This window comes from Cheilinus undulatus, linkage group 17, assembly GCF_018320785.1.
Source record: "Cheilinus undulatus linkage group 17, ASM1832078v1, whole genome shotgun sequence".
Taxonomy (NCBI): domain Eukaryota; kingdom Metazoa; phylum Chordata; class Actinopteri; order Labriformes; family Labridae; genus Cheilinus; species Cheilinus undulatus.
The window spans coordinates 27,955,785-28,099,963 of NC_054881.1; the positions used below are offsets into that span (position 1 = coordinate 27,955,785).

General features: G+C 39.2%; 3 protein-coding genes and 1 long non-coding RNA gene across 4 annotated transcripts; 3 read left to right on the plus strand and 1 right to left on the minus strand.

The window, feature by feature from the left end:
• Positions 1–24,417: 24,417 nt before the first annotated feature.
• Positions 24,418–32,654, plus strand: skor2 (SKI family transcriptional corepressor 2). The gene is made up of 7 exons (XM_041811663.1): positions 24,418–26,394; positions 26,902–26,965; positions 27,504–27,581; positions 30,902–30,967; positions 31,125–31,223; positions 31,468–31,535; positions 32,598–32,654. The coding sequence occupies exons 1-7, from the start codon at positions 24,418–24,420 to the stop codon at positions 32,652–32,654; spliced, it is 2,409 nt and encodes an 802-aa protein (XP_041667597.1).
• A 6,929-nt stretch (positions 32,655–39,583) lies between these two features.
• On the plus strand, positions 39,584–84,887 carry hdhd2 (haloacid dehalogenase-like hydrolase domain containing 2). The gene is made up of 9 exons (XM_041810433.1): positions 39,584–39,655; positions 44,105–44,212; positions 45,184–45,286; positions 54,513–54,618; positions 79,754–79,838; positions 80,006–80,171; positions 83,488–83,538; positions 83,796–83,859; positions 84,580–84,887. Exons 2-9 carry the CDS (start codon positions 44,112–44,114, stop codon positions 84,681–84,683), a joined length of 780 nt encoding a protein of 259 aa, XP_041666367.1. The 5' UTR covers positions 39,584–39,655; positions 44,105–44,111; the 3' UTR covers positions 84,684–84,887.
• On the minus strand, positions 84,875–106,432 carry katnal2 (katanin p60 subunit A-like 2). The gene is made up of 15 exons (XM_041810432.1): positions 106,280–106,432; positions 104,976–105,046; positions 103,398–103,564; positions 103,222–103,264; positions 103,034–103,136; positions 96,093–96,191; positions 92,333–92,410; positions 90,021–90,119; positions 87,960–88,023; positions 87,731–87,849; positions 87,499–87,590; positions 86,843–86,953; positions 85,854–86,016; positions 85,542–85,644; positions 84,875–85,421 (listed from the first exon to the last, which is right to left on the minus strand). Exons 1-15 carry the CDS (start codon positions 106,328–106,330, stop codon positions 85,282–85,284), a joined length of 1,503 nt encoding a protein of 500 aa, XP_041666366.1. The 5' UTR covers positions 106,331–106,432; the 3' UTR covers positions 84,875–85,281.
• A 20,973-nt stretch (positions 106,433–127,405) lies between these two features.
• LOC121524710 lies at positions 127,406–128,273 on the plus strand. The gene is made up of 3 exons (XR_005993166.1): positions 127,406–127,578; positions 127,754–127,882; positions 128,181–128,273. It is a non-coding gene; the product is annotated as an uncharacterized LOC121524710 (long non-coding RNA).
• Positions 128,274–144,179: the final 15,906 nt, after the last annotated feature.

Here is a 144,179-nt window from a genome sequence, read left to right on the forward strand (position 1 = left end):
ATAAATTGGCAGATTTAGCCATGTCACCTTCTGATATTTTGTGTCTTTTAGTCTTTTTCACCATGGTTGGTTGATTTCTTGCTGCTAGGCCCTTTTTTGTCTGAGAAAAGTTCAGAAGCATCTGCTGCCAATAACAGCAAACAGTATTTTTTATACATGCACTTCATTAGTTGTGTCTTTTCCAGAGAACTAGTTGACTTTTTATCCTTGCCAGGAGACAAAAGAACATGGTTCTTAAATGACTCCAGATCAGAAACTGACTTACAGTTCAAATTTGTCTTATGGACTTAGCCAATTGAAAAACAATTACAGGTACAAGAGTCCTATTAAAACTAAAGGATTTAGTTTAGATATTTTACTTCCAGCACATGAAATGCAAATTTTCATTTAAAGTTACCAAAATTTTCAAAAGATTCGATTTTAGTGGAAATGTCCAAATGTTCATGATTCTGTGCATGCAGGTCACAAAAGGCTCCACAGTGCCCCCAAAACACAGCATGTTGAGTCATTTTCAGCTACAGTCATGAAAATTGGGAAACATTGTGTCCAGATGAACAAAAAAGTCCCCTATTATCACCATGAAAAATGTACAAGAACTCATTTATGTTTAAAGGTCACATTTTTGTTGGGTATTCATTCAACTACAAATAATACCAACAAAAGCTTGTACATATCTAAATCAGAGTTGTGATACCTAGCTAATACATGTATTGTTGTATGTAATGTGGCATTCCTAATCATTGAGAGGAAAGCTAACCAGAGTTAAACGTATTGTTGCTTAAGCATACTTGGCCAATAAAGGTGATTTTGAGTGCAACCTCGCTCTGGCCCCAGGACACTATGCTCGCTGACTTCTCTAGTCTCAGTAATACATCCTACTCATCTCACATGCACATTGGCACTAAGTCATCAACTAACTGTAACTGATATTACTGTGGTGAAATGCCTCATCTCACATGCACATGTACACTAATAGATTATACTAACAGTAATTTTAAGTACTGTGGTAAAACCGCTGCATGTCATATGCATATATGCACCAAGTAACCTATTACCATACTAATTTGTAGAGGTGGGAGAAAGTCATTGTTTTGCAAGTCTCAAGAAGGTCTCAAGTCTTTAACCCCAAGTCTCGAGTCTCAAGTAAAGATGTGCAAGTCCAAGTCAAGTCTCAAGTAAAGACAAGACAAGTCGAGTCAAGTTCGAAGTCATAGGCTTGAAATTTTCGAGTCCCTACAAGTCATAAGCACTGTTTACCAAATAAAATGTCATTTTAACATTTACAATCTATTAAAATTGACAAATACAATGAATGCATTTTGAATTGTTTTATTAAAAAAAAAATAAGACCAGTGTGACAGAACTTAATCACACAGAAACAGAGTGCTTGACATAGCATTCAGGATATAATCAGTGCTAAGTGGTGCAACAACAAATGAACTTCTGAAAACGTTGTACAGTCATTTTAACTCATCTAATGTGAGTGTGTGTGTGTCAGTGTGGTGAGTGTGTGTATATGTATAGCTGTGTGAGTGGATATATAGGGTTTGTGTGTGTTTGTAAGTGAACATGTCTGACTGGTCAACATTAGGTTTAAGGTGTTATAACCAGTTCTTAACCTCAAGTTATGTGTTATGTGTTAAGTTATAAGACCTCATGTTATGTGAACACAATGACTGCCTCCTAGTGAATAAACAAAAAAAAAAGCGCTGATGAATCATGGGTGTCTGTTTGGGTATTTATATTTAATATTTGGACATTTACTGTAGTTCTGTGACTCTGTTAACTTAAAGCTGTGCTTTCTATTTTTTTTCCTGTCATTATTATTGCTTTTAACTAAAGGGGGAGGGTCCCCATATTGGTCTTTGCCCTGGACCTCCAAATGGCTTAAACTGGCCCTGCCTCACACCTGCAGCTCCCCCTCACAAATCGTTCTGTCCTGCCGGTTTGTTGCTTTCATTTTTCTGTTTCTGCCCTTTTGACAGTATTTATCATTGGTACGTTTAAGATCAAGTAAAACACCCACGTTTGGACAAGTTTTACTCAATTTTACATTATTCAAAATGTGATCCGTGTGTGTTTGGCTCGTAGATGATGATGCACATTGCAAAAATCATTATCAAATACGAGTATGGGAGAGCATTGGCAGGGAGTGACTGAAGAAATGTGTTAAAATGAGGGCATTAGAAGCTTATCTTGGAACACAAGACAGCACACCTCTATGAATGAACTTGATGAAGACACGCGCCACCAGCAGACTTCCTCTGCGCTCTTTCACGCACGTTTCTCCGTGCAGCGCGCATCCAACGGTAATAATATAACAGTTTTTATTTAAATTTGGAAGTTAAAGTCTGTCTTCTTTGTGTGGACTTAGATTTATAGAGGATTTTGGGAGGATTTTTAAAAGTAAGCCTTAAAAGAGCTGCAACTGGTCACTAAAGAGCTATGTGCAGCTCAAGAGCTGCAGGTTGAGTATCACTGCGTTTACTGAATCCTTTGAATAGGGGCACATTTTACTCAACACATTGACTGAAAATCTCAAGTATTTTCAAGTCATCGGACTAAAGTCCGAGTCAAGTCCCAAGTCATTGATGTCAAAGTCCAAGTCGAGTTGAGTCCAAAGTCATCAAAATTCTGACTCGAGTCTGACTCGAGTCCAAGTAGCGTGACTCGAGCCAACACCTCTGCTAATTAGTAATGCAATCTATGTGCTGTACTCAGATGTTAAGTAATGAATTTTATCATTATAACTCAAACAGTGTGAGAAGGATCTGTCACCTCATATACACATTTCGTAAGAATAAAATGAAATGATCTTATGTCATGTAAAGCTGCTGTCAATTCCCCTAAGTCTTTGTCTATCGACATCACTGATTGAGCAAAGGTATGTTTGATCTCACAAATAACTTTCCAGTTAGTAGTTTTTTCATTCTTACTTTGCATTTTAATCATAATTTTCATTTTGATGTATTTATGGATTTAGAACTACAATAGAAACAACTGTGTACATATTTTTATCTATAAGTGCTGTTATCAGCAAGGGTTGATTTATTTTTATCCTTAATGATACTGATATAATGATTATCATTGCTTCTTTATTCATCAAAACCCATTCCTTACACCTACTGTCAGATGGAATTAATGCAGGATAATGTAGAAGCCTACTCTTCACCTATGATGAAACCTTCTCCACTTCGTCCCCTCTCTCTATGATCATGGGTCACAGACTGCATTAAACAATACAGTCAGAAGGACAACCTGGGGCAATCACAAATCACGTTAATATATATCCAAATATCAATGGGAGTACAATCAGCTGTTTACAGCCTTTCTCCCTCTCTGTGAGTGACACGTGTCAGCACCGTGGACAGTGCCACATCAACGCATGTGACATTTTCAGCACAAAAATCAAAAAACTGATCTTTTACAACACAAATGCACACTTGTACACAACCTTGCATTCATTGAACAGCAAAGATATTTATATAATCATCAAATGTATCAATCTTCTGAATGATAATATCGACTTCACAGCAGCAGAGTAAAAAATAACACTAAAATTTGAGCTTACCTGTTTATTTGGCTCAAACAGCCCCCTATTGATCCCTTGGCCTCCTTTCTCTCTTCTTAACCTGACTGATGCTGTTAAGTGTGAACTTGTCTAAGCTTTTCATGCTATTATAATGTTATCAACATTCACATTCTCCACTGACACTACTTTAGTCCTCTTAGGGTCCAACGGACACACTGAGTATGAAACTTATCAAATTTAATCGTCGTTTTCACATTCTCACATTCTCCCTCTTGCTGTGCTAAACAAGATTTCAGAAATTCAAAACTTAACTTGCATGATGAGCAAAACTCCTGCTTCAGGTGTCATTTGTGACAAGATCATTGTTTCCAAGACAGGAAAGTGCCAGTATGTGCTACGCCATAAAGGCACAATATGACGCATATTAAAGGGATACTTCAACATTTTGGCAAATTCGCCCATTGACATAATTCCTATTACTTAGTAATAGGTTCGTTACCTTTAGTCGTCGGTGGTGAATGTGCAAGTCACAACTTGTCCACGAGAGCATTTTGGAGTTGTTGGATTGTGTATTTGATGTCTCTCCCTGATATAACTACATAACTGGCAACGATTATTATTACTGCGTAATGACTTTAAAAACACAATCATAAGTCCGTCCTCGGCTCATTCTCTCTTCCATCTGTCTCTCTCACTCTCCCTCTTCCTGTTAGAGCGCCCCCTGGAGACCAGGTGCTTTTTGATATTTCTGGTTTTGAAGAGCGTTTTGGATCAGGGTTGTTTTGAGTGTAGAATTGTTTCTGTATTAGAAGCGCGTTTGTCGTTCATGAATTTGTTTATGATCCTTGGAGAGTGTTTTGACAGTTTCATCGCGTTTCCCCTTTTGAAGTTTGTTTGGACTTTTGATTGTGTCTCTAAAGTTGAAGCTTTTCTCTTATTGAAGCCGTTTTGTTTCATTTAGAGTGCATCTGGCTTTTGCAGACCGTTTGCCCTTACTGGCCACCGTATGGCAGCGGTCCTCTGTCAAACCGGTAAAGCCATACTGTAAAATACACACGAGTGGCTGTAGTTTGATCCATGAGTGAGTTTAAAAAACATGTAAATTCTTCTGTCTGCGTGTAGATTGATGATAAGGAATGATGAAGTTTATTACAGTTTTTCTCAGTCACTTTGGTATATTTCTCAGATCAGAATTGAAATTCTCGAAACTACTTGTTCAATCTTCACATCATTGTGTCACTTGTGCACATCAAAAAAGCAGTTTCTCATTTCTTTGAACAAGTTGCAAATGCTTTGGTACATCCCTGCAAATGAATATGTACAATTCTCTGCTGTTTCCTGCATTATCAATTGCTTATGTCATGTTGATCAAAATGCATTATAATGGGTCTCTGTTGAATAGTCTCACCCCCCACAACACTTAGGCATTAGTTCATCGCATAAGTCTTTACATGCAAAATGGTTGAACATGTTGTCATAATATATCAAGCATATTTCTATTCATTTCCATTAGACTTTTTTCTCCTAAATCTGTCCTGAATTGGTAAATTGCTCCCAGGTGAATCTTGACTCTCTCTAACAAAGGGAAATGTGTGAAGCAGAGGCTGGAAAAGAGACTCTAAAAGATTCTTCCTACACTGAATTGCAAGCGAAGATATTCGTTGGGATGTGGATGAGAATTTGTGGCCCAACAGACAGGAACTTCAGGAGGTGTAGGAAGACTGCACTGTAATTCCTACAGCACTGCATGTACAGTTTTCCCTAAGGAGATTGTCCTTAGTTCACATTCTCCTTTTGTTTTTTTTGTTTTTTTTTTTTTTGTTTTTTTCTTTGTGCTATGCAGTGCTGTCTTTTCCTTTCTGTATAGCAATGACATCGTCTGTCAACAAATTACAGTACGAACAGTAAAAGCGTAAATGTGAATCCTGTCCAGTCTCTTGCAATCAATCTCCCACATACACTAAGGTGTAACTTATAATTTACAACAGTTGTCATCAAAACTTTAGCCATAGTTTACATCAGAACATCCCTCCAGAGTACACTGTGATATTGACAACATGACAAAGCAATTTGACTGTCTTATCCGTACACAATGGCACAAGGACTTGTCATTCTGATGGCACTGACATGTCCATTGACACAGATATTTACTTTTGAGAGATAAACTACGGATTTTGAGCAAGAGACCGACTTTTGCAGGAAATCCATGGTGTTTTGCTATTTGTACAAATTGTTTTGAGAAATGCACTTACTGTTTTGCAAACATCGAGGATGATTTAAGAAAGGGACTGAGAAAATCTGTAATAACCACAGGTGCAGCAACCTTCAGCATAGTCAGAAACAATTAAAGCCATCGCAGGTTCTCAAAAAGTTTGAAATTATCTTCATCTCTCTTTTAGTGAAATAGATAAGGTTAAATGGTGCTTGGTGGTTATTTTTAGGTGCTGAAGTCTCTCATGTTTTATAAGCTTGCTGTGAAGTGAAACCATGGCTGGACTGAGATTTCCGTGTATATATATATATATATAACAAAATGTATCATTTATCATATATCATCTGCTGTCAATTTAATTCACATCTTTTCTACTTACTGGAGAGAGTTGAAAGCTGACTTTTTATGTTCCTATGAGGAGAAACAAAATGTTAGTTTTGATATTAGCAGAGTGTGAACTGACATTTTGAGCAGTTGAGAACCACTGGTAAGGCAGGAGCTGATATTTGGCATTTTGCCGATCATCGGTATGGGTGTTTTACTGCACCGATAACTGATATGATTAATTCATTAAGAAGTCAGCTACTCCAACTAGTGAAACTTTTTCATTTCTACATCAGCAGAGTATGTCACAAGAAAGATAATCACAACACAAATACACTTCTGGTTTGTGCTTTTCAAAGTAAATGTCTTGTTCATCATTTCTTTTGTGACATTTACTTTGTGTGCATGCTTTTATTCTATAATTTTCCATCCTTAGTTTGGTGATATAATAGATCAAGTCACTTGTAGTGAGATTTACTGAGGTATAATTGATGAAGAAAGACAGGCCTATTTACAGTTGGGAAATCCAGTCAACATGCAGCACATGGACACCTGGTATGAAACTGTGACAGTCAGCTCTTTTTATGTCCCTTTTTAAAATACACTTACATCAACAAATCTTTCCACATTCTAGAACCAGAATAAAATGTTAGTGCTGCATTTTGAATGTTAAAAATCTATGATAATTTGTTACTGTGCATACAGGGTATGATAGTGTTTTCATAAGTGTATTTGAAATACAATTTAAGAATTGATAGTTTATTCATGAGTTTCACTTTTATATAACTCATAAAACTTGGTTTGCAAAATAATTACAAAGAAAATAAGGACACTTTTTATTGACCTGGCTAAACTACTTACATTTTCATCAACTAAAACTGGAATAAAAGTTTAAAAGATTAGAAGTGACTAAAAAGTGACTAAAAACTAAAAGCAGAAGTATCTAAAGACTAAATTTAAATTAAGGCTGCCAAAATTAACACTATTCTATAGTGATCTAGAATGCCAAACACAGTTTTTGATAAATTGTTCCCTCTACTTTGGACTTGTGTGCCTGAGTAGATCAGGTCGGTCAACCAAAGGCATTTTGTTAACATTTTTTTACAGTGGTGTGAAAAAGTATTTGCCCCCTTTCTGATTCCTGAGTTCTTTTTGCATATTTATCACACTTAGATGTTTCTGATTATCAAACCAATTTTTATATTTCACAAAGACAACCCAAGTAAATAGAAATGCAGTGTTTGAATGATTATCTAATTTTCTAAGGGGGGAAAAAATCCAAACCTCTCTGGCCCTGTGTGAAAAAGTAATTGCCCACCTTGTTAAATCATGAGTTAACTATGATTAACCACAGTTTTTGGAAGGCCCCCCCCCCCAAAAAAATTAGATAATCGTTCAAACACTGCCTTTTCTATTTACTTGGGTTGTCTTTGTGAAATATAAAAATTAGTTTGATGATCGGAAACATTTAAATGTGATAAATATGCAAAAAACTCAGGAATCAGAAAGGGGACAAATACTTTTTCACACCGCTGTATATACTACTGTCAGCAGTCTTTCCAAATTCTGCCTTACTTCACTTTTTTTTCATTGCATTGAAATTCTTCAAAATGCCTGTCACAGTGGCTTCATGGTCTAATTTATCAGCTGAGTGACAGGGAACATCATATTTCATGTGTGTATATTTACTCTTGTAGTGTAGGGATAGTCGGGAATTCCAGGAAAGAAAGCAGAATATGACAAGGAAGAACAAGAACAGGGACAAAAAAGGTGATTTTTAGTTCAACATTTAAGGTATATTTAAAAAATTAAAATACAACAATTAGCTATCTTTTCCCACATTCATACACCCAATTGTTGATATGCCTTAAACACAGTAAATATTAATGACTTTTTTGTTGTTGTTTGCTTGTTCTCCCATATTTTAGTGACCCAAAAGTAAAAATAATCATTCTGAAATTATTAAAAAATATTCACATAAAAAAAGTCCTTACGCTTTTGGGAATTTGAGTCATTATTTAAAAAAGTTTCTGTCTGCAAAGACAAACACAGACAAATCATAGCCTCCCTGGGTTTTTTTCTCTCAATTTTGAGTTATTCCAGCCTCTTCTGTAGTTTCTAAGTCCATGCACATGCTTTGAACAGCAAAATATAACATGACCACAGACAAGCCATTGGTTGACACAGTCCATCACAATGCATTTTGTGATGTAAACAGGCAATATGGTGGCGGAGTAACTCCAACTAGGTGCTGCTAAAGGTGGAGCTAAAAGTTTGTGTGATTGATGTGTTAATGTCTGCAGAGGAACACTGAGAACAGGCAGATGCAGCAACAGGAGAGCACAATGAAGCTGAAGTAAACGAAATAGTGGCAGGAGAATTAGAATCAAATATATAAACTAAATAATAAATTAATTGTGATAATATAGTAAATAGCTGAAAAAGTATGGAAAATGTAATTTGCAAAAAAAAGAGTAAAAAGTGACTCAAATTTAGTATTTAGTAGCAAAAGGTAGCTGAAATGGGTAAAAGTGGTGAAAAGGGGCAAAAATGGGATATAGTGGCAAAAAGAAGTAGCAAAATCAAGGAAAAAAGAAGAAGCAAGTGGTATTTAATGGCAACAGGTAGCTAACCTGGGTGAAAATTGGGAGAAAAATTGGTGAAAAGGGGCAGAAATGGGATACAAGTGGCAACAAGAAGTGGCTGAAATTGGCAAAAAATAGGAAAAAATTTGAATTAAATGACAAAAGTTAGCTTAAACGGGTGAAAATTTGGAGAAAAAATGGTGGAAAGGGGCAAAGATGGGATAAAAGTGACAACAAGAAGTGGCTAAAATGGGCAAAACTCGGAGAACAGTGCCATTCAATGACAAAAGGTAGCTTAAATGGGTGAACATTGGGAGAAAAATGGTGAAAAGGGGGAAAAATTTGTCAGAAGTGGCAAAAAAATGGGTAAAAAGTTGGAAAAGGTGGTGTTTAATGGCAAAAGGTAGCTTAAATGGGTGAAAAGAGGCAAAAATGGTGAAAAGGGGCAAAGAAGTTTCCCTTTTTTCAGGTTTTCTGTGTGAATAATATTTAAAATGAAGACACAAAAGAGCCACAAATAATCACAAAATTGCAATATGTCACTCAAGAGCCACACATTAAATACGTGATTCACTGGTTTACAGTTTAAAATCCATTATAATGAAAGCCACATGTATGTGGTAGTTAAGGGTAGTGTTGATGCATTCATTTGTGTGTCTGTGTAGAGCTCCTAGGTTGCTATAGTAACGAGCGCCTGCATTACATCATCGTTAATCAAGTCACTGCTGAGATCAAAGCAAAATTAAAAACACCTGTGAAAGTTTCTGTTATAACTGCTCAGAAAACTGAGTTGAGTGGCCAGTACATGCACTCAAACAAAGTCAATTTAATATCTACTTGTAAAACCTAGCGGAAAACCAAAAGTGTCGTGAGAATCAGCAGAAGTTGACGAATGTGGTGATATGTTTTTTATGTGTGAGAAGCAAAAAATCATGCTTCAAGAGGAAGTTAAAAACAGTGGTTCCAAAAGCTCTCACTCAGGAATCTTCGTTCAACAATTGTATTGCTGCAGATAGTGAGCTGAAGGGGTGTCAGTCACGCTTTGAAGTTCACTGTGCCAAACCCGTTAACCCATTGACCATAAATCTTTTTTTGTAAGCAAGTGGAGATGTGTGGCTACGTTTTGCTGTTAAAATGATTTCCCTGGAGCCAATATTTTTTTGGGGAGAATAGTTTGTTCAGGAAGTTTTCCTTTGGAATCCTGAGCTCTGGCCCACTGTAGCAATGATGTCATCACTCTAATCCTCTCCATCTACTCCACTGTAAACGTGTGAGAGAGCTCAGATATTAATGAAGTTTAATCAGTGATTGTTATATCTACTCTATTCTATCTATTTTTATATCTATATCTAGATCTATAGAAGATATCAAAAATGTGAATCAATCCTAAATAGCTGAAGAGTTTGGCTATGTTTTAAAGCAAAAATGAAGTCTGTATGTAGAAGTGAGCTGAAGTTGTATGTTATTTTAGTTTTAGAAAAAGCAAAATAGTTAAAAAGTATAAATAGCTGAAAAAAAGTACTATAAATTACAGTGGCTGAGAGGTCTCACACGAATGCAAATTCAAAATGCTTTGCAAAAAGAAAAAACACAACGACATTTGAGAGAAACACAAAAACAAAAGTTCACAACACAAATACCAAAACTTACTGCAGCACATGAATACAAAAACTCAGCGCCATGTATGGATACATAAACTTGGCACAGCCGGAGGCAAATAGATTCCACAACAGCACAAAAATACAACAACTTGGCGCAGCAGATGCAAATGAAAAGTCACAACGGAAGTGGGGCCGTTATTAGAGACGGATCTGCTAACCTGCTAACCTGCTAATGGCTCCGTTAGCAATGAAGTTACGTACCACAATGCAAATTAACTGAAGACATGCTTGGATCAAGCAATTAAAGTAAGTAAACATTGTTTGTTCGTCAGCTCTACTTCTTGCACATTTTATTTTGTAATCGATACGTTTTAGAAGTAATTTTAACCGGCAAATAGTGCGGACAGCTACGTTTGGGGTCTGATATGCATGACGTAAGCTGTCAGACGAATGAATGGACCCGATCAATTTGATTTCGATAGTTGTTTACTTACATATTAAATTGTACAGGAGGTTACAGTTATTTAAAATCACAAAAAAAAAACCACTGCAAATTCCATACTGTCAGTACAGAAATTATTTTGAGTAGCTAATAACGGTCCCACTTCCGTTGTGACTTTTTATTTGCATCTGCTGCGCCAAGTTGTTGTATTTTTGTGCTGTTGTGGAATCTATTTGCCTCCGCGCTGTGCGGAGGCAAATAGATTACATAAATGGATACATAAACTCCGCGCCGAGTTTATGTATCCATGCGCGGCGCTGAGTGTTTGTATTCATGCGCTGCAGCAAGTTTTTGTATTTGTGTTGTGAGCCTCTGTTCTTGTGTTTTTCTCAAATTTCATTGTGTTTTTTCTTTTTGCAAAGCGTTTTGAATTTGCATTTGTGTGAGACCTCTCGGCCACCGTAATAAATAGCTGAAAAGAGCACAAGAAGCTAAAGAGTATGATCATAGAATAGTGAAAATAGCTCAAGGAATGCCAAAGTTATGAGGAGTTGAAGAAAGTGCAGATTTGTGACATTTTGCCATCTGTTCAACATTGTTAAACAAAGTTAAATATTTTAAAAAATAATAAAGGTTAGAAATGATAAAAATGACATAGCAGTCGAATGACAAAGAACCTTGATTTTTTAAAGGTAGACTATGTGATTTTTTTTTCCACTAGGTGTCGTTAGAGAGCAAAGCCTTGAAAATGTAAACAAAGAGGAGTTTTTGACACACCTCCGCCACTTTGAAGCCTCCCATTTAGCCACTTTAGCTTCTGTTGATCCTAAACACCAATCATATACAAGTTTATATGTAATGTTCAAGGCAACCTTTAATGCTAATCTTTTTTTTCAGCTGCAGTAAACCATTTCATGAGCTCTTCTTATCCTGGCCCGTTATGTTATAGCATCAATTAAACATGAAAACATCAGCTTCAAACAAGACTTGGGTTATTTGAGATAAACAAAATTTGAGACACTACCTGATTTGAGTAGAGCTACCTCTGTCTGCAGCCTCCATTTATTAGCAGTAGGCTAACATTAGCATGCCTAGCTTCAATTCATTTTTACCCCACATTTATTTCAGCCGCGCTATAACACTCAGCTTAAATGTCCAACCATAAGAATAGTGCTGTGTCAATAAATCAACACTGAACAAATGTTGAGACAATGCGCACAATGAATGAAAAGATGTAGCCTACTTATGCATCCACGAGAAGCAAAGCCAGTTCTGAGTCATGCGAGAGCTTTTTAGCATCGTGTAGGGCTCGCCACCGAGGAAAAGCAAGTCCGATTAACCCTAGTTTTTCCTCTCGCTTTGTCAGAGGGTTTCCTAGACAAATGTTGAGGCTTTTTAGGTGGAGGGGAAGCCGATGGCAGGCCTTCGATCGGCGGCTTCGGACTCAAGTCTGCCATTTACACTCCTCTCAGCTGTTTACCTGCAGCAGCACTGCTGCCCCTGGGGACACATCTAGGAAGAGAGGAGCATGTGCCAGAGGAGAAGGTTACCACCCCAATCTGATCTGGACAGAGTTATAAACATCCCATATAAACAAAACTACAGGGTACCAAAGTTTCAATTTAGTGTGTTGATACTGTGCTCAGAAAAACATTTACATAGCACATGTTTGATTTTTATTACATTTAAGTGTAAAATGTTGGATATTCTACCTTTAAAGTTTAAACGGTGTCAATACGACAAAGTATGAAGGAGGAGATAGCCAGCATGGAGGAAGAATAATAATAAAGAAAATGGCCGACGCGAATATCAGTAGTGTGGTTGTTTACTCAGCATCCCCACTAACTAGTGGCATACTCAAACCTGTTCAAGAACTAGTTGGAATGATGGACACTTAGCACTCACCTTCAAAGAATGAACACCGTATTGATGATGTAGCAGACTTGGTACTGTTAGCATGCTAGTGCACTAGCTAATTAGCTAATACATGTATTAGCTAACTTAAGCATATGCTAGCTAGCTAATGTGCTACTAGCAATTTCACCACACTTCAGTTAAACATATTGAAAAATAAATTCATTTTTCTTGAGAAAATTATCTTAAAATAAAAGTAAAATAAATGTTTTAGTGTGTGAAAATAGCTGTTAAATTTCAATGAAAACCACCTAACTCTTGCTCTGTGAAAAGAAGTAGAAGAAGAAAAAAGAGGCAGTCACTGACATCCTTCTGGTAGCTGTGAAACATTGTGCACAGTTTGGAATAGCACTACCTTCTTGAGATTAGTGCTGCCGTGTACTGTACTGAGTATAGTGCAAGGGAAGTATGCGACTTTGTACATTTTGATAGGTAGAGTATAAAACAAATCAATTTATTAATACTGTTCCAAAATATAAAGAGTAATTCATTTACTTGTACTGACCAGGAAGACAATTAAGATTAAGAGATATTAAACCTTTCAGCTGCCCTAGATGTTCACAGTCACAGTGCTTCATCCATAGGAGATAATGGACTGTAAAAACCTTAATGAGCTCACCAAGGTTTTCATGTTTCATCTGCTGTACTGATCTTGCAGAGTGATGGATACACTTTTTGTGGTCCATCAAGGGTAAAATGTAGTTTTTAAACAGTAAACCCACGTCATATCCGTAATACTGTATCTGGCTGAGGAGAGTGCAGTCGGTTTCCCTTGTCACAGCAGTTCTCCTTTCCTACTATCTTATTCCAACTTTTTCTTGACACTGACATTTTTCATCTGGGTTAAGAAAAAGTGGATATCAAAGGACTCTCAGAACTAAGTGCTCAACAGTCCTTGGTCTTCTTTACTGGATTTTTTGTTATACGATGCGGCAAATGTTTTCTACTGGTGAAAGGTCTGAACTGCAGGCAGGCCAGTTTAGCATCCAGACTCTTCTATTGTGAAGCCATGCTGTTGTGATGGATGCAGTATGGGGTTTAGCATTGTCTTGCTGAAATATACAAGGCTTTTCCTGTAAGAGAAGTTGCTCTAAAACCTTAATATACTTTTCAGCATTAATAAAACACTGTACCATCAGAAATGCAGGTTTATTAACTGTGCGCTGATAGCAAGCTGGATGATCCCTCTCCTCTTTAGTCTGCAGGACAAGGCATCCATGGTTTCCAAAAAGAATTTCAAATTGTAATTAATCTGACCACAGAACAGTTTTTGACGTTGTCCCTGTCTGTTTTTAAATAAGCTTTAGCCCAGAAAAGATAGTGGCAATTCTAGATTGTGTTCACAAATGGCTTTTTTTTTTTTTTTTTTTTTTTTTTTTTGCATGATACAGCTTAAACTTGCATTTGTGGATGGCAAGGCAAACTGTGTTGACAGACAATGATCTAAGTGATATTTAGCCCATGCAATGATTCAAAGTACAGAATCATGCCTGTTTTTAATGGAGTGCTGCCCTTAGGGCCTGAAGATCATTGGCATCCATTATTGACCCTCAGTCTTGTCCCTTGAGCAAAGAGATTTCTCCAGACTATCTGAATCTTTTATATCTTGTACTATATGGTGGGATATTCAGATTTAGGGGTTTTACTTTGGAGAACATTTTTCTGCACCCATTTTTCTTTTCCACAATTTTTAGACATAGTCTTTTGCAGATTGATGAACCTTTGCCCATCTTTACTTCTGAGAGACTCTAAAATGCTGATTTTATACCCAGTCATGTTACTGACCTGTTGCCAACTAACCCTAATTAGTTGCCAAATGCACTTTTAACTGTTTTTCATTAGTACCACTTACTTTTCCAGGCTTTTGTTGCCTGTTCCTACTTTTTTGAGATGCATTGCTGTCATCAAATTCAAAATGAGATAAAAATGGATTCATAAGTTTGTAAATCATTGCATAACATTGAGATTTATGTTTACAGGGCCCAAACCTTTTTGGAATTTGGGTTGTGTGTCAAAAATAAGTCTTGTTATTACAAGAGGGATACATTGTTGTGTATGAATGAACCAAAGCAGGTGTCAATCAATTGCATTAGCAATGTTTTTGTTCCTTCTTTTATTTGTAACATCTGCCGATAGGTTGTAAAAAATAGATTACATCATTGTTGAGTGGAAATTTAATCCACTACATGAAAAACAAAAAGGCAATGTGTTTGTGAGTTTATTTGTGACATTCAGACATTCTTGTTTAGTTATCACTCTTAAAAAAAAAGACATATTTCTGTCACCATTAAAGCTGTCAGATCAGTGTCACAAATACCCCATGACTTGTACAGCCCTTCCATTAATCCTTTAGTTGATACAGTGTTGTAGAATGGTATTTATGCTTTAGCGGATTAGTGGTCCTTCAGAGAGAAATCTGGCAGAAAAACTATAATAATGGCACAAGCTGTTTTGACGTTTGTGTGAGATTAGGAAATAAAAAAACAATGATGTAGAGACAATCTACGCTGCTTATGATCTTGTTTAGAAAAGCTTGATTTGCTGGGTCAAAGAAGCAAGAAACATTGGTAGAAAAAAATTAAATCTCATCTGATGTAATTATTAGTATTGATTGGTCATAGAAACCTAAAAGTATTTACATAATGGAACTTGTTAATATCCCAGTGTTAATCTGGTTACTTCAGTATGTACACGTATACCATAAAATGAGTGACTTACAAGACATTGCCTTAATGTTTTAAACAATTTTTAATAACTTAATTTCTCTAATTTACTAGAGATCATTATTGTATTTTCTTAAAATAGCAGCCACTGTATTTTGTTATGTTTTTTTTATCTACAGTGCATGCTGTGGTGTCTTAATTTCCAACTATGTGTCTCTGTGTTTTTATGCATGTTTGTGTGTGTTCCAGGGCATGAGGACTGCTCTTTTGTGGCCTGTATATGTAATTCTATGTAATCCGTCTAATCCTCACGCACATCCCGCACCCACACATGTGCACCTACCCACACACACAGCAAACAACACAACAGTCACACACACTTTGTTGTCTCACCGCTAATACTTGTTTAAACACCAGAGAAGATAGGCAACTGAACAATAATTATTTTCTGGAACAATAATTATTACTATTTAATTCTCCTGTTATCTATTTTGCCTGGTGGCTCCCCTCTAAAAGCCAACGCTTATCTTTAATGGTAAAGCCTTGAGGAGGACTCTATTCATTCAGAAATATCAAATAATTATAAAAGAATCTAATAATTGAAAGTGAATTGTGTGTGCAACTGTGTGTGTGGGTGTGTGCAGATGTGAATGTGGGGAGGGTAGGTTTGTATAGGTGTGCTTGTGTGTGAACTTGAAACTACCAAGGGGGGATATTGTTTTAATTACATATTAGGTAATGAAAAAGTATTAAAAACAAAAGAAACCTAGCGTTTTTCACACTGAGGGGTCTTAGCAGCTGAAAGTCACAAAATGAGGAAACTTATGGATACTTTCATAGGGTAAACGGTCATGTACAACTTCAAAACTTTTATGATAGGATGGTAGTAGTGCAAGTGGGATGATATCATGTTTTTACCTATGTTACAGAGGCAATTACAGAAGCTTTTCCACATGCTGAATAATTCCATAGTTGGTAAGGTCAGCAATATCTGTACTCTTCTTCTCCTCTCTTCTTCACTTCCTTTTGTTATTTCTTTGGAACTCCATTCTTTATATTCACCCCTTGTGTCTCAGCATCACTCTTCATGTTGCCTGGTGATTAAGCAATAGATTAACCTCCAGTCCTCATTAATAATAGACAGAGAGAAAAAGCCCTGGTTGTTTCACTTCCTGTCTGCAGCACTAATAGACCCCTTTACATTCACATTAACAAAAGTCTTGTTTACTTAGACAAATGGACAGACAAGCCAGAAACATGGATAGCTAAAAGGGGAGACACTCGGATGTATCTTGCATCTAGTGTAATTTAGAAGACCAAAAATTTGTGGGTACAAGAATCAGTCATACTCTTTGCTAAGAAAAAAAAAAAAACACTTTAAAAGTACAGAACAGGAATTTAAGTGTGACAAAGAAAACTGAAAAAAGCAGCTTTTACAGAAGAAACAACTTAAAGTTACAGTACAACATGAGACTTTCACATTTTTAACATGTCAGAACAGTTATTACTTTAACCAGATTTTCTAAACCTGACTTTATGTAAAAAAAAAAAAAAAAAAAAAAAGAAAGGAAAACCTTCAATTAAGATTTATACTTTCAGTCTTGCAATAATTTCAGCAACAGTTTTATCTTGTTTTGTGGTACAGACTTCAGTTTGAGGTGCAGCCGTAGGTCTGACACTGTATTCACACTACATGCCAAAGTGACGTGAATATAGATTTAGTACATATATTGAATGGCTAGCACACCACCCCACCCCATCATAACCTTGGGCCCTGGAGGCACACTTTGGCAATAACTGCTCTAAACTGCTGCCTCAAAGCTGGTGTCTGTCCATCCAGCAAACACAAATGTGAATCAAGCTGTTGTTCTTGTTGATTAATTTGTGTGGAGTGGGTGACATAAAGGCCACGTTACCTTACTCCAAGTTTTTTACTCAAGTTCTAGTGAGAGACAGTTACTTATGTGTCATTGATCATGACATTTATTTCAAAGTGTGCCCATATTATTTAGGAATTAAGCTCTTCAGGATTATCAACAATGGCAACACAGAGCAAGAAAAAACTAGGCCTAATGGGACAGCATTTGTTGCAATTCATTCTGAATCCATTATAGCTGGTTGTGCAGACCTAAGTGCCAATCTTCCTTTGTAGGGAGTTTCTAGGATTTTATGCTCCATATAAACAGTGCATTTTCCTCTGAAATGGCCTATCTAGGTTACATTATCACCAAAATTTCCCAGTAAAGAAAATTAAGCCATGATACTTTGAGATCATCTCAGTTAGTTATCTTTTCCGTGCCATGATATGTTATTCTGACACCCCACTGAGAAATAGGCCTAAATGATTCCCCTGGTTGAAGATACTCACTCTCCCTCCCCCCCTCTCTCTCTCTCAGTCTCTCACTCTCTCTGCCAACAAGTTCAATAAAAACATGCCAGGGCCATTTTAAAAAGGTGATAAGGAAACTTTGATCTCAATACATAAAGTAAACTAAACACTACATCTTATGCATTTGCTGTCACAACCTAAGTGCTGTAGTGAAAATGCTAAACTTGTTCATTTGCTGAAGTATCACATCATATACAAATCAAAATAAAGCATACAAAGGGATACAGTGTTTATCTTATTTAAGGTGACATTTACTTAGTTAGGTTAGTCCCACTGAGATCACAGATTTTTTTCCAAGGGGACCCGACTAAGAATGGCAGCAATACCATAAAGCTTTACAACCTTCACTTTTGTGAGACTTGAAGGCCCCCCACTAAAGTGGCTTAAGCTCATTGTTTACTGTTAATATGTAATCATTACTCATTTGCAGTAACTTACTATGTCATCACTACTCATTCCACCTGTAATAACTTCCTCAAGTTGCTTTTGTTCCAGGGTCATTGAAAGTTTAGCAGCCTTTATTTACATGCATGGCTTATTCAGTAAGTAAACATAATCTTTTTAGCAGGTCTGAATGTACAGTATCTCTATTTTGCACTGTGATTAAGTGGGCAAAGGTTCCAAATGACACATTACAGTCAAAGTGACCATGGAAACATCAACTGATAAACCATATCAATGATATTTTCACAAAAATAGAAGGTTACCATGCTCCCTTATATATTTTGGGAAAGAATAGAATAATCTAGAGGGAAAAAATCTACATTTTCTGAATAAAAACGCAAAAATGAAATAAATAGGCCCTAGGGGACCTAGATCTTTACTAATTAGGCTAACAATTTAAGGCTGAATAGATGTTATGATGAGAGAATTAACTGCTTCTATGTATATTAGCCTACGTGTCTTCCAAAAAACTTCTTGATATTTCCCCTTAATGTTCCAAATCCTTCGATTAAGTGCTGATATCTTCCATGGTTGGTCTGCTGTGCTAATTGATACCACCGCCTAAGGCAAGCTCACAACAAACTGGGGACAGCATCCTTGGGTCCTGGCGCCGGGGGAAGGAGACAATAGATGACACATTACAACAAAAAAGTTGTGGCGTCCCACGTTCACCAAAATTAAAAAAAAAAAAAAAAACATCTGAAGCGAAAAATTAATAATAAATGTCTTGGTTTATTGATCTTGCCGATTGCTTTGAAATATATAGTGCGTGTCAAAGAAGCCCTCTTGTAGGCTACTATGTTTCATATTCTCGGTTCGTGTATTTGCTGAATGAAGATGCGTGATAATAAACAATTATCACTCTGAGCTAAATTTTCTCAGATTTTTTTTTCTGTAATAGCCTGTAGCTTGGATGATATCCTGGCATAGCAGAATATGCACACGCCTGCAAGTACAACGACCCCCCCCAAATCCTCAAAAAGTTTGGAAACGGTAATACATCCTATCTAGGCGGTCATCATTATTATCATCAGTTGTCAACATAATTGCACAGTATAGCCGTTAGATATTAACGGGGTCTTTAATTCACTGAAAGACCCGGGGCATTAAATAAGGATTAAAACTGAGGCGTGCTGGGCTGCTTTGAAACATATTGTAGCCTACATCTGCTTTTAAAGCCACACGAAGATTAAAAAAATACCGATGAGTCGCACAGGGGGGCAGGAATATGTTTATGGCACAGTGTCAAATGCCAACTTGTGTGTGTTTTTATTTTGCATCAATTTTAGATGGGAAGAAAATTTTGTTTTGACGAAACTCAGTTGGCCCTATAAAAACCTCCAAAGTCTTCCTTAATCAAAGTGTTATATTCAGCTAAGTCTATGTTGTTGTTTTTTTCTTCTAATTTTGTAATTTAAAAAATGAGAGTATGTTGTTATTAGGCTTCCTCCCGCGCATGTTGATAAAATGGGCGACGCATTTTAATACTGGAATTATTCACCGGAGGCATGTTTCATTTATTGACATATTTGATGTTACATGTCTCAAGCTCACTTAGTGTTGTAGCTCTTCATCTATTATATTTTGCGCCCTCTCTCCCTCCTTCTACCCCGTTTGACCCTTCGAGGTCATATAAGCAATTCTTTTTTTCAAAACGCATGATTAATTTCTCTGTAGGGCGACCGGCTGATGCATTCGGCTATAAAAAATGTGAAACGTATTCCTACGGAGGTAAAAGCTCTATTGTATTTCAGTAAGTATTTTTTTATCCACACAGGCTAATTCTGACATGCAATGCCCTGTGATAACATGTCAGAAACATCTCTGTCAAGGAAAAATTATTCTATCATTTCCCTTAAAAATACTGAATATTACCTATATTATTAACATTTTGGGGATTTTATGTTTAGCCCAATGTTTTCATCGGGATTTGTCGGTGCATTATTACACAACATTTGCCGGTGATGCTCTTGCCAAACGTAATAAACATTAATTTGTAAAAAACTTTTTTAAACATAGGCTAAAGCACTACAGAGTCCTGACACAAAGTCCAAAGCTTGTTTTTAAAAAAATGCTATAAACTTGATAATGAATGTTTGTTGAAAGGCAAAAAAGAATGACACTTTCTCTCCAAAGGAAATGCCATTAGGCATTCAAATCAACTAACCCGGGCATTTGTGGCATTTTATTATGTCCTTTCATGTCTCTATTGTGACGTCAGCGCTTAAATATATGCCCCCCTCCCCATCACATACACGCCCAATTTCAAACCAAATTGGATTGTAAAGAAGCAGATGGGGCTCATACGCTGTGCGATGTATCCAACGCACATTCATGAGCTGCACAACCTCAAGCACAGATTTCAGATTGAGCCAAAAAGTGTCCCAGTCAAATTTTAAATTAAGCAATAACAAAAAAGACACCGTGGACTGTATGCAACAGTCCACATTGGGAATTGCTTTAAAAGATCCCTTTGTGGTTTTTAAAACAACCTGATTAAATATTTTATCCTCAATTTTTTGTTTTCAATGAGAGTTGTTTTTTTTGTTTGTTTGTTTTTAATTGGGTTGCACTGTAGTTTTTTGTTTTGGTTTTTGGTTTTGTTTGTTTGTTTGTTTGTTTTAATGTTTTTGTGGTTTGGGACAGCATATGTCTCACAGACTGGGCTACTAAAAATAAAAACACACTGGTGTGTTGCTCATGTTTTAAATCTTTTAATGCAAACAGAAGTTATTTGCCTCTTATTTAATTTCAGTCCTTGGAAGTGTGAATGAGAGCAAGAATTCGGATTTTCAAACAACCACATCAAAAGTATATGCTTCAACGTTGACTTTGCAGTGACTACTACTTTGTCCTGAAATCACTGAAATGAAAACCAATACTTGATATTTTATGTCTAACATTCTACCAGTTTCAAGACATTTGCCAATGTCTGTGAAACAGCTTTCGTCTGGGTTATTCATTTTATGTTCAGGTCTTTAGCTTCACAACTGCTATTTCCCTGGATTGTAGTAGGGGAAGAGCAAATACGCAGCAGAAGCACCTTCATTGCTTCAGAATCCTTTACAGGGTACATCCTGAAAGAAATTAATGGGTTCCTTAGAAGGCTTATCTGGGCCTGTCATTTTGTAAAAGAGTAAAAGTTATCACAAGTTTGAAAGCTTCTGTTCCGTTGAATTCTCGCGGTCTTTCAGCCGTTGGATAATAAATGTTACAGCTCTTCTGACCTTCTGACCTATCTCTTATTAGATATGGTTTGGTAACATTTTTCTTCAGGTCAGCCACGAGGAACAACTTGAAATTAAAAAAAATCTTAGTGTACCTGACGTCTGTTGTTTTAACAGTGATTTTAACACCCTCCAAGCCCAAAACACACACACGCGCAGACGCAGACACACACGCACCTCATACCGCCCCGAAGCATTAATTTCACCGGTAGATATGATATGATGACTGCAGTTTTATTGTTGTTATTTGAAGCATTAACAGTGTTCAATATGAAACTGACTGAAAGTTAATATAATTCATCATATGACAACTAAAGCAAATTGGCCAATCTGACGCTTTTGGATGAGGTCCACTTTGTCGTCATATAGTGCTGCAGGCTAGGAATGCAAGACATCAGAGAGAAAGCATTATTTTTTTGTTACCCAATCCGGGCCATCCTTCCATGCAAGTACTTTGCGTTTTCCAGCATCTGAGTGGCAGTAAATAGATGTCACCTGGCTGTGCAGTTAGACCTGGGGAGCAGAATGAAACGTGTAGGCCCGTTCATCGTTGTATTTCATGACTGGTGGGCTGAGCTCGCGCTACACGCCAATCAGGCAGAAGTGCGGGTGGGAGAGGAGAGGAAGAGAGGCGGGAGGGGGGATAAGGACGGCGCGTGCTGTCTCTGAAAAGCGAATAAAACCGGCACCAGCGTCACAGTTTACTCACACCTCACAAGCAGGATACAACTGGAGAAAAGAGTACGGCGACAAGCCCGTAATTGAAATGGTGAGTTTACGTGACAAAAAATGAGTTCCGTAGAGCTTCCTACAACGACGTTTTTTTTTTTATTTCGCAAGGGAAAATTTTGACGGTGTTGTCGTTTTTGGATTATAACCGGGGATCCAAGGTAAGAATACTACATTACTATATCAAAAAAAAGTTTGCTAAAAAAATGCTAAAGAACAATGCACAAGGCCAGGTGTGTGAATAACTCAGATTTCGTTTCTTAAATTATGAGTAAGAATTTCTAAGCTCATCTGGCTTATCTTAACAACAACAACAACAATATTAATGATATTAATAAAAGTAATAATAATAGTTATTATTATTTTTATTGTTATTATTATTGATTAAAGATAGTTCTAGTAGATCAGTTTTGTTGGCTTACTAACGCACCGATATCAGTTTGAAATAGGTTAAGTTAAACTATTGGACATTTATGCTTTTCTTGGCCATCAACTTTCTCTTTGGTCAGAAATAAAATTTTGGCTAGATATTTTCTAAATTAAGCAAGTTTTTTGTTTGTTTGTTTGACGAAGCAACTTTTAAACTTTCAGTCGTTCAGATAACCTTTTCCCCTTTTACTCGGGCACATTTTATCGTAACTTCTGTAACTGCGCTTGAATAATTTGTAATTTGCTTTCATTCAAAACGACAGTTCTCTCTGAAAATGCTTTGTGATTCGTACAGTAATCTGCAATTGAATCAATCCATTAATCGTTTCATATATTTCATATATATTTATACATATATATATACATATAAACAAATTATTCATTTTTTTCCCTGTTCTGAATATAAAAAATAAGTGAAATATTGAAACAATTAATTAGGCTATTTTATTCCCCGACTTAAAGTTATAATTGGTATGCTCTGGGCCTTTTATCTAAAGAGAATCTATTAAAATGCAATTCTAAGATTATTTTTCAGAGTGGCTAGTGAATTTACTCTCAGCTTATCTCAATTTTTTCATAAAATGTGTTCAAGTTAAAAGCAATCTTCCCAAATAACTTTAAATAGATATATTGTATTGTGTTGGGTTTATTTGAAAATTACAGTAGTGTGTATTGGGGTTGTCAAGAGAAACTTCAGCTGCCATCACAATATCTTTTGCCTTAAAGGTAATTTCCAGCAGCATAATGACAAAATTAAATGGCAAGGAATAAAAAGATCTTGGTTAAAAAAAAAGGTGGAGGTTTTTGGAAGGACACATGGCTCTTAAATATACCACTACCTCAAAGTCAGCCAACCCTTTTTTGGAAATGGAACAGTACTTTTACAAAATGTAGTCAGTTTTGACCCTACACTGCCTAAAAAATCAAGGGCACTGTATGCTTCTCCTTTTTATATGTATAAATTGTATATTAAATATCAGTTTGTATACATTGAAAGGAGAATATAAAATGTCATTCATTTTTGTTTCTTTTATGTAAGACAATTTGTTATCAGCTTTTTAGTTTTCTTACTCAGCAGCTATAGTAATTTAGGAGACTTCATTACTTTAAATGCTATAAACTATAAATGGAAATGTTTTTTAAACAGAGGACTTCATTCTGTAAAAAATAACTGTTATTTACTTTTCAGAATTTAATGAAATGATTCACTGAAAACATGTGTTTCTTTTAGCCGTGTTAAGGGGAAGGGGCAGATTTGTCCTCAATAATAATTTAAAAGGACCAAAGATAACAGTAAGCTAGTTAAAAGAGAATCTTTTGTTAAGTTGATGAATGTTCAATTCAGTAATTCCCTTCAGAATGAAAGGAATGAGACATTTTGGTTCTTGTCTATGTACTGTAAAACAGATGCATTTTATTTTAATCAAATAAATTTCAGTATGCACTTTCTTCCTCGTACTAAATAAATTCCATTCATTAACCCATGAAAGCCTGATACCTCAAATGATTGCCAGAAAATTCTCTTTTTTGGAACTGAGAATTTTTTTCAAAAAAAACTTCTAGTCAAAAAAAATCCATAGAAATTCACATAAATTTAATTTTTATCACGTTTGCTGCATTACGCATATCTGTCAATTGATAATCCACTGGAGGGCATATTTATAATTTATCAGATTGTATTCAAAAGGTTTTTAAGTAATTTATTGATCATGTGGATTAGATAGATGTCTCAAAAAAGTGTGTATCAAATATGATACAATTGGCTTTAAAGGGTTAATAAATTCAAAGATAGCCAAATATTCTAAAAGCTTTTTACAATGAAGGAAAACAATGTGCAAAAATCATGTCAATATGTGGATTTTCTTTTCTTTTGACCTCTTTTATTCTTTTTATCCCATTCAGGATACTGTGTGAACAGTGAACAGTATGAACAAGACCCGTCTTTCAAGCCCTAATGACATCATAATGACAAGCTCAACTGGACCCTACCAGCAGGAACCCCTGACTCCACCTAGACCCACCCATCTCCACTCCACATCCTCTGCCTTATCCTCCACCTCTCCATCCTCTTCTTCCTCACCCCTCAAGCCAAACCAGGTTGGCCAGGTCATCCTGTATGGTGTTCCTATTGTTTCCCTGGTCATTGACAACATAGAAAGACTTTGTCTGGCCCAGATATCTAACACACTCCTTAAGAACTACAGTTATAATGAGATTCATAATCGCCGTGTGGCACTGGGCATCACATGTGTTCAGTGTACTCCAGTTCAGTTGGAGATTCTTCGACGTGCTGGAGCCATGCCTATCTCATCACGGCGCTGTGGTATGATTACCAAGCGAGAAGCTGAGCGCCTCTGCAAGTCCTTCCTGGGAGAGAATGCACCACCCAAACTGCCTGACAATTTTGCATTTGATGTGACCCATGAGTGCGCCTGGGGTTGTCGAGGCAATTTCATCCCAGCGCGCTATAACAGCTCTAGAGCTAAATGCATCAAGTGCTCCTTCTGCAACATGTACTTTTCTCCAAATAAGTTCATTTTCCATTCTCACCGTACATCAGATGCCAAGTACACCCAGCCTGATGCTGCCAACTTTAACTCATGGCGGCGACACCTAAAGCTAAGTGACAAACACCCCCCGGATGAGTTAGTTTACGCATGGGAAGACGTCAAAGCAATGTTCAATGGAGGCAGCCGAAAGAGAGCACTGCCATCTTCAGCCCACTGTCCCTCCATGGGTCCTATGAAGGCTCTTCCAGGTTCAGTGGTGCCTCACATGATCGGACCTGACTTGGGTGCTCAGAAAAGGGGTCGCTATGAAGAGGAGGATGATCTGGATGGAGGCAATCTCTCACCTCGAAAGACACAGCATAGTTACCCTGTCATCCCTGTCCCAAGCAAAAGCTTTGGTATGTTGCAGAAATTCCCTCCTGCATCTCTCTTTCCTTCCCCTTACCCCTTCCCTGCATTTGGCCTCTGCCAACAGAAAAAAGAAGACAGTGATGTGACAAGTGGGCAGAAAGGAGCAGGTTTGTCAGGTCTTCTATGGCCTGGCCGCAAAGACACATTTTATCCTCCATTTTGCATGTTTTGGCCACCAAGGGCAGCAGGAGGAATCCCAGTCCCCACCTACCTCCAGCCTCAGCCTGGTGCACTCTCCTCCCTGGCAGACAGCTCTTCCCTCAGACAGGCTTTTTTGGATCTTTCAGACCCAAGCCAGTCTGGATCTGGCAATGGAAACAGTGTTGGCACAACCATGGCTACAAGCAGTGACACAAACACGTCCAGACTGTTTGACCAAGATTGCACGGCAGTGATCCCGGACCTTCGTCCTGCGTCATCAGAGGGCTGGCTCAAACTCCTTGACACCCCAACTTTCCAATCGAGGAAGTCCAGTTACAGCTCAGCCTTCCGTCCTGTGGTTAAGGATGCTGAGAGCTTAGCCAAGCTCCATAGCAATAGTGGAGAAATCACTGGCACAACAGAAGAAGATTTTGGGGTTGTGGTTACCAGTACAGATCGCCACCAACAACTTTCCCCCAGCAGCAGCTGTAGTTATGGAAGTGAAAGTGGAGTTGATGGGGAGGCAGAGGGAGTGGATAGTGAGGAGGAAGGGGAGGTGGATGTGGAGTCATCAAAACAGGAGGAAGAGGAAGGGGATAGGAGCTATACCAACAGGCCACCCCAAACTCAAAGCAACCTATACCTTCCTGTAGCAAATGACACTCCTGTTGTGGAAAAAGGGAAAGAAAGGGGGGATGGTGCTGTGTATTCAAGCAACTCCCCTTCTTCCTCCTTGGACCCCACCCAGCAGGAATCCCTTAGCCTGCCTGCGTCCCCTCCTGCTGGCCTGCCTCTCTCCAGCTCTACCCCACCCAACAGAGAGGATACATCATACAAAAATGTAAATATTTACCCAAGGTCACATTAACTAATTAGGACTTACAGTAAATGGAGCTGCATTCAGGCAGTGCTGTGATCTGCATTTGCAGAAGGATAAGCTATTCTCCTTGTAGGAATTGAAATGGTCACCCCACTGTAAACTCAGGTGTTGAATGTTGGATGGCCATTGTATAGTTCTGCCATTGTCACTTCCGCCTGTTAGGGCAACTCATGTTTTTAACCTATCAACTCTCACATTAACCAGGCATCAGGGAGAAAGAGGAGGAAATGGGTTTAAAAAAGTTAAATCATCCTTTATAAACAGCGAAATACATCTGGCATTTGCTGCTCAGAGACAGATAGAGATAAATGGTTTCACCTCTAAGTTAAATTGTTTCAAATGAATGACATATTGGCTAAAGAGAATCAGAGCTGGTAGTGGAATACATTTGCAAGATAGTATTTTAATTATTTTTCTTAAGTCAGAGAAAGTAAAATTCACTTCTTACCAACTATATGCTGTTTTCAGGTTCCCAAAAATAGAGATGAAGGACTACCTGTGTATGCCACCAAAGACAATTCCAGCCTTTCTGGTGAGCAAAGAGTCTGTGTGGTAGGTCTGAGTTGACACCATATTAACTTGCAGGGTTGCAAATTAACTTGCAGGGGTTTTTTTTTTGTTTGTTTGTTTGTTTGTTTTTGTTTCTGTTATTTTTTTTTATTTTGGGGAGGGGGGGGCTTACATAATACCATTTTTTTTAATACAGCTTTGATTATTAACAGATAGCATTCCTCATCAACCTATTTTTTACAGGTTGCATGATATATGTTATATCAAATTTCTGAGTTTGTATATGTTGTATATGTATTATCCTGTCTTTGATTCATTCATTGTCTTATTTATTGGTTTTATGGGGGCTATGTGCCCATGCAGTGAGGTTCATATGATGTCTCATTTGTTTCTTTCATCTCACACTCTGGCCCTTTCATTGTAGAAAATGTCTTGTGTGACTTTCATAGTGCAGTGTTAATGAATGCCCGGCACGCATGCATATGTTCAGATAACCAGCTCAGCCAATGCACCTTATTGAAACTCTCTTCATATCTGTCTCTTGTCTCATTTTCCTTCAGATGAAAACAAAGAGCAGAATGTTTTCTTTGTACAAGAGAATGATACAGCGGCACCAGACTACTGGAGGGAAACAACAGGTATAAAATACTCATCTATTTTTGTCTTCATGGAAAACAGCAGCTTAATCAATGGGTTGTTCTGCTTGTTGCAGTGTCCTGTACAGCACTTTGGAGACTTTGCGTTGGTAAAATGTGCTACACAAAAAAAGTTGGATTGGATTGGACTGGATTGAATATAAGAAAGTGAATTTAAATTGGCTGGTAAAGTGATTCCAAATAATTAATTATTATTATTAATTATTATTATTTAAAAAGGGAAAGGTTTATCTCTGTAACTTTCCTTCTCTTGTGTAATTTGAAGCTCACACATGGAACAAAATTTAGGTCTTAATGAAACATTTGAATTTCAAATATTTAAATCATGAATGACATTATAATGCTAATTTCTATCTCCAAATGCTGTAAGTTAGCCAATCTAAGATAATACTACTACTACTGTAGTAGTGTAAAACACAAGGGTGCAAGGCATCTGAACGAACTGGTTAAAAAAGCTGGCTCTGTGGTCAGAATCAAATTGAACTCATTGGAGGATGAGGTGGAGAGATGCGCACTGAGCAAGGTGAAGGTCATTCTGAGAAACATGGATCATCCACTTCATATCTCCCTCAATGAGCAAAGAAACAACAGTGGTGGATGGCTCCTATCCCTGCGCTGCAGAACAGAAAGATTTAGAAAATCTTTCATACCATCAGCAATTAGACTGTATAATTCTAAAGTAAACAGATGAGACTCCCAGACGATTGAATTTCCCTTCGGGGGTAAATAAAGTTCTTGTATTGTATAGTACTTCTACTACTACTACTACTACTACAACTAATGATGATAATAATAATAATAGTAATACTGAAAATAATAACAATAATGATAACTTTATTCGTATAGCACTTATCAAAACAAGGTTACAAAAATCTTAAAGAAAGTGCAAAACACAGAAAATATTACAAAGACTGGAATAAAAACAAATTAAATAAAATCACAAAGTTAGCATGAATTATCAATTAAAAGGACCTTTCTATGAAAGTACGTTCAAGGATAAATACAGCGAGTTAGTGTGTCAGCCCGATAGCCTCTGGCATGAAGTTTGTGAGTGTCTCTGTGGTTGCCAGACTGGGTCTGCAAGCAAAGAAGCTCTTAAGGATCTTAAACTGTGATTTTGGGTACAGTTAGTTCAAAGATCAGTGACGTAAGAGGGGGCCAATTCATGTTATGCTTTAGAAATTAATTAAATAATACTGAAATCAACTCAAAACTTTATGGGCAACCAAATGGGGGTAAGAAAAGACTGGGTGATGTGGGACTTTCTGTTTGTGTTAGTTAAAATCTGAGCAGGAGCATTCTGAACTTGCTGGAGTCGAGCCATTGCACACTGACTAATGCAGGTAAATAGAGCATAGCAGTAGTAAAGATGCGACAAAACAAAGTCATGAATGAGCATAAATATAATGTATTTTTAGTTCAATATTGAATTCATAACAAATATGGTAAGATTATTCGAAAATGAACATCTGATTAAAAAAAACACCTTACATAACATCCTCAAAAGCTATAGATGTACTTCTCCCGTTCTGATTCAGCACACTTAGTGAAGTTGAGTATACAGCTTGTAAAACAGTTCACATTGTATACAAACAATGCTGGTTAAAAAAGGAAACAAGGCAGGGAGATAACTAAATTGCATGTTTGTTGTTCAAACAGTATTTGCTCTTGTAAAAACACAGACTCAGAAGCAATGAGGGAAAACTCTTCTGTCCTGTTTTACCTCAGTCTCATCCTCCATTCAAACAGTGATGCAAAGGATTCATATACACAGAAGGAAACACTGAACAGCTGCTGAAAGCTGCTTCTACAGCTGCTCTCTGTAGCGACATTGTTGCCAAGGCTGTTTCTCTTAGGGGGGCCGTTATAGTTCAACAAGAAAATATCAGCTCAGATATAAGCAGCCAAGCTGGCAATCTCCATTGTAGTTCCGTATCACTGCTGACATAATTGCCTTTTTTTTCTTTTGCAGAGCAAAAAAGAAGGCTTTCACTGTTTGAAAAAGATCACAGCTTATTGCTTTTTTATATCTGTCAGAAAGACATTAAAAGTGCTTTATGACATCTGTGCCAACATTTATATCAACCCCCTCTCCCTGAACCCCTACACACACGCAACATAATGATCCCTGCGAATAATGTATAATGTATTTCAAAAAATTACACAAAACAAATTAAATGAGACCACCTTTCCCCTGATTGCAAAATGTCTCCCTGGGCGGTGGGAAGCTCTACGTGATTAGAAGGCCTGATTCCTCTGAGTCCCACCAGCCCCCCTCCACTGTCTTTAAACTCTCCCTCTGTTTCTAGGGAGAAAAATAATCTAATTTTCCATTTATGTAATGCAAACCGCCTTGGCTTTGACAATTCACGGTTAATTGACTGTCAAACGAGGTTGTTATCCTCAGGCACTGTCTGCAAATTTGCTTGTCAAATGAGACATGGAGAGTAAAGGAAAGGAGAGAGAAGAGGAGGAGAGAGAAGAAGAGTAAAGACTGCTCTAAATGAGAGAGAAGCTTATAGGGATACTCAAGATACCAGAATACGAAATGGCTGAGAAGATATCATGTTTACTGGATCATCCATTTAAGGTGCTCCATTGTCGCAATTCAAACTGTTGTGCTCAAATTCAAACAACAAAAACAACATAGAAAGGTAAATCTGAGAATAAGATAATAGAGATGGTTCTTTAAACAATGTAATTGAAGATGGCAAGGTTGAAAGCAACAAGTAGGTTGCTCTCAGCAACAACATATAACATCATATAATACAGTAAAATTGTTTGCCTTCAGAAAACAGAAATATAGCTTTTCTAACATTATTATGAAGCAGTCTGTGAGCACAGTTACATTCTAGCAAAAATGGTGTAATACAAATACAAATACTAGCCTATGCATGGGCTGTTACTTTAGTTTTAGGAATGAAAATAAAAAACTAACTCAAATTTTAGAATGCAAATTGTATTTCCTATCCATATCTCAGTTTAAAGTTACAACAGTTCATAGCAAAAACAAGTAAAAACCTGAAAACATAAAGGTCTCTTCTACTGTACAGAGCATTCAAAATGTTCCTACAAGTGTACGCTGACACCTATAGGCTAAGGAGTGAATTACAGTGTCACAGGAAAAATATTTACTCTATGACTATAACAACTAGATAACCCAGGTATGTGATGCATCTGGCATATGCTGTCGAATGTTGGGGAAGAATATATTCCCTTTTCTTAGTGCCTAATGTTACTGATATATAGATTTTATCCTGTTTGTCTAAAATTAAGTGTAGAAAATCTGTCTGTATTTGAAGGCAATCGAAACCAAGGTGCTTCCCCGCCTCTTCAATTAAAGAAGGATGTTGAGGGCATGGAAAAAGGTAAAAATAATTTCCCAGCCATCACTTCTTAAAGATTTAAATTGACTAGACTTAAGCAACCAAAGTAGACACAATCCATGGGGCAAAATATAATTTCTGCATATATTTCATACAGACAAATCTTGTTCCTTTCTCCTCCTCCTCTCTACTTCTCTAGAAGAGCTCCAAAAGGTTCTGCTGGAGCAGATTGACTTCAGGAGAAGGCTTGAGCAGGAGTTTCATGCTCTGAAGGGGTCATCACCATTTCCTGTCTTCCGTGAGTAATTTTTTTCTCATTGCAGCTATACTTTTCATATTCTGAAGGGACACTTTTCCTTCTCTGTGTTTCATAGGTTCTTTATATTTTCCCCAACATATTGGTTGTGTTTTAAATCCCTCTCTTATCTTTCTCTTCCCCTGATTTCCTTAGTGTTCATTGTCCATTGCTATTTTACAGCTGAACTAGATCATTAGTAGACTGTTAATTTGCTTATCAAATCATAGATTTTGCATAATTTCAGATAATTTTCAAGACCAGATGAAACGTGAACTTGCCTACCGAGAAGAGATGGTCCAGCAGTTACAGATGGTAAGACCAAAGTTATATGATCAGTGTACTGCTGAACACTAATGGAAATCAATTAAGCTTAGCCTTTAAATAATTGAAAAAAAAAACATACACTTAGAGATACACACATAAAAACATGCTGTATTGATTTTGAGAGCACTTGAAATTAAAAGTTACTATAGGTTTGAGCAGAAAGGGGGAAATCAATAACAATGACTAACCAGAATAACCCCAAAATTGTAAGAGACTGTCTGCATAACAATAAATTGTATGTTCTGCCTTTTGAATTTAAAAAAATGAATTTGAAATAAATATTCAATAGATTTCTACTGGTCAATGCTGTATTTGCTTAACTTTTCAACACAAGCCAGAACGAGTTAGTCAGAGACTTTGTCTTTCAAGGGTGAACAGTTCCTTTACCACTGTGAGTTGGTATCTGGCAATATCAGTCATCTAAGCAGCTGGCAGACAAGGTGGAAGAAGATGTTTGTCTTTCCTTTCTAACACATGGCAAAACTGTACACTGTACTGTTACATGTAAATGATCACAAACGCTTTTCATGCTCCAAACTGCATGCTGTGTTTATTTTGCCACAAAGGCAGACTGATCAGGCACTCAGGCTTGTTTAAAGCATCCAAGTAAAGAATAAACTGTAGGTGCATGAGTTAATATAACAATATATTCCATATTGTAAAATGTGTTTCAAGCCATGAGATGGATATGTTTATAGGAGTTATGACAGTTTCAAATAATTTTATAAATGAATTGAAACTACATTTACGACTAATATTGTAAAATCATATCACATAAATCTTTACAGGTTTTGCTCAGAATTTTTTTCATACATATATATATTTTAAATAACTTAAAAAACCTCTTGCATACTGTATTTACATACAGTTTTTTTTTCAAATTCAGATAAATGAGTCATCCTACAAGGTGTCTTTAAGACAAATATTAAAAACAATGGAGAAGTTCAGTCATAGTTATGCTCTTTTTACTTAAAGTATGAAAAAATGCTCAGAATAATTTCTTTTTTATATTTTAATAAATTAATTGATTTTTCTGCTTGTGTCTTTCAGATTCCCTATGCAAACATAATCAGAAAAGAAAAAATCAGCTCCCATCTCAACAAGTAAATAAAAATGCTTGTCTAGAGTTACTTGGATATTGTAACTTTTCCCAAAGAATTCTAAAGCTCGATGACTAGACTAATTTTCAGTGACTTGATGAGACACAAAAATAAATGTACATACGCTCAAATGTGATTTCAGATGATTTAGTTGTATAGCCTTACTGGCATTAAACATCCTGAAATCTATGACCACATTACATTGTGTCCTTTCTTCATAGGCTGAGTGAGCAGAATTCTATGTAAAAATGTGTCTGGATTTTTGTCAGTGACCAAAGAATAAAACAACACAGACAACTGGAAACTGAAGGGAAAATATTTACATAATCAGAAAGGAATGTGACACAATACAGTTTTATCTATACTTTGTAATATTTTTCCTGGACACAAACCATCTTGTTTCATGTTGTGCTGGAAGTCTGGCTTCAAGCTTTCCCAAACTGAGAAAAAGATTGAGCAAACACAAATTTGCTTGCCTTTTGGGAATAGAGATGTTGGCTAGTACCAGGAAACAAGTAGACTTTGCCACAAAATTCAAAGATAAGGAGCAAGAAGAGATTTGTGGATAACTTAAGACTTGGTTTCATTATCCATGACTCTGACTGCTGTTGGGCAAAATGTATATATACCAAACTGTGCATGAATATGAACTTCACATTACAATGAGTGCTATTTATGTGATTGTCATGAATACCTGGAGATAGTTATAACTCTTACCCTTACCCAGATTTTCTACCACCTACCCAGAAGGGCAGTAATGTCATCAGCTCAGTGTGTTTTGGAAGTCATCAGATGATAATAGACAGATGGGGTAAAGGCTACAGCCCATCCTGCAAAGGCCTAGCTGATTGCTTTCCTGAGATTTTGGGAGCAAAAGACTTTCACTTTTGGTGTTTAGTGAAAACCTACTTGTAAATTATTTAACCTGATTGTAAATGAATAATATGAGAATACTGCCCCCCCCCCCCCCATCCCCCAATTATCTATATGTAATAATGTGTTCTGTTTTTTAATAAAGAGCCTGAAGGATGAGGGCCCAACCTTGTTTGTACAAAACTTTAATCCATCAATTCATCCATTACCTACACCACTTATCCTGTATGGGGTCATGGGGGGCGGAGGTGGCCAAGCCTAGCTCTCAACAGAGGAGAGGTGGCTATAAAAAACATTATTTATTATTATGTTAAAACAAATGAAAAACTTGACGTATTGATTATGATGATGGCAAAGATGATGATAGTGCAGTCAAGCATATGTCAAAATAATAAATGATTTTGCTGAATGGACAAGTTTTTTAAGTGTTACTGTTATCATTGTCGATGCAGATATATTGAAATATGTACTTGTTCTTTCCTTACTACTTTTGGTTTATTAAAAGTATATACAACAGCCAGAATGTGTTTTCATGTCAAAGCCCGTAAGCTTAATTTAAAAAAAAAGTTTTTTTGTCAGCTTTTGTGAATTTATAGACTAGTAGAAACTGAGGTTAAAAGTAGAATTGAACCCCCTTTTATAAATATGGAAAATGGATTTAAATTGAAAGTCTATGCCTATGTCCGTCCATGCTGTTTCTGTTTTCTGTTTATAAAAATGCAACTACACTTCTAACTGTGGTGAACAGGCTGTGTCTGCTGAAAGCAGGGATAGACCATTGAAAAAAATGTTCCTTCATAACTATAATGCTCAATCATTATATAGGCTTTGTATTTTGACACTCAGCACCCCAAAGGATGTAGGATGAATAACAATAACAAAGCTGTAGCTGAAAATAGTTGAATATTATTCGTGCTTACAGGGCGGACCACCAAAAATAGAACGGGAACAGATTTAGCCTACAAAATCACAAAAAGTACATAGGCCAGGCCTTTATCATATCCTCAACGAAGGAAATTAAAGAAAATGTCCAAAATCAGAAAAGAATTTGAAGACGATAATATGATAAGAATGTGTAGAATACATTAAGACATTAACAAAATAGTATTTGTTGGTATTGGTCTATGTTCCGTTTAATAAAGATTAGGTTTTCTGCTTGTATTGCACGACCATCACTGCCACTTTACGGCATCTGCTTCACAGGGGGTGGTTGACGAAGCAAGAGAGCGAGACGTTGCCAGTTCGGTGTTTACAATGTATTCCCTCATCCAGACTGCAGTCCTCTACACGAATGCAATCGCTGTGTTGCGCGAAGAGAGATTTTTCAGTAGAAGTAAGTTTTATTGCATTTGATGTACTCTACTTTTTATGCTAGATGTTATTTAAATGATGCCCGCGTATAGCTAAACGCAGCCAGATATCTGATAAAATAAGCCGCCTGTCTGTAATGTGCGACATCAACGTTACTCTGATTGTAATATCCATTGGAGAAAAAGAGGGGTTTGTTTCAAGTTCCTGCAAGCCTAAAGGCAATGGTACTTAAGTGGAATTGGGGAGTCGAAATGCTGAACGTACATAAAAACATTTACTGTCGTGATACGCTATGCTATTTCGTACTCTCTCCAGTCAGTTGGAGCATTGACCAGGGAGCTGGAGGATTTGGGGATGATCTAACAATCAAAGCCCAGGTTCTCATTCTCATCCGCGCAGTTTGGACTGTCATGAGAGGTCAGAAAGCTATTTTCTGAACCCCATACAAAATAGATTCAAAAGATGCACGAGATGTATTGTGTCATGTTATGTGCTTAAAAGTTTGTCACACTGATAAATATGAAAGGACATCGGCTCCAAGAAGTAGGCTATATTTTTACCCTGTTTGAATTAATTTAGCCCATCTCCGTCTCTTAACATGTAGTCACAGAATAATGTATTGTGTTTATAAATACAATTCAGCTTTAAAGAGATGAACTATATTTTTTAACTAAACTGAAACTTGGTAATGGGATCACAACAAATTACTATTTGTAAGTCCAGAAGTTCTATTTTCAGCTGTAATACCCGAGAGATTTAGAATTTTAAAATCTATGTACTGTTTTCTTTCTTTCATTTGATTTCATTCTCTGCTTTAAACTGCTTCAAAGAGAGACCTTCTGGATCTTTAGGTTTGGTGCTATGATGTACCCAGGCCTTAATGTGGAGATTGATTCTAAACCTTTTCTATAGAAGATGGTTTCTAAAATTTAGATCAGAGTTGTTAGATTAACATATTTTATAATAAATCTACCTCTATAGTACATAGATCAGCTCATATTTTGCATTTTAAATTAATATTGTGATTGAATTGAGTCACCAGGTTTATACACTCTTCCCTCTTTTGAGCGTCTTTACACCCCCCCCAACATTTTAGTATGTAGGTGTATGTATATACTTGTATATGTAGGTATGCATGTGTGTACAGGTATATGTGCTCTTATTTATATGTGTAGGTGTATGTGTGCATGTATATATGCATATGTATATATTTATGTTCTGCATTTGGAGATATTTTTCTTATATAGCATATTTTGCTTTTCGTTACTCTCTCCTATAATTTATCTTGGATATTATCTCTATCCTAGTGTCTCACAATTATAAGGTGTTATATATTCATTCTGGGAATACCTTTAGCATTGTACCTCCAAGCTAGTGTGGCTTCAGCCCTCAGATCACATGATTCCTTTAGATGAACTTCACCTGTGTCAGTGTTTTGTTCACGCCCTGATGAAGACCCTGTGCGGTCCTTGTGAATTTCAATTTTTATCAGAAATGCCCTGAAACAGTAAAGACTTTTTACTTTAATCCTTAACTCGAGTGAGTGTGCCTGAAGATTGCCCTGGTGGCTTCTCCCTTTTTTTGACTATACGCGTCACTCTTCAAGAGCACCTGGCTTCAATCTGGAGTTTACTACACGACGAGATCACACGTTATTTCTCTCCCCTTTTTTGCTGAGAAATCTCTGTCTTTCAGGAATGACTTGAAGGATCGCAAAGTATGGCATATCTAAAATATTTGGGTATAAGTTCATTAATACCAGAGTTTGTCCACAGGGACAGAATAAACATAAAATGCATAATTCAAAGGTTTAACAACAAAGAACAGACCAATTGATGCCCATGCTGTTGTGGCCTTTTGATTTTACCTGCCAGTGTCTCACCACAACAACTGACACCATATAAAATGCTGTCATCTAATACTTTTGTGCTCTCAAGAGTGTTTTTGCCTTACATTGACCACATTTTACTCCCCCAGATGAATACAAAATAATTTCAATGATTTAATGCAATGTGTCATATGTTTAATCAGGTTGTTACAATTAAAATTGTAAGTAGTTGGCATTAATACTAAATGTGTTTTACTTTTTATATTAGGATTTAATCTCTGGTTTGATTTTATTTGTTGGTTTGAGAAGCTTGATGAAAGTTAGGTTAAAGCTCTCTTTTTAAAACAAGCTTTCTGCAGTTTGTGTTTAAATTTAATAGTTTAATAGTCATTGGTAACTACTTAAATGAGTTTTAGATTTAAGTCATATGGGACTGTTGTTCAGTCATTTTAAAACAGCAGCCTCATAAATGTAAAGATTTGCTGTTTTCCTTTGTAATTTATTTTGATAGTACATGAAGAGTTTTGTGCATTTGGAGTGTTGTATTTTACAACAAAATAAATCTGACATTAAAATTTTCTCTTGGAAATTGTTATGGACATGTTTATACTGTAAGTTTTTTTTGCTGTCCTCAATATGATAAATAATCAGGTGTTAAAATCATGCATAAATGATGGACAATTTGAATGGGACACTGTTTTGTTCTTACACTGTTGTAAAGGATAAAAAGTAATAAAAATCCTGCACAGCACATGTCATGGTGTGCCATACACATGCAGAGTGATTATATATCATTCCTTTTTCAATGTTTGCTCTAGTACTAATCCAGAGTCTGTGCTTATTTGAATATTTCTTAACGATTTATTTTGAGTGTTAAAACTACATAAATAAAACGTATGGATATCAATTTTCTTGATTGTGAGATTGAAAGTGCAGAGTGGAGTACCTAAGAAGTTATCTCTCAGCCTTTACCTCTCGTCTTCTTTCATTTTGTTCTTTGTCTTACTTTCTTTCTCTTGTCTCCAAATGTGAAAAAGGCGAAAAGCTGCTATGGCAAATGGGTCCTCATTTCACACTCCATAATCAAAACAAGGTTTTATCTGTCATTGCAGTTTAATGTGCTACATAGTGCTGTAGGTTTACTTTGGTCATTATAACAATAGTTGTACTTCCAACATTCATGTCCTGAGTTGACATTCATACTCTGACATCTTTGCTACCCTCTCTGCAATAGCCTCAATGACATGTTACTTCAAAAATATTTCTTGCTTTCAATCAATAGCAAAGACAAATACTTATATTCTTGATTTGATCACTTTTACTGAGTAAGATCCTGTTGCAAAAATCTCCTAACTTCTGTTCTGTATGTACCTCACTTCATGGTTAGAATGTATGACACTGCTCCACTTTATTAGTAATCCCCATATGCTGTGAATTATCACCATTCCTTCCCAACTAACCTCCGAAAATATTTTATAGTAACCCCTCAGCTCAGAATACGTAGAAAAGGAGATCTGATAGAATTAGAACCATATGTTTATCAGAGAGATTTGCACAGTAAAGCTACTTTGATCTGTGATTAGTCAGAGTTTAGCTATGGGCTCAGAATAAAATCTGTAAGCAGTCACAGGCAACTACATGGGTCTGTATTACAAAGGTCAGGATATGTGGTATTATGGTTTTTCCAAAAGCATTTTACAAACGTGGGTTTTTTTCTTTTCTTTTTGTAAATCACCCTTGTATAGTTAAATACTCATTTTTGCACCCTTGTAAGTTTAAGCAAGTTTTCTTGCATTTGAAGTCCATTTTAATGTCAGTGGGCCCACTGAAATTGATAAATGATGATAGATGTTGAGTTTGAAATATTCAATAGAAATTATTGTATTAATAATAAAAAAAGCTTAGAGAGCTAGGACTTAAAACGTTAAGTTTGTCCATAAGAAAATAAGACTTTAAGTTGCTAATTGAAATCCAGAATATATAAAAGAGCATTTGAAAGCTTTTCAATTTATCAAATGTTATGTAAATGTCTGGTCCTGATGAACCTATCTAAGCATCATCATTATCCAAAAGCATAACCTACAAACAGTAAAAAAAAAAAAAAAAAAAAAAAAAAAAATCAACTTCACTTTTGTCACATCTGTTATGATCTCAAAAGTGATAACTTTGAATATAACATGGACATAGTGTTATTCACTGGAGGCATACAAAAAGATTTGGTCAGCCTTGTCTGGCACCAAACACAGAAAGCGTTATAATTTTCATAATACTTCTTAATAGGCTATTTTAAATCTAACGGAATGTTCTAAAACCGACTAATGCAATGCATGTTTGTTGTTGGAACAAGACACGTTTTTCCTAATGAGTGATTAAGTGGCTAACCCTCTTATTTGAGCATAACATAAATTTGAAAAAACAAACGAGGCTAGATGATGCAAAAGAAGAAACCAAAAATGAAACTAGAAAACCACTCGGAGAGTGCAGACCTCCACCATTTGCCCTATCTCCCAATTGTGAGGAATCCTTTAAAAATTCCTGGATCAAGACGGTGATCCGTATCACTCCCAAAAAAAACGAATCAGTCCTTCTTTGTGCCATTTTTGACAATTCCTGAACATTTCATCAAAATTCGTCCTTGAGTTTTTGAGTTATGTTGCTAAAAAAAACTATTAAACAAACTAACAAACCCTGCCTATCACATAACCTCCTTGGCGTAGGTAAAAAAAAAAATAAACCTGAATTGTTCAAAGACAACTGAAGCTGTCGTGGCCTTCGAGCTTTTAGGGGCCACCTAGTGTTTTATGCGGAAAAAAAGAAAACAAACCACAAAAACCAAGGAAAAACATCTATATCTGTTCCCAGTCACACTTTAGTTCAGAAGGTGGCGGTAATGCACTTTCAAGTTGTTTGCCAACCGTCCAGAAGAAGAATTAAAAACTTCAAACCAACGAAGAAGAAAGCAACAGGAAGCAGAAGTGGAGCTACCGTCACGAGAGGTTTGCCTGTCTCTGTTGTTGAATTTTCAGTCTTAGAGGCATTATGAAAAGTTGTTTAATTTAATAAGAGCGATACGAGGAATAAATTAGGGAGCTGACAAAGACATCTATATATATGAAAGACTAGGCGATAAAGTCCGATTTCTTTTTTTTATGGTGCTGCAGCTAAATCTCACTTGATTAGATTCTACATACTACAAAGCATTGAGTTTATAGGGGCTTTAAGATCTGCCCCAGTACTAGTAGAAACAGGATAAACATTAAAATTCCGCCGAGAAATGATTGCATTGTGATACTGGATTCGGCTAAAAAGAACTGGAGAAGAAAATTTCGTCTTAATTCATTCATTTATTCATTCAGTTCATTCAAAATTCGCACAGTGTACACCCGGCTTAAGTGTATTAAAAGAATTGTGGGGATATGATAGTTTTAAGGGTGAGAGATTTGTGTGGAAAATCAGTGAGAATATTCCTGAATATGGGTTACATGATGCAGTATTTCCATACCTCATTCCAAGTACTATCTCAAGTAATATACCAGTTTGGCTTTTCCCTAAGACTGAAATTGATCTTAATGTTGTGGAAATGAAAAAAAAAAAAGATTTGGACAGAAACTAAAACAGGAAACCAGGTAAATCAGTATATCAAAAACATTGTTTTATAATTATCTACAAAGATTCACAGATAGCTCAAAAAGCTAAAATGAACACGTTGGAATCAATATTTATATTCCAAAATTTCAAATCCAGTTAGCTAACAGAGCCAAGAAAATATCACTTTTCTCAGCTGAAATGATTACAATAATACTTGAAACTGAAACAGTGGGTGGAAGATTAGACCAGACAGAGTATCTATGTGCAAAAATCTGTCCCCTTTAAGATACAGAAAACAATAAGTCAAGAACATTACGGAAAAAACAGAAGAGAGGAAATAGTGTTATCAAGATTAAGACTTGATCATCCAGGTTTAAATAAAACACTAATAGGAAAAGAAATACAGAAATGTGTACCTACTGTAATGGAAATGAGAATGTGTAACATTCATAAATACACTGTGTTTAATACAGTCCTATAGGAGATGACTGCAACAAAAGGTTAGAGAGGCAGGAAGAGAGTGGAGCTTGGAGGGGATGTTGGGAACAGAAGGAGAGAGTGTGTGGGAAGTATGTAAATAGAGAAGTTATTGCCTTTCAGTTGGGAGTGAACTAATTAAAAGAATATAGAATAAATGGGTATAAATGTTTTTTTAAAAATGTTTTTTATTATTATTGAAACATTGTAATAGAATTGTGCAACTGGATCCTGTCTAAATAGTCTGTTACAGTAGGTGGCGTGGCGGTATGCACCCCAAGGTCAAAATTGCAATCTGCCAAAAAAAAAACCACAAAGTGGAGGCATTATGCTTTACTTCTATTGAAAATGCTTTATTCCTATAGAAAATGCTTTATTCAGATAGAATACTGCCTGCCACTTAAAATCACTAATATGAAATACTTTCATTCTTTAAAGAAATGTAAATATGTTGCACCACTCCAATTTTAAATGGCCCATGGTGAAATGATGACTCTTACAGCCAAGGTTTTTATGATTCTAACAATATTTAAGGCTAGGCCCACTGCACGGCTGTTGATGAAATATCCATCAGTGTTGTTATCAAAACAGGCCATCTGGCATAATTATTTGCCCCTAAATTAATCCTTATGGGTTTGACACCCATATCCATATCCACCCAATTTTTGTGGTGGTCACACTAGGTGAGACGAGACTCTTATCTCACAAGACAAGACGAGATTTGGGCGGACGATAGAACATTTTACATTTTTTGTTAATTTGGGGAAAAAATACATGATTGGAAAATATGTCCTTTATACAGCTGAAAGGCATAATTGCAAAGCAGTTTAGGTAAACTCAGGAATGTTTAAACTCATCTTGTACTGAACAGGCTATCAGTGCTTACGCACAGTTTGTCTTGTCTCACACTGACTGTAATTGTACATTATAATGTTCTTCAAATGAAAGCTTTCATTTCAATAATCAATAGATTATTTTAAAAGTACTGTAAAACTGTCTATAACAGACTGATATATATAAAAAGCTGCATCATTAAAATTAAACTAGCCTATTTTGTACCTTCTTTAAGTACATGTATATTTAAAACACTCAAAATAATCAGTAATATGTTTGCTGTAATTTACAGAAATAGTTTATTTCATCGTTTTGTGTTATTTTTTTCTGAAAAGAGTTTTTAACTGTGTTGCACATGACGCAGAGATGACCGTTTATTTTAATGTGTGTGCAATGGTGAATGAGTGTGTCTCTGCTCTGTCTGCTGTCAGACAATAAACAGGGTGCATTTAAATGGGGCTAGAATGTTTTTTGGAGCTTACAATGGACTCTACGGTGCTCAAACTGAGTTTGTTTTGCTAAGTTTACTGCTGCAGTATACAACGGCCTGTTGCGCGAAGTTGAGCTTCTGATTGATGATACGTCCAGCCAACAGCTGATGGATGTGTGACTGACAGACGGTGGGATAAGAACGAGACATGACGAAGCAGCGATTGAATCAGAGTTACAAAGTCACAAATAGCTTCACTTTAAGCAAGTCTGCGCGCATACACAAACTAAATAAACACTGTATTCCTCTGCAGAGGAGACTGCAGAGGTTTCCGGAAGCAGCATTTACTCATTTCGCCCCTTTATGATGAAGTTATTATGCATTTGCAGATCATCGGCCCCACGTAGCGCACACGGAGGAGAGGGTGGGGTTTGGAGCGGTGATCTAAATGGGTCAACGACAGAGGTGAAAAAGTACTAGACAATTGTACTCAAGTAAAAGAGTTACTTTGGATAAAATAAACTCAAGTAGATCTATACATCTATTCAAGTAAAAGAAAAAGTAAGTCATTTGAAATGTACTTAAAGTACTGAGTACTGTGTAGCTACTTTTGATACTTGAGGGAGTTATGAAGTAAAAAGTAATTTTCTTTATATGAGAGATGATACAAGAGATTAGGAATCTAAAACAAGGTTGATTTTTTTCATAAGGGGAGATTTGACCTAAAGTCAAATGCAACAGCTGTTTAGGATGAAATATTGAATCATTCTCTCGCTACTAGTGATGGGAAATCCGTCTCTTTTCAGAGATCCGGCTCTGCATTCGGTACCACTTTGGCTTTTAATAAATCAGACACATTAAGCATTTTTGACCCATGAGTCAAAAAATATATACATATATTACTGCATGTATTTTTTAGAAAATTGTTAGACTAAATCTTTGTATTCTTAGAGTTGCGGAATATAACACTTGATACAAAACTATAATTTTTAAGATAATGAAGTATCAGTTCTATAACTTTATAAATGCTGAAAGCTGTAAGATGTTGTGTTTTTACATTGAACAAAAAACGCTGTGTCAACAGTCTTCTATAATTTCCATTAAAATAATTTACTTAGATATGTTAATTTAGTTGTCCTGGGCCCGCAGTTGTAAGATTAGGATCTCAACATTGGCAGGTTTCCCATTATGCTTCTTGTTCCTCTGTTTCAGTGCTTGATGGTCCACTCACTTGCTCTTAAATCCTTTGTGATGATTACAAGATTTGTGGTCCAAATTTTTTATTTTTTTTTTTAATGAACTTTGCATCATCAGTTGACTCGAAGAAGAAGCCCATAATGCCTCAAGCAGAGATACACTACATAATAGCAGAAGCAACATTACAAGAAGGCCAACAACACAAGTACAATGACACAGGAACGTTCATGTTGTAATTTTTGAATGTAAGGTCTCCTTTCAACACCAATTTTAAAAGTTGTTACCTGTGTGTTTAACTTAAAATTGTATGTTACATTATTTAGTTAAGACCAAACACTGTGAAAAAACACACCCTTATCCTCTATGAGTGGGTGTGGGTATGTGCATAAGCTGTTTAGGATAGGTATTAAAGAGCATTAATTGTACCCTCACATTGATAACTACATGACAGAAATCCAAGCATGTCTAAATAATAAGGGATCCCATGGTCAATCAGCAGTAAAATACAATCCCAAAATCTGCCTTTTAGGCAGGAAGTATTGGGAAAAGGCAGTCTATAATCCTCTCAATTTGTGCTGATGCAGGTTCAAACAGCCTAGTAATCTCACAAATTTTGCTACTGATGTGAATTATGATTATCTGTGTGTCATCCTCTAAATCTTATTATTGTCAAAGAATAAGCCTTTTTTTAACCAAGTAAAGCTCCATTTACAGCAGCCTTTGGTCATATTTGGCCATTTAATAAATGTATGTATACACACACACACACACACACACACACACACACACTTTTTTTTTCAAAAGTGCCAAAACAAATGGAATCAAAAGCATAGGCAGATATGCCATCACTGTCAGATGCCACCTGCTATTTAAGCATTTTCTGAATTGCATTGAATATTTACCATGTCCTTTGCTTTAGGCTTCCGATGGCAGGCAGAAAGGCTTTGAAGGCTGTGCTGGTTGACCTGAGTGGAACTCTTCATATTGAAGACACAGCAGTACCAGGGGCACAGGATGCTCTGAATAGGTAGGGAAAAAATACCCAGAAATACATTAGAACAGCACAACCATAGATGTCTTTTTAGACAAAAAAATCCCATTCATTTTAACATTGAATTTCGTATTGATCACACTTGATGGTTTTTTTTTTTTTGCATGTTTGAAAATCAAACATGCATACAAACATGGTCAATGAGTAGAGTTGGTCATCGTGAGTTCAATCCCCTGCTCCTACATTCACATGTCAATGTGTACTTGGACAAGACACCTTGCCCATTTTACTCCCACTGCTGTATTAGTTGCATAAATGTGTATGGATATTTATAAATGGGCTAATACTGATGGCCTCTCTCTCAACAGCCCCTCTGCTATCAGTGTGTGAATAGGTGTGAATGGGCAAGGTGACCTGCGAGTAGTCAAACAACTATGAAAGCACTACACAAGTTACAAGTTACAATATCATTTAGCAGACATGCTTATCCAAAACGACTTACATCTGGGACAGGTGTTCCTGGCTTTAAGCACCATGGCCAAGGGCCCACACTGGACACTCATGAGATTTGAACCCCCAATCTCCCATACAGTCCACAATGTAAAACACTGAGCTATCCAGCTGCTATACAAACTCAAAGCCATTCAAATATTTGCTATTTTGTTGTTGTTGTTAAAGCTTTCATTATCTCTTATAGTTGTTTTCCTCTTCCTCATCATTCAGCCAATGTTTTGTAAATTTTGCATAGTCTTTGTCTTCTTCTTTCACAAAATATAACAAAAGAGAATTAAGAAGGGGAAAAAAAGAACAGTACCCAAATGTTGAGTACAAAGGTATAAAATGTTCAGGAGTTAAAATGATAAGTTAATTTGAACTAATAAGTACAGTGGTTTGGCTTATTTGTTGGAGCAGACACCCAAAGTAACATTTATGCATTGCATAATGCATTGTTAAAATACATCTAAAATGAAGACCTAAATACATTATAATTGCTTCATTGGTTTCAGGTTACGGCATGCTTCTGTCGCTGTAAAGTTTGTGACCAACACAACAAAGGAAAGTAAGAGGAACTTAGTGGAACGACTGCAGCGTCTCAATTTCAACCTCCAGGTAAACACATCACAAGCCATATTAAATTTACTGCTGATGCTTTTAATGTAATGTAATGTTATGGAAACAGAAGCGGTACTACAGTTGCTAGAAAAAGTATGTGAACCCTTTGAGATTTCTTGGATTTCTGCATAAATTGGTCATCAAATGTGTTCTGATCTTCATCAAAGTCACAACAATAGACAAACACAGTCTGCTTAAACTAATACTGCACAAAAAATGATATGTTTTCATGTTTTTATTGAACAAAACATGTAAACATTCACAGTGCAGAGAAAGTATGTGAACCCCTAGGCTAATGACTGGTTGACCCTCCTTTGGCAGCAATAACCTCAACCAAATGTTTCCTGTAATTGCAGATCAGACCTGCACAACGGTCAGGAGGAATTTTGGACCATTCCTCTTTACAAAACTGTTTCAGTTCAGCAATATTCTGGGATGTCTGGTGTGAAACGCTCTCTTGAGGTCATGCCACAGCATCTCAATCGAGTTGAGGTCAGGACTCTGACTGGGCCACTCCAGAAGGCATATTTACTTCTTTTGAAGCCATTCTGTTGTTGATTTACTTCTATGCTTTTGGTCGTTGTCCTGTTGCATCACCCATCCTCTGTTGAGCTTCAGTTGATTGACAGATGGACTTAAGTTTTCCTGCAAAATGTCCTGATAGACTTGGGAATTCATTTTTCCATCAATGGCAGCAATCCGTCCAGGCCCTGAGGCAGCAAAGCAGCCCCAAACCATGATGCCCCCTCCACCATATTTCACAGTTGGGATGAGGTTTTGATGTTGGTGTGCTGTGCCTTTTTTTTCTCCACACATAGCATTGTGTGTTCCTTCCAAACAACTCAATTTTAGTTTCATCTGTCCAAAGAATATTTTGCCAGTAGTGCTGTGGAACATCCAGGTGCTCTTTTGCAAACTTCAAACGTGCAGCAGTGTTTTTTTTTTTTTTTTTTTTTGGACAGCAGTGGCTTCCTCGGTGGTGTCCTCCCATGAACTACATTCTTGTTTAATGTTTCACTTATTGTAGATTTGTCAACACAAATGTTAGCATGTGCCAGAGACTTCTGTAAGTCTTAAGATGACACTCTAGGATTCTTCTTCACCTCATTGAGCATTCTGTGCTGTGTTCTTGCAGTCATCTTTACAGGATGACCACGCCTAGGGAGAGTAGCAACAGTGCTGCACTTTCTCCATTTGTAGACAGTCTGTCTTACTGTGGACACATGAACATCAAGGCTTTTAGAGTTACTTTTGTAACCCTTTTCAGCTTCAGGCAAGTCAACAATTCTTGATCGTAGGTCTTCTGAGAGCTCTTTTGTGCCAGGCATGGTTCACATCAGGCAATGCTTCTTGAGAACAGCAAATTCAACACTGGTGTGTGTTTTTATAGGACAGGGCAGCTTTAACAAACACATCCAATCTCATCACATTGATTGGACTCCAGGTTGGCTGACTCCTGGCTCCAATTAGCTCTTGGAGAAGTCATTAGCTTTGGGGTTCACATACTTTTTCCACTCTGCACTGTGAATGTTTACATGTTTTGTTCTATAAAAACATGAAAACATATCATTTTTTTGTGCAGTAATAGTTTAAGCAGACTGTGTTTGTCTGTTGTTTTGACTTAGATGAAGATCGGAACACATTTGATGACCAATTTATGCAGAAATCCAAGAAATCCCAAAGGGTTCATATACTTTTTCTAGCAACTGTATATGAAATTAAACAGGTTTGCATCTCCTTCACAGAAATTCAGCGCTTTGCTCTTTCTTAAAGAAACAGTTATTTCTGAAAAGGTAGGGAAACTAGGTGGCACTCCAGAAATTAAAAGTCTCTGTATGTGTAGGCACATACAGGCACAGAGGTACAGTGCTTAACAAATTTATTAGACCACCAACCAAAGTAAGGTTTATGCCACAGCTGTCCTAAATTAACAGCACTGGTTAATACTAACCTGACATGTCAGATGGATTTGTTTCACACATCCATCTGGGAAAGCTTCAATAGGAAATGTTTGAGAAAAGGCAGAGGCTTTGAAAAAACTCGGAGTGTGATTGGGTGCACGTTCTGTCTGTCACATCTCTACGGGCCAATCAGAGCAACTAAATACGTGACGTAGCTGCTATCGAGCTGCGCGTGCGCAGCTACTGAGGAATAAGGCGAAAAAAAGTGGCTATGGACATGTAAGTACTTGACTTGTACTTTTTGAAAAGAAAACAACTCACTGCGGTTCTTTGTTCTTCTTTTAACAAAGAAATGTTGTCAAGGTCTGATAAAACTAGTGCTTTAGCAGCATCCACGCTAATCACTTCCTCCATAACTGCACCAGCTCTTGCTGCTGCTCGTTAACGTCACGACTCTTAGGCGCCTGAAAGTACTGCCCCTTGTTGCTGATTGGTCCTGTCACTTTCTAACCGGGCCCAAACGGTTCAGATGGGAGCTTTGCAAGATGGATTCGCCAGTGAAAAACAAGGGAACAGGCGTATCCATCTGCTTTGCAAGGCTAGGTTAATACACCAATATGTAGAAGCTCTTTAAACCGAAATGATATTTTTTATGCTAAAGTATAATTATTATTGTTATCCAGGAATTTTCAAATTTACTGATTTACAAAAAAAAAAGAAAAAAATTGTAAAGTACATTCATATTTTTTGATTAATATGTCAAATTTTAGTTATTTACTTGCATTCCTGAACAGAAAAATTTGTTATAGTGGTTGAATGTTATGCTTGATTAATTTCTGACTTCTCAGAGAAGCCCAATGAGCCGGCTCAAATTTTGGTTAAAAAAGGTGAATTCAGTTTGAAATTCCTCATTCCTGTTCAAAATGGTAAAACGTGGAGAGCTGACTGAAAATGAAAGAGTCCGCATTAAAGCACTTCATGATGCTGGATGGTCTCTGAGACAAATATGACAGGTGGTCTAATAGATTTGTTAAGCACTGTATGTGAGTTGTGCATGCAGCTGGACTAGCAGACGCTTAAACTCCCAAACTTTATTTAAACTCACTTTGGGTGATTAGCTACATAAAAAAATGACATCTTCACCCTCCCCCAATGCAGGGATTTTTGGTACATATCTTGAGTGTGTGTTTTGGATGCAGGTGACCAGGTTTTGAGATCCACTTTTTCCAACCCTTTCACAAAGTTTTGGATTTGTCTGCAGCTTTTGTAACATTCATCTCAAGGCTGTTCTATAACTGCTGCAAGATTATTCTCCCATAGTCACCAAATATAATATAGCCTGTTATAGAATGCACAAAATATGAAATGATGACAAACAGTATTACCTCTACTTTTGTGTTATTGTAATGTTGATGTTGTTTTTTCCATACATGACACTCCCATGTGCCTCATTGTAACAAGATATTGGTCTGCTCATGTCACTTCTCTCTGGCCAGGGCTGTTTTGTTTTTGATTATGAAGCTCATAAATGTCTTTGTAAATTTGACTACCACAGGGATTTTTGATGTAGAGATTGCTATAAAATTTCTGGGGTTGCAAGATGGTTGTGAAGAAAACCATAAATGACAGATGTACAGATATGACATTTAAACTGCACTTGTTAAAAAGGGGGCACCACCCACATTAAATATGGAATAACCACATTTAACCTTAAAATGTGTATCAGTCTCGTGCCTCCGCTTGTGAATTTCCCAGGGACGACATTCTCAAATGATGCTTTCTGGACAAATGACTGAAGTTTTGAAGATTTATTATGAATAGGATTACAATGTATAAATCATGCAAATAATAGAATTATAGAATATAGAATAGAATTATAATGTTGAAAAAGAAACAGGAAATAAATAACTGTAACAATAAGAGATAATAATAATCTGATTTGATGAAGGGTGAATATGATCTGAAATCGAGTAAAAATAATTTAACGGTAAGTTTGGAAAATTATTTCTGAAAATGAGTCTGATTTAATTAATGGCTTTTAATGGAACCGAGTGAAACACATCAACCCTAGAGGAGAAATTAGACCAGTATCAACTACTTTGATGTAGCGGGATGGAGTCCTGAAGATGAGCCATCTAGATGAAAGAGGAGAGTCCTGAGCTACCGCCAAGATCAGCTGACTCGAACCTTTGTTCTGGTTGATGAAGAGCTAATGGGCTCTGCAGGGTTGAATGGCACCTAGTGGATCAGGCCAGATGAAGGTCAGACACAGCAGCAATTTCCTCTCCACTGATTTGGGCTGATTCGTCCGGTTCCAGAAAAAAAAAAAAAAAAACATTCAATTTGCCCGAATAACCATCAATAATAATGTCTCTGGCCAGCTGACACCAGGGCCGGAGTGGGATTCATTTTCAGCCATGGAGTTGCATGCTGCAGCTGAAGAGGTGATGTTTAATATTTCATGTTACACAGCTAGTGATTGCCTTGAGTGTAGGCTACTTATGTTGTGTACTTGTACATAGCTGTGTAGGCTATAAAATCATACCATTCATTGATTTGATTCTTTGATTTGATTCATAAACTTTGATGGTGGTTTGCACAATTTATGCTATGTTATATGTTGAACACCTGGTTCTGCTAGCATACCTGTGTCATCTCTCTCCACCTGGCATTTTTACATCGAGCTGTAAGCTCGTGATAACAAAAATAAAAAGTATCAAAAAGATTTTGCCCGCTGTGACAAAGCCGAAATAATACAAAAACAACTAGAGAACCAGCTGGATCTAAATAGTGTTGATGAAGACTCTGGGAGGCCAAAAGCTTGGAGATGATGAGAACTTTGGAAGAATAAAAGAAAAAGCTACAGGCCAAAAAAATGAAACTCCAACTAATAGCAAAAGACAGAACTAAAGTAAACAAAAAGAGGACAGAAGAGACGTAAGAGAAGAGATGAACAGAGAGAAGAAGAGAGTAAAGAGCTAAAGAGACAAAGAGTGTTGAAGAGAAAAGAGCTAAGAGGACTAAGAGACGTGTGCTTGAATGCATTGCTTTTTCTAATGTAGAGAGAGGGATAGGTTTTTTCTGCTCCTCCCAGAAATAAGAATATCATATTTCAATCCCACCCTTCATCAGATGATAATTATCTAAGTCCATAAAAAGAACTATTTTATATCAAGTAGAAAAAGAAGGCTTTACAGAAATAAACATATCTCAGTTTATGGGTTATCTCAATCATCTCAATTGTAGTTAACTTTAAAAACTAATATGATTATGTCACCAATAGATATAGCTATATCAGGCAAATAGGAATAGCATAAGCGGTTATGTAATGCTATAATCTTATAACATAAAGTTGCATTCAACGCAGTCAAACAGGGATAACAACATCAATCAAACATATAAAGTATTTGGGACCATAACATTAGATGTTGAAAGGGATACCCACATAGAAAGATGTAATAACCAAAAACGGACAGTAGATGGTACTGTTGGTGCATGGAAGATTTTGATTAAAAAATCTTTGTACGTTATTAGAACAAGAAACACACTCTTGTATTCCATTTTCTCATCCAAATATGAAAGTTAAGCAGGACATTTACTTTGGTATTTATGAGCAACATCTGTTTTTTGATGTGTCCAGTGAGAGAAGGCATTAGCAAATCAAAGAGCATTTACAAAAGTTTATGATCCAGGGGTTCAAAGATGTGAATTGCAGTGTTGGTTTTAGCAGTTTTGACAAACAAGTCAAGGGCACGGCAATAATCCTTAATATGAGACGACCAATGAGATGTCACCAGTTTTAGGGTGTGATTGTCTTTTGGGACCGGCTTTTTCTCAGAGGTGTTGAACTGGCTCCTCTGGTACTCAAGCTGGCCCCACACAGGAAAGGAAAGTCCCCCCCTTTTAGATAAGCAAAACAGAGACAGATTAAAGAATTAATAGCATCTTTAGTATCTTTAGTTACATTTTAGTCATTTTCCCTCTTACAAATTAAAGCCTAGTATTAGTCAAAGAAAACCAAAAAAAAAAAATTGTTCACTCTTTAAGGCGGCCTTACACCTAACAACTTTTCCTCATTTCAAAGGCGCAGACAAAATGCCAAAGTCAGAGTGAAATCATGGGAGTCTTGCTGAAGTTGCATCTCACTCTTGTTGTCTCAGTCATTGGGTGTGAGGTGGTCAAAAGACTCGATTTTAGCAGTTTTAGGGTGGTCTTTCTTCAGTCTTGGTGTTACAATAATATCAAACACATTTGATATTGTTGTCAATCTTAAGCCTCATCATATGCATATTGTGTTTCTCAGTAAGGTGACTGTCGTCCACGACCAGTGGGAGCAGGTGTTGTGCTTAAGCACATTAATTCACTTCATTCTCCAAAATGTGAATGTGAGCGTAGATCAATCTGGAGCTGCTTAATGTCCAGTTATAACTCAAGAGATTGAAAAACTTTTCTGCTCAGAACGGCAGTCAGACCTCTTCACCTGTGGTTTAGTGTGCCTTGTTTGTCAGTTCATTCCAGGCTGACTTGACAGGTACTGGAATCCACCACTGAGATTTTCAAAATAAAAGCCTGATCAGTTTGTTTCCATGGTGAGACGACCCGCGTTTTCATACGGTACTTTTATTCTGAAGTGTTTCTGGGATAGTTCCTTGGTTGTTTCAGTAACATGCAAAGTTGCTTTGTTGTTTAACTTGTTTTGTCTCACTCAATCACTACTCAAATAATCAAAAACATTTGATTATAGGAACATTTGATTATAAGAGATATCAACTCAAATGCCATCTGCATCTTCTACATCTTGTTCTCCATTCAGAAATTGTTGTTGTGAATATCCACCAGATACATGATGGGAAATAATCTGAAAAGGAATCGTTATGCTAGTCTGGTAGTTAGTGACCCACAGTCTTTGCAAAATCTTAGTTTAAGACTAAAAACTCAATGGCTTGCCGACAGAGTTTTAGCAAAGACCTCTGGTGTAAGGCCGGCATAACTTAATAAAAATTCCCTATATTTTAGCCTGTACTTTTTCAAGACACTTACATTAATGTACTACTAATATTTTAATTGATTTGAAATGTATAATGAAAATACTGGCACAGGATCACCAAATCTGGATTGTTTCCTTATTTTGAAAAACTGGGCCCAAGTAATCAGCTTGTGCTTTTGCTAACCACGTTTAAGGGGATCTGTACTGTGCCTGGGTATGTTTCAGCCTACGTTTGACCAGTGTGAGTACAAGTGCCTGGGCGTGGCATGCCTCATGGCCCCAGCACCGACCACAAGGACGTGGTGGGTCTAGGCACAGTACGAATGCAGTACGAAAGAAGGAGCAGTAGCGCAGGAATGTGACGTAATGTGAGATAACAACACAGCGCACACCAGGCAGCAGCTGTATACTTAAAAGACACACTGTCCTAAAGAGAGAGGCTGATAGAGAGGGCAAGATTTTTCTAGAGAGGAGAGTCCAGTATATTTTTTTCTAATTTTGTTTTAACAGGTTCCAAAGTTTTTATCAGAGCTGAAGAATTTAACCATCTTACAGCTCCACTATCAACTCTCATCTTAATGTCCAGTCCATATTTTGACCAGTTTCTTGCAAAGTCAGGCTTTATCAAATGTGAGAGGTTTTTTTTTTGTTTTGTTTTGTTTTGTTTTGTGAAATAAAGCTTCTTCCCTTGATTGAGCCACAAACAGCAGCTCGCAGGATAACAAATGCCTTTCATCCTCAGTAATCTGAGGGAAGCTACTGAAAGGAGCAGTAGCTTTTCCTCCAGTATTTCTCCACTGCAGCATAAGGTGTATCAGTTCTGCAACTTTGCTGCATCAACTTTGGTCTTGTACTGCTCTGGCCTGTTGATAGGCCCGCTCCAGGCCAATGCCCCATCTCTCCAGGTATCTTCCCAGCTGACCCCTCCACGATGCACACAGCTGCCCCTGATGTCATCCCATTGAGTCCTTGGCACTAAGTATGCAGTGAGCTGGATCAAGCCTGGGAAAGTACAGCAGGTGCTCATGGAAGCACAGCTGCCACTCCCATATCCAGCAATTGACCCTTCCCATCCCCACTCTCCTGAACACATCAGCCTTAGAAACAGACGTGTGGCAAAGGGAAGTCTTCACAAAGGAGGCCAGCCTGTGCCTCTGGCCATCACTCAGCGTTCAAGCTGCACATGAGTAGAGTGAGACCTGGAGGATATGCAGACAAAGGACTTTGACTTTCCTCCACATGCTCAGATACTGGGAGCGCCATACCGCTTTGCTCATTTAACCCATCACCCCAGTCTGCTGAGTCTGCAATCGATCTCAGCCTTACAGTTAACAGATCGATGAAATTAAGAGCCCCCACAAGGACATATACAAGAATCACAGCATCATCAGCAAAGTCCAGATAGGTGATATGGACATCACCAAATGGCACTCCACAGTTTGTTGCCTCTGTTACCTGCCCCATTATCCAGTCCATACAGGCACTAAAGGAGCTAAGACACCCCTACCTCACCCCAGAATCAACTGGGAAGTAGTCAAAGATGGAGCCACCACAATATTCTGTACCAGAATATAGGGCAGACATCAGCTAGATGACTAAACATGGGATCCCAGAGAGCTCCAGAATCCTCCAGAGTGCTTCCCTGCTCACTCATGAAGTCAACATAGGCTACAAGCAACCCTGTATTGAATTCCTGAAAGTGCTCAGTGAGGATCCAAAGTTCCAGGGTGTGGTCTACCTCTTAAATATAAAGCCTGACTGTTCAGGCCACTGGTGCTGGAGCAGCGGATTGTGGATGCTGTTCAGAAGTATCAGTATAGGGACCTTGCCCCGTACTGAGAAAAGTATATTATCCCTGTAGTTGTACTGTCTTGCACATTCAGTGCAAGACCACAGTGTCCGAACAGTGTCCGTAGGTAGGCATGATGCCTGTTATGCAGGCATCATGCCTAGTATGTAGATACTCTCTTCTCCAACACGGAGAGAATGCAGCTGCTTTGAATCGGCAGCAACTGGAATACCTGACCTGAAGTCGGCCCCAGAGAGACTGGATCTTGAGAGTTATCTAGTGTTCCGAGAGTGGTTAGGGGCCAAGCCACAATGTCTGGCTCCCGAAGGTAACCGACATCCAATCTGATTTGACCCTAGTTAGCTGATTTCAGGAACTTTGTAGTCCCTGAGCAATCTCCAACGTCACTCCTACAAATTAAAGACCTGTGTGTGGAGGGGTGTGTGTGGATGGGGTGGGTGTGTGTGTGTGTGGGTGTGTGTGTGGGGGGGGGGATGTTTTGACTGTAGGAGTGCTTAGTTTTTAAAAATTATCTTCACTCCATAGGAACAGGACATCTTCACTTCCCTAAGTGCTGCAAGGAGTTTGTTAGTGCAGAAACAACACAGACCACTTTTGCTGGTGGAGGACAGTGCACTGGAAGACTTTGCTGGTATGTAGCTGTCTTTGTGTTTTTCTGTACTTCAGATGGTGAATGGGCTGTTTTCAACTTTTCTCTTTTAGATTTTGCATGAGTTTAAAACAAATGAAATGCCCCTGACAACAAGTAGCTCTTTTATATTCTTAACTGGCAATAGTAGGCAAAAAGGGAACCTTCATGTATGGAAATCATATGAGCTACATACAGGTGCATCTCAGTAAATTAGAATATTGTTAAAAAGTTGATTTATTTCAGTAATTCAATTCAAAAAGGTGGAACTCATATATTATATAGACTCATTATACACACAGACTGATATATTTCAAGTGCTTTTTTATGGCTTACAGCTAATGAAAACCCAAAAATTACTATCTCAAAAGTTTGAGTATTGTGGAAAAAGTTCAATATTGGAGACTCATGGGGACACACTCTAATCAACTAATTAACCCAGACTAGGGCTGTTAAAATTAACGCGTTAATGCGGATGTGGATGGATTCCATCATCATGATTAATCGGATTAAAATTTTTAACGCAATTAACCCATCTACAGCGCAAAATCCCTGAAACGTCTGGCAACGCATTTCGGGCAGTTTGTCCAAGAAGCGTTACCATCGAGCATGCTGCCGCTCGTGCAAATGGGCCATTGATCCGGTAGTGACCAACCAACACGATATAGAAGACGCTAAACAGCACATTGGCCCTCTTGATGGGAAATTCGGGTACAAAAAAACCCAAAGACGGAACACTCAACTGACGTAAAGTATTATGCACATTCTGCAGGAAGGAGTTTTTTCTTTTTTTCTTTAAAATATCACATTAACGTGAAGCATACGTTTGTCGGGGATTCTGCTATCACTTTGGCTAACGCATCGCCAAGCTTGCAAAATGAAATGCAATTAATATAGATTAAAAATGAATGTTATTTAATCATGATTAATCGAAATTAATCCACAGCAACCCTGTGATTAATCTGATTAAAAATTTTAATCGTTTGACAGCACTACTCAAGACACCAGCAAATGTTTCCTGAGCCTTTAAATGGTCTCTCAGTCTTGATCAGTAGCCTACAAAATCATGGGAAAGACTGCTCACTTGACAGATGTCTAGAAGATGATCACTGACACCCTGAACAAGGAGGGACAGACACAAAAGGTCATTGCTAAAGAAGCTGGCTGATCACAGAGTGCTGTATCTAAGCGCATAAATGGACAGTTGAATGGAAGGAGAAAATGTGAAACAAAAGGTGCATAAGCAACAGGGATAACTGCAGCCTTGAAAGGACTGTGAAACAAAGCCCATTCAAGAATTTGGGGGAGCTTCACAAGGAGTGGACCTCAGCTTGAGTCAGTGCTTCAAGAGCCACCACGCACAGACATATTCAGGACGTGGGCTACAACTGTCACATTCCTGTCTACAAGTCACTCTTGAACCAGAGACAACATCAGAGGCATCTTACCTGTGCTAAGGCCAAAAAGGACTGGACTGTTGCTCAGTGGTCCATTATAAAGTAATCTTCCATAAATAGTCCAAAACTTAGATGAAGACACAGGAGACTCAGATGGCCTAAGTTCAGCTGTGTACTTAGTTCACCCTTTTATGCCTTTTTGTCAACCTTAACCTTGATCATAACTCAAAATATGATCCTGCAGACTCCACTGATGGACATGATATGCTAAGGGGAGCCAGAATGTCTCTGTCTTAGGTTCACAGACACCCAAGCTGTGAGGAAACAACCTTGACTGTAGGAACAAACCGCATTTTATCTAACTCAAGAATGTGAGTTGACTATCAACCCAGGAGGAGAGGAGAGACACCTAGTCTCCACTCCTGACCTTAGCCATGAAGTAGAATGTATATTTGAAATATAAGGAATATTGGAAATTTCCATAACAGTCCAAAGTTTTACTTCAGGAATCCGAAGTCTGGAGGAGGAGAGGGAAGGCAACCAATCCAAGTAGCTTGAGATCCAGTGTAAAGTTTGCACTGTCAGTGATGGTTTGGGGAGCCATGTCATCTGCTCATGTTGGTCCACTGTGTTTTATCAGGTCCAAGGTCAGTGCTGTCATCTACCAGGAAGTTTTAGAGCACTTCATGAGCATGAAGTGCTGACCAGCTTTATGAAGATGCTGATTTAATTTTTCAGCAGGACTTGGCACCTGCTAACACTGCCAAAAGGACCAATACCTGGTTTATAGACCATTTTATCCCTGTGCTTGATTGGCCACCAAACTGGCTTGACCTAAACCCCATAGAGAATTTATGGGGTATTGTGAAGAGGAAGATAGGAGACACAAGACCCAATAACACAGACAAGGGCTGCGTCTCACTTTCACTAATGTATGGCTTGGCTCTTTGGCGTGAGTCTTTTTCTTGAGTCGTAGTCCCGCCCACCAGAGACTCATTGAGAGACTGGAGGAATCCACGGGAGGACTGAAGCTACAAGACCGATGTTTTACGGTCCATGGGTTGTCCTTCACTCTGCAGCGTCACGTGAAGCAACGTCAGTTTATGATGACCGTGCCGGCTGATCACCAATCAGCTGTCAGGAGGCATTAACAGCTGAGTCTGCATAAATTTGTACTGTATTTACTCTAAACAAATATCCACATTTACAGTGTTTGGTCTCAGTGTGGGATCAGAAAACACCTACATGAAGAGAAACCTGCAGTATATAAAAAACATGCAGACTCTTTCTACCAGCAAATGCTATATTATAAAATTATTTGTTATCCCAATTATTCAGTGTGAAGGCTAATGATCAAACCTGATGCTCACTAATGATCAGACTGATAGAAACTTTATTGGTCCTGTGATGATTTAAAACTTGTTTCTTCCTGACAGATAGACTGCTGCTCTGTCAGACTTTAATTCTTTTCATAATCTAATAAACAGAAATAACTGACTACTTCAATTTCCTACGACTATCTTCTGTCTAAATTAAGGCTACGACGGACCGAATGTAGAAAAAAAACATCTAAATGATGTCGGTGTTTGGTGGGAAAGGGAAGATTTATATCTGAATCTTTTGATTTTTCTTTTCATTTTCTCCTGTAGAGTGAGCGTGAACAAGAGGAAGAGGGAGTGAGGCTGCAAGCATGCAAAACGGGAAGAGAGAGAGAGCAACTGAGCCAGGCAGAGCAGAAAGAGGAGCTGTGAGCTGACAGTCCAGTGATTTGTTTATTTGTTGGAGCAGCTTTCCAGACTTTCAGGGCTCATGCCTCATATTCATTTGGTTTTACTGCCAAAGTAATGGCAAGCTCTGGAAATTAATGAGGGGGATCACCTTCTGTTTCTGTGAAACTGTGAGTGTTGCAAACCCACATACCCCAACGGGCAGCACGCTCTGTTGCTGGCACTCAACGGTTGCCATACACCCGTGGTCGCAGTACATCCTGACGTGCAACCCGTTGCACGTTGGGATCCCGTTGCACGTCAGGATGTGCAGCGACTGCGGGTGTGCGGCAACTGTCGAGCGCCAACAACAAGGTGCGCTGTTTCCGTGGGGTTTGTGGGTTTTGCAATGCTCACAGTTTCACAGAAACAGAGGGGGATCCTCCTCATTAATTTCCAGGGCTTGCCGTTACTTTGGTCATAAAACCAAATGAGCATGGGGCATGAACCCTGAAAATTTTTAATGCAACTCCAAAAAATGCTCTGCTTGGCTCAGTTGCTCTCTCTCTCTTCCTGTTTTGCACGCTTGCAGCCTCACTCCCTCTTCCTCTTGTTCACGCTCACTCCACAGGAGAAAAATGACTGAGTGGCTGAAAGCATTAACTGTTCTCAGATTGCTGCAATCATCAGCATGGAAGATAGAGGAGAAAATACAGAAATATAGATGTTTACAAGTTTGTTTCATTATTATCTTCAATGCTTTGATATCTCCTCTGTGTTTGTTATTTTACCATGTATTTATGGATAAACGGACAGATACAAACTGTACTTTACTGCAAACCAAGCACCCTCAGTATTTTTTTATTCGTGTCTGCGACACAAGCTGAGACTCCTCAGATTCCAACAGTATCCTTCTTGTCACTCTGGGATCAAAACTCAAGGGATATACAGAAGACAACCAGACCAAGCAAAAACCCCATTCCCCAATCAGGAAAATAAATTTCATCCTAAGTATAAAGTTTTTTTGGTTGTTGTTATTAAAGGTTGTCCCAGTCAAATAAAACCACTTCTAAGTGATACTACAATGTCTTCCCATCATATTGACACAGCACCAGGCACAGCTGCAAAAAGTGGTCTTTGCTGCCATCTAGTGGGTAACTGAAGGTTTTGACCTTTGTCTTAACAAGTAAGTTGCTCTAAATCATTTTTTTTAAGATAATTTTTCCATTCTTTTAGTTAGTTAGAGGTACAGATGTGTGCAAGTTTGTTTCATTATTTTATTATTCAGTGCTTTTACATCTCATCTCAATTTGGCAATTTACCTTATATTCGTGGATAAATTGAAGTATACTTTATAATGTGTTGTTTGCTTTTTGGACCCTGTCCTTAATTGTGTTGCAATACTGTGTATCGTGAAAAAATGGCAGCATAGCCTTGATTTTGTTTCCATTAAGAGAGGACCGAGATTTGAACATTTCAGCATGAAAAATGACAAAAATAGACTTGTTTTTGTTTTACAATTTGGGTCCAAGAGGCTTCTTAAAGGTCCTGAGATGACAGATATGCTGAAGCATTTTCAAACGCCTAGGTAATATGCACTGCGGGGGCTAATGTTTTGAAAAATTGTAGGGGGCACCAATGAGCGAATACTCCATGCCCACCCAAAACACAAAAGGCAGTCATCTGGCCAGCCCACTGTGAATAATGGTGCCAGGTTTCACGACTCCACAAGTTTTCTAAGCCCAGGATAATTAGGGCCCAAGCACCGAGTGATGCGAGGACCTAATTGTAATTGCTCGGATTATTTTTATTTTTATTTGCCGTCATTGCATGGACTTTTGAGGCCCTTAACATTTCTGAATTCGCAGGAAACTTTGCACGTACATCCGGTCTCGCGAAAATTTCAATATTTTTTGGGTCTCCAACATGAAAATTCAGAATTGCAAAAATAGCGCCCCCTAACAGTTTTCAAAGTTAAAGCCCCCTCCTTTGACTTTGTCCTAGATTCATCAAATTTTGTGCGCAGGTGCGGCTTGGGGAGATCTACAAAAAGCCTCTTGGGCCCACACTCTATCTCCAACAGGAAATCCGCCATTTTGAATAAATATTCAAAAAAGGGGCTGTTTTTGGCCTTTACCAGGGGTCATAACTGAACGAACTCGTCCGAGGGATTTCATCCGATCGACTTGTACTTTGGCACAAAGCTACATGAGACATGGCTGATGAAAAGGTATTCAGGGTTTTCTCATTAGTCGAAAGGTGTGGCCATGGCAAGCCCTCAATTTGCATATGATTCTGGTAAACAGGTAGTAGTTTATAACACAGCCTTGCATTGTCCGATTGGACTCATATTGCTCAGGTATATTGGCAGTGATTGCCTGCATCCATTCATATGGTCAGATTTTTTACAGATCAAAGCGCCACCTAGTGGTGACAGGAAATGTCAAGGTTTATTGTGCAAGCTACAGTTGAAAAACTATCCAAGATATCCACTTCAAATTTGTGTCAGGATGGACTAAAGAAGTGGGTTTAGCTTTGTGAAAAATAAAATTGACTTTTTGTCAGAGGGCGTGGCCCCTATGGGGCGACAAAGTCAAGAGTCACCATTTTGTCTTATCAAAAATATTTAAACAATCATAACTCTAGTATACATGGTCATATCTGAGACAGATTTCATGTGCTTGATAACAGTCCAGGCCAGAACACATCCAAACTTGAAATTTTGAAAAATTGTACAGCGCCACCCTCTGGCAACAGAAAGTCACTACTCCTGAATTTCACATGGCAGAACCTACATGGTTGGGCAGATCATTCTGAAAATCACTCAGGCTGTTCCCAAGGAGTTGGCCCTGCACATATACAATGGTCAAATGTTTACGTTAAAGTGTGTGGCCATGGCGATTTTTTATTCGCCATGAAAGAGCAAGTAGATTTTTCAAATGGTTATAAGAAATGTAGAGCGATGAAATTTGCCAAGAAAAATCTCATTGGCATGCTGACACAATCGATAATCATTTTGTAGGTGGGTGTGGCCTGTTGGTTCAATGGCGCCCCCTACAAATTTTCAAAAATTCGGCCCCCCGAGCAGGTTAAACCCAGGCTTATGAATTTCGGTGTGCATATATGTTATCATCAGTCCTACAAAAAAGTTGTCTGGTCCCATGCCAAAATCTCAACAGGAAGTCCACTAGCCTCATTGGATGAAACAGGAAGTAGAATTCTCAGGGGCTTGTGATATGTGTAGAGCAATAAAACTTGGCAAAAACATTCTCATGAGCATGCTGAGATAATTGATGTGATGTTTTTAGGTGGGCATGGCCTATTGGCTCAATGGCGCCCCCTACAACGTTTCAAAAGTTCAGCCCCCTCACCTGGTTTGACCTAGGATTTTCGAACAATTGTGGGCAGATGTGTCATGTCAGGCCGCACAAAAAGTCCTCTTGGACCGATATCCTAAGTCAAACAGGAAGTTGGCCATTTTGAATTTTTTGGTGAAACAAGACATATTTTTGGGGTTGTATTTGAAAGAACTCGTCCTAGGGCGTTCATCCAAACTACTTCATCTTTGGTAGAGAGCAAGAAGATATGTCTTCGGTTAAAAGTTATTCGGGGTTCTCTCATTAGTCGAAAGGTGTGGCCATGGCGGCCACTTAAATTGAAATGCTTCATCATGTGATAAAAGTGGCTGATGCTCACTAAAAAATTTTCATTTATTATCAAGATTGGCCAAATCCTGCTGAAATTAGCCCAGAGACATCCTTCAAGGTAGTTATTACTCAGATTTGAAGGTCAAGAGTCCTTACCTAAAATGGTGTGGCGGTGAGAATTTTTCATGCGACATTTAACAGGAAGTAGAATTATCTAGTGCTTACAAAACTTGTAAAGCCATGAAACTTGGTAGGAAAATACTCACTAGCAAAACAAGATCATTGATAGGATGAGTGTTGGGTGTGCGTGGCTTTTTTGGCTTAGTGGCGCCCCCTACAATTTTTTGAAAATTCAGCCCCTGCAGCAGGTTTAACCTAGGATTTTGAACATTCTTGAGCTTATACATCATTTTAAGTTCTGCAAAAAAGCCTCTTGGACCCATGCTGTCCGACATAAAGGAAATCCGTCATTTTGATTTTCGTGGTCAAAAAGCAGCATATGGCAGACATCACAATTTTCAAAATTCCTTTTGAGGAATTCATCCAAACACTTTTATGTTAAGGATATTGTAAGAAGACATGTCATAGTTAAAATTTTCATTAGAAATTTTTCATTAATGTAAGGGGCGTGGCCTTGGTGAATTTTTCTTCCCCATGAACAGGAAGTAGAATTATCCTGGGCTTAGAAAATGTGTAAAGCCATGAAAATTGGCAGAAAAATACCAAACTATGAAATGAGATGATTGATAGGATGATTGTTGATGGGTGTGGCTTATTGGCTCAGTGGTGCCCCCTACAATATTTGAAAAATTCAGCCCCTGCAGCAGGTTTAACCAAATATTTTGAAAACTCTTGAGCTTATACATCATTTTAAGTTTTGCAAAAAAGCCTTGTGGACCCATGCCGCAAAACAATCAGGAAGTCCACCATTTTGATTTTTGTGGTCAAAAAGCAGCACACTGCAGACTTCACAATTTTTAAAAATTCCTCTTGAGAAATCATCCAAACACCATCATGTTAGGGATATTGTAAGAAGACATGTCATAGTTAAAATTTTCATTAGAAATTTTTCATTACTCAAAGGGGCGTGGCCATGGAGAATTTTTCTTCCCCATGAAAAGGAAGTAGAATTATCCTAGGCTTACAAAACTTACGAAGCCATGAAACTTGGCAGAAAAATACCAAATTAGGAAATGAGAAGATTGATAGGATGATTGTTGGTGGGCGTGGCTATTTGGCTCAGTGGTGTCCCCTACAACATTTCAAAAAATCTGCCCCTGCAGTTCATATTACCTAGGTGTTTGAAAATGCTTCAGTATATTTTTCATCTCAGGATCTCTTAGACCCAAATTGTAAAACAAAAGCAAGTCTATTTTTGTCATTTTCTATGTTGAAATGTTTAAAACTCTGTTCTCTCTTAATGGAACCGAAATTAAGGCTATGCTGCCATCTTTTGATGATACACAGCATTGCACCATATTTAAGGACAGGGTCCAAACAGCAAACAACACATTACAAAGTATACTTCTGTCTATCCATGAATATAAGGTAAATTGCCCAAATGAGATGATATAAAAGCACTGAATAAAATAATAAAACAAACATGTATGCATCTGTACCTCTGTTTTTTATGCATCTATATCTGTTTATTTTACATATCTGTCACTGTGGCAAAACATTAAAAGTCATGAATAAAAGGTGGGGGGAACTAAAAGAACTGGAAATATATCTGAATGATTTAGAGAGAGCAATAGTCTGGATATAAAAGAATTGGGTTTATTATAAAGTGTCTGTAGTCAAGATTTTTTAGACTGTGATCAATAGTTCCATGTATGCATAGATAATTCTGAATCCTGCGTTTCAATCGTGTCATCATGTCAATCCAAACCCTCTTGTTACAGCTACAGAATTGTATAATATGAAGGTCAAAACCTTCACTGACACACCAGATGGCAGCAAAGACCACGTTTTTGTAGCTGTGAGGCTCTGAAGGGTCAAAGTGATGGGAAGACATTGGGGTATCAGGTGGATTTATTTGACTGGGAGAACCTTTAATTTAAAAAAAAACTTTATACGTAGGATGAAACTTATTGTTCTGATTATCAAATGGGATTTGTGCTTGGTCTGGTTGTCTGCTGTATACTCCTTGAGTTTTGATCATAAAGTGACAAGAAGGATACTGTTGGAATCTGAGGAGTCTCGGCTTGTGTCGAAGGCATGAAATATAAAATACTGAGGGTGCTTGATTTGCAGTAAAGTACAGTTTGTATCTGTCTGTTTATCCATAAATACATGGTAAAAAAAATCTGAGAGGAGATATCAAAGCATTGAAGATAATAATGAAACAAACTTGTACACATCTGTATCTCTGTATTTTCTCCTCTATCTTCCACACTGATGATTGCAACAATCTGAGAACAGTTAATGCTTTCAGCCACTCAGTCATTTTCTCCTGTAGAGTGAGCGTGAACAAGAGGAAGAGGGAGTGAGGCTGCAAGCATGCAAAACGGGAAGAGAGAGAGAGCAACTGAGCCAAGCAGAGCAGAAAGAGGAGCTGTGAGCTGACAATCCAGTGATTTGTTCATTTTTTGGAGCAGCTTTCCAGACTTTCAGGGCTCATGCCTCATATTCATTTGGTTTTACTGCCAAAGTAATGGCAAGCTCTGGAAATTAATGAGGGGGATCACCTTCTGTTTCTGTGAAACTGTGAGTGTTGCAAACCCACATACCCCAACGGGCAGCACGCTCTGTTGCTGGCACTCAACGGTTGCCATACACCCGTGGTCGCAGTACATCCTGACGTGCAACCAGTTGCGAGGGCCCGTCATCGCTGCTTGCAGCTTTATTTCTACTTCCTTTTCATGGCAAAGAGAAATTCATCATGGCCATGCCCCATTCAGTAATGAAAAAATTCCAAGAACATTTGAATAGTGACATGTCTTCTAATAATATCTTTAACATGAAGTTGTCTGGATGAATTCCCCAAGAGGAATTTTGAAAATTGTGAAGCATGCAATATGCAGATTTTTGCCCCCCAAAAAATCAAAATGGTGGACTTCCTGATTGTTTTGCGGCATGGGTCCACAAGGCTTTTTTGCAAAACTTAAAATGATGTATAAGCTCAAGAGTTTTCAAAATATTTGGTTAAACCTGCTGCAGGGGCTGAATTTTTCAAATATTGTAGGGGGCACCACTGAGCCAATAAGCCACACCCATCAACAATCATCCTATCAATCATCTCATTTCATAGTTTGGTATTTTTCTGCCAATTTTCATGGCTTTACACATTTTCTAAGCCCAGGATAATTCTACTTCCTGTTAATGGGGAAGAAAAATTCACCAAGGCCACGCCCCTTACATTAATGAAAAATTTCTAATGAAAATTTTAACTATGACATGTCTTCTTACAATATCCTTAACATAAAAGTGTTTGGATGAATTCCTCAAAAGGAATTTTGAAAATTGTGATGTCTGCCATATGCTGCTTTTTGACCACGAAAATCAAAATGACGGATTTCCTTTATGTCGGACAGCATGGGTCCAAGAGGCTTTTTTGCAGAACTTAAAATGATGTATAAGCTCAAGAACGTTCAAAATCCTAGGTTAAACCTGCTGCAGGGGCTGAATTTTCAAAAAATTGTAGGGGGCGCCACTGAGCCAAAAAGCCACGCACACCCAACACTCATCCTATCAATGATCTCGTTTTGCTAGTGAGTATGTAAGTTTCATGGCTTTACAAGTTTTGTAAGCACTAGATAATTCTACTTCGTGTTAAATGTCGCATGAAAAATTCTCACCGCCACACCATTTTAGGTAAGGACTCTTGACCTTCAAAACTGAGTAATAACTACTTTGAAGGATGTCTCTGGGCTAATTTCAGCAGGATTTGGCCAATCTTGATAATAAATGAAAATTTTTTAGTGAGCATCAGCCACTTTTATCACATGATGAAGCATTTCAATTTAAGTGGCCGCCATGGCCACACCTTTCGACTAATGAGAAAACCCCGAATAACTTTTGACCGAAGACATATCTTCTTGCTCTCTACCAAAGATGAAGTAGTTTGGATGAACGCCCTAGGACGAGTTCTTTCAAATACAACCCCAAAAATATGGCTTGTTTTACCAAAGAAATTCAAAATGGCCGACTTCCTGTTTGACTTAGGATATTGGTCCAAGAGGACTTTTGGTGCGGCCTGACATGACGCATCTGCCCACAATTGTTCGAAAATCCTAGGTTAAACCAGGTGAGGGGGCTGAACTTTTGAAATGTTGTAGGGGGCGCCATTGAGCCAATAGGCCACGCGCACCTCCAAACATCACATCAGCTATCTGAGCATGCTCATGAAAATGTTGTTGGCAAGTTTTATTGCTCTACACATATCACAAGCCCCTGAGAATTCTACTTCCTGTTTCATCCATTGAGGCTAGTGGACTTCCTGTTGAGATTTCGGCATGGGACCAAATAGCTTTTTTTTTCTCACATAGCTCTGTGCCAAGTCGATCGGATGAAATCCCTCGGACGAGTTCATTCAGTTATGACCCCTGGAAAAGGCCAAAAACAGCCCCTTTTTTGAATATTTATTCAAAATGGCGGATTTCCTGTTGGAGATAGAGTGTAGGCCCAAGAGGCTTTTTGTAGATCTCCCCAGGCCGCACCTGTGCACAAAATTTGATGTATCTAGGACAAAGTCAAAGGAGGGGGCTTTAACTTTGAAAACTGTTGGGGGCGCTATTTTTGCAATTCTGAATTTTCATGTTGGAGACCCAAAAATTATTGAAATTTTCGCGAGACTGGATGTACGTGCACAGTTTCCTGCGAATTCAGAAATGTTAAGGGCCTCAAAAGTCCATGCAATGACGGCAAATTGTAATTTGGATAATCCTGGCGATTACAATTAGGTCCTCGCACCACTCGGTGCTTGGGCCCTAATAACATAAACGTACCATGCTGTGTAAACAATACTACAGAGCACTCGCTGATCTGCGAGCTACAGTGTACTGTAGCTTTGACCTAAAGCATTAATAGTTATAGTATCCAGTATCTACAAAAAACAAATTCACACACAAAGACGATAAATGAGGGGATTTCCTTACCTGTTCTGCAGAAACATGGGAACGTGATGCCGTTTTTCACCCCCTTCAACCCTCTCATTTGTTGTCACGACTGAAAAGCTGCCCCATTGATTACTTAAATTTTTCCTCTAGCTTTAATCCAAATGCTCTTTCCTTTTTTTGCCTTCTGTTACTATTGTCTTCTTTTTGTTGTGCTGTGTAGCAGAAGATACTGGTAGAGTAGAGCTGTAAACTTTACCTTCTCTTTCTATGCCACTGCTGTCTAATGCAGTCTGTACAACTCATTAGATAACGTCATACTCTGGGCAGTGGCAACACATGTTCAGAGGTAGGCAGGACATTAGGCCGGCTTGCGATTCATGTTACTTGGGCCGCTTTAAATGTTTTGTGCAGTTCAAGACAACCCTATTTTTTCACATTAATTTTAGAGAATTAAATGTATTCTTACATGTGCTTGGGATGTAAAGAACTTTTTAACAATTATAAAAAAAATGGGGAAAAAAATTACCTACTGCATCTTTAATAAGCAGTAGCACAGTAGGTATAGTTGGTCGCCCTGCCATAGGAAGGTTGTGGGTTTGACCCCCAGCTCTGGCAGACACACAATGTGTCCTTGGCAAGACACTTGACTACAGTTTGCTCCCACTGCTTCATTGATGGTGTGTAAATGGCTGTGGATGCATATGAATGGGATAAGCTGACACTCCTGGCCAATTCTTCATAACAGCTTCTGACATGAGTGTGGCAATGTTGAGAGAATGGAGTGAAAGGTTGTGAATGGGTAGGTGTGATCTGCAGTGTAAAAGCATTTTGAGTAGTCAGACAATTTGAAAGGTTCAATCCAAGCTCATTGCCTATTGTAGCAATGCCACTGTTGTTGAGTCATTAGTCATTCTTCTGTAAAGGACGGGGGATGTGTGATTTAACAGCCAACCAATTTCATTTTGAATTGAGAAAACCAAAATCAAGAAACAAGCTGTTTCATCATTTAAAAATACAGGGGAGAGGGCACATACCTCAAGGCAATTTGAATTCAATTGAGGATCAAAAGTTGAACTGCTTCACCAGTTTTGTTTTCCAGATATATTGAATCAATGACAGAAGTTTTCTTTTTTTCATTTATTGTTTTTTGTTTTGTTTTGTTTTGTTTTGTTTTCATTAGAAAAATTTCATGGTTGGACAAAAAGAAGAAACTCAAGAATCGGATAACTTGAGTTGTGATATAATTGTTTTTTTTTTCCTTTTTGTGTTATCAGTTGTAGAGCGGCAAAAGTGATCTGCCCCTTGCCAGAGTGTTCGCCACTCACTGCAAGAAACAGTGCACACAGGCCAGGCACCTTTAATTTGAAAAATGTTAGGTTGCCAGGCAACCAAAGCTGTTGGCAGCGAGAAGGATGTGCTCTTGAGTTAAATCTTTGAACTGTAGTTTTCTTCTTTTACAATTAAGTTGATTCAAATCCGGATTTTGACTTGGCCATCAGTTCCAGTACTCCAGATTCCTTTTTCTTGGTCAAATAGTCTCTGCATAGCTTTGAAGTATGCTTGGGGTCATTGTCTTGTTGGTATATCAACCCACGACCAATCAGATTCAGTCCAGAAGGGATTCCATGATGCACTAAGATGTTGTGGTAGACGTTCTTGTTCATGATATTGTTGATTTTCACTAATTTGCCCATGCCGTATCCACAAATGGAACCCCATACCATAATGGAATCTCCACCGTGTTTCACTGTGGGTGCAATGCATCTGGCATGAAAACGTTCTCCAGCTTTCCTGCGGACATAAACACGACCATGCTGACCCAAGAGTTCAAACTTGGACTCGTCTGTCCAGAGTACCTTCTTCTAGTCATCAACAGTCCAGTGTTTGTGTTTAAATCTGAGGTGTTTCTGGATGTTTGCAGAACTCAATAATTGCTTCTTAGCAGCTATTCTTCCCTTTAAGCCTTGTTCCGTCAGTCATCTGCTTATGGTCTGAGACTTTCTCAGACTCTGATCTAGAACCATTCATCTCTGCCTGAAGATCAGCAGTGGTCTTCCTTCTGTCTCTAGTACTTCAAATCTTGAGGTGTCTGACATCTGCTTCAGTTAACTTTGGTTTCCTGCCTCTTCCTTGGCGCATTTTGTCTCGGCAATGGACTCCAAAGCATACTTGACCACACTGGGAGAACACTTTATGCCTTTCCCTATTTGTCTCCGAGACCATCGAGCATCATGAAGTGCTTTAATGCGGACTCTTTCATTTTCAGTCAGCTCTCCACGTTTTACCATTTTCAACAGGAATGAGGAATTTCAAACTGAATTCACCTTTTTATACCCAAATTTGACCCGGCTCACTGGGCTTCTCTGAGAAATCAAAATTAATCAAGCATAACATTCAACCACTAAAACTCATTTTTCTGTTCAGGAATGCAAGTAAATAATTATAATTGGACATATTCATCAAGAAATAATAACGTGCTTTACTTTTTTTCCATTTTTTTTATAAATCAGTAAATTTGAAAATTCATGGATAACAATAATAACTAGGGCTGCAAGCAGCACTGAAGGGCCCTCGCACGCCGGCGCAAGTTGAGGCGTCACACAACCGCCAGTGTGTGGCAACAGTGGGGTGTATGCGAACCCCTGCAGTGTGCTGCTGCATGGCAGGGAGACCAGGGCGATCCTCCTTTTAGCATCATTATGTTAAAAAAAATCAGCACAGTGCACTTTGTTTATGATATAGTACTGCCCCTCAACAGTAGGTGGCAGTATGTCAGAGGTGGATGTTGATATGTAAAGGTGATGAGAGAAGGACTATTTATCATGTAAAATCAAAAAAATATTGGAATTTTAATTTTAGAGGTGCTAATGGCATCTTACATTAGGGAATGGTACAGCAAAACTGTGAAATTAACACTGAAATTTGTAGAGCGGCAGATGCTCATAATACATGTGAAATTTGAAGGCAATCGGGTGGTTAATATGAGAGTTACACCCACTTCCTGTCAGATGGTGAAGGATCAAAATGGCTGACATGGCCGCTTGGATGTCTGATGTTGATATTTAGAAGTGATGAGGGATGGACTATTTATGGTGTAACACTGAAAAAAGACTGGAATTGTTATTTTTGAAGTGTAATTGCATCTTACAGTAGGGGTCCTTACAGCATAACTGTGAAATTAACATTGAATTTTGTAGAGTGGCAGATGCTGATAATACATGTGATATTTGAAGGCAATCTGATGTTTCATGTGAGAGTTACACCCACTTCCTGTCAGATGCTGAAGGATCAAAATGGTCGCTTGGATGTCTGATGTTGATATGTACAAGTGATGAGGGACGGACGATTTATCATGTAAAATCATAAAATGATTGGAATTTTTATTTAATGGATGACAGCAGTGATGGAGGCAGCTAGTGAAGCAGCACTTAAATACATGCAAAACTTGGGGGTGTACTTTAATTGAGCTTTTTTTTTTTCTTTTTTGTTTTAAGAACTCAGATAGAAATGGTTAAACATGACCATAGCAGGACTTAGCTGTAAGCTCTAAAGGTAAGTGAAAAGCCTTAAAGCTAATTTTAAAGAGGCTAAAGACTCCAACCAATGTAGAAGTCACGGTCAGATCATGTATCTTTTTCACAAAAAGCTGGACTTAATTTTGGGGGATAAACCCAGCTGTCAGCTGGTAAATCTACTGAATAGCTCTCTGGGTGTGGCTGAAGTGGAGCCTCAAACTCACACTGTTGACATGATGTTTCTCTACTGCATATGCAGGTCAGCTCAGGGCTGTGACCTGTTCAAACTGCAGTCTGTATACAGGCCATATTTAAAGACCCTGTAAAGTGAAATCCAAAGTTTTTGTGTTAACACAATAGATTTATTGGAATATGGTTGCTGTAAACATGTGAAAACACTGAGATCTACATGTGACTGAATTCTGGATTTAGACTGTAAGAAAGTTTTTCACCCCTTTCCTGGCTGGGTTTAGTTTGGGTGGTGCCAATATGTGGGCTCATGTCACGAGCCCACAGTAGGGAATGGCCCTGCCCCTCTAACATCATAATACAATACAAACAATACTACTACAGAGCATTTCATCTCAGTATAGTCTGTTGTTAGCTGATGTCACTGCCTTTATTGAAAATTGAGTCAGTTAAATGCTTTTTCTTTTTTTTTTTTTTTTCATTGTGAGGCAAATTTGCCAAATCTATCAGCCACAGTGGCCTATGGATAATTTAAAGCATCATAACAGAGATTTGAGCCAGAAAACTTTTTTGTGGCACAGAGCCAGGCAGCTGTGTGTCAGATCACAAGGTCAACATTCAGATTGTAACATTGTTTTTTAAATCTGAGAGGATCGTATTTCTCCTGAGTGGGCGTGGCTCCAGCTCATTCAACAGACACGCCCACATCATCCTGGAGCAGATTTTACTGCCTCATTTTTCAGAATTTTGAAGCTTTATTTGATAAACCTAGAGATGTTTTATTTGGCTGAAATTTGATTTAGGGATCCATAACACAGTGACTTATACAACAAACCTAAATACAGATTCATTTTCACTTTACAGGGTCTTTGAAATGTAATGTCAGCAACCATAAAAGAAAAGGAAAATGGATCTCAGCAATAAATCAGAACTGAGCATTAAAGCCTGAAATGTGAATGTAGCCTTAGAACTGGAGTGTGATGATGCGGCAAAAACTCAAAAGGAGGACCCAAACGCAAAGGCACTGAAACTGCATCAAAATGCAAAATACAAAAGAAAACAAAACAAAACTAGAACGTCCAAAAGGTCTAACAAAAACTCACCAAAAATAGTCACTGGAGAACACTGGGAGTATAGACATGCAGTGGATTCCATGTCGCTTGTTTATCAGTCCTCGGTCCTCAGTCTTCGGTCAAACTGCAAGTAGTTTATGATCCACCATCTTAAGGACTGTCCCAAAGACCCTTAGCAGGTCTGAAGATTGAAGACTGAGGACTGAAATTTGAAGATCCATGAGCAGAGACACATGAGAACAGGCTTCCCGCAACTCTTTTTTACTAAAAGACACGCCCCCTTATTGGATGTCACTTTCTGATTGGATGCTGCTACGCAAGTGGATGTCAGTGAAACTTCACAACACCATCAGAGATGAATAATAGAAGAATAATAGAAACAGAGTTTATAACAGATGATAAACTAACTCAAAGGACTCTCAACAGAACATAAACACAAGAAGTTTTAAAAAGCTCAGTGACTAATGGGCTGGGATGTGAAAAGTGTTTGAAATAAGTATTTATAGTGAAATATTGAGAATACATTTAATAAGGTAAATGTTGAAGCGTGGGTCAGTATGGAGTTTAATATTTGATTTGCTTTCTGGTTTACCTTCAAACTTTCACCTTCACCTTCAAGAACCAGATCTAAATCTTTTCTTTAGTAGTCAGTCACAAATAGCACAGGAAACCTACGTAACTCAAAATTTAACTCAAGAAAATCCAAACCCATGACACTGCACTGAAAAACAGATTTTGACCCTTAGTATTTGTAACATATAATTATTAAGTTTGTTTCACTGATTTAAATGTGTAATTCAATCCTTCTTGTATTTTTTGAGTAATTTCAAAATGTGCTGTCTCCATTTTAAATGAGTTGATTTTAATTGTGCAAAAATAACAATAAAACTGCATTAAAATAAGTTGGTTTGAAATGTGTTAAAATAACATTTAAAAAAATTGTATTAAACTAAAGTGATTTAAATTTTAAAAATAGGTTCAGGCTAGTTGATTTTAATTGTGTACCAGGAACATAAAAATATTGTGTTCCAATGAGGACCACACACTGCCCTGTGTGAGCATGTGCATGACAAATCTGCAGTTTTCCCAGAATGCCTTTGGGCACTAAACCTTTATGCACTCAGTTTGCTCCTGCTGTCTTGGCGAGGACACCCTTGAAAAAGAGATTTTTAATCTCAATGAGGTTTTCTCCTGGTTATTTAAAGGTTAAATAAAATAATTAAATAAAATGCACCATGAGTGGAGTTGCTGTCTCAATTAAAGATATCCTGCCTAAAGGGGGCAATGTGATTGCTGTTAATGTCAATGAGTGGTGGATGATACATTGACAGTGGTGAAACTTCACTTACTGGCTCAGTGCATGACTAATAGTCATTGCTGCAAATGGTGGCATAAGTTAGTCCACCTTGGGTAAAATGGTAACATTAAAAAAAAAGTATCAGTGACTATTATTTGACACTTCAAGGTAAGCAGTTACCTACGATATACTCATCTTGTTTTATTGTGTACTTAATGTGAGCAAATATTCCTCTAATTTGTAATTACTTACAAATAATAAGTTGAGTCAACTTAAAAAAACATATGTGGAATCTAGGCAAATTTCTTTTGTGCAACTGCTAAAATTGATAAAATTGAGTTAATTCAACTCCACTCATTCAAGTCTGTCTAACCTAGGTTTAGTTGACTTTTCTTTAAAAATTTTTAGCACCTGCTACACAAAATTATTAAGTTAAATGTACCTGTATTACTCATCTGAGATTACTTAAAAACATTAAGTTCAGTAAACCAAAAAAAATATAAGTAGATCTAGATAAACATATTGTGGGCAACTGCTAAATTTTATAAAATTAAGTAGGATCAACAAAACTTTTTTTTCAGTGTGGGTGGTAATATAGTTATGGAAGCTCATTAAAACAGCTTGAAGGGAGCAAAAAAAAACCCATCAGAGTGGCTACAACCCATTCATTTTTTTCATCCCCAAAGAGGCCAAAACTGCCATACCATCAGCCAGCTCAGAATTGTTGCCTTGTTGAATGTGGACCAAAATCCAGTATGCAAAGAGAGAGAAGAGCAGCCTGTATGTGATGTTGTTAGACCTTAAAATGTATATGACTTAGTTCTGCACAAACTGATAGACCTTACCTTGGAATTTTTATATAAAAACCAGATTGTTTGTCAGTCCTTCTTTTTCTTATCCCTCTCTCACAATCAGCTCATATACCTCAGTGACTTGATTTTGTTTAGTTGTTCAGCCTACATTACAAAGGTAATGGTAAAAAGTAAACCACCTTAACAGTACTGATAACACAGAGCTAACCATGAAGTTATTTTAATAACTTTATAGGATGGTACTTAAGTCTTTTGCAGGTTGTTTTCGACCATTAATTATGCGAATCATGAAGTAATCTTTTTATACCGGGCTTCTGTCTTTGATGTTTTTCTTTTGTGCATATGTTCAGGACTGTGAACCAGAGTGTGACTCAGGCCACATTAAAAAGTAATGTGACAAAAAAATCCAATCCCAGCAAAAAGTCAGAATTGAGCATTAAGGCCTGCCGTGTGAATCCAACCTAAGACTGCAGACTTTATATGAGGTGTTGCAGATTATATATCATTGACATACACTCCCCTATTACAGCTCTTCCAAAGTGAGTAATATACTCTACCAGAAATAAAAAATTGGAAAATACTGCTCCATATACAGTTGAAACCAGAAGTTAACATACACTATATAAAAAGGCACATAAACTTTTTTTTCTCACCGTCTAACATTAAATCAGATTAAACTTTTCCTGTTTTTGGTCAATTAGGATTACCAAAATTATTTCTATTTGCTAAATGCCAGAATAATGAGAGAGGTCATTTTTTTAGACAATTTTTTATTATTTTCTTGAGAGTCAGAAGTTTACATACATTTCATTAGTATTTGGTAGCATTGCCTTTAAACTGTATGACTTGGGTCAAATGTTTTGGATATGCTTCCACAAGCTTCTCACAATAGTTTACAGGAATTTTGGCTCATTCCTCCAGGCAGAACTGGTGTAACTGAGCCAAGTTTGTAGGCTGCCTTGCTCGCACATGCCTTTTCAGCTCTGCCCATAAATTTTCAATGGGATTGAGATCAGGGCTTTGGGATGGCCACTCCAAAACATTGACTTCATTATCCTTAAGTCACTTTGTAACCAGTTTGGCAGTATGCTTAGGGTCATTGTCCATTTGGAAAACCCATTTGCATCCAAGCTTTAACTTCCTGACTGATGTCTTGAGATGTTGCTTCAGTATTTCCACATAATGTTCTTTCCTCATGATGCCATCTATTTTGTGAAGTGCACCAGTCCCTCCTGCAGCAAAACAACCCCACAACATGATGCTGCCACCCCCACAGTTGGGATGGTGTTCTCAGGCTTGCAAGCTTCCCCCTTTTTTCTCCAAATGTAACGATGGTCATTATGGCCAAAAAGTTCAATTTTAGATTCGTCAGACCACAGAACATGTCTCCAAAAATTAAGGTCTTCGTCCCTGTGTGCATTTGCAAACTGTAATCTGGCTTTTTTATGTTTCTTTTGGAGTAATGGCCTTTCAGCCCATGTGGGTACAGGACTCGTTTGACTGTTGATAATTACACACTCTTACCAGCTTCAGCCAGCATCTTCACAAGGTCTTTTGCTTTTGTTCTTGGGTTGAGATGCACTTTTCGGACCAAAGCACGTTCATCTCTGGGACACAGAACCCGTCTCCTTTCTGAGCGGTATGATGGCTGGACATTCCCATGGTGTTTATACTTGCGTATAATTGTTTGAACAGATGAATGTGGCACCTTCAGGCATCTGGAAATTGCACCCAAGGATGAACCAGACTTGTGCAAGTCCCCAATTCTCTTCTTGATATCTTGGCTGATTTCTTTTGAATTTCCCATGATGTTTCAAAAAGAAGCAGTGTGTTTCAGGTGTGCCTTAAAATACATCCACAGGTGTGCCTCTAATTAACTCAAATGTTGTCAATAAAACTATCAGAGGCTTCCAAAGACATGACATCATCATCTGGGCTTTCCCAAATTGTTTAATGGCATAGTAATCTTGGTGTATGTAAACTTCTGACTCTCAAGAAAATAATAAAAAATTGTCTAAAAAAATCATTTTCTCATTATTCTGGCATTTAGCAAATAAAAATAATTTTGGTAATCCTAATTGACCAAAAACAGGAAAGGTTTAATCTGATTTAATGTTAGACGGTGAGAAAAAAAAGTTTATGTGCCTTTTTATATAGTGTATGTAAGCTTCTGGTTTCAACTGTACATACAAATACAGAATCAGGGTTTGGTTCAGCCACTCAGAACTTCTGTGAAAGTATGACTGTGTAATGTACAAACTCTTTGAAAGAATGCAATTGCCTTCCTTATATTAAAAATGCAATTTTTCATTTTAAACCTACATGCCATATTCAATTGCTTTCCATTCCATAGTTTGAAGCCTATAGCAGATTCAAAATTTGTTAGTGGCCGCACTGTAAGGCCCTGCTGCACAGGATTTCTGACCACACGCTTAATTAAGCAACATGTGTCTCAATAGACATCAACTATAGTCTATCATTCAGGCTTATATAAAATATTTCTAAGGCTAAAACACGAATGCACTGTAAGAGATAGTGTTATGCCTAAGATGTGAAGGTTTAGGTCAGCTTGTACAATTGAGAGAGGCATTTAACACAGAAGCGTTGCCCGCTTACAAGACAATACATTGTATTTTCCATATATATTTAACATTTTCCTCTGCTAAGGTTAGAGTTATAAGTGAGTGGCTCTTTTTGTATACAGTGAGGAGAACAGCTAAGGTTAACGTTAGTGAGACCACTCTTTGTTACACACTGAGGAAGCCACACTGGACTGGGAAGTGTCGTAATTTACAGGACTCCTTCCCAGGAACTGTAGGAGAATCCTCTCCTGAGGATTAAAAGAGAGACACTTCTCTGTGCTCGGGAGCTTTCTTCAATGGGGGCTCACTTTTTCCTATCTCTGGGCAGAGTGAGGGTGAAGACGCAAAAATGGGTGATATTTGTGACTGTACAAAAGGTCACCCACTTTCAGCATCTCCAGTGCAGACTGTACCTCAGTCAGTCATCATTCTTACGCACGTGAGCAGCCCGTGCCAATCACCCCCTTTCTGGACCAGTCACTGACCTCGGCCCTCTCTCAGTGCCAATCCATCAAGCATCTTCTGTGTGGGGTATCATAGCAGAGCAGGCAGCTGCACGTTTCCCCTCATTCTCAGGACTGTTGTTGTTCATTATTCTGTGCGTCCATGAGAACGTAAGTGAATATCTCTTGTTCTGTTAAGTTTGTATTTTTCTACTGTAATGCCGTTGTTCACGCTGACGTTTCTTTACTTTGTGTATAGCGTGCACACAGACAGCCGTCTGGATTCTGCTGATCTGTGACTGACTTATGCTAGTTCTTAGCTTGTTTATGAACCTTTATATATTCTATTCATATATAGTGATGCCTTATCTTTCAGTTTGTCATCACGTTTGTTGTATATTTAAGCTCCATTAGTTTTATTTATGTCAGAAAATTGAGCTTCCACTGCGCCAGGATAGGGACCGTTGTCAAATTACTTGACTCTCCCTATGTTTGCACTTTGTGAAACAGCATACATACAGCTTGGAATTAGTAAATTGATGACACTCTCTTAAAGTTTAGAGACTCTTTTCTGTGTGTTAGAGTCATCCTGTTGTTTATTTGTTGTTTAATAATTTCATATGTGAGAAATAGGATGCAGTATTTGTCATTCATTCAAACTTAAGACTTAATCTGCTTTGTTGTTTTATTCGTTATTTGTAGAAACCACACACATCCTAACATCATAGAACAAATATCAATGTACACCATCCTCTGGCTTCATCTGAGTGAATCAGCAATAAATGAGTGGCAACTCAAAAGAGAGAGAGTGTGACTGGAGTAATTTCCTCATCTTCCCGTTCTAACCAGACAACCTGTGGCATCTGCAGATATATTAAAACAAAATATTTCAATTCATTCATCACTGAGGTCACAAGAGTGGTATTCAGCAACCATCACTTCCTTCACATGTGACACTTGTAACTTTATATGTAATCTTTAAAGTGGGGGTATTATGCCTTTTTTCAAGGCTTTACACCATCTTTCTGATGCCCACATAGTAGCTTCACATGGTTTACAGCTCAAAAAACTCCTCATGTTTCTCACACCGGCGTCCGGAAAACCCCTTATTTTAACCTTCGTCTGAAATGCTTTGTTTTCGCTGCTGTCTCTTTAACACCCCCTGCTCCACAGACCTGCTTTCCTCCGATTGGCCGATTTTCCGGAGGCTGGCCGGCAGCAGGACTCAATGTTTTGTGCCCACCCCCTCTAATGTGGCTAATGTTGTTATGCTAGTAGTTGAAAACTTTGAATGAACCAGTCCAACTGAGTAAAATATGGCAAATTTTGATATACATCCGTACGTGTTAGACCCGGAGTCTAATCCTGATAGTTTGGAGAGAGAGGGGGAAGAAAACCAGCAGCAGCGAAGGATAGAGCAAGACGTATCTGTTTGGTAAGTGTTTAATTACTGTGTTTCAATGGCTAAATGGCTGAGGCCTTGTGGGGGCTGTCTGTTCCGCTTTGCTGGCAGCATGGACGAACAACGAACCAGTCAGGAGATAATATTGCGATGACCTCATCAGTTCACTCCCTGTTCGCTCCATCGAAATCTCGTCTCGGGAGAATCTCAGAGAGATTTTCAACGAACCGTTTTCATCAGTTTATATGCTCATTCCAAGATTTCTGCCACATACGTTTATCTTGGGGTTTGAAAGTTTGCATACGTGGAGTATGGACACCCAACATTGTGACTTTATATTTATGTTTTAAAAATCAGAAAAGTATAATTCCCCCTCTTTAATAAACTTTGGGTCAATGACCATTTAAGCTGAACTAATCCTCTCTTTGTCCTTCTGCCAATAAATGAACAGTGCAAAAGTCTGACACAAACACACAATGTGATGAATTACAATGATGAAACAAGGAAGGACATTCAATGTGGCCCTCACATCCTCCTAACCATGCGCAACTGGCTCTGTGTACACGTGTTTGTAGCAGCTGACAGCCTGTGACTTACTTAACTCTATGTTAATAATAGTAATGAAAAAGTAATATGACAGACCTTATTTAGGCTATGCACCATTTATTAAGCGAAGCCCTCTGATAACTGTAAAATTTGCCTTGTGATCTTATAAATACTACAGCACACTCACCACCTGCCCTCATTATTTTTTGCACAAGGCTGTAACTCTCTTTGTAACAATGTAAATTGCATTTTAAGAAGATATTATTTCCCAGAAATAGCTGCATGATGGCTCAGCCTCTGTGTGCCGATTGCAGTGTCCGCACAAAAAAAAAAAAATCCTAAAAACAAACTATTTTTTCAATCTAAAGTTAAAGCCACCATTTATTTGAGCATGTCTACAACTTGTGCAACATGCTTCTGTAAGCTTCTTTGACGTTGGCATACAGCAGGTCTCGGGTTTTGTTTTCTCTGGTAGGGCAGTTAAGAAACTGTGTAAATCCAGTCAGGTGAGAGGAGAGGGTGACATGGTTGAAGTCTCCTGATATTATTATAAGTGCCTCAAGATGTTGAGTCTGTATCCTAGCAACAGTATCATGCAAAACATCACACGTAACCAAATCAGTTGCCTTGGGTGGGATGTATATGTTATGATATGACTGAACTCCCTTGGAACATAATATGGCCGAAGGGCAACTGCCTGTATCTGGACAACACAACTTCTCCTTGACAGTTATGTGTGAAGAGTTACACCATCTCTGGTTAACAAATAAAGCCAGACCCCCTCCTTTCTTGCCACTAGCTTTACCATCTCTGTCTGACCTTATGAGAGTGAAGCCAGGTAGATCCACAGTAGAGTCCGAGTTGTTTTGATTCAACCAGGTTTCAGTAAAACACAGGAGACTGCATTCACGGTATGTTTTTTCAGTCTTCACCATTATCTCCAGCTCGCAGAGAGTTGACTGATGACTGATGGAAGAAAGGGCTTATATCTCCATTTCCTAGCCTTCACCTTTGCACCAGCACGGCAACCCCGAAAACGCCTCAAGATGTCCACAGAAATTGGATGTTGTTGTCCAGATTTGTTCCGTCTCAATGAAAGAAGCTCCTCTCTTGAATAAACTCTTCTCCCAGCAGAAATATCCATCAGTAGTTGACAAAAATATGAAAAAATAGAGCAAATTGCATAAAATTCAGAGGGACCAGACTTTGCAGCCACTTGATCAAACGCAGGTTCCAGAATGTAGCGTTGCACATTCTGTAATCTACGGTGTCAAAATCAGTGATAGTGCCCACAGGCTTTAAGGAAATCTTTCTTTTTTTCTTTTTTTTTTTTTACATTTAATAACCTTCATGATGGTCTGTGTGTGTCTGTCTGAATGAATTCCAACAAAGACAAAGAATTTTCTGCCAACTAATCAAGGATTAAAACTGATGAATTACTCTTGTCATGTGCCATGTTTCTCTACCGTAAGGTATTGACACATCGGAGCCAAACGCTGTTGTTATCGGACTCGCTCCTGTTCACTTCAACTACCAAATGCTCAACAAGGCTTTCAGGTGGTAAAGTCCATCCATCCAAATTCATCAGTTAACTACAGAAAATAAGATTTCTCAACATGTTGTTCCTTGTATTACATTTATTCCTTTTAATTGACTCAAAATCTTATGTTGCCTAAGAGTTACTTGTACAGTGCAGGTTGTTTAACATGTAAAACTTTCCCCAGATTGATTCTCAGTGGAGCTCCTCTCATCGCCATCCATAAGGCTCGATACTACAAACGTATGGATGGTTTGGCCCTTGGTCCTGGGCCCTTTGTGACAGGACTTGAATTTGCCACGGACTGTAAAGCTACTGTTGTTGGGAAGCCAGAAAATACCTTTTTCATGCAGGTCATAATGTATAATTTCATGTTTGGACTGAGTAGATTAATTCACAAAAAAGAGCTGTGTGTATACAGTGCCATGAAAAAGTATTTGCATATTTACCCCCCTTAAATGTTTTGGATCATCAAACCAATTTTACTATCCACAAAGACAACCCAAGTAAATACAAAGTGCAGTTTTTAAATGATTATTTTATTTATTAGGGGAGAAAAAAAAAAAAATTAAAACCTATCTGGCCCTGTGTGAAAAAGTAGTTGTCCCCAGAACCTAATAACTGGTTGTGCCACCCTTGGCAGCAATAACTGAAATCAAGCATTTGTGATAACTGGTAATGAGTCTTTCCCTTCACCGTGGAGGAATTTTGGCCCACTTGTCTTTGTAGAAATGCTTTAACGCAGCCATATTGGAGAGCTTTCCAGCATGAACTGCCCATTTACGGTCCCACCACAGCATCTCAATTGGATTAAAGTCCAGACTTTGACTTGGCTACTCTAAAACCTGTTTGTTTTTTTTTTTGTTTTTTTTTTTGAGCCGTTCAGAGGTGGACTTGGTGGTATGTTTTGGGTCGGTGTCCTGCTGCATAACCCAAGAGCACTTGAGCTTGAGGGAACGAACTGATGGCTGGACGGTCACCTTCAGGATATTCTGGTAGACAGCAGAAATCATTGTTCCATCAATCACAGCAAGTGGTCCAGGTCCTGAAGCAGCAAAGCAGCCCGAGACCATCATACTGCCACCAGCATATTTAACTGTTGGCATGATGTTCTTTTTATTAAATGCTGTTATTTTTACGCCAGATGCAACGGGACACACACCTTCAAAAAAGTTCAACTTTTGTCTTGTCAGTCCACAGAGTATTTCTCAAGAAGTCTTGGGGATGATCAAGATGTTTCTTGGCAAATGTGAGATGAGCCTTTGTGTTTTTCTTTGTCAGCAGTGGTTTTGACCTTGGAACTCTCCCATGGATGCTATTTTTGCCCAGTGTCTTTCTTATGGTTGAGTCATGAACATTGACCCTAACTGAGACCAGTGAGACCTGCAGTTTTTTGGATGTGATTCTAGGTTCTTTTGGGACCTCCTGGATGAGTCATCGTTGCACTCTTGAAGTAATTTTGGTTGGCCAACCATTCCTAGGGGGCAATTACTTTTTAACATATGCCCAGACAGGTTTGAATTTTTTTTTACCCTTAATAAATAAAATCATCATTTAGAAACTGTTTTTCTATTTAGTTGGGATGTCTTTGTGAGATAGTAAAATTTTTTTCTTGATTCAAAACATTTAAGGGGAGTATATATGCAAAAAAAAAAAATTATCAAGAATCAGAAAGGGGGCAAATACTTTTTCACTGCACTGTACAGCTGAGGACAAAATTATAAGCCCCCCTATGAAACTCAGTTTTTCTCAAGTTTTTCCCAAGTGCTGTTAAACAGAGTGGAGAGTTTTTAAGACAACTTTTCCAAACATCCTACTTTTATTTTGGATACTTACAACATTTTACTTTGCACACAGTAACAAAATTATTTCAGTAAAACCAAAAACTACCAGGGTCAAAATTATTAGCCCCCTTTAGAACTGACCTTTTAGTTAGCAACACCACTGTCAGTCAATGATGTGCCTTAACTTTGCAATTTTCATAGCTTGTAAAAACAGGATAAAACCAACAGTTATTTCCCAGTTTACACATAGTATAAAAGTCTCAGAGTTTAAGCTGTCACTTGAGAAGGCACCATGCCAAAACCAAAAGAAATCAGTTTAGACTTGAGAAAAATAATTGTTGATGCTCACAAAGCAGGAGAAGGATATAATAGTCGCTAACGACTATTTGTCTGAAAAATCCTTGTGTGTGGTGTCAACACGATTGTTTTACTGCTCCAAACTGCGTCGTAATCTCCAAAATCCCGAATCGATTCTAGGTTGTAGTGCCACTGACGGAGTACCCACAAAAACCAATGAGAGCGAGCAGACGGGGTAGCGTCACAGCTGGAACATACATGCTTTCACCGCTCACAACTATAAACACAACTGTACCTTAACTTCAGCCAGGATTTCGTCCTGAGTCTATCCCTTGTTTTATGATTTTTGCTGCACCTGTAATGCATGCCAGGGCAGCATGTTGTGGAGAGACAGCAAGACGGTATTGGCAGACATCCGTGTTTTGTTTTTTTCTTAAGTCATCTGATCACGCGAGGTCGTAGGCCGGTCTGCAGGTGTGTGGTCTCCAGTGATCTGACAGTTTGGCTGAGTCATCTAGTGTGTGTGTTCAGAGTATGAAAGATGAAAAATCTTTGGAAATTGTCCTGAAGTCTGTGGTCTCCCACGGTTTTAAAATCGTTTCAGATTAGAAAATTGTCTAGTGTGTGGCTGGCCTTAGCCAAGTCAGGAATTTTAGTCTTAAAGAAGACCATTACTAGAGCCCTGCACAGGAATGGACTGCAAGGTTGAAGACCAAGAAAAACTCCCCTTTAGCAGAAGAGACCCCTTCAAGCCAGACTTAAGTATGCTAAGGACAACCTGAAGAAAGATTTTAAATACTGGAAGCATGTCCTTTGGTCAAATGAAACTAAACTAGAGCTCTTTGGCCATAGAGATGTTGGTGTTGTTTGGAGAAAGAAGGGAGAGGCGTATCACCCAAATAACACCGTCCCCACTATGAAACATTGTGGTGGGAGTATTATGTTGTGGGGATGCTTAAGTGCATCTGTAACCTTGACAAGGTGGAAAGAACCATGAAGAAAGGATATATTGAGATTTTGAAAGAAAACCTGAAAAAGTCAGCAGCAGAACTGGGTCTGGGTCATCTCTTTGTCTTCAAACACAACCCAAAACATATGTGGCTCCTGGTGAAACACTACCTTCAGAAGTCAAAAGTGAGCGTCATTGAGTGGCCTGCACAAAGCCCTGACTCAAATCCCATTGAAAACCCCTTGGGTGAACTGAAGACAGAGGTCCATTCCAGGACCATCAAATCTGGAGCTTGAGAGATTTGCCAAAGAATAATGGGCTGGAATTCCTCAGGAGACTTGTTGAGAGCTACAAAAAACAACTGTAGGCTGCTATCCAGCAAAAAGACACAGTTGACTATTGGCACCAGGGGGGCTAATAATTTTGTTTTTTGTAGAATATTTTCATTTCTGCGTGCAAAGTAAAATAATTTCAGCATTTAGAATAAAACTAGGATGTTTACTTAATAGTATTTTTTGAAGTAAAATTGGCATTGTTCTTTTGTTTTTGTGATACCATCTCAATAAATTTACCAGATATGAAATTTGATTTACCATAAATGAGACTTGTCTTTTACTTTTGGTTGTGTCCTTCAAACAGGCTCTGTCCGATTTAGGATGCAGGCCAGATGAAGCAGTCATGATAGGAGATGTAAGTAAGGATTATAATGTTTTATTATTAGCAAGTTACATTTACTCTTAACAGCCTAAAACTTGCTTGTCCACACTTCAGGCTGTCCCTGGGAATGAAGTCTAACATTGGTCATTCTAAATATTAATTTCTTTTGAAGTATTAATATAGTCATAGAACAATTCTCAGAAAAATGCCCAAATTTGATTGAAACAATTATAGCAAATTTCTGATTGTTGTAATTTTGTTGTCCTATGGCTTTTTGTATATACCCACAGGATGCAAGAGATGATGTAGGCGGGGCCCAGAACACAGGAATGTTGGGAATTCTTGTCAGAACAGGTAAACTTCCTTCAGTTCACTTGTACAGGTACATCTCAAAAATTAGAGTATCATGAAAAAGTTCAATATTTTCTGTCACTCATGTCAACAACCAGCTTCTTTAGCAATTACCTTTTTTGGCTTACCTTCCTTGTGGAGGGTGTCAATGACTGTCTTCTGAACATCTGTCAAGTCTGCCTATGATTGTGTAGCCCACTGACCCAGACTGAGAGACCATTTAAAATCTCAGGAAACCTTTGCAGGCATTTTGAGTTAATTAGCTGATTAGGGTGTGACACCATGACTTTCCAGTATTGAACTTTTTCACAATATTCTAATTTTCTGGGACACTGAATTTTGGGTTTTCATTATCTGTAAGCTATAATCATCAACATTTCAAGAAATAAAGGCTTGAAATATTTCACTCTATGTGTAATGAGTCTATATAGTATATGGGTTTCACTTTCTGAAATAAGTGACAAAATACGTTGAAATTTTTCATGATATTCAAATTTTTTGAGATGTACCTGTATACCAGCTTTAGCCCATCACCCAATTCCTATGGTGGCACAACAGTCAAAAACTGTTATTTGTTCACTCCTTTTTATCTCTGTATAAGATATATTAAATTAAACCCATGGTATTATCCTTATCCTTACAACTTACAGCATAAACTAATTTATTTTTACTATGACTGTTGTTTTTGTGGCTTGTAACTCATTTTTTCTTGTCATCTCTTAGGTAAATACAGAGAGGGAGATGAGAACAAAATCAACCCTCCTCCCTACCTGATATGCAACAGCTTCCCAGACGCTGTCGAACACATCCTGAAAAATCTCTTGTAACTTTAGAAATCTACAGTCTGACTCTTTTTTCACTCATACATTACAAACATTCTAAATACCACTGTCACTGTTCTAGACTTATTGTGATATAACAGTGGTTTAGAACCCTCATTGTAGACTTCTTGTTTTATCTCTGCATGATAAAGGAAGATTGACCTTACATCTGACCAATCATTTTGGAAATAAAAATGTAATTTAACCAAACAGTTTATTGGTTTGTCTCTATAATAAAGATAACTTAAAATAGAGTATCTATTTGGAAGAAACAACCCTTTTGCACCTTGTATAACTACTTTTACAACATTTAATGCGGAGAAATGTTCAGCTGCTTTGTTTACTTGTGATTCTGCTTCTAGCACAAATAAACCAAAAACATAGACTACTTTACTACTACTTAGCAGAGTACAAAGGTTGTCCAATTCTTTTTCAAGGGATCTAAGTTAATTGATGGCAAATTTCCCCCAGATGTTCCACGACTTAAGTCAGTCAAATAAGGGTCACAATTTCATAAATACTTTGAAAATCATGTACAGCTAGGAGAATCTTATTCCAATATTCAGTACAAAAGTATTTTCCCATGTAAAACTTAGCCTGTGCTTTAGACAGACTTGTACTCTCTCTCCCAGGCTGTGAATCTGTCCATCAAGTTTCGGGCTGAAGGTTTGGTGTGAGTGATGACTTCTTGAAAACCAGCAGTTGTGACTGTTTCCAGCTCGATGACAGGCCTGTTGGAATCCCCTGTGAATGAGACTCTTCGTGAAATTGGATTGTTTTATTCAAGGGCAGAAAATGTAGCTATTTTGATATGTGTGTATATGTGAGGTGGTGTGTGTGTGCATGTCTGTCTGTTCACTCTACCATTGTTGTGTGACTCAAGAGCATCAAAAATCTTGCGGACTGGTCTCATTGCAGCCTCCTTGCACACCAATCTTATATCAGAGCCAGAGTAACCATCCATCCCCTTTAACAAATAACCAGAATAAGATATAAACTAGGCACAAAGTTTATTATATTCTAGGCTATCTGATCATAGTGGAAACAGTTGATTTTTGATTGTTGATTTTTAGAACAGGTGTCATGAAATCATCGATAGTTTTTGATTTATGGTTGACATAGAAAATGTAAGAATTTAATTAAGAAATGATCTCGATGAGTGTTACTGTAACAGACCTTTGCTAGAGTTTCATAGTTCAGCTCAGTTCGTAACTCCACCCCTCCTATGGTGGTAAGAGGAGGAAGCCAATGAGAAATCATGGCTTGGCGAGCTGCTGAGGAAGGGAGACTGACAAGAATCCTTTTTTCTAACCTGCGCAGCATGGCATGGTCCAGTTCCCTTACAGAATAGGACAAAGAGTGCAAGACTTTGGTCAAAATTTACTTAAGTCAAAGTATTGGTCTTTAAAACGTACAAGTAAAAAAGTGTTCAATTTAAAATTGGCTTAGAGTAACTACTGAGATGTACAGTAAAATATCTTTTATTCTTGGCATTCTAAGAACATGAGAATATAAATATCCAACTAGGTTATTTAAGTGAAGTTATACCTTTATAGTGTGTGATGTGAAACAGTCTTTCACTATGTGCTACCTCATGTGCAGCCACTCACCAATCTGTTTCATACCACTGACAGAAAGCTAGAACCTCCTTGTTTGAACTTATAGTTTTTATGTTTTTCTCAGTTCTTGTGGTTTTTTTAAAATGCTGTCAAGTACAATACTTCACCCAAAATATACTTAAATAAAATTAAAATGACAGATTTTAAAATGTACCCAAAAAAGTACCATTACGCAAAAAAGCAACTAAGTTACAGTAATTTGAGTAAATATAAGTGGTTACTTTCCACCCCTGTCAATTAATAAACAGCAGGTATTTTAATGCCATTCTAGTCTGAATGCCCTGAATCTGAAAAAAAAAATCAGGTATTGCTGCATGTTAGGGCTTTCAATAATGTTATATAAATAACTTAACTTGCTTTAAGTAGAACAAGAGAAAGAAGCAAAAATGGAGCATTAAGAGAAACAAAAATTTTATCTGTTACTGACACATCGGTCCTCCATCTTGATTTTATATGTTACTGCTAATCCCTCACTGCCTTGCTTTCATTTTCTGAATGAATTAAAAAATAAAAGCTTTTCTTTTGGTGTGTATGTTTAAGTGTTACCAAGGTAAGTTGGAGGCAGCCAATAGAAACACTAGGTCATCAGATTTTGCTAGTCCATCCATTTGAACCAGAAGCTCAGTCTTCATCCTGCGGCTCCCTTCATGCTCTCCTCTGAAAAAAGAAAAAAAAATCCACAGAAAATCTGCTATTCCCCCAAAAAAAGTTCTACTGACCACGGTGTATAAATAAGTCATTAGTCATTTTAGTGATTAAAGTGTGTGTGTGTGTGCACATGCACGCACACATCCAGGTTGGATTTGGCCACCCACCAAATAGGGATATTAAAGTGTAGCATAAGGGGAATTTCCTCAACCTACCTTGCAGGTGAACAGAAGCAACATAACAGCAATTTGTGGCAGACAACATACAGTGAATCTAGCTCTTCTGCTTTATCTACTCTGACACTACCTCTTTCTCATGTCCAAGGGGCTGACTATGTTTACAGTGACAAGCTCTGTGCTGGCTTGGCTCTAAACTTTTTATCTTGAGCCTAGCACACAATTTTCGTAATGGAGATTGTGTGCTGGGTCCTACTAAAGTATTTTTTACTAACTCTGTGTCTTCAGTCTGAGATGTTTAAACGAAGTGGGCAAAGACTCCTGGTCAATGGAGAAGCTGTAAATACTGAAACTTCTACATTATTTGGTTCAGCATACCCTATGGTGATTCCTCTTTGGCTCATCACTGACTCCAATTCATCTACAAAGATGGTGGATGGCGCGTGATATCTTGCCAGCTCAAACAAAACCTGCAGACATACAGTTTACAAAAATCTAAACTATAAGTACAGAGAAAATTGAGAAAGATGACTGTGTTATGTATATATAATGCGTGCATATGCATTTTTTTTCTCTTTTTTATGGATTGTTTGTGTTAAACATAACCTACCCTGACCAGTTTTTCAGAGTCTCCTCTCCACTTGCTGACAATGCTTGAGGCAGAGATGTTAAAGAAGGTTGTCTTGCATTCTGTCGCCACGGCCTTGGCCAACAGTGTTTTACCTGTACCTGTGTGAATATGTGATTTTGACAGTTTTGATAAAGTAAGCCACTAAATTTGTCTAAGTACATCAAGCTTTTTTTCCTCTCATCAATCAACCAAGTGCTAAAGACCTTACCTGGGGGGCCATACAGCAGTAAACCCTTCCATGGAGATAGGATGCCTGTAAACAGCTGAGGGTACTAAAAGAGAGAGTGGAGCAGTAATTTATAAATGTTTAAAAAAAAAAAGTGAGCCTTCGGTAAAACACAGCCTTTAAAATGGGAACATTTTGTGACTTCAAATACTTGTGCAAATACCTTTCCTAAAACTGCTTTAGGAATAAAAATGCCAATCCTTGTTCTCTTCTCTGCCATCTAGCATGCCTAGGTAGGTATACAGTTGAAACCAGAAGTTTACATACTCTATATAAAAAGGCACATAAACTTTTTTTCTCACTGTCTAACATTTAATCAGATTAAACCTTTCCTGTTTTTGGTCAATTAGGATTACCAAAATTATTTCTATTTGCTAAATGCAAGAATAATGAGAAAAGGATTTTTTTTAGACAATTTTTAATACTTTCTTCAAAGTCATAAGTTTACATACACTAAGATTACTATGCCTTTAAACAATTTGGGAAAGCCCAGATGATGATGTCATGTCTTTGGAAGCCTCTGATAGGTTTATTGACAACATTTGAGTTAATTAGAGGCATACCTGTGGATGTATTTTAAGGCACACCTGAAACACACTGCTTCTTTGTGAAACATCATGGGAAAATCAAAAGAAATCAGCCAAGATATCAAGAAGAGAACTGTGGACTTGCACAAGTCTGGTTCATCCTTGGGTGCAATTTCCAGATGCCTGAAGGTGCTACGTTCATCTGTTCAAACAATTATACACAAGTATAAACACCATGGGAATGTCCAGCCGTCATACCGCTCAGGAAGGAGACAGGTTCTGTGTGCCAGAGATGAACGTGCTTTGGTCCGAAAAGTGCATCTCAACCCAAGAACAAAAGCAAAAGACCTTGTGAAGATGCTGGCTGAAGCATCTTCGGCCATTATGTGTCATTATCAACAGTCAAACGATTCCTAAAAAAGCCAGATTATAGTTTGCAAATGCACACAGGGACAAAGACCTTATTTTCTGGAGACATGGTCTGTGGTCTGATGAAACTAAAATTGAACTTTTTGGCCATAATGACCATCATTACATTTGGAGAAAAAAGGGGGAAGCTTGCAAGCCTGAGAACACCATCCCAACTGTGAAACATGGGGGTGGCAGCAGCATCATGTTGTGGGGTTGTTTTGCTGCAGGAGCGACTGGTGCACTTCACAAAATAGATGGCATCATGAGGAAAGAATATTATGTGGACATACTGAAGCAACATTTCAAGACATCAGCCAAGAAGTTAAAGCTTGGGCGCAAATGGGTTTTCCAAATGGACAATGACCCTAAGCATACTGCCAAACTGGTAACAAAGTGGCTTAAGGATAACAAAGTCAATGTTATGGGGTGGCCATCCCAAAGCCCTGATCTCAATCCCATTGAAAATTTATGGGCAGAGCTGAAAAGGCATGTGCGAGCAAGGCGGCCTACAAACTTGGCTCAGTTACACCAGTTCTGCAGGAGGAATGGGCCAAAATTTCTGCAAACTATTGAGAGAAGCTTGAAGAAGCATATCCAAAAGTTTGACCCAAGTCATACAGTTTAAAGGAAATGCTACCAAATACTAATGAAATGTATGTAAACTTCTGACTCTCAAGAAAATAATAAAAAATTGTCTAAAAAACAATCTCTTTCATTATTCTGGCATTTAGCAAATAGAAATAATTTTGGTAATCCTAACTGACCAAAAACAGGAAAAGTTTAATCTGATTTAATGTTAGATGGTGAGAAAAAAAAGTTTATGTGCCTTTTTATATAGTGTATGTATATTTCTGGTTTCAACTGTATGTTGGGAAGCAGTGCTGTGCGTGATAATACAGATACACACATGGATAGAGAGGTACCTCTATCCATGTGTGTATCTCTGTTCTTCCATAATACCTCTGGTATAGATTTAAAATCAGCCTAACAGACTGGCCTGGCCTAACTGCTCTCCTTCTCCTTAAGCTGTTCAAAGAAGATGTATCCAAAATCGAACAAAGGCAAACAGAGCTGAATAACCACCATACTCAAATAGTTGCCCAACCTTAATTGGATATACGACAGCCTCCTTTACTAATCGCTTTGCATCCTCTAGGCCAATGATGTCCTCCCAACGCACATCAGGGCTGTGCAAATAGATGTCCTTTCGGAAAAAAACAGATGCATGTAAATGATATTCCACGTTATAATCCAAATACAAGTGCATCTCTTAAAATCAAGATTTCATCAAAAAGTTGATTTATTTCAGTAATTCAATTCAAAAAGTGAAACTCATATATTAATTCAATTACACAAAGACATATGAGTGTTTTTTTTTCTTTAAGTTTTGATGATTATGGCTTACAGCTTATGAAAACCTTTGGGTTTCATTCAGTATCTCAGAGGAGGAATATTGTGAAAAACCTCAACATTAGAGACTCATGGTGCCACTTTCTAATCAGCTAATTAACTCAAAATATTTGCAAAGGTTTCCTGAGCCTTAAACTGGTATCTCAGTCTGGAGCCTACACAATCATGACAGCTGACTTGACAGATGTCCAGAAGACTTTCATTGACACCCTGCACAAGGAGGGTAAGACAAAAAAGATCATTGCTAAAGAAGCTGGCTGTTCACAGAGTGCAAATTAATGAAAAATTGAACTGAAGGAAAAGTGTGGTTAAAAAAAAAAAAAAGGTGCACAAGCAGCAGGGATAACCACAGCCTCGAGAGGATTGTGAAAGAAGCCCAATCAAGACTTTTGGGGGAGCTTCACAAGGAGTGGACTGCAGCTGGACTTGGTGCTTCAAGAGACAGACGTATCCAGGATATGGACTACAACTGTCTCATTCCTTGTTTCAAGCCACTCTTGACCCAGAGACAATGTCAGAGGCATCTTTCCTGGGCTAAGGAAAAAATACTGGACTGTTGCTAAGTGGTCCAAAGTCCTCTTTTAAGATGAAAGTATATTTTGCATATCATTTGGAAATCAAGGTCCCAGACGTCATGTTTGTATAGTGGGTTCTTCATTAATATGCCAGGTGTACTTGAAGAAAAATACTTTAATAAAGGTAACTTCATTCATTCACATCTTACAGATACGGTTATCTGTAAACTTACAGCTCATCAGGCCCGTAAAAACTGCACATGTTCCAACAACTATGACAGCTCACAAGGGAGGCAAAACATCTGTTACTCATATCATTACACCAGAGTCTGGAGGAAGAGAGCGCACAACATAATCCAAGTTGTTTGAGGTCCAGTGTTAAGTTTCCACAGTCAGAAAGAAAAAAAAAAAAGTTTCCACAGTCAGTGATGGTATGGGGATCGATGTCATCTGCTGGTGTTGGTCCACTGTGTTTTATCAGGTCCAAGGTCAGCACAGATGTCTACCAGGAAGTTTCAGAGCACTTCATGCTGACCGGCTTTATGTACATGCTGATTTCATTTTCCAGCAGGACTTGACACCTCCATTTCTGTGTTAAAATTCTTTTTTTTTTTTAAATTGGTTTGAGGTAATATTCAAATTTTCTGAGATACTGAATTTTGGGGTTTCATTAGCTGTAAGCCATAATCTTCAAGATTATAATAGTTTAACTTCCTGAATTGATTTTCTGAAGAAAAAAAAATAACTTTTTGATGATATTCCAACTGAGATGCACCTGTATGTTCATAGTTTGTTCACAAGCTACTTTTTTTTTTAGTTTTGTTACCATGACGTTTCAACTGCTAAGTTCCTGCAGTCTTCCTCAGAAAAGTCATGAGATGTTGCTGTAACGTGTATTATTTTGTCCAAAAAGCAACAAGTACCAACGATGGATCAGGGAAGTAATCGAGATTCAGAAACAGGCTTATAGGACTATGAAAAGGGATGAGGGGGCTTACATTTTGCCCCCACACCTGGGATGCTATCTTCAAGAAGCTGCTAGACAGGTGTGACCATCCTGTCAATCAAAACAGGACAACCAACCTGTTTAAGATCTGCTGATAAGACATGTCACAGCAACATCATGTGACTGCTCTGAGGAAGACTGCTGGAACTTAGCAGTCAAAACACGCCAAGGTAACACAAAACTACACTCATCTGTCAATAAGAAACCACAGGGGAAAAAAATGATATTCCACATGGTTTCTAACACAAACACACGCTGGGTATTTTAGGATGAAATTTTAACTAATAGAAATAGATCCTTTGGCTTCATTATAAAAATACATCAACATGGCTCTCCAGTGCTCTCTAGTGGACATACTTTTCTAAAATATATAAACTGACATATACTGAGTAGTATGCCCCACTTTTAGATAGACAAAAGTGTTTTAAATGCCTGTCTTTTTATCATTATATGTAGATGCAGTGAATGTGTGTGCTTGTATATTACTCTGCTGATGATTGCAGCCAGTTCTTTCATCTCTCCAGTCATCCCAGAAAGACCATTAAGAGGCTTCAGCAGCTTCTCCTGCAAAACAACATGAAATCAGAATACATAAAGTAATAGTGTGGTTGTTTTATTTTGTTTTTTGTTATTTCCTTTAGAACTTAAAGACAGAAAGAAAATATATATCATAACAATGTTTAGAATGTTTTACATCATCATATGTTTGGTTCTTTTGTTTATTTTGTTTTGGCATTACCTCATCATTGTTCTAGGACACTTTATAGTAATTACCATGTGGTTTGAGACACAGTTTGCTCCTTTGATGGTGTCATAGATCACACCCTTCCCCCCTCTAAGATAGGCAGTGAAAGATTTTATAATGCATCTTGATCTTCATTTTCATAAAAAGACACTAGGTTTTTAAATTTTAATGTCAGGAGTGCATTGTTATGTACATAGAATTGTAATTAGTATGTGTTTGTTTTCCTGGGTCAGTTCTGTATAGATGAGCTTGTTCTCAAATGAATTAATTACTCCCATAATCCAGAGCTAAGATATTCAACATTATGCATTAACCATGAGTGTAAATTCTTGTTTGCCTGGTCTATTGCCTGCTTTATGTAAGCTCCACAAAGTTTCAATTCCATGCCACCCATATAGAACCACATGTAATGGATATGAGTGTCGTTGGGGGAATCGACTTTCTGGTCTTTTTAAATTATTTTCATGCAAAAATTGGTGTAAATGTCAGTTTCATTATCAGTGGTTCTCTTTAAAACTTTTGAAAATTTAACCAAAGTTAAGGTTTACCAAGACAAATGTTTCATTTTATTTCTTACACAATAATTAAGTTTCGCTAGTTTTGTATGTGTACATATCTAGAGATAGGTTATAGTTGCTGCTGCACCTGCTTGAACCGAAAACCTTGCTGACAGAAGAAGTGTGAACGCCATAAGGCACAGTGAGACCTCTTCTGCAGGTGTTGCATCGCCATCTCAGAAAGATAGCGAAGGTCAAAACCACAAGGGACTTTTTGGGTTAACTATTGAACTCTCAGTTTCCGCAAACTTGGTGAACTACTGAACTCTCGGTTTCTGTGAATTTGAAACTTTGTCTAAATTTGAACTTAAGAGGGTGGGACTTTCCATGAAGATACGTCAGCCAAACCAGGTATAAAAAGGGGTGCCTATCTGGTCTCATGCAGACTCAAACCAGTAGGCTCAATTGGCCTGCACATGTGCTTCAGCCCCGAGACCTTCTGTGGGGTATGGGTGATAACACTTGTCGGTGAGCAAACCAGTTAAGGACTGTAGCTACTCCTGATGGAAAGGAAAGCCTTATGAGAGTTGAATGGAAGCCAACAAGAGCTACCCAAAAACTAGAAAGTTTTTGGTCGGAAGACATAGAAGTCTATGTGATCCTGACTGTTATTTTGTTCACCAAAGGCAACATCAGCCGATCAGAATAAACAGATTCTATGGTTCGAGGTGAAGTAAAAAATTAACTCCAAAAGCTATCTTTTGTAGTTTCCACTCATGAGGGTTTTTTAATCATATTTTTTATCTTTTACTTGTTTTCCTTATAACCATTTTATATTTTTGTTACCTATATACTTCTTTGAACCAATGTTTGCTTTTGAATTGATTTTTAAATCGTTTTTCTTCCATGCAATCATTCAAAAATGTTCATATAATCCATTTCTGCTGTTGATGAATTTACTGTTACATGTAATCTGTTAAATCTAACAACTTGATTATCAATCTGGCTTTTTGTGAAAATTTTTCGTAAAAATGTTTCAAAACATTTTGTCCTGGTCGTGGAACAGTGGACCAGCTCTACACTCTCAGTAGGGTGCATGGGAGTTTGCCCAGCCAGTCTACATGTGTTTTGTGGACATGGAGACTGGCATTCGACCGTGTCCTGCGAGGAATCCTGTGGAGGGTGCTCTGGGAGTATGGGGTACCGGACCCCCTGATAAGGGCTGTTTGGCCCCTGTACGACCGGTATCAGAGCTTGGTCCGCATTGCCGAAAGTAAGTCGGACTCATTTCCGGTGCATGTTGGACTCTGCCAGGGCTGCCCTTTTATCACCGGTTCTGTTCAAAACTTTCATGGACACAATTTCTAAGATTTATTTTTGGCATTTTTGCCTTTATTTGATAGGACAGTGGATAGAGTCAGAAACAGGGAAGAGAGCGGGGAGAGACATGCAGGAAATAGTGCCATGGGCCAGATTCGAACCCGGGTCGCCTGCATCTATGGAGCGCCTTAACCACTTGACTACCAGCGACACAATTTCTAGGTGCAGCCAGGGCGTTGATGGTGTCCAGATTGGTGGCCTCAGGATAAGGGCTCTGCTTTTTACTGATTATGTGGTTCTGTTGGCTTCATCAGGCCGTGACGTGACCTTCAGCTCTCACTGGAACGGTTCACAACCAAGTATGAAGCGGCTGGGATGAGAATCAGCACCTCCAACTCTGAGGCCATGATCCTCAGTCGGAAAAGGGTGAAATGCCCTCTCCAAATTGGGAATGAGATCCTGCCCCAAGTGGAGGAGTTCAAGTATCTCGGGGTCTTTTTCACGAGTGAGGGAGGAATGGAGCGGGAGATTGACAGGTGGATCAGTGCGACATTGGCATCTGTCGTGGTGAAGAAAGAGCTGAGTTGAAAGGCGAAGCTCTCGATTTACCGGTCGATCTACCTTCCTACCATCACCTATGGTCACGAGCTGTGGGTTGTGACCAAAAGAACGAGATCACGGATACAGGCAGCTGAAATGAGTTTCCTCCGCAGGGGGTCTGGGCTCTCCCTTAGAGATAGGGTGAGAAGCTCGGCCATCCAGGAGAGACTCGGAGTAGAGCCGCTGCTCCTCTGCATTGAGAGGAGCCAGATGAGGTGGCTCGGCATCTTGTCGGGATGCCTCCTGGACGCCTCCCTGGTGAGGTGTTCCGGGCAGGTCCAGCTAGGAGCTGGCCCCGGGGAAGACCCAGGACATGCTGGAGAGACTATGTCGCTCAGCTTGCCTGGGAACACCTTGGGATCCCCCCGGAAGAGCTGGACGAAGAGGCTGGGGAGAGGGAAGTCTGGGCTTCCCTGCTTAGGCTGTTGCCCCTGCGACCCGATCTTGGATAAGCGGAGGGAGATGGATGGATCTTAGCCTCTACTGGGACTTTGTCACAAGCAGAAGTTGAAGTAACCCCAAACATTATCGTTTCCCAGCAGGACCATTTAATCCACATTCAAGGGGGGGTTGGTTAGAGCAATAGAGATATAGTGTGCTCTCAGTTCTCGCAGCCTGCAAGTGACAGGAAACAATAAACCCTAACACTACAGCACATACGAGCGAGTAAGGAGCAGCAGATTGAATTCAGGATTAAAACAGTCCTTGTAACTTTTAAAAACTCAGTATTTTATCCTGGAGCTCTTATCAATCAGTGTGTATACTTATCAGTTCATGTTCACATTATGTTTTTTGAGGGCCTTGAAATTTTCCAGTTTTACTGTCTATTTGCATGTTGATTTTTAAAAATATGGGCTATCTTTTTAAAGCAATCAGTATGAAATGAGCATTTTAGGTTTTAAAATTAATTAATAAAATAATACTTCATGTGATTTTAATCAAGTTCTCATTTGAATTAAGATATTGATTGATTATGATCTGTTAATTTGAATTTAAAGTGAATCAGTGCTAATGTCTACAGTTCAAACAAATAAAATCCCATTCACATCCACATTTGCATTCAACAACAGTAATTCCTCAGTACCTTTTTGCACATGGCTGTCTCCACATCTATTTCACTTCGAACTGAGGAAACATTGAGACCACACCCTGGCAGCTCTATGGGAAAAGAGGAGCAATTCTCCTGGAAAATTAAACACAGACACCACGATGTCTGTAGAATTAACTGGCATTTTAATATAATGCGTGTGGTTTTTCTTTGTTTAATTAAAGTCTTCAGATGTACATTCAAACCAAGGTGGGCAGGTGCTGAGCTAAAAGAAAGTACATCAGAGCAAACAGAAAAAAACACCTTTGCACACTGCAAGGCTCCAAAAGTCCAAATTATGTATTGCACTAAAGTGACGTTTCAAGCACTGCTGCTCTTCATCAGCCTAAAGTGACATGTTCTAAGCATTCTAAGCACAGGTGAAGGTAATCATATCAGTACATATCAGTTACATGAACAGATATGTAAGTCATCACATGAGCAACTTTCAAAAGTTCATTCAGACAAAAAAAATAAACATATATCCCAGAGATGGTACATGTACATATACAGGTACATCTCAAAAAAATTAGAATATCATGAAAAGTTCAATATTTTTTGTCACTCTTTTCTGAAAGTGAAACCCATATATTATATAGACTTGTTACACATACAGTGAAATATTTCAAGCCTTTATTTCTTGAAATGTTGATGATTATGGCTTAAAGATAAGAAAACCCAAAATTCAGTGTCTCAAAAAATTAGAATATTACATAAGATCAATAAAAAAAAGATATTTTAAACAAAAATGTCAGGCTTCTGAAAAGTACGTTCATTTCTTTGCCTCAGTTGGGCCTCCTTTTGCATGAATTACTGCATCAATGCGGCGTGGCATGGAGGCGATCAGCCTGTGGCATTTCTCAGGTGTAGATGGAAGCCCAGGTTGCTTTGATAACGGCCTTCAGGTCATCTGCATTGTTGGGTCTGGTGTCTCACATCTTCCTCTTGACAATACCCCATAGATTCTCTATGGGGTTTAGGTTCAGGTTTTTTAACATGGTTACTTTCTTCCATGTAGGCTGCTGCACTTTATTTTAATTTTTGAAAAACACAATGTGCCCTCTGTATGTCATGTGCCTTCATATATCGTATAAATAATCATGATGGGCCACCATGGCCAAAAATGCCAGGGCGTTTTTTGGTCCCAATCCAGCCTTGCCTGGTAGATGGCTACATTGACTGTGGACTTCAGAAAACACAGTGGACCAACACCAGCAGATGCCATGGCAGCCCAAATCATCACTGACTGTGGAAACTTCACACTGGACTTCGAGCAACGTGGATTCTGTGCCTCTCCTTCAAGCTCCCAGATTCTGTAGGAGGAGTGGAGAGGCACAGAATCTATGTTGCTTGATGTCCAGGACATTTTAAGAGCACTTCATGCTTCCTTCTGCTGACAAGCTTTATGGATATGCTGATTTCATTTTCCAGCAGGACTTGGCACCTGCCCACACTGCCAAAGGTACCAAAAGCTGGTTCAATGACCCTAGGGTTACTGTGTTTGATTGGCCAGCAAGCTGGCCTGACCTGAACCCCATAGAGAATCTATGGGGTATTGTCAAGAGGAAGATGAGTGACACCAGACCCAACAATGCAGATGACCTGAAGGCCACTATCAAAGCAACCTGGGCTTCGTTTAATACCTGAGAAATGCCAAAGACTGATCGCCTACATGCCACACCACATTGATGCAGTAATTCATGCAAAAGGAGGCTCAACCGAGTATTGAAGGCATAGAAATGAACATACTTTTCAGAATCCTGACATTTCTGTTTAAAATATCTTTTTTTTATTTATCTTATGTAATATTCTAATTTTTTGAGACACTGAATTTTGGGTTTTCATTTCTGTAAGCCATTATCATCAACATTTCAAGAAATAAAGGCTTGAAATATGAGTAACAAATCAATATAATATATGGGTTTCACTTTCAGAAAAGAGTGACAAAAAATATAGAACTTTTTCATGATATTCAAATTTTTTGAGATTTACCTGTGTACACTGTCAAAATTCACACTTTCCAGATGTTAGATGCTTACAGTAGGTGTATAACTAATACAAACCCATGATGACATGGTGGTATAGACCAAGAAATTATCAATAAAGACGCATATCCATAATTCTTTTGAGGCTCTAAAACAACCACTATAGTAGAGCTAAAACTCCATAGACTGATGTAACTAACATTAGGCAGAAAGCAGTCATTAAGTGCATAAACAAACTAGAGAGGTGCCTCTATAAGTCCTGTAGGTTCTATCTATGAAGTCAGAGATAACCAGATATACATGAAAAAGTAAACAGTAGTGCTGTACAATTAATACAATCACAGCAGCAGGCTTTGCAATACAGTGATCCAATAGAGGGCTACAGGTGTGTTTTTTATGAGTATGTTATGGGCTAAATCCAGGTAAATTAACAATGCCAGAAACTAAAGCATCTAGTGTATTAAAGAAAGGATGAAAGAAAATAGGACGGGTTTTCAATAAGGAGAAACAGGCTGGGTTAGCTCATCAGCACGCAGTTGTCGTCAGGGCCTCCAGCCTAGTTCGCTGTTGAAGCGCTGCGTGGCACAGTGAGCTCAAGTTTCCTTTCAGTTCAGTTTTAGTTTCGTTGGGTAACAGTTCAAAAACAATGACTAGTTTCATTCAAGTCCAGGGAATTGGTTTGCTGTAGAGTCCGAGTTGACGTCTTTTTCTCTCATTGGCGGCATTCCCCACTACCTGAGTCTTGTGACGTCATTTAAAGGTGACACAGTCGCAGCATTGCGCACACTGCTGTCATTGTGCATTCAAGACTGTCGGACATTCCAGCACAGCTTAACCCATTGGTTATTTCCCCCATGAAAACTAGTCCAAAACAATTTACAAAGAGAAAAGAAAAGAATGGAAGAGGAACTCTATCACGCTTATTCCTAACAAGTGGCACTATAGAAGTTAATAGTATGTCTGCAGAAAGACCTTTTGTTCCAATAGTTCATCGAAAAAAGACAAAACTTTTTTGAAAGATATTGAGTTATTGTGAAAGCAATTCTTTTAAATTTGAGTTGAGAAATGCACACTCCCACATTATCATTATTTGCTGTATTTTCCTTAAATACCAAACACACTCATTATAGCCTCTAATCATAAATTCATTATCACCCATAGTAATATTAACACACATATTCACAACTGCACAATCAATTTCAATTCAAGCAGTATTGGTGAAAAGTATTTAGGCACAAGCCCATGTATACAACATTGCAACTGATAAATAAAGACAATTGCGGGTCACATAAAAGGGTTAATGTCCATTTCCTCATTAAGATCTTTTGGGGGACAGGGTGTTGAAAGTATAGATCCAGAACACGTTTTAAAGAAGGTTTAAGTGTCCTGTCTCTTCATGGGAGTGTAATGTGGGAGTAGGAGTCTTTGATACCAATGTAACTAGGGGGAAGCAACAGAATGGTACATTAGGTCAAAGTGGTTTGAACAGGACTTTTTTTGTCAAGGTTTCTGATTGTTCTTCTGTGTTCTGAGACTGTTTTTCAAAAGATCAATGTTTCCCAAAGTGTAGGCCAACAATAGGCTGGCCACAAGAGGTCATTTTTAATGACTAAAATTCATAGAAATAAAAAAATTATATCCCATTTTGTATTATCATAAAATACATTATTACATGTCATAATTTTAAGTTTCAGAAACAAAACATTGGCAGGAGTTTTCACTCGTGTCACCTTTTTATCATTTATTTTGCCAATCATGGTTTAACTGGTGTTGGATTAATTAATGACACTCTGTTATCCCTCTGTTATCCCTTGTTTCCCAAACTTAGAAATGTATTCGAGTCTGCAAAACATTAATTCTACTTTAAAAATTTGCAATGAAATCCCTTGTTTACAAAACAAAATTATAATAAATAAAAGGTTAATAATTAAGCCACGTGCTATGATTTAACAAGTAATTTTGATGGGCCCCAGGGGATTTTCCGGTCTTAAATTGGGCCACAGCATACTGAAGTTCAGGAAATTCTGGTCTACATGTTTTACGTAGGTAAAACATGCAAGTCCCTAAGGACACATAAGCATGTTTGATTACATTGGAGGTTTCACATGAGAACTTACTTCTTAAATGGAAAAAACAAAGGCAGGAAACAGGCTGAAAGAACAACTAATGGCAGGCTTGACGAACAAAGAGGAGATGACACCACTGCTCCAAAAGAGACCAAAAGAGAGCGGAGTTACAGAAGGATATTAAAACGTCCAAAAAGAAAAAGTTAGACCAAGACACATGGGACAATGAGCAAGGCACATTGTATAGAGAAATAATCCTAGACCTCCCGCCACTGTGACACAATTCATACACTGAACAGAAAGAGAGCACACCACTATGGAAGAAACTATGGTTCAGCTGTTTCCACCTATTCACTAGATGAAGACTCAGGATCCAACGCCACCCTACAGGATTTTTGTCTGAGAAACCCCCTCACTCAGGCACCATCCAAGGTGGAGGAGGAAGAAGACCAGGAGAGGGCAAAAACACATCAAGGTAATCACGCAACACCTGCTGCCTGAGGAGGAGATAAATGTAATCAACCTGTCAAGTAAGCCTGTGACTGACACATGCATTTCTGTCCTTAACAGTGGACTCCCTTTATGTCCTACTACCAACTGTAAAGACTTCAGTATATTCATTGATTTACAGAAGTGTTTGACACTGAACACCAACACCTCTGTGCAAGGAGTATGGAGGCAGCTGAACTGTTCCTCCACATACAATACTCCAATTCCTCCAAATCTCCTAGCATCTCATGCATTTTAGGACTGATGGAAACTGTGTTGACTAATAATTATTTTATGTATGGCAACAACTTCTTCCTACAGGTGTCAGGGGACAGCATGGTTTCCAAAGTGTCCCCCAGTTTTGCCTCACTGTATGCTGAACACAAGATCATACTGAAGCCATCAAGGAACCCCTTTCTACAGTACATCAACACTTACAGAGGGCATATTGATGACTTTTTCTTAATTCTTTGAGGAGAAACTCAGAGACTTTGACCCATTCATAAACAATCAATACGAACATTTGAAATTCTCTATGGCACATGATCCTTTTAAAATGAACTTTCTTGACATACTAATTATCAGCAACAATGGAGGCCTCAATACTAGTCTGTACAGAGAGCCGACGGACAGAAATTCTTTATTACATCAACAATCACACCATTCCACACCTTTAAGGTCTCCCAGTCAGCTGCATTTGTTGCATCTGTAGTTCAGATGCCGATTTCCAAAAATCAAAGCATCGCTCTAGAAAACACATTTTTACAAAGAGGATACAAAAAGATGCTTTCAAATGTTTTTCTAAGCAAACTCAAGCTGAATGTCAACAGAAAACCAATACAAAAAAAAAAACACATCAAGGATCACATGTCCCCTAGCAAGAGACACATCATCTATCATTTAAATACACTGGCATGTTGTTGCTACAGATCCAGCCCTCAAAGGTCATCTGGACAACCCAGAATTGTTTTTAGGAGACCTCCTAACTTCAGTAAAAAGTTGATGAGAGCAGACTGTACAACCTCTATATCTTTTCAACCCACCTTTCTGAATCCATTAGGACCAGGAAATTATAAATGTGGTCATGGTCGACAATGTAACTTAATTCATAAAACTGAAAACTTTTGTCATCCCCACACAGGCAAAACTAGTCATCAAAGTCATTTAATGCAAAACTTTGATTGTAATCTATTTTCTTAAAGGTGCAGTGTGTAATATCTAGCTTGTAGCATTATGCTAACAAACTTGGTAAATAAAAAAGAAAGAAAGAAAGAAACACAATATTCATAAGTGGGTTTGTCCAAATTAGTGTTTAATCACCTAAATTTAAAAAATGTTTTTTTTATTTTTTTTTTTTATTTCAGAATATGTCTTTCATTCATACATGGGGGGATCCCTGCACGGATGCTGCCATCTTGGATTTTTGCATTGTGCATGTTTCTATGGCACCACAGAAGGAAACAAATAACAGATACACTTTTTTTTCTTTCAATCTACTGGCTGCCACAGTTTTCACCAGTGAAATGGGTATCATAATCTAGAATTGACTGTTAAATGTTGATATTTCTAATCGTGTTTGTGAACTTGCTTTAAAAACTGAACCTCAGAACACAGAGGTGCAATCATAAACCATAACAAATAAAGTCTTGTTGCAAAATACTTGGACTAGAACCACTCTGTTGCTTCCCTAAATTACATTGGTATTAAACATGTCACACTCCCACAGAGAGGGGGAGACTTAAACAACATTTTTTTAAAACGTGAGGTATTCTGGATCTATACTCTCAACACCCCACCATTAACACCCAGGTCTTAATGAGGAAATTAACATTAAAAACTGAGTCAAGGCAAGGCAAGGACAGGCAATGGCCACAACAGACGTGTTTTGTGTCGTGGTCTCCTTGAATATGAACAAAGAGCGGAAGAACTCCTGAATTTAAGGCGTGTCCAGGTGATGTGGAAGTGCACATTTCTCAGCTCAAAACTATTGATACCATCTTGGTGTATACCATCACGTCTTCATTGGTTTATATTAGATATACACCAGCATCTCACATCAGAACATTAATACCGCTGGTAATTTAGGCAAGTGTTCATTTTGAAAGTGTATACATATACATAAATCATCTCTTTACATCTTTCTTTTGTTTATTGTCTGAATTTACTTTGGAAAGTTGTGCATGTGATGACTGACGCATCTAGTAATGTGACTACTCATTTGATTATCTTTACCTTTATATAATGGGCATTAAGCACATGTCACTAGTCTAATGGAGCGTAGCAGTGCTTAAAATGTAACTTTGGTGCAATAAATAATTTGGACTTTTGGAACCCTGCTGTGTGCGAGATGTTTTTTCTGTTTGTTTCAATATTCTGTGTTCAACAACATATACTCTACATTGGTATGTGAACTGGATGCTGTCCTCTTGAGGCTGTTTTCAGACTGCATGCTCTGGGACTGGCTGATTTTGGGTAGAGGCTTTACAGATGAACAGGGACTCCTGGTGAATATTTTGATAATGTCAGGATGAAAAGACATTGCAAGAATATAAGACCTTAGAAAGAGTGAAGGCTGGAGACACTCACCTTTTCTTTGCACCACTTTTGGCACATCTGTTTTCACCTTGACCTTAACAACAACAACAAGACAGTAATTGTCTATTGCTGAAATGTAATAATTTATTTTATCAGAATTAAGCAAAAAATTTGAACCAGGAGATATTATTTAAATTTTGCAAGGTTTGATACCAGTGGTTATGTACCTGGATCTGCTTTTCTTCTGATGAGCTTGGGGTACTTCTGGAATTTGATACAGTGATAGTTTTCGTACTCCGTCAGAACCATATCCAGATCAATGTTGTCACATACTTCGAACTTCCTGACACCTCCATTGGTCTCCTGGTCCAAGGCCACCGCTGCAGCTGTGTAACTGGTGGACACATGCACAGGAAAAAACTCAAACTTCTACAGCTCATTCAACCTTCAGAAGTAATAAAGATAAGATCAGGAATTTACTCATTGTCACTGTCACTGTTGACAGTGTGTTGTCAATGAAGAAGAAGCTTTATTGCCATTCATTCAACTAATTCAATTTCATTCATACAATAAAATTTCGTTCAACAGCGAAAAATTGAGAACATCTATATAAGAGTATGTAATCAACTGACAATATATAAATAATAAAAAAAAATATGTAAAATCTAGGGCTGGGACTTAATCGCATTAATTGAGATTATTTAATTACAGAAAAAATAACGCGATAAAAAAAATAACGCATTTAATCTCAATTTATTTTTGCACTCCAAACAGCGCAGAACATTTCTCATTGCACCAGGTATACCCGTAATACTGATGCACAAGACACAACACAACAAACACCATGGAAACTGATGAGAAGTCATTGCTGGGTTTGGTAGGCGGAAAATTTAGTTTTAAAAAAACTACCAGATGGACACCTGGATAAAAGCACAGTTGTGTGCAAATTGTGCAAGAAAGAATTTGCCTATCACCAGAGCTCTTCTAGCCTCCGCTGCTACCTCAATGCCAAACATACTGCAGCTAGCACAGACATTGTTCCTAGTCCAAGCAGGCAGTGTTGCCAATCGACACTCGATAAGATGACTGGGTTCAGAGCCAAAATGAGTAAGTCCACGACTGACAAATTAACAAACTCACTGGCAAAATGGATTGAAGTGGACTGTCAACCACTCTCGGTGGTAGAAGATAAGGGGCTAGAAGCGGTGCTACAGATAGCGTCATCTGACCCAAATTATGAACTGCCATGCAGAAAGAAAATTTCAAACAATGCAATCATAATATTCCTTATTCATATTCCAATTTATGTTAACACTCAGTGATGAAAATCAACACAATTTTGTTGTTTAAGCTCATTTATGTATCTATTCATTGATTCAGTCATATACCAAAATCCATTTCAATTGAAAAATGTTGCTTCTTGTGTCAAATATTGATATGCGATTAATTGAGATTAATTGATTTCAAAGCCTCTAATTAATTAGATTTTTTTTAATCAAGTCCCACCACTAGTAAAATCATTGGTGTGCATTTCTTATAAAGAATGCAAAAAGAGCAGTTAATTGCAACAGTCCAGATATGTTGTATATAGTAGTTGAGAGTACTGTGGTCTACGGTCATAAGGTTTGACATTTTTTTGTACAGAAAAGCACACATTTTGACATATGTGGGCCTGCAGTGTTTCCTATTTTGTTCTACAAACAGGTCTAATGTGCTTTTTAACCCCATTTCCATTTTTTTAATCTTGGTGGGACCAGGCAGGAAATGCATGGGTATACATTTCTTGCTCAGGGTTCTATACTTACCCTTGTCCAAGAAGATGTTGGTAAATGAGGACCAGAAGGCTCTTCCGTCTCATCTCAGTTCTCAGCTCATCCTTTTGGACAACAATACATCAAACACAAAGCTGCACTTTCAAAATAACAACAAAACATGATGTGTCTCTGCTGGTTTTGACTGCAGATGGAAATTACTGTTCAGAAGTACATTCTAAAATCTCAACATTTACAGTCAAAAGTACTGTGTTAAAGGTGCAGTGTGTAAAATTGGGACTATCAACATCTAACAGTCAATTCTGGAGTGTGATGATCATTTCTCTGGTGATAACTGTGGGAACCAGTGAAGTTTAAAAATCAATACATGCTTAACTGTTATTTGGTTCCTTCTATGGTGCCATAGAAACAGGCAAAATGCAAAAACCCAAGACGGCAGCATCCTTGGAGGGGACCCTCCCTATGTATGAATAAAAGGCTTATTCTGAGTTAATTTAAAACATACATTTAAAAAATGTGTTATCAGATGTCAACACTAATTTAGATCAATCTACTTATAAATGTTATGTTTCATTTTAACCAAGCTTGTTTTGCTAAATGCTACTATGCTAAATATTACACACTGTACCTTTAAAGTTGGTTACATTCCTAACTCAACTGTTAGCCTACTGCCAGTATTTCAAATTTATGACAACCAGTTACATAAAAGAGTTGGGGTCATAGAAAAAGCCTATAAAGGACATGCAGTAATAATTACTGACAAATGATCCAACTTAAAGTTAAGATGTCCTGCCTCCACAGTTTTTAAAGGCCCTACCTTTTCTTCACATTTTGTCTTCCCCAAAGGTTACCTTGGCAACCAGAGGACGCTAACATGCTTACCTCTTACCGTTTGTGAAAATATTACTAAATGGTGTGTAAAATGTAAAGACGCTGTGATGGGCACTCTTTGTATAACTAATATTTTCTTATCCTATAGTTTAGTAGTTGAGCAATGCATTCAATGCGGAAGGCTATGATAGTGTTCCTCGATTGAGTATTATTATTGGTTAGTCTTAAGCTGTAAGCTTGCGGCTAGTCCAATGAGGTTCATTTGGTCCACTAGTAACTTATTCTGCTTAATTTCTTTAAACAGACCAGAGTGTTATCTTTTTTACCTGACAGTCTCGACTGCTCACTTGCAGTCTTCCTCAGAGTGGTCACGTGATGTCAATCGAAACTGTCAGGTAAAAAAGATAACACGCTGGTCTGTCAAAAGAAATTAAGCAGAATAAGCTTGCGGCTAGTTGTCCCTCAAATAAGCCCCGAATGACCGACAAGCATTTTACAAAACTCACTGCCTCCCGGGCTTGATGGGCGATTTTCATCGACTGATAATTAAGCTCCATCGTGGTTTAGAAAAAAAAGGCCACGTCGCTCTTCAGTCATATGTGTCCTCCCGTTACTCAGTCTGCGTCCCGTTTCGTCGTCTGGTCGTGCCCTCGTACCCTTCTTCGTCTTCTTCTTCTTCTTCTTCTTCTTCTTCTTCTTCTTCTTCTTTCTTAAGGGTTTATTGGCGGTTGGCAAACAACGACATGGTGCATTTCCGCCACCAACTGGTGTGGAGTGTGGACCAGCGTATCTAAAACAAACACTTAAATTACATGTTAAAAAAAGGGGGGGGGGGGGGGTGTTACAACTTTGTCTGAGAGACTGAAACATCCTGTCTCATCTCCTGAATCCTTTAGTAGAACATCTATAATGTCCAAATGCACACTGTTAAACATGATAAGTAAGTCCGACTCAAACTATTTGAGTCAACCGATTGTCATTTAAGTTCATAAACTCAAACAACAAAAGTATGGAAAAAATACTTTATATAAGTATAGTATACTCAGTTACTTGTTGTTATGGTAATCTAGATAAATTAAGTTGACAGCATCAGTTCCATTGAGTTAACTGAACTTTTGGCAACTAAGTTTCTAACACTTACATGAAGCATGTTCCTTTACATATTTTAAATGTTTTAAGAAAACTTGTGCAAATGGGTTAAGATTACCTTATATGATTTTCTTTATGATAATATAAATAAATATATATAATATATCCAAATAATAATTTGAGTTGACTTTACTTTTGTTTTCCACTGCAACAAATTATTTTATTGCAGTTGTGGATACTCATTTAAACTGATTGCCTTAGCTGTGTTTAACACAATATAACACCCAAATCTGATACAACTTAACATGTTTATTTAGTTGAATATTGGATAACATTTGCACAGCTTTATAACGAAACTTTCTCCACTGTTGTTTTACTTTATTAATCAAGTTAAAAATAAAATAAAATAAAATAAAATAAAAATAAAAGCACAAAAATACAACAATTTCTCTAATCATTCAAATATGTTTACATACCAACAGGAATCAAATGTGTCTAAGGAGCATACAATCCTCTTACATGAATTAAAAACATTTGTCTTTCAAAATTTAAATGAAAAAACATCTGTCCACTTAGCAGTGTATGGCCACCACAAAAGTGATGGAGAAAGTTCAGTATTAAAAACTATAAAATCCAACCAAAGACAGTTTCTGAGCAAGTTCCTGACATAAATCAAGTGGGTGTATTAAGAGAATGCCAATTAATGACAAATGATTTTACAGCAAATATGGACAGGGCAAATAACTGCGTTTCTGAACACCTGTCACAAATCCTCCTTAAAGTACAGTGGTAGGCCAGCCAGGGCAGCTGCTCTTCCTGAGCTGATGTCATCCTTGTCCTGTTGACAAATAAAGAAATTATTCATCAGGAGATGTTAGGGTGCACTGTTCACACGGACCATCATTGTAATGCACTTTAAAAAATGTTCACCTGTTTTTTCAAAGGACATCACCACTTCTGCCATTTTGACACCATAATGTCCTGTCTTTTTTCTTTTGTACAGCTTGAGCAGCTGATATGTATATATTTCAGGGCTTCAGTAATCGATTCTTTTGGATATCAAGTACTCTGTCAAATCTTCTGGCGATTAATCAGGTGCTCTAACAATCAATTACTTTTGCTTTTTTCTACACTGTAAGCCTGGATGAGTTGTATTTATTTAATAATTTTAAGGAAACCGGTTGCCCTAAAAAATGAAGTAATGTTTAATGAAAACTTGAGTAAATTTAACTTAAGTTTTTAAGTACAACAAACTAAATACCAAGTTGATTTAACTTTAAATTTCTTGCAAAGTCAGCTGCTCCCAGATGTTTTGGTTATCTATTCCTTTGTAATAACAAATCAGCTCTATGTCAGTGGTAATTCAACTCCTACAGTGTTAAATTTAACACCTAAGCCAAGTTTATATAGTTCTCCAATAGTGATACATCATAGCATTTAAGTGTTTCTTTTCCAAACATGAAGGTGTTTTTTTTTTAACACCATAGTAATCGCTTAAGTGTATTATTCAGGCAATTCAACAAGAAGGCTATTGCATAACTGAGACTTATGGTAAGCCATCGACACTTATACTTCGCTCACACACGCTGCCGCTGTTGCTTTGCAGATACAGTAGACTTTGTTGCCACAGGCAGGAAGTCACTTACTCAGTTAACAATTTCACTCATGGTGGAAAGTTTAAAAACTTAAAAATCTTCAACAATCCACCAGAAACCTGAGCAAAGGACTCCAAGCAATGGTTATATTACTGTACAATAGGCATCATCTGAACATATCTAAACATAATTCAAAACATCTCAAACAAATATAAACACTCTGCATGAGGGCATCATGGGAAAATTATTCAAATTTTGAAACGAGAGTGGGCGGGGTTTAAATCAATTGACTATCTGCAGAGTTGATGGTATCAACACTTTAAAACAACTCCAACACTGAAGACCACAACGCGAATGAGATGAAGAGGCGTGGTTATGACTAAAAAAAAGTATTTTAAGGGCATTTAACTTAAATTTATTCACACATTCAACTATGTCTACAAATTAGAAGATATACTTAGCATTTTATAGTAATGCAACCAAACTTAAATAATTTATGTACGTTGTAATCAAATCATTTAATTAGATATAAAGTCAGGGTTTAGAGAAGTAATACTAGACAAATGAGAAAAGAACCTGGGTCCAATAAATGACCTACTTCTATATTAAAAATTGGTATTAACAGGTTCTCTAAAGAAAATAAATTTTACAAAGTGTAATGAAGTTCTGAAAGTAATTTACATTTATTAAAGTTAAAAGGAAAGGAAGTTATATAATTACATTATATTATGCCATATTTGAGGTTTTAGGGATCCTCTCACTGGAAATTTTGGGTGCTAACACTTTAATGTATTGTAGTTTATTTTTATTTTCTAATTTGTCATTAAAGTAAAGGGACACTTAATCATTTTAACAACCTCTACTTTATGCATGAATGTAAATATATAGATTCTCTGCGGGGTTCAGGTCAGGCCAGCTTGCTGGCCAATCAAACACAGTAACCCCAGGGTCATTGAACCAGCTTTTGGTACCTTTGGCAGTGTGGGCAGGTGCCAAGTCCTGCTGGAAAATGACATCAGCATCTCCATAAAGTTTGTCAGCAGAAGGAAGCATGGAGTGCTCTAAAATATCCTGGTAGATGGCTGCGTTGACTGTGGACTTCAGAAAACACAGTGGACCAACACCAGCAAATGCCATGGCAGCCCAAATCATCACTGACTGTGGAAACGTCACACTGGACTTCGAGCAATGTGGATTTTGTGCCTCTCCACTCTTCCTCCAAACTTTGGGACCTTGATTTCCAAATGACATGCAAAATTTACTTTCATCGGAAAAGAGGACTTTGGACCACTGAGCAACAGTCCAGTTCTATTTCTCCTCAGCCCAGGTAAGATGCTTCTGACATTGTCTCTGGTTGACACGAGGAATGCCACATTTATAGCCCATGTCATGTCTGTGCGTACTGGCTCTTGATGTGTTGACTCCCGCCTCAGTCCACTCCTTGTGAAGCTCCCCCAAATTCATGAGTGGATTTTGCTTGACAATCCTCTCAAGGCTGGCGCAAGATGGTTATCCCATATGCTGGGGCACCTTTTCCCATACCACACTTTTTCCTTCCACTCAATTTTCTATGAATATGCTTGGATACAGCATTCTGTGAACAACCAGCTTCTTTAGCAATGAACTTTTGTGGCTTACCCTCCTTGTGGAGGGTGTCAGTGACTGTTTTCTGGACATCTGTCAAGTGGGGAACCATGATTGCTACTGACCTAGACTGAGAGACCATTTAAAGGCTCAGGAAACCTTTGCATGTGTTTTGAGATAATTAGCTGATTAGGGTGCAACACCATGACATTCCAAAATTGAACTTTTTCACAATATTCTAATTTTCTGAGACACTGAATTTTTGGGTTTTCATTATCTGTAAGCCATAATCATCAACATTGCAAGAAATAAAGGCATGAAATATTTAACTCTATGGGATTCACTTTCTGAAATGAATGACAAAACATATTGAACTTTTTCATGATATTCTAATTTTTTTGAGATGTACCTGTACATCTAATTATAACTTATTTAAATATAGCGCACTGTTGTCTTAAGTACAGTGTATTTTTCAAAAAGTTTCAACATCCCGAATAATTTGATATGACTATTGATATTGAATTGACAGCAGTTAAATAGAATCATGCTATTGTCACGGACAGTGACTGAGACAGAGACTAAATAGGCATCATACAGTCAGGTTTCAATAGGTCATAGAAACAGCTTTATCCCTTAAAATGTGTTCTCCAGATCAGTGGATGGTCTTTAATGGTCATATTTTTATGGTCAAAGAATTCACAAACAAAAATGTGGTTGCAAAGAAAAAAGCGAACACCCTTTGAAAAATAGATCATATCCCTGTAATGTAAAAGTTCACCTTTCAGACATCAACAGACCAATGTGTATCAAGAGGAAGATGAGAGACACCAGACCCAACAATGCAGATGACCTGAAGGCCGCTATCAAAGGAACCTGGGCTTCCATTACACCTGAGCAGTGCTGATCACCCCCATGCCACGTCACATTGATGCATGTATTGAGTGCATAGAAATGGACATCATTTTCAGAAGCCTGACATTTCTGTTTAAAATATCTTTGTTTTATTGATCTTTCGTAATATTAAAATTTTCTGAGGCACTGTTCATTATCTGTAAGCCATAATCATCAACATTTCAAGAAATAAAGGCTTGAAATATTTCACTCTATGGGCTCTAATTTCATGGCGCAGCGCAAGGTGGTGCAGGGTGGCGGAGCGTGGCGCACCCCGCGCAGTGGTAATTTCGTCTGGCGCACCACCGTGTGCAGCCAATTTGGCAATTTGGTAGACCGGGCTGCGCCGAGATGGGTGTTGACAGATTCAGCTTGGTGCAGTGACAATTTCGTGCCAAAACACTGCGCGGGAGTTGTGCTGAAAGCCCGCCAGCTCCAACCTGGTCTATTCTCGGCGCAGGTGAAGCGCACCCGGTGTAGTGGTAATTTGGCTGAGAGGCGCGCAGTGCGCACACGTCACCAAAACCTCACAGGCAGGTTTCCAGAGTGTCAGGCACATTTCAATGCAATAAACAATCACAGCAACCCCTATTTAATGTAACCGTCTGAACCAGCATATACATTTGTATCTATATAAATTGTCCCGTCTCATCTGATGTCAGATCAAAGATGTTTGTCACGCGTAATTGAAACTCAACCTGATGGCAGCTTGGAGTGATAAAAACTAACGAGTTCACATCTCTCAGCCAACCACAAACAGCCACGGCATCCGATATGGAGTATATATTTGGCTTCTCTCATGTCATGAAATTCAAAAGAAAAGAAAAAAGAGAGAGACGCTTGCTGAATAAATGTAAGTCAGTCGGTGTCTTAAGGTTTTACCTGTGATTGCCCATATTTCTCTGTTTTAATCTTTATTCTTAATGTGATCTAAAAAGATGGAGTACATTATTGCAAGGAGGATGAGGAGGAGATACCGGGAGAGAATATATCACCAAAGGTTCTCCTATTTGGTGATGACAGAGCAGGAATGCAGGTGGATCACAAGCATGATGCCTGGATTAGCCTGCTGCTGTGTTTAATGTAATTGTCACTTAATTTTGTACTCCTATTCATGACACAGGAACAGATTACATCTGTCCCGAGAGGTGGTCCACACGATGACGCGCATCATGGCCTCTGATGCGCAGCCCGGTGGCCCCTGTGTGCCAGCTTTTTTTTTTGGTCCTTCTCCTTACATCATTGAACCATTTTTTACATTGGGCAGCGGTTCTCAGAATATCTGGGCAAACTTGATTGACAATATTAGTAACTTCCTCCCAGGCAATTTTTGCATCATCAGCCCGTGGAGGTCTGTTAGCATTACCGTATATTCTGGTACTGCGAGCTTGGACCTCCCGGACCAGCACATCAGTTTCCTCCTGGGAGAAGTTTGGCCACCTGGGGCTGCTGCTACTGTCTTCATCCATGGTGGTGGTGAGGTGAAATTGGCACTGCGCCTTGCTCGCAGCGCATTTAAAGGTGAGCAGAAGCGTTCATTTGATTGGTGAAGATTACACTCAGCTGTGTTAAACCCACTCACGCCATCTCTCCTCCCTCTTTGCCACTTGCGCCGGTGGGAGGTACGGAGGCATGGGTGCACCGTGCCGTGCACAAAAATTGCAAAATGCCCTGGACACACCCTGTTGGTGCGGCGTAGGCGCAGGGCAGGTGTGCCCCGCCTGCGCCTGGTCTATGAAAATAGAGCCCAATGTGTAATAGGTCTATATAATATATGGGTTTCACTTTCTGAAATGAGTGACAAAAAATATTGAACTGGGCGATGGCGGTGTGCTAGAAAGTCATGTTTTGCTTTTGCTTTTCTGCTTTTGCTGCCACAAAGCGACACCAAACTCATTTTGATAGTACCCTGATGTTGTTTGCACTGGGAAAGTTTGCTGGGGCTCGAACAAGGAGTTGGCAATCCAAATACCGAACTGGGGAAGTTAAAGCTAGGACAACACTGGGAGGAATGTCCAACAAAAACTCTGAAGGAGTGACGAGCAAGGCGATCCTTGAAGCTATTCAACACTTAAAAAATGACTTCTCATGCAGATTTGACAGAATATTGTCCGCAATTGAAAGTGTGAAGAAGGATATAAGAGAGTGTTCTGAATGTACTGCAGAGATCCATATATCCAGCACAGAGGATGAGGTGACTAGCTTACAGGCTAAAGTCCGGACCCTGGAGGGTAAGAAAGTCGAGCTTGAGGAAAAGGTAACAGATTTCAAGGCAAGATCTAGGCTTTTAAAGCAGCAGAGCAGAGGGAGAAGACGCCTGCACTTTTCTGGAAAAGTGGATTCCAAAGACACTGGGTCTCACGACACCTGCCGATAAAATTATACTGGAAAGCGCCCACTGCATCGGCCAGTGACGGGTGCCGTTAAAAACACTAAATAGCCTTAAGCATCTTCACTTTAATAATCAATGTTTATCATAGGAACAGACAGGGGGCGGTAATGCAACAAAGTGATGGATGCCAACTGCCGTAAACCCGAAGAAGAAGGAACAGACAGCTGCCGCTAAGTAATGGGCCTCACAGTAACGTTAGTAGTCATGAGTTGTAGAGTTTCTCATGTGGCTTCCACACAAACACACACTATTCTCTACCATAATAGTCATTCTCCCCATTGCTACAGTCTGCTAAGCGTCTAGAGCCAGAGGAGGAGAAAGCGGACCGGTGGGCTGACGTTACGCTAAAAGCTAATCAGCCTTCACCTCAACTGGACTGAATTGAGTTCATTAGGTTTTTAAATCTCTCTCTCTCTCTCACTCACACACACACACACACACCCACACACCCATACACACACACACACTTCTACTATCATGGACTATTTCCATATCGATATTATCAGCAACCTTGTCTCCAGTGATTAACAGACATGTCTGGAGGGACTGCAAGCGAGCAGAGCTGCCGCTTATGTCTATATAACGTTATTGGGCTCACAGTGACGCTACTAGTAGTTGTGAGTTGTAGAGGACTAGGATGTTTATTACAATTTCAGGAGTGTCTGCTGCCTTAACTTACCTTTGAAACATATCTGCTCTCCGGAGCGTCTCTACTCGGCAAAACTTTTTCTCCTCTCCGCCATGTGTGTAAGTATTGTGCCTGCACAGCTTTCACTGCTGATTGACTGTTACTGTTGCATGTAACCAATCAGATGGTGCTGTGGGTGGGACAATGCTGGAGCATAGATGGTGCTGGAGACAGAGTAGTGATTCCAGACACAGAGGCGTGGCTGCATCAGAGCCAAAATAACCCAGTTTTAAATTGATCTCTTACTGGCCATTAGATTAAAAAATAAGGCCGATGCCGATATGCGTCAAAATGCTGAATATCGGCGCCGATAATCGGCCCGGCCGATAATCGGTCTATCCCTAATTTGAAGAGCTGCACATAACAACATCCCCCAGAAACACTTTTTTAAATATTTGCAGCTCAGAAGCTTTGTCAGTTCAAGACAAAACAATCCTTGGCCATCCCTGCTCTCTCGTTATTAGAAAATGTTTTATTAAAAATCCTTTTCAAAAAAGAATAATATCTGAAGTTAGAAGCTTCAACAGAATCTTCTGGGGAAAAAAACGATTTCATGGAGAAATGACTTATAAGAAAACAACGATTGAAGATTGGAATAAAGCATGCAACAAAGCACATACACAGACTGCTAACACATTTGAAGCTTATCCAGTGTTTGATGTTCACTTGAATAAGAAGCAGTAGTGAAGTTTGAAACTTGGTTTAATAACCACATTGAGGATGTGACATAGCAAACATGGCAACGTACTGGTTGTACACAGACCGAGAGCGAGAGTGTCTTACTAAGCATGTGCAAACTAATGTTAATTACACATATATCCCATATGAAGTGAATGTTAATTCCATCAACATAGAGTGTCTCAACAGTGCAGTCATCAGTGTGGTCTTGCTCTAACTGGTGAACAGTTCTTTTAGGCTTCTGTCTGTTAAATGTCTCTAGTTTTGACTTGCAGCACTTTTTGAAATGATTCCACTTTTTGCATGCATGACACTGCTGACCAAAAGCTGGACATTTGTCTCTCTTAGCTGCATGGCTGCTTCCACAGTTGTTACAATTAGTGATACACTGTGTTCCTGGTTTCTCTGAATGCTTTTTGAATTGCATGTCATACTTATGCCTCCTTGTGGACTTATGCTGTATTGCATCCACAGTTGTAATAGAGTGCCGAGGAGAAGCTAATTTTTTGTTGTGTTCCTCAGACAGCTCGTATATTTGACAAACGGAAATAGCCTTAGCTAGGGTTAAATCACTGTCACGTAGCAGTACTGTCCTCAAATGATCATTGTTTATGCCACAGACAAGCCTATCTCTGATGAGTTCCTCAGAGAGATTTCCAAAGTTGCAGCTCTTTGCTTTAATTCTTAGGTCGCTTACATAAGAGTCAATTGTCTCACCAGTCATTTGATTTCTCGTGTTGAATTTATGTCTTTCCATGGTGATGTTCGTTTGGGGGTTGCACATCTGTCGGAACTTCCTTTTGAGACACTCCAGATCCTCCTTCAAGGAGCCCTTCCGCCCCTGGCTCTCTAACTTCTACAACGTAGACAAAGGAGCGTTCACGTTCTATAGCATCACGCCCAGCTAAATTAAGGAGAATGTATGCTTTTGTGCAGGCAGGCTTGTCAGAGTGTGCCGCCGCTATGAAAATGTCATATTCCTGCTCGAAAACTCTCCAGTTTTCAGCAATGTTACCATCGAAGACGAGTGGTTAGGGCCTCCAGAATCCATCCGCCCTGTCTGCCGTTTAGCTACAAATACGGTGTCCCTAGTGGATCAATAAAGACAAATGTAAATACACAGGCTGATCTACGTCCAGCATAACTGGATAATGAGAATATAACATCAGAAAAGCTCAATAAGTATAATCCATGTATTCCAGACACATGTAATAGATGGAGGGAAGATAAAGGAACCTTTTTTCATTGCATTTGGAAATGTCCAAAAAATTATGGAATTTTGGGATCAGGTGGGACAGATAATGCATTTAAAACTAGACAATTTCCTCAAGCGGAAATCGCGAGAGGGGCTCGGGGGGCGGTGCCGGTTTCATCGCAAGGCCATTTATGACAATAGCCCGACTTGTCATTACAAGGTCATGTCCAAGTCCAAGCTGAAGAAGCATGTAAGCTGGACATTGACATGGTGAAATGGTTGAGAAACACTGTACATGACAGGAGACTTTATTCATGTGTTTTAGTCATGTGGCCTGATTAGCTGATGCTGATCACCTGGCAACTGAGCCTCAGCTGTTTTCTTGACATACCTGGTGGTGTTGACCCTCCCTATGAAATAGAGTCCTTTATTTGAGTTTTATACAGACATGCAGTTCCTGTCAAGGTCTTGATGAGAGCAGATGCAGAAAAGATGAATTTTATTATTTCCAGCTCCATTTTAACACATTAAAAACTTTTATTGAGAAAGGATTGTGTGTTGTTAATTTGATTGACGCCACCAAAGTCAAGAGAACACAGAAACACACACCTGTGCGCGCTTCGCGCGCTAACACACACACAAATGTACAATCTCTCCCATTCACTTCATATGGGATATATGTGTGGCTGACCGATCAAACCACACGTTTTGATGTATAATTTGCAGGGGTTTTCTCAAAGCCCTAGGAGGAGTAGCCCGCAGAAATTTTGTCCAGAAGATGAACAAAGAAGAAAAATAAATGCATGGAAGAACAATAGTGGCTTGTGGCTCGTGTCGTTGCCCCGAGCCCCTAAAAAGAAGAAACGAACGGAGGAACAATAGTGGCTCGTGTCGTTGCCCCGAGCCCCTAATAAGAGTAGAACCAAAGTTTTTTGTTCTTGGTACCTATCCAAAAAACCATAATATGAAACGCAGAGAACAAATTTTCTTAGATTTCTGCCTTTTACAAGCTAAAAAAACAATAGCAATAACATGGAAAAAAGGGGCAGACCAAGTATAAAGCGATGGCTAATTGAAATGTTGGTGTGTTTACACTTAGAGAAAATTACTTACACACTTAAAGACAAGCGAGAAGTCTTTGACAGCATTTGGGGTCAGTTCATTTGTTTTCTCACAGACAGGGACCTGTCTCAGATACTGGATGAAACTGAGAAAGAATAGAATTTCCAAAGCAACACCTGGGTTAAAGCTATCAGTATATTCAATTACAAAAGCACTCGTGGTAATGTACTCAGCATGGGGTTTGTTTAAGTCTAAATATTGTTGATCTTATTGTATCTTTCTCATTTAGAGCACTCTCTTTTTCATTTTTTTTTTCTGTTGACTACACTCAAGCAAGCTCAAACTGTCCTTGATTTATTTAATTTTGCTTTTTTCGTGTTATGGTATCATTTGTATTTTTCCCCTTTTTTGTTGTTGTTAGAAACTGTGAAAAACTAAATAAACAAATTGTTTTTAAAAAATGAAACTTTTTCATGATATTCTACTTTTTTGAGATGTAAAGCATACGGAAAAGAAATAGAGAAAGAGAGAGACAGAACCATTACAGGACTTGAATCACCTGACAGTGTTCTGTGAAACTGTCGGGTCAATCAGAGAAGTTCATGAAATTCCCTTAAGTGTGCTGACACAAACTGTGCTGTCTCACACCAGCAAGTCATGCAGATATCCTGGAACCAGGGCTGTGCATGGAGGTGAGCCCAACTACTAGTATACCTAGCTGGTAACGCTCCACCTCCACTGTGGCACCAGCTTGATTCCTTCCAAGCCCCCAGGACCAGTCTTTGACCCTTAGGTTCAGAGCACCTGGGTCCCCATCTTTGCCTGCTGCCCAACCTTCAAAGCACCCTTCTCCCATGTTCAACCCTGCAGGTGGTGGGCCCACAGGGTGGCAGCTCCATGTTGTCATTTTGGGATGGGCCCAACAAAGCCCCATGGAGGTAAGCCCACAAGCTCACCCTGCAGTGCCCCCAGAACAACCCCAAGTCTGGCTCCAGAGGGCAACCAGGCTATCGGTTCTTTGGCCTGGTTGCTCTTGTACCGAAAGTACTTATGTGCATCCCTATCTTCGAACATGGTGTTTGTTATGGCCAATCCAAGTCTAGCACAGATGTCCAAAACAAAGCACCACTTGGATTTAGATTGAATGGGCACGTCCTCCCAATCTCTGGGTGTGTCTTCTTTGAAGTCTCCGAGTTTGACACTGGAGTCTCCAAGTGGAAGCCCTTCCAGGACAGCACCAAGAGACTCCAAGATGGATGGGTTCTCTGAACTGCTGTTCAGCGCATTTGCAGCTAAATCAGTCAGAGCCTTCCACCCTGCAACCCAGAGCCGCAGAGAGGCCTCTGCCTCATTGGGGAAACGTCCAGCACAGAGACTGCCAGCCAGGGTTTTGTGAGTCACCCACCCCTATCCATCGCCTCTCAGCATAGGCAACTCCAAAGGAGAGATAGTGTCTAGACCCTCTCCAGGAGTTTGGTCCTGGAACCAAAGCTGTGAGTCCAACTATATCTAGCTGGTAACGCTCCACCTCTACTGTGGCAGCAGATGCTATGAGATGTGGCCAGAAGTGGTCAGGATAAGAGTCAACAACTTGACGAGTATCACTAAATCACTGGTTCTTAAGTGGTCCAGCATCAGGACCCACCAACGGGACAAAATCGCAACCCAAATTTCCAAGAAAACATCAATTAAATGGGGTTAAATATTCAATATTTTTATTAACCCAATATCACAATAAAACGGAGTAAAATAAAAGGAAATACAAGCATATGCTACCCACTTTTGGGTCCCAGCCCACCAGTTGAGAGCCATTCCTTTATATACCCTCAGAGATGTGTCACTGAGGTGATGTGAAAGCGGAGCTGTTCGCGCCCTGCGGGTGCTGATCCTTTCCCTGTGTGTTCAATCTTCCTCCTCAGTATCCATTTAAAGAAAGCAATGACATAGTATCCAATAAATATACATATGAGGTGATAATTTCATTGTTGAAGCTACCAATTCAAAACAACAGAGCAGCGATAAGCGAGGGACGTTTAAAATCCTGACAAAGTTGCAGTGATCAGAGTCTCATGCCCCAGTATGGACACTTTTATACGTCTTGCCCCTTCATGACCTTGGTGGCACATGCTTAAACTTCGTGCCCCTGGTTGTACTTTTTTTTTTAATTTAAACAACCAGGGGAAAGGAGGGGTGGTGGCAGCTATGCTGACCTTTCAAGCCACATGGAGGGAAGCCCTCACACTCTGGTCCACCAAGCAATGGTCCTCACCTTTGTCTGCTGCCTTGCATGCAATCCACCCAACTCCGATGTTTAGCCCTGCGGGTGGTGGGCCCACAAGGTGGCAGCTCCATGCTATCTCGTCGGTTGGGGCCAGGCAGAAGCACAATGGAGGAAACACCTCCTACCCTTCTCCACCAACCACAGGCCCTCACCTTTGTGTGGTGGGGTGGGCTTTAGTACACATTTAATTTTGCTTTATATTTAGTTTTATTGTAAAATAAATTGATATTTCAAATTAGTCTTACTTTTAGTTTTATTCTTAAAGTTGTTTTATTTAGGAATATTTTTAAATGGAAATTAGTTTTATTTGTATCCAAACACGCCACCTAGGGGAATTTCACCCCCAGGACATTACCCAAAAGAGCACCTACTACACTCAATAGTAAAAGGTCACACAGATTCGTTACTCATCAGGACAGAGACATGCATGTTCCAAAGAATTGACAAACTTTATTAAACAATATCTAATTTAAAATTGCAACTGTCCATAAAGTCTTTCTATCAAAAATAAGTTGCACAGTCCAAGTGGCCCAATAAACTTGCTGTTTGGGGCTAGGATTAAGGGAGCAGGGCTGAGGGCTTACCAGGGCGAGGACTCAGTGGGGGGGAAGGGAAGAGGTCCTGGAGTTAGCGCCACACGTGAAAACTACACACCATCTGAATTGACACCCAAGTGCACTACTGTACAGGACTGTGAAGGGACCACCACCGGGGAATTGTCCAGCCGCCTGCCCAACAGTGTCTGTCCAGGGGAAGAAAACAGCAATTAACACAAGGGCCTTTAAAATATCTATACCATTCACACTCACACACACACACACACCCACACACACACACAATTAAACCCAAGAGGGAATAATAAACTCAACCCCAAAAGAACCAAACCAATAAAACAGAGTTTAAATGAGTAAATTAACACAAATGTTATTACTCTAAAAGACACATGGTCTTTCTGACACATGGTCACAGGAGCACAGGGTGTGAGAAGAAGGCAAAGAATATTTGCCTTTGCAACAATGTTTAAAATGACAAACTCTAAATGAAAAATACATGTGTGTGTATCAAGGTGTAGAGAGGGTTTTTTATCAGGTTTTATAAAGTGTCTTTTACTTTGCATATTCAAAAATTCAGTTTTTCTTTTCATTGCCTTAGGGCAACGTTGTGCAGTAAGGGGTACTTCTTGAAGGGGACTTTGTTAACAGTGTATTTGAATGTAAATCCTATATTATTTCATGTATTTGCGCACAAAACTAGCTGTAAATGCAATGGTATTGTTTTCCCTATTGAATGCTACTTCTTTAAACACATTTTGATTGAAAAATGGACATAAGATTGTTCCATGGGAGGGTTAGGGTTAAGACAATACAGCACAATGGCCAACAATGTGTGACGAAAAGGGAATATGCAGAGGAACACCAAACGTGATGTGTATAAAGTGTAATGAGAACCTCTGTTTCACAGCACAGAAGCTCTGCGTTAGTTCATGCAGGACACAGTAGTCATGCCCATCCGTGATCAGCTGATGGCCAGCTGAACCAAATTATTGCCCCCCAGCTCCCACAGCCAATCACAGCTCTTTCTCTCAACACAGCAGTGTATTGAAAATTATGTACTTTTCACAAATCCCTGCTCACTTAAAGCTGATGTACCATGCTGCTGATGGTAAAGCTTAAAATCCTCCACCCCAGCTTCCTCCTTTATAGCATAAAGCTTGCTGCACCCTCATATTCATATATGACTAACCCTCGGAGCATCTTCACAGCAAAGCCTTCTCTGCCAAGGAAAATTGTATATCCAGTTTGCAATAGAATGGTTCACAACATACCAGAAAGAGAAGTTACGAATCGAATCTCAGTGAATAGAGGAACAGCTGCAGAGCTGCAGAGATGGCATGGTACTACAAACAGCCGGAGACCAGATAAATCAGTTTTAGAGTTATGGCCAAATCTCAATGATAGAGAGGAAAAAATGAGCAGCCTACCCCAGAAAAGCCACAAAAAGGTACAAACCCAGCACCACTCAGCCTCTCCAGAACTCACCGGGTTGGACAAACATGCCAGCCTGCTGCAAAGTGAGAGGGCAGAGGCAGATATAATGCCAATTACGCACATTTAAAATGTGCCACAAAGAAATTGCAGAGGGGCCTTACCTTACACCAACAGCAGACATTCAAAGAAAGGCACCCAAGGAAGCCACGCTGACCATGGGCACGCCAGCAACACTACACCATGCCAAACCACACCAAACAACGCAGAAGCTGGTTCTGGGTGCGGAGCGTGGCCAGCTAGATATAGTTGGGCTCAGCTCCATGCACAGCCAAGCTCCAGGACCAAGCTCCTGGAGAGGTGCTGAACACTTTTCTACTCTGGAGTTGCCACATTGAGAGGCGATGGACAGGGGTGGGGGATACCCACCAGCCCCTTGCTCACAGCTTTTGTGTTACACTTTTCAATGGTGGCCAGAGGGTTCATTCTGCCTCTGTCCTCATTGTCAGTGGCACTGAGGGTCTCATGAGTCCCATGGTTAAGTGTACTTGGAAAGCCACCTCTGCCACCCTGTGGGCCCAACACCTGCAAGGTTGAATCTAGGAGTAGGGTGAATTAAAGTCTGGCAGACAAGCAATGTTCAGGACCTGTGGTTGGTGGGGCAGCCCATGAGAGCTTCCCTCCATGAGGCTTTGCCTGGCCAAGATTAAATAGCTAGCTTGGAACTGCCCCACTGCTGGCACACCACCTGCAGGGTTGAGATGAGTGAATTGACAGCTGGAAGAAAGGCAAAGGTGAGAGCTTGTGGTTGGTGGACCAGTGTCTAAGGGATTCCCTCCATGGGGCTTGGCACGGCCCAGATCAAAGAGTAAAATTGAAGCTGCCACCCTGTCTGCCAACCACCTACAGGACTGAATCTTGGAGGAGGGTGAATTAAAGTCTGGCACAAAGACAAAGGTGAGGATCTGTGGCTGGTGGACCATAGCGTGAGGGCCTCCCTCCATGGGGCTTAGCGTGGTCCAGACGGATGACATAGAATGGAGCTGCCACCCTGTGGGTCCGCCAAACGCAGGGTTGAATCTAAGACTAGGCTGCATTGCATGCTGGGCAGCAGACAACAATAGGGACCTGTGGTTGGTGGGCCCTGTGGGCCCACAATCTGCAGGGCTGAGATGGGTGAATTGAATGCTGGCAGACAGGAAAAGGTAAGGTGCTTGGTGGACCAGGACATGAGGTCTTCCCTCCATTGGAGTTCGCCTGGCCCAGACCGAAGAGTTAGAATGGAGCTGCCACCCTGTGGGCCCAACACCCGCAGGGTTGAACACTGGGGTAGTGTATATTGCATGTTGGGCAGTGGACAAAGGTGAGAGGCTGTTCTTGGTGGACCAGCCCTTGAAGGCTTATCGTCATGGGGATGGCCTTGTCCAGACCAAAGAGATCGCTTGGAGCTGCCCCCCTGTGAGCCCACCACCTGCAGGGTTGGATCGAGGAGGAGGGTCAATTGCAGGCTGGTAGGCAGACAAAGGTGAGGACCTGTGGGTGGTGGACCAGAGCGTGAGGGCTCCCCTCCATGGGGCTTGGTGTGGTCCAGACCAAAGACCAATCATGGAGCATCCTCACTGATTGGCCCAACACCCACAACATTGGTGAATTGAAGTCTGGCATACAGGCAATGGTGAGGACCTGTGGTTGGTAGAGTGAGGCATCAGGGCTTCCCTCCATGGGGCTTAGCCTGGCCAGGATCAAATTGTTGGCTTAGAACTGCAACCCTGTAGGCCAACATTTTGCAGTGCTGATTTGGATGAACGTCAGGCAGACAAGAAAAGGTGAGGTGCTTGGCGGACCAGGACATGAGGTTTTCCCTCCATTGGAGTTGGCCTGGTCCAGGCTGAAGAGTTAGAATGGAGCTGCCACCCTGTGGGCCCAACACCCACAGAGTTGAACACTGGGGTAGTGTATATTGCATGTTGGGCAGTGGACAAAGGTGTGAGGCTATGGTTGGTGGACCAGCCCTTGAAGGCTTATCGTCATGGGGATGGCCTTGTCCAGACCAAAGAGATCGGTTGGAGCTGCCCCCCCACTGAGCCCGCCATCTGCAGGGTTGAATCTAGGAGCAGGGTCAATTGCAGGCTAGCAGGCAGGCAATGGTGAGGACCTGTGGGTGGTGGATGCGAGCGAGAGGGCTCCCCTCCATGTGGCGTGGCTTGGCCCAGACCAAAGAGATAGCATGGAGCTGCCACCCCGTGGGCCCACCACCCATAGGGAAGAATCTAGGATGAGTGTGAATTGAAGTCTGCCAGACAGGCAAAGGTGAGGACCTGTGGTTGGTTGAGCTGCGCATGAGGTCCTCTCTCCATTGGATTGGGCCTGGCCCCGACCGAAGAGATAACATGGTGCCTACACCCTGTGGGCCCACCAGCTGCAGGGGTGAACATTGGAGTAGTGTGTATTGCATGTATGGCAGCATCAAATAAAGAGTCAAATAAAAGGTATGGATGCATGTTCTTTGTCACCATTTTTTTCAGACACTCATTCGTGACCCAGGAAACACCTGCGACCCTTTTTGGGTCCCAACCCAACCCCTCTCACCAGATGAGAACTTTTGCTTTATCTTCCCTCAGAAATGTGTCACTAAGGTGATGTTACAGCGGAGCTGTCCGCGCCCTGCAGGTGCTGATCCTCTCCCTGGTGTGTTGAAATGTCAGAGTAACCAGTATATAAAGTATGAAGCGCTAAATTAATTTGTGAAACAACAGAGCAGCAACAAGCAGGGTGAAAACAATGTATCAGTGGAGACAATGCCGCAACTTTGTGCCCCTGGGAGAACACTTTTTAGACTTCTTGCCCCTTGTATACTTCACGATAGCTGCCACCCCGACAGCTGGTGGCACATACTTATGTGGCTTATATACGTCGGGATATTGTACTCCTTTCATTTAAACATCCAGAGGAGAGGCCTTTTCTCGCTCTGAAAAACTCTGTTCTGACATGCATGGTGACATATAACCATTTCCCATCCTCCATGAACATAAGACACATTTCTGATTCAGAACATCAGTTTAGATGAAATTCATGCAAAATGGTAAGATATATAGTATAGATAGTTCATGAAATTTAATCATTATCAGTCATGCACTAAAACTTGCATTTTCTTGCTCTGAAAAGCTGTTATGACCCGCACGGTGACGTATAACAAATTCCCATCCTGCGTGAACATAAGACACATTTCTGAGTCAGAACATCAGTTTAAATGAATTATAAGCAAATACTTGGAACTATTTTGTGTAAACCACTGGGCGGAGTGACACAGCACAGCAGTCTGGAGTGTAGTTCCGGCTTTGCGTTTACCTTAAAAACATCTCCGTCTTGTAATGTTCCATGATTATTTCATAGTATGGTGAATGTGGAGGTCACAACTTGTCCACGAGAGCGTTTTGATGAGGGAAAGCCGGAAATACCATAAGACACCACCAATAGGTAACGAACCTATTAGTAAGACTATAGGGATTATGGCAATGGGCGAATTTGCCAAAATGTTGAAGTATCCCTTTAAAAATTTATACCCAAAGTGTAATGGTGTGGTACATCATTGAAGCAAAGCGGCTGAGCTTTTTTTTGCCTTGAAGAAATTGAGGGGTTGATTGAGCCTTCTCAGGTTTCTCAACCCCTTTGTGCTGGGCCAGGGTGGGTGTTTTCTCTTTTTTCTGCTGTTCGAGTGCTGCACGGATGGACACAGCCTTGGCTCTGCACAATACACTGGATACAATGTTTTTCCTGACGGTATAGTCCTTCTCAACCTTTCTGGTTGTTATCACAAAGGCTCCTGCACCTTTTGAGTTCTGGTGTTTGAGCTGCTCCTGTCCCTTCATTATTTTTGCAGTTGCTCTCTTGACATTAAGATTATGGTCCAGTGCAGCTACCTTCAGCCTGGCTTCAAATCTTTCCCTAAGAAACTTCTTCCTCCTGGTAGCATATTTTGTGTACAAGGCGCGCACACTCTCAAGCTGCCCTGTGCATGGAGATGCACACACAATAGTTGTGACCAAAATGATCAACTGTCAGTTTTTATGTGGTATTGTTAAACTGTTATGATTATGCAATGTTTTAAAAAAATGGAGAGGCACATATAACCACAAATAAAATTAGCATCACTCTGTATTTTTGTTTGCGCAAACATAACAGCAATGAGATAACCCTGATTGATGCTGGGCAGTGTTTACTGTTTATCGCAGCACCATAATAAAATATGGTTAATGCAATAATTCCAAATTTGGCATCAGGAATTTTATCACAGTTATCTCTAAAACTGGTCTATCCCAACCTGTATGAATGCCTTGTGTTGTTTTCTCTAGCTTCTGCAGAAGTGCCCTGTCAAGGCCAGTCTTCTGCAGGTGTTCAAAGGCTGCAGAGTTGGGATGAAGCCACGGCTGCAGGCTCTCCTCTTCTGGAGTGTATGGACGATGCTCACATCGGGTCATCATTTCACCTCATGTCCAGTTGTGGACATTGGTGATGAGATGTAGAATGGAATTCCACTTCTCCTTGAGCTTGGCTGCGCTTCCTCCACAGGTGCTAACACAAGGTGGTTTTGTTATCATTTCTGTCCACTCAAACAGCTCCCCGTTGTGGGTGGCCTGTAATTTTTTTTTAGAGATAGACCGATATGGTTTTACCAGGGCGGATAACGATACCGATTATTAGTTGTCAAGGAGGCCAATAACTGATATTTGGAGCCGATATTCATTGGCAGTAAAACTGAAAATATTGGCGTCAAAATTTTGAATAATACAAACTCCAACACCTAACTTTGTCAAAACTAGGCTGCTATATTACTATCAATTAATGTTACTATAGCTGAAAAAACAGTACAATAGCAATAGAAGAGACTATTCATTCCTGAACACCATGCAGTTCATGTAGGCTTTATGATGCTGTCACATTATGTCTTAAGTCTTGAACAGCAATATCCTGCTCCCTTTCTACAAGAAACTCTCAAAGACAGCTTCAGGACACACTTCATCTAACAATATGTCATTTTCTGCTGCTTGAGATCTCTCAATCAATACAGAAAAATGTGAAATAAAATAGCTTGGTAGTTAAACTGCCATTATTGCCCTCTCACACAAACACACTTCTTACTATTATCACTAATTATTTCCCTATCAATATTATCAGCAACCATGTTTCAAGTGATTAAACTGTTAAAAACACTAAATAGCCTTCAGCATCTTCACTTTAATGATCAGTATTTATCATAGGGACAGACAGGGGGTGGTAATGCACCAAAGTGATGGATGCCAACCGCCATAAAACTGAATAAGGGAACAGACAGCTGCCGCTAACGTATTGGGCCTCACAGTAACGTTAGTAGTCGTGAGTTGTAGAGTTTCTCATGTGGCTTCCACACAAACACAAACTATTCTCTACCATAACAGATATTCTCCCCATTGCTACAGTCTGCTGAGCGTCTAGAGCCAGAGGAGGAGAAAGCGGACCGGTGGGCTAACGTTACGCTAAAAGCTAATCAGCCTTCACCTCAACTGGACTGAATTGAGTTCATTAGGTTTTTAACTCTCTCTCTCTCTCACTCGCACACACACACCCGACACCCCCCCCCCCCCCCCACACACACACACACACTTCTACTATCACGGACTATTTCCATATAGATATTATCAGCAACCTTGTTTCCAGTGATGAACAGACACGTCTGGAGGGACTGCATAGGGCAGAGCTGCTGCTTATGTTTATATAACATTATAGTAGAGGACTAGGATGTTTATTACAATTTCAGGAGTGTCTGCTGCCTTAGCTTACCCTCGAAATATATAACTGCTCTCCGGAGCATCTCCTCTTGGCGAAACTTTTTCTCCTCTAGTCTCCACCTTGTGTGAGAGCACTGTGCATGCACATAGCTTTCACTGCTGATTGGCTGTTACCCGTGCCGTGGCTCTGCGTGTAACCCATCAGATGGTGCTGTGGGTGGGACAATGCTGCAGCACAGACTGTGCTGGAGAGAGAGTAGTGACTCCCGACAGAAGAGGTGCAGCTGCATCAGAGCCAAAATAACCCAGTTTTAAATTGATCTCTTATTGGCCGATAATTAGTCTATCCCTAATTTTTTCTCACATTTTTGTTAATTTGCCACAGGTCATATCCATGTTGAATTTTTTTGTGTTTCTGTCGCAGGACCTTCTGCACAGATGGGTGGCAGTCGGTGGCAATGATGGAGATGTGCACACCATACTCTGTGAGCTTGGACAGACACCTCTCCAGACCCTTGACCTTCAACCAGTAGCTGCTCCGGACTTCTGTGACCTTGACAATCTCCTGTGCCACCAACAAGTGTGACTTTGTATCCAGAAGTGAGTAAGTGCCAAATGTTGCATTGTGGCCAGGGCTGTCATATCGGCAGTCTCCAGAGACTAGAAGTGGCTCATCTATTGCAGCTAGCACAGCTTCATTGTGTGTTGACCAGAGCTCATTTATCTCAGGGATAACATAGGCTTTCTGAATGTTGAACCATTCTCTGTTTGACAGGGTTTGCAGACCAACAGCTTCACAGATCTCAAGAAATGGAGTGCACTCATTGCCAGTGGCAAAAGTAGCTGCTGGGATAGAGAGGTTACACTCCATCATTCCTCTGACCAGAGGCTGTGAGCTGAAGAGGTATTCGTGGCCATCAATACCTTCAGTTTGTATTTGTATTCTAAATCCAAATTTTTTTTGAAGTTGGTGGCTGGACTACACACTTGCCACAACCCTCCCAGTGGCAAACATTGAAGAGCTTTAAAACTTCTTTGATGATGCTCATTTTCTCCTCTGAGACCTCATACCCCACATCACTCACACTCTCATCACTCATGCTGTCACCATCACTCAGTCTGAACTCATCATCCTCATCATATTCATCCACTCCCTCCTCCATGCTGCACCTCTCAAACTCCTCCATTTCTTTGTCACTCAGGACAGTTTCCTCATCACTCAACTCAGGTGGTGGGGGTGGCGATGAAGGCCTGCAGTGAACAGCTTTGCTGTAGCAATGATCATGGGGAATGACCTGGTTTAATAGGATGTCGTCAGTCACTGTGCCTGTGTGGCTGTACTCTTTGGTAAGTGCCACTTCCTCCTCTGTCTGAGTGCTCATGTAACCCAGCTGTAGTTTAAGCCATTCTGTGTTTTGTTTTAATGTCATTATTATAAGCCATTCTGTGTTTTGTTTTAATATCATTATGATGACAAAAATGCCCTCTAAGCAGTTACAGCACTAATACGCTACTGTCCCTTTAAGATAGCCATTGTTGTTTACTAATGCTCCACTAGGGAGAACTGTGCGCTTAGACGCTGCAGCAGCAGAGGTAAAGGGAGCCCACGTGTGTGCTGCTTCTTCATTCTCTGTACCAGTTGCATCATATCGTCTGCTCACAGAATATTTTCACTCCTAGGTGAGTGTTAACAATAAATGCATAATGTTGTCTGTACTGTGGTTTATACTTTTTGTGTAAAAAGTAATGTTTTAATGACGCAGTGAATCTTTTCACTGTGCTTATGGTGAGTACTCTAATCGAAACTTAACAGTTATGCTATGTGTTTTACATGGTGCCTTTGTCCAGTGTATGTAAGCTAAGCTCCACAACATTGTATGCTGTCATAGGATGCTGTTTCACTCTTTATTTTACAGAGTAGTATGTTTGTTTTTATGTTAAGTACTATGAGTTATACTCTATGTTGTTAACTTGAAGTAAATTGTTTTCATACTGACTGTAGAACAGTGTGTGCTTAGACGCTGCAGCAGCAGAGGTAAAGGGAGCCCACGTGTGTGCTGCTTCTTTGTTCTCTGTACCAGTTGCATCATATCGTCTGCTCACAGAATATTTTCACTCCTAGTTGTATGGACTCTTGGCGGACCGGAGTGGTTGCTGTTTCCTGGTGACCATGGAGGAAAGCTGCTGTCGCTTTGGCCCCCTCCTGGACCAACCTGAGTATTACAAGCCCAATGCTCCCTTTTCACATACACACATATAGAGCTCTATAAACTTTAATTTTGCTGGCCAGCATATTTTTCTTTCAAAGACAATCGAAGGACATTTGCGATTGCGTATCCAGGACAGTTTGCTATTTTTTTTTTTTCATATGGACTGAGAGACTTTAGAGGTTGAGAGACAATTCTCTACTAAAACCTTCCTAAGGAAGATAAAACTTTAAGTTTACAGTAACAACCACTTAGAAAGTTGTTTGTTTATATAAGGAAAATAACTGTTTTATTTCCTTCCATTTCACATTACTAACTACTGTTCTATAAGGTCGCTTTTGAAGTGGTGTTTATAATTTTTTTTTTTTTTTTGGTTTAATTTAGTGCAAGTATTTTTGTTGTGCTGAAGACAATATTGTGTTCCATCCCACAAGGTATTATGAAGATGGATGTTCTTCTGTCCAGAAATCTGTGTATACTGGATCGGTAGTAAACTGCTATCAAACCCTGAATAAATTCTACTCATTGGTTACACTCACACTAGCTTTTTGATTTTGAACTTGTTGTTCCTGCTGCTCCTCCTCAACGCTCATCTCTCTCTCCCTGTCTGTCATGCTGCTGCTGTTAACCAGAAGACTGATTTCCTGTCTGACCTATGAAAAGAATAGAAAAATATATCTGAATGTTTGATATGATGCCATATTTTATGTTCCTCCTCCTTTTCTCATCTCTCTTAAGGTCAATCAATCGCAGCAGGCTGAATGGGCCAGAAAAGTCACAGAGAAGCAATAATGCAGGTCCTGGCGTAAAGACAAGTGCCACAGAGGGAGAGCTGCCTGTCATCACCTTGATGATTTAATATTTAGATTTACATTAATTTCATGCTGTTTTTGGAAGCCATTAAAGTATTTATTTTAAAATAAACATAATAAATATTTTTTTCTTTAAAAAAGGGAATTATCTTCGAAAGAATCGTATTGTTTTATGCATTTTAACCTTATGATGCTTCTATCACTTTGTTTTTCTTCCTCAAGCTTTTACTTTTATTTTTCCTCAATCATTTTTGCCCTCAAGTTTTTATTGCCTCTCTTTTAGTTACTTCTTAAAATGTTGGTACCCTTGGTCTCAGGTTTTGTAGCAGGGTTCCTGTGTTGGCCGGGTACACATGGTTTCTGATATCTCACAAAATCTTAGATATTAGGATATTACAGCATTAGAGTTAAATTGAAACTGCAGCATTTCAGTACAGTAAATAGATTAAGTTAGCTATTAGTACAGTAAGTAGATTAATCAATGCAAATTTGTGTGTGAAGTGATGCTTTTTACCACAGAAAGCCTTTTTGCAGAATTTGAGGTACAGTGAATAGATAATATTAATATTTGGAGCATTTAGGTAGTTATGTCTTAGGATGTCTTAGTTCTTTTTACATCTTGGGATGTATTAGCACTAAAAGTTAACTTTTCCTCCATCACTCAGGCATAGCTCTGTGACCCACTGACCCCCCAGTGACCTGTTACACGCCAGACAGGATGAGACAAGTGATAGAGTGACGTTTTACTGTCAGGAGTAAGAGTGTTGTGTTGTGTTTTGAACACCCAGAGATGAACATGTGAGAGATTTGGGTGAATAATAGGAGTTCCCATCCTGCCATGGTAAGAAAATAGTAGAGACGTGTAGAGACATTTTGGGGGGCAGGGGCTCAAGTGAGAAAAAGGGCACATCTCTTAATCTATTAATAAAAATGCTTAAAACCCTCCACCTCTGACTTAATAATCAATTTATTTTAATAACCTCACATTCACATAGTTGTTGTATACTCAACGTATTGCTACAAAATAAATCAATCACACAAAAACAATGTCTTCTTTAGTTTTCACTGAGTTTATCCCAAGAGCAAGTATAAACAAATAAGCTATAACATCATGGTCATGTTTTCTATGCTGTTAGTCTCTAGTAAATATTCAGAATAACTGACGGTAGCTACTAGGGAGAGGGACATGGTGAAGTAAGAGTTTTCAAGAAAAGAAAAAAATGCACTAATAATTTGTTCCTTTTTTTACAAGATAATAATTTCTTGGAAATCTTTTGGTGTAAATGAAATAAAAAGTACTTCAAAATAAACATTATCTTCACAGTGAACTGAAAAAGACTGTTTTCTACATAAATAAGCAAGCCAAAATACCTTCCAAACTGCTATTAGACCAATGATTATTTGCAACAATAAGGCTTAGTGCATCTGTACTCCTCTACTGCTCACTTTGTTAATTTAACTGGAGAAAACAGCAGAAATACTGAAAATCACTGCAAAAAAGAAATATTGACAAAATGGAAATGGCATCGTGAAACATGAATAAAATGTAAATGATTTGAGTTTCTATAGCCAAGCAACAGAATACAGAATATCCTTATATTAATGATCTATTATTATTATTATTTCTATCATGATTATTGTTATTTCTATTATTATTATTTGTATTATCTCTCCAAAAAAGCACATACTAACTGATGGTGACATGATCTTAGTTTTAGTGTATCTTTCACATCTGGGAGAGGTCTGTCTGTCTGGTAACAAATATCTAGTAGAATGAATAGTTGTTATCTGAGGAGCCTACACTCAGAATGATGCAGTAGCTGTTTCAGACAGGACTCTACAGATTAAAACATTGTGTTTCCATGTTCTGTTAGAGATTTTGGTCTATTTTGCATCCATGTCTTCTTTCACTCTTAAAGAAAAAAAAAATACCAAAAATGCACATAGATGGTGTTTATTTTGACTGCCCTCTGTCTGTTTGCATCTGTAGATGTCCACTGAATTCTCCAAACAAGCTCCTCTACATATTTAAACATTTCAGGGGAAAAACTGTTTGTAATTTACTGGGGAAGTTTGATGGTGATCTGTTTTAGTTCCCTATTATGTCCTATTCACCTCCAACGCCTTGGCAAATGTCTGCAAACGAGCGCATATTAATTAAAAAGCACATGATTACCATATTAATGAGGCAATTTTGATGATGGATTTTTAGATACACTTACCTCTACTCACCTGTAGTCGCTCTCCTTTAGTAAGTATGTTAGCCTGTATGACCATGATGAAGTGCCTTAGCTAAATTGGACTTACTACATCAGCTAGTGGCTCATATGTGTACGTTAGCAACACACATTAACTATGTTTTGTCTTGTTTGTTAAATTAAGACGTTCCTTAATCACCGCTCACCTCCAAGAGTAGAAACACCAGAAACAAAAGCCGAACTGTGCTGAGGGTTGGGGTAGAAAAATATTTCCATCCTGTAATCAAACTGGCATTTAAAGGGTTAAAATCCTGAAAATTATTCAATAACTGATTGTTTTTATCAGAACTGAAGTTGATCAAAAGATCTGACCCAAAAAAGCAGAAAAAAATATTAAAGTATACTATTTTTATTGCCATTTTTGGAAGTGGACGTTTTTGTCCTTAATGGCTTTAAAGGGTTGTAACTTTTAAATCGGATGCTACACAAAAACTAATTATGCAACAAAGTAAATATTTTGGATAATCTTTGACATGTCCATGCTGGATTTAGAAATAGTGCCCCAGCCATCCAACATCTGGTTTGAGGAAGATATCACATTCTGCTCTGTCTGTGCCAGAGGTAAATCCTCACACCTTCCCCCTGCTGGCTAGTTGCGCCCTCTCCCCACTCCTCAACACCCCTGGTCACACATTGCACTGGACTTCGTCACCGGCCTTCCCCCATCTGAAGGTAGCACTGTGATTCTTACTATTGTGGACAGATTCTCAAAATGTGTGCATTATGTTCACCTACCCAAACTCCCCACTGCTCTCGAGACTGCACACCTCCTTAGTGCTTTATGTGTTTAAGCTTCATGGACTCCCCAGTGACATTGTTTCGGACCGCGGACCCCAGTTCATCTCACAAGTTTGGAGAGAGTTCTGTTCGGAGCTGGGCGCAACGCTCAGCTTCTCTTCGGGTTATCATCCTCAGACCAATCCAGACAGAGTGGGCTAATCAGACCCTGGAAGCCACTCTGGCTACACACCACCCCATTTCCTGGAGTACCCACCTTCCCTGGGTAGAATACGCCCACAACTCTCTCACCTCCTTGGCCACAGGTATGTCCCCATTCATGTGTTGCTTCAGCTATCAACCCCCCCCCCCCCCGTTTCCCGAGCAGGAACAATCTGTGGCCATTCCCTCCATGCAGAAACATCTGCGGAGGATGAGAGAGGTGTGGAGAACCGCCAGGGCGGCACTCGTGCGCACGGCTGAAAGACACAAGAGGTTGGCAGACACACATCGTTCCCCTTCACCGGAGTACCAGGTTGGGCAAAAGGTATGGCTATCCTCGCGAGATCTACCCTTGGATGTGGAGTCACATAAGCTATCTCCTCGTTTCGTTGGACCTTTTGAGATTGTGAAAATCATTAATCCCTCTGCAGTCACCCTCAGACTCCCGTACTCTGTGAAAATCCACCCCACCTTCCACGTTCCCCTGCTCAAGCCTGTGTCTTCTAGTGATCTCAGCCCTCCTACTGTCGCCCCTCCACCCCCCTGGATGACCATCTTGCGTACACTGTGTCCAAAATCCTGGACGTATGGCCACGAGGACGCGGGTTCCAATATCTCGTGGACTGGGAGGGGTATGGCCCGGAGGAACGCTCCCGGATATCTAGATGGCTTATTCTGGATGACAGTCTCCTGCGTGACTTCTACGTGGCAAATCCAGACAAGCCTGGAAGGATGCCAGGAGGCATCTGTTAAGAGAGGGGTACTTTAGTGTATTCTGAAAATTATGTTTTATTTTGAGGGACTTCTGGAGTCTGGCTTCCGGTTGTCCCTTTCTTGTTGCTGGTAACTTCATGCTTCTCCTGAGGTTCACCATCCCCCATGGCACAGCGGAGAGTGAGCGCACCTGCAGGCAATCATCTAATCCAACTCTCCTTCAAGAAGTGACAGAGTTTCACTCCTTACTCCTTGGAGTAAACCTCAGCGCTCGGCCTTCCATGAGTATCGTGATTTTTGCAACATTCACTAGTGATTACCTGTGGCTCTATTCTAATGTGTCTCTCTCCTCCTTTTTTCCAGTGCCTCACTCACAGCTCATTACCAGCACTCTCACCCATGAAGACCCCCCGTGTCTAAAATAAACCTTTTAAAATCTTCCCGTCTCCACAACTGGGTTCAATTCCACCTCACACACGACACCTTGGGCTATTTTCGTTATTATGTGATCAAACTCTTCAGCTTCTTGTGCTCATTTTTCCTATTTATAATACTTTTTTTATACTATTTATACTTTTTTAACTATTTTGCTTTTTCTAAAACTAAAATAACATCGCAGATGGGCCAGCTCTTTTCATCCGCTAAAACTCCTTTAACTTCTAAGGCTTATAACTTCAGCTCACTTCCACATACAGACTTCATTTTTGCTTTAAAATTTACATAAACTCTTCAGCTATCTAGGACTGATTCACATTTTTGATATCTTCTATAGATTTGTAATTATCACTGATCAAACTTCATGAATATTTTAGCTCTCTCAGACGTTTTCAATGGAGGTAAATGGAGAGGCTTAGAGTGATGACACCACTGCTAGAGTGAAGGGCACAAGAAGCAGCCCTTCCGAACAAACTGCGATCCTGAGAAAAATATTGGCTCCAGAGAAATCATTTTAACAGCAAACGAGGCCACACGTCTCCTCTTGCTCACAAAAAAGACTTGAGGTCAATAAGATCGACCGTTCTGGCACAGTGATCTTCAAAGAGTGACTGACTCCCCTACAGCTCTTCATCTGTGGCAATACAATTTTGGACTCAGATCCCTGACTGTGAGCTTTCAGAACCCTATTTTCTAACTAACAATTGAAGCATGATTTTTGCTTCTCACACGTCAAAAATATATCACCGCGTTCAGCAGCTTCTGCTGATTCTTACGATACCTTTGGTTTTCTGCTAGCTTTTACAACAACAGCTTAAATTTACTTTATTTGAGTGCATGTTCAGACCAATCAAATAGGTTTTCTGAAGTGTCTGAAACAGAATCTTTAACAGGTGTTACTAATTACTTTGATCTCAGCTTTGACTTGATTAAACAATGATGTCATGCAGGTGATTGTTACCATAGCAACCTAGGAGCCCTACACAGACACACAGATTAACACATCAACACTCCTCTTAACTATCACATACATGTAGCTCCACATAGCTCCTAGTGTTGCTCCTTTTTCACCATTTTTGTTGCCATTTCTCACCCGTTGAAACTACCTGTTGCAATTAACTACGACTTGCGTCCTCTTTTTTTGCCCCATTTTGCCAATATATGTAAAAAATTAGATACTGCACCCTTCAACTTTGATGCTATTTTCAGCTATTTTTTATGCCATTTAGCTAAGTTATGCTATTTTCAGGGATTTTTTTAATGCTAGTTTCAGCTATTCTTATGCTATTTAGCTATTTTATGCTATTTTAAGGGACTTTTTATGCTATTTTCAGCTACTTTATGCTCTTTGGCTAATTTCAGGGTTTTTTATGCCTTTTTAAACTATTCTAATGCTATTTAGCCATTTGATGCCATTTTCGGGGACTGTTCATGCTATTTTCAGCTATTTTTATGCTATTTAAATATTTTATGCTATTTTCTGGGATTTTTTATGCTACTTTCAGCTAATATTTTGCTTTTTCTTTGATTTTCAGCAGTTCTTCCACAATTGAGCTCTCAGCATCCCCACGCAATTTCAGCTGAAATTGCGATTTTGATCTAGTTACAAGTAAAATGGTTGGTAATCAGTTATTTGCTTGAGTTTATCTTAAACTTCAGCTGCTAGCATGACCTGCCACAGTATCTCAAGTGCTTATCAGACTAATACAAGTGTAATGCTTGGTTATTTTTTAAATAGATTTTTATTGTTAGATATTTGCTGATTTTATTGGTTGTCTACAGGATGTACATACTCTGTTTAAGCAACTTGTTCCACCGTTTGCTACTTGAAGGAAGTGTTTTGTCATGACACCTAATTGAATCTGCTGTTCACGAGTCTCATTTTTTAAACTCTTATTTTAGTTAACTGTCTTAAATTTAATTTTCAGTTGTATTGCATTTTGAATTTTTTGTGAAATATTTTGTACCTCCTTTTAAATGCTATTGTAAAAATCTTTTTAATTGAGCTGTATAAATAAATACATAAAACCTGCCTCACCTTCTTACAAGGGAAACAAACTTGAAAGCCAAGGAAAAAAAAACAAGCAAACAGTACAATTTTCATATATGTTTATTTATAATTTCACAGTTATACACACACACATTCTACTGTGTTTGAAAACGAGCAAACACATGATAGTTTGTCAACCCTTTCTAGCATGAAAATTTCAAAGTCCCCTTGCTTCTCATACAAAAACATGAAGTCCTCTGTAATGTAATAAATTTTTATTTGCATTTTAATTAGGCAGCAGAGATAAAGTCCATATATATTGTGGTGTCTCTCCCCACCACTGTTGCCTCATCGCCAGCACAGGGCACCAGAGAGCAGGGCGGAGCAGACACCAGCTGGGCAGGGTAGTCAATCAGAGATACTTACCCTGCCAGGTGACAACCGGTGAGGTGTTTTCTGAATTCCCCTACGCTGAACCTGGGACTAACCAAGCCCCAGGGCGGTTCGCCACGAGTCAGAGGGAGGATCCGAACTTGGCTCAGACTCTGAGGGACGTCCAGGTCATTGACGGCAACCTACAGCCAGGGGTGAGTAAAGCCTCATATCCCCATTTCTCCATTCAGAATGGCCTGGTATACCGTGTTGTTAAAGGAAAGGAAGTGTGTGTTAACCAACTGCTTGTGCCTCGAGCCTATGTCCCAAAGGTCCTATACCTGGCTCATACACACCTGTTAGGTGCCCACCTGGGAATGGATAAAACCCTGGAGAGGTTGAGCACAAGGTTCTTTTGGCCAGGCATAAGGAGGGCCGTATGGGACTACTGCCACCACTGCGCAGAGTGTCAGCTCACTGCCCCAAAACAGAACATCAGATGCCCTCTAGTTCCCCTTCCCATCATTGACACGCCCTTTCAGCGGGTGGCCATGGATATCATTGGCCCCCTGCCAAAGTCCGGCTGAGGGCACCGCTTCATCTTGGTCATGGTCAACTATGCCACCCGGTTTCCTGAGGCTGTCCCCCTTCGCACTGCCGCAACGAAGGCCATCGCAAAAGAGGTACTCTTGTTGTTTTCTAGAGTTGGCATTGCAAAGGAAATCCTGACTGACCAGGGGACAGCCTTCATGTCAAAGGTTATGCGAGACCTGTGCATGCAGATGAAAGTGAAACAGCTGCGCACCTCAGTCTACCATCCCCAGACAGATGGCCTGGTTGAGCGGTTCAACAAGACCCTGAAGAACATGCTCCGAAAGGTAATAGAAATTGATGGGAAAAACTGGGATCAGCTGTTACCTCATGTTTTGTGGGCTATCCGTGAAGTACCTCAGAGCTCTACAGGTTTCTCCCCGTTTGAGCTCTTATATGGACGACGGCCCCATGGAATCCTCGACCTGGCTAAGGAAGCCTGGGAGCAGCGGCCATCCCCCCACCTCTCAGTGATTGAGCACATGGACAGTATGCAACAGCGGATGGCTCGGATATGGCCCCTGGTCCGAGAGCACATGAAGGAGGCCCAGACCGCACAAGCCCGTGTCTACAACAGGGGGGCCAAGGTCAGGGAGTTCTGCCCAGGTGAGAAGGTCTTGGTGCTGCTACCCACGAGTGACTGCAAATTCCTGACAAGGTGGCACGGCCCATACGAGGTGGTGGAGAAAACCGGTCCGGTAAACTATCGGGTGAGACAGCCAGGCCGGTGGAAGGGCCATCAAATATATCATGTGAACCTCTTAAAACAGTGGAGGGAGCCGGAAGTGGTCCTCCACGCAGCCTTGGTCACTAACTTACACCCGCAGGAACAGGAACCAGTCCCCATAGGGGAACAGCTGGGTCCCCAGCAGCAGCAGGACCTCCGGGAGTTGGTGGCTCAGTTCTGGGATGTGTTCTCAGACCAGCCAGGGAGAACTACTGTCATAGCCCATGACATTGTTACAGAGCCGGGCAGAATTATCCGGCAGCGGCCCTACCGAATTCCCGAAGCCCGTAGGGCGGCAGTACGTGAGGAGGTTCAGAAGATTCTACAGATGGGCGTGATCGAAGAATCCCACAGTGCCTGGCCGAGCCCCATCGTTATGGTGCCCAAGCCCGATGGGACACCCAGGTTTTGTAATGACTTCTGTAAGCTCAATAAGATCTCCCGCTTTGACGCCTACCCCATGCCCCGGGTGGATGAGCTCGTCGAGAGGCTGGGGCCTGCACGCTTTATCAGCACTCTGGATTTGACGAAAGGGTACTGGCAGATACCACTGACGAGACAGGCCCGTGAAAAGACAGCTTTCTCCACGCCAGATGGCCTGTACCAGTACCGGGTCCTCCCGTTTGGGGTCCCTGGAGCCCCTGCCACATTTCAAAGGATGATGGACCAGATCCTCAGGCCCCACCAGAGCTTTGCGGCTGCTTACATTGACGATATCGTCATCCACAGCCGGGACCGGCCGTTGCACCTGGCCCACATTCGTGCTGTCCTGGTTGCTTCGAGGGAAACAGGCCTGGTGGCGAACGCCAAAAAGTGCCGACTGGGCCTGGAGGAAGCGGAATACCTGGGCTACACCGTCGGAAGGGGACTGGTGAAGCCACAGAAGAGGAAGGTGGAGAGCATTATCAACTGACAGGTGAAAACCTTTCTGGGGCTGGTGGGGTACTACAGACAGTTTGTGCCACATTACGCGGCCCTGGCTGCACCCCTCCATGCTCTAACGCAGAACCGGCAGCCCCATCATGTGAAGTGGACCCCAGAGGCAGACCAGGCTTTCCAATCTCTACAACAGGCTCTCTGTGCAGAACCAATCCTGGTCACCCCGGACTTCAACAGGCCCTTCATCCTGCAAACCGATGCATTGGAATCGGGCTTGGGGGCAGTCCTGTCGCAGGAGATCAATGAGGAGGAACACCCAATCACCTACATCAGCCGCAAGTTACTGAAGCACGAGCAGAACTATGCCATTGTAGAGAAAGAGTGCTTAGCACTCAAATGGGCTGTGACAAAGCTAAAATACTACCTGTGGGGCCGAAGATTCACCCTGGTCACTGACCATGCACCACTCCAGTGGATGGCACTGAACAAAGGGAACAATGCCCGGGTCACTCATTGGTTTCTTGAGTTGCAGGCCTATGCCTTCCGGGTCGAACACCGAGCAGGAAGGCTCCACAGCAACGCCGACGCCCTGTCCAGGAGAGACGAGGGCCTTCGGACAGCCGCTCACTGCCTGGGCACGGAGCTGGGGGAGGGGATATGTGGTGTCTCTCCCCACCACTGTTGCCTCATCGCCAGCAGAGGGCACCAGAGAGCGGGGCGGAGCAGACACCAGCTGGGCAGGGTTGTCAATCAGAGATGCTTACCCTGCCAGGTGACCCAAAGCTGGAGAGGGCCCAGCTGAAGACAATCAGGTGTTAGAGACTGGAGTGAAAAAGAGAATTGAAAAGGGCAGACAGGAGAGAGAGGCAGGTGGCAGAGGACTGAGAACTTAGAAGAGTGAAGGAGTAAAAGCCTTGATCCTTATAGACTTTTCTCTTCTCCCTATCTCTCCAGGAGGACACCAGCATTGTCCACTCAGGATAGAGACTACCCCAGTCCGGGAGGAATCCAAGTTTTGTTTGATCCCCTGCCCGTTTCCCTGAAGTTAAATAAATCTGGACTTTCTGTTGAAGCAAACCCTGCATTCCAGTCTGGTCTCTCCTCCATTGCCACAATATGTACAACAGAAAAAAATAATTACGATTATGGAACACAAATACAGAACATCATTTGAAGATTAACATTTGATTGCATAAATTGGATAACTTGCTTGGGAAAACATTTTCAAAACTCCTCACAAGGGTTTTCTGCCTTTTGAACAAGATACAAGATACAAATATTCATTCCAGTCTTCTAACATTTTTAACAAAATATTAAAGAGGGAATTAACTACGTATATATTTATACATAAAAAGGTTATTCCAAACAAATTTCTTTACAAGTATCCATGCCTCTTACTAATGTAATCCTTGATGAATGCTGATGGCCAATTTCTGCAGTCTTTGAAGAGCCTCTGTAGAGGGTAGTCAACACGCAAATACAAGTTTGCAAAGTTCTTCAGACAGTTATTAAAACAGATATAACTAATTTTCCCAACTTCAAATTTTATAGGAACTCTTATTTCACAGAAAATATGTAGGCTTTGACAGATGTGTTAAGTTGTCCGCTGTTCAGATGGAAAGGTTTTGTCCAGATCTCAATTCCACTGTTGCTTTACATTCTTCATATTACCACAAAAGAAAAAGGACATACATAGAGTAAATCCAGAGTTTAGATACAGTTCCTCCATTCATTTCAATTGCTTACAACTTACTAGTTTCTACAGTATGGGACCTTTAAATGCAAGTGGAAAAGATTTAATCTGTGAATAACTAATTAAATTGTAATGTAGCTTTATTTTTCTTAGATGACAGTTTTCTCTCCTGCTTTACGATCTGCCCTAATTTAATAATGTTATGACTGTTAATTAATGAGTTCTTCCATAATGGAAATGAGAGCAGTACTGAGCCAGATATTGCACATTGTTTTCATGTCTTCTTTGCTATGGTTCATAAATGATTAACAATAATTCTTTTGATTATTGTATTATATTTTGTAAATTACCAAAGGAAGGACTGTACATTTGGATTTAAGGTGATGTTTTAAAGAATTTAACATTTCCCAAATAATATTTGTGTTGCATTTAGAAGATGTGAAAAATCTGAGATGAAAAATATTTATTTGCAATGGCCACTGACAAAAATCAACAGAGGGACATAACTAGCAATAAACTGGAAGAAAAAAAGTAATAACCAACCATTAGACAGGTAATAAATAGTGTGAAAGTCACTTAAAGTACCGTAGAAAATTATTGCAGTCACTAGCAGCTGTGGCACCTATGGCAGTTGCTGGCACCTGTGATTTAAGAAAAAAATTAACAATTTAAAAAAATAACAGATTACCTACAATCTTGTCATGAAAGACGATTGAAGGACATTGGCAACTTACTGCAGTCACTGGCAGCTGTGGCAGGTTATGGTAGCTACTGGCAGCTGTGGCAGGTTGTGACAGCTGCTGGCACAGTCACTGGCAGCTGTGGCAGGTTGAGGCAGCTACTGGCACACTCACTTGTAGGTTGTGGCAGCTGTGGCACATTATGGCAGCCACTGGCACATTCACTGGAAGGTTATGGCAGCTACTGGCAACTGTGGCAGGTTATGGTAGCTACTTGCACATTCACTGGCAGCTGTGGCTGGTTGTGACAGCTACTGGCACATTCACTGGCAGCTGTGGCAGGTCAATGCAGCTACTGGCAGCTGTGGCTGGTTGTGGCAGCTACTGGCACATTCACTGGCAGCTGTGGTTGGTTATGGCAGCTACTGGCACATTCAATGGCAGCTGTGGCAGGTTGTGGCAGCTACTGGCACATTCACTGGCAGCTGTAGCAGGTTGTGGCAGCTACTGGCACAGTCATTGGCAGCTGTGGCAGGTCAAATCAGCTACTGGCAGCTGTGGCTGGTTGTGGCAGATACTTGCACATTCACTGGCAGCTGTGGCTGGTTGTGGTGGCTACTGGCAGCTGTGGCTGGTCATGGCAGCTGTGGTATGAGAAAATGATTTCAATAACAACAACAATAATAATAATAATAATAATAAAATGATAACCAATCATTATACTTGTAATAGTCTTGTAGGCACTTATGGTACTGTGGCAGACAAGGTTGGTATAGTTAAATAAAACTAACTACATAACTAAAACTAAAACTATTACAACCTATACTACAACGAGGCATTTCTGTAAAATAACTAAACTGAACATACAAACCAGCAGTCAAAACTAATTAAAACAATACCAAAATTGTACAAAGAAAGTGAAAATGAAATAATAATAAAAACTATTATAAAAACCCAAACTATTATGGTGGCAGGTAGGGATGTAACAATATGAAAATTTCATATAATGGTTATTGTGACCAAAATTATGGCTATCATTATTATCACGGTATTGTTAAAATGTGCTCAAAATGTTCAAAAAGTACTTATACACACTCTGAAATCATTTAACCAAGTCTTTTTTCAATAAAATAAAATAACACACACAATGTACTTTGTTGGCAGAACATTAAAATATTAACATCAAACATACAAATGTGGATTAAAGATGGCACCTTATGGCCATAAGAGGTAGTTGCACTTTGTGCAAATTGTAGATAAGATCCAAGAATACTTTTCTTTACATTCAGTGCTCAAGACTAGATCTAGTCTTACAGATCTAAGAAAAACTGGTACAGAAAGAACACTTTCACTGTTTCGTGTACCTTTGTATACAAAGCAATGGGCAAATTTGCCAAAATGTTGAAGTATCCCTTTAACAACTTGCATATTAGCATCTGTGGCATCAAAAGCAATGACCCTGAATAAACATAAACAAACTACTAACTAACAGTCAGACTACGTATAATTAGTCTGTTAGCAGCGTTAGCAGCTTCAGCAGCTGCGTTTAGTCTACTGGTTTGCAGTACTACCGCTTCTCTTCCTGGCAGCAGTGGCAGCTTGACTGGCAGCTTCTGGCATTTGTACTGGCAGCTTCCGGTCGGTACCACAGGCCGCGGCACGCTACTGCTACCAAAATTGAGCTTGCCCTTGCTGCATTTTTGTCCGAAAAGAGGCTGGCAAGCAATGTTTGAAACACTGACATGGGCTTGTATAGATGTTGTTGTACTCCATGGGAATCTAAATGTGAGCATTATGAAGGTATTGTGTACTTGTACATGACAAAATGTAGTAAAATAATCTGAATTGTGTTTTTATAAGTGCGATAATAGCATATCCACATTAAAGCTAGAATGCTATCCACAAGGATAGCATGCACCATGTGGATGACCTGCATGATGCCACTACTTCTAATCAGCTGTTGAATGTTTATTAGCCTCATGTTAACCTTACTGGGTTTTGCAGACTTAATTTATTCATTGATACCTCCAATGAAATTTAAATGTTACTTATTAGGTATGAGGTGCTAGGGCGCACGGACTGTGGTGGTCTGTCACTACACACCTCATTTCAGTTGATGTAGCCTATCTGCAGCAATACACAAGTGGCCTGGAATTTGAATCCGCATATGATTATTATCATTAAATGTTGTCTTAGTCTGTACCCACTAAACATTGGATGTCAGATAGACGTGCAGATCATGTTTATAATGGGTCCGTCGGTCCATGACCGATTCTGGACATCTATAGGTCCACTTTTTGGACATCAAACCATGACCCAAAGAGGACGTCATATTGACGTTTAACTTTTGACATCTGGACCAGGTAATTTTTTGGACATCATTTGGACGTCTTTGACAGGTGCAGTGCAGGAAATTTAATCATAACTTTCTTTATGGAGCGCTTAAAAAGAACTCAAAGACGCTGTACAGATTACATTAAAAAAAAAAAAAAAAAGTGAGATTAATGGGTCCGTCGGTCTATGACCAATTCTGGACATTTATTAGACGTCCAAACTAGGTCTCCTTTTTGGACGTCAAACCATTACCTAACTTTTGACCTTTGAACCAGGTAATTTTTTGACGTCATTTGGACATCTTTGACATGTGTAGGAATTTTAATAATAATACCTTTATTTTATAAAGCGCTTAAAAAAACTCAAAAGCAGTATACAGAGTACATTTAAAAGTAGAAAAGCACTCCAAGAGCGCAGACCTCCGCAAAGCAGTTCATTTCCACCCATAAATTGTGATTTCCACCCAACATTATAGGCCCATATTTTTTTTATACGCACATTGTGGAATGAAAAATATCAATCTGCAAGAAGTGTGATTATTGTTGATATAAATTTCATCCAATAGAGTGA

Excerpts from the sequence above, each read along its gene's own strand:
- katnal2 (XM_041810432.1), bottom strand. The coding sequence starts at position 106,330 with ATGGAGCTTAATTATCAGTCGATGAAAATCGCCCATCAAGCCCGGGAG. Across the intron at positions 88,024-90,020 it reads CTGTCGTATATCCAATTAAG|TACCCTCAGCTGTTTACAGG; the intron begins GTTGGGCAACTA and ends TCTCTCTTTTAG. Across the intron at positions 86,017-86,842 it reads GCTGCCTCCAACTTACCTTG|GGAACTGGACCATGCCATGC; the intron begins GTAACACTTAAA and ends CTATTCTGTAAG.
- skor2 (XM_041811663.1), top strand. The coding sequence starts at position 24,418 with ATGAACAAGACCCGTCTTTCAAGCCCTAATGACATCATAATGACAAGC. Across the intron at positions 26,966-27,503 it reads AGACAATTCCAGCCTTTCTG|ATGAAAACAAAGAGCAGAAT; the intron begins GTGAGCAAAGAG and ends ATTTTCCTTCAG. Across the intron at positions 31,224-31,467 it reads ATCACCATTTCCTGTCTTCC|ATAATTTTCAAGACCAGATG; the intron begins GTGAGTAATTTT and ends GCATAATTTCAG.
- hdhd2 (XM_041810433.1), top strand. The coding sequence starts at position 44,112 with ATGGCAGGCAGAAAGGCTTTGAAGGCTGTGCTGGTTGACCTGAGTGGA. Across the intron at positions 44,213-45,183 it reads GCACAGGATGCTCTGAATAG|GTTACGGCATGCTTCTGTCG; the intron begins GTAGGGAAAAAA and ends CATTGGTTTCAG. Across the intron at positions 80,172-83,487 it reads AAAATACCTTTTTCATGCAG|GCTCTGTCCGATTTAGGATG; the intron begins GTCATAATGTAT and ends TCCTTCAAACAG.